Below are 141,729 nucleotides of genomic sequence, written 5' to 3'. Positions count from 1 at the left end.
AAAATGCGCCGCTGGGAGGTGCTGACATCTCCCAGCACCACCTTGGCCAAGCCTCCAGATGACGCCACCCGCCGGACTTCATTCCAGGTCGGGTGGCCAGTGTGAAAGCACTTGCCAGCCGGGTCGCACCCGGAACTTAGAACCTGGCTTGCGACCCGGCTTGCAAGTGTGAAAGGGGTATAAAAGACTGTGCACTGGGCAGACAGCAGTGAATAAATGGAGATGGGACACACAGCTGAGCCAGAGAGTACAGGCGGTATACGTACATTGGGTCACCAGCAAATAGGTCCACAACCATTAGGTTGCCATGCATTTAGGTCGCCATGCATTTATGTTGACATGCAGGAAGGTCGACAGGGTCATTAGGTCGAAATGGGGAAGGTCGACAGTCAAAAGGTCAACATAGGGGTTCCCAGTGTAAAAGGGAACAACTGCTGGGTCGCATCCGAGTTGGAGACTAGTCTAAAAACCTGGGTGCGACCCGGCAGTTCCGGTGTAAAAGTGGTAGTGTCATATTCATTATACTGTATCCCTCTCTCTTGCACCACGGTTGACAATGATAAGACTGATAAAAGAAATATAACTTGCTGACAAGATATCTGTATCCACCTGACCTATTAAATACAGGGATCCAAAATCAAAACTAAAACATGTGATAGTGGCTTTGCAAAACCAAAACATGAAGATGAATCTAGATCCAAAACCAAAACACAGGGATCAGCGCACATCTCTACATTATTGTAACAGATCCATACAAAGTGAGAGCTTCCTTTGTATAAAAGTATGAAGTCATTTACATGTCTAAAGTGTGCTTGTCACTATGAAGAGGCTGGTGTTTTATCTTCAAATGTGCTATAATTAATTACATCATGCAAAACAAACGATATATATCAGCAATTCCGCTCAATGGAAGGATCTCTGAATGAATTAATGAGCAACAAGATAATGCTGATTGGCTATTTATTTTGATAGATGGGAAGGCCGCCCGAGGTTCTTTTTGCAAGCAGAAAGAACAGCAACCATGAATGCAAATGACTTAACCACATTAGCAATCAAATACATTCTAATTAATACACATTACCTACCAGACATATATATTCCAGTGCTCATCAAACAAGATTATATTATTAAAATCAATGTTAGATGTCACATTGTACAATGTTAATCGTTATGTGTCTGATGTAACCACCGCTCAAAAATGAAAGCATGATATAAAAAAGAAATAAATATCACAAACATGTCTGATGTGCAGAATCGTAAACAAAGGTTCAAATAAAATAATGTGCCTGCAAAATTTTCAGCTAATCGCTGGCACATCACTGCAGCCTAGCTGCAAAGTCAGGTGCATGCTGTCCATCTTTGGGGGTCACAGCGGTTGCCACCACAGTCCCGTGTGGTCCAGACCTCGCCTTGATCGTCACCTTTAACGCAACTCAAACTCTGTATACAAAGAGTGTAAGCATTCAGAAGGAAGGAAAAGCCATCTAACACTGGGCTATTTTATGAAAGATGTATTTTTAGAGACAGTTGGTCCCACGAAAGATCCTACCTGGTTAGTGGATCTGGCAGTACCTTTGTCCCTCTAGGGCCATATGCACCACCCATTCTTTTAATATAGAAGACTTCCGTGGTTTTGGCTAGATATATAAGAAGTGTCTCACTGTTAATCAATAGGGCATACAATAACTGAAGAGCCAGCTTAGCTTCCTTCAGTTCTAGGACATTGATGTGCAGGCAAAGGAGGATGTCCCACAAAGCAACCTAGGTGCCTGCCTAAGGCCCAGCAGGTCCCAAGGAGCTCCATAAAGATTTTCTGGCCATCCCAAACCAGTGCCAGATTAAGCCTTCGGGGGCCCAGGACACTTTAGACAGAGGGGCCCCCTTGCACTTGTAATTTCTGGCCCGCTAACTGCATGGGAGAATATTACACTGTCAAAACACAGAGTAAAGGCAGTATAAACTTGGTCAATGGGTAACTGCAGGGGATATATATATATATGCATATATGCATGCATGCATGCATGCATGCATGCATGCATACATACATACATACATACATACCACATGAAAGCCTGTGTTTGTCCCTCTGCACCTTACTCTGTAGGACTGTAGGAGACCTCACAGTCCCAGTGCTTCCTCTGATTAAAAACCCTCCCATGACTAGGCTGCTGCTGATGTCCTCCATGGGCCTGAGAAGCATGTAATGAGCTCCACCAATCAGAGCTCAGCACAAACCTCTCAGCCTCTGCCCTCTTGTGCAAAGTGTCATGGGACTTAAGGGCCCCATACATCAGCAATTAATTGTGACAATTTTCAGATATGGAGATGATTGCCACAATTAATTTTAGATGTGTGGGCTCCCCCTTTTGGCAATCCCAATCAAAATCGCCAATCAATTGCTTAATCAGGTTTTTAAACATGTTTCATAATCTGGTATTATCTGCAGATCTTTTTTTATATGTGTGGGCATTCCCAATTCGTCTTCTTCATCTATTTACATTATGAACAGCAATCGATTGGGCAATTTCCAGTTATGAAGATGCATTCTTTAGATGGAAAAATCTGCCGATCACTGAAATAAATCTGTAATGTGTGGGCAAAGTCAGATAGATTGTAAAATCCATTTATCTGGCCAAAAAATCCCTGGATCTGGAAATCCATTAATTGTGATTGCTGATGTATGGGGCCCATTAGTCAACTCCCAGTAATGCACAGCACACTTGTGCAGTCAGTGTGCCTTGGCTCCTGATGCTCAGCACCATTAATCATTGTCACATTGGCAGATAGGTGCAGCTGCAGCACTACCCCACTCCCATGCACAAAACCTTTGGCTAAAAAAAAACCTATTTTCCATTTGATTTACTATACGATGTTCATTCGATTTGCACTATTCCATTTGCTATTCCATTTCAATTCAATCTCACTGTGTTCCTGATCCTTCAGGCAGGAGATTGAAATGAGACGCGCATCTCAATCTCCGTCGGCGGGGCGACGGGAACCCTGTTCGTCTCCGCTTCAGGGACAGGGTTAGGGGGGGGGGGTGCGGGCAGGGGGCGGGGACCCCGGGTGACCGCCGACAAGCCGGGGTGACCCGGGGAAAGGTCTGGAAGCAGGACGCGCGCGCCTCTTGTGCGCGTGCGTCCCCTTCTCGCTATACAGATGGCGGCTGGCGGGGGATGGCGGCTGGCGTCGCCATTGCCATCCCCTGCAAAGATGAGCCATGCCCCATCTGTATAAACAAAATTGAATAGAAAAATAGTGCATATCTCACCGTATTTACGTACTATTAAGGTGTGTACACACGCATCAATTTTACTTTTGATTCGATTCGCTTTAGATTTCCCCAATTCTACCCCCTTTTGATTTGGCCTTTGCTTTCCAATAGATTTCACATTTGAACTGCACTTATGTATTCAATATCGTTTTCAATATTGATTTTGATTTGCATTCAGGGCACAGTGTAGACATTAGATTTACTGGATCGAATTCGATATTTCCTTGCCTGCAATTGTCAATTTTTCTTCTCGATATAGTGTCTTAGAAACCATTTGATTTTGATTCGATTTTTCTTCTATAAGCAAAATCGAATCGAAAACCTGTCAAAATCGAAGTGCGTGTACACCACTTTAGACATAATAATGTAAGTATACATTTTTATCACTATTTCAGGCAATTAATCATTGACAAGATGATTAAAAATGCCTGGCAGGAACAGGGGATGTTATCCTTTCATTTTGAAACTCTATGGAACCATCTTTTATAAACTCTTGGGATCAGCAGCCTATAGGCTGCAGTGGCTAAGGCATAGGTTCCCAAACGCGGTTCTCAAGGCACCCCAGCGTCCAGGTGTTAAGTATATCCATGCTTGGCCACAAGTGACTTAATTAGTAACTCAATCAGTCTGATTTAACCATCTGTGCTGAGCCATGGATATACCTAAAACCTGGACCGTGGGGGGGGCCTTGAGGACCGTGTTGGGGAACCTCTGGGCTAAGGACATCCATATTGCCTTGTGGTCCATGAAACAGTAATGCTATGATTGATTTTTATTTTGGTATATAATGAATTATTTTATTAGGTATTAGCTTCCTCCCGCATGAGTCGTGGGGGTCAGCCTCCAACCCGCGATCACACTGCTTCCCAGGTGCGGCACTTAGCACGGCACCAACCCGTGCCCGCCTTATTTTATTAGGTGATTAAAAAATGATTGTTAGTACTTATGTATAAATGTATAACGTAATACTCAGTACATTGTAAATTGATAAAAATATGATTAATGTTAGATTATTTGATTATTGCTGGACCTGTATCAAAGTCTCCAGATCTTTTTTATTTTTCTCAATTGATTGACTGTACATAAAGGCTGATTCAGACCCATTCAGTAGGGAACCGAATTCGGCCCTTTCCCCGATGGTCAGGTTTTGTGCATGTGATTGTGTGAATATGCGCATGCGCATGTCCCGTCTGCGAGTTTCACACTTGCCAGGCCATTTGCTCCAGGAAGCGAGGACCATAGGCAGCAGGGGAACGCCCGGAGTCACATGACATCCATTACATCGCCGCATTCTTTCATCTCCGTGCAAAATAAAAGTCTTGACTGACTTTTATTACTGAACAACGAAAGAGAATTCATTGTGTATGTGAATACATCCAGTCGCATGCTAGCGAGCGGACTCTGGGTGGCGGGGGGCCAGGTGTTGGAGGGGAAGTGGGAGGCGCTTAAATGTTCACTAGGCTGCGAGTATACATAGTCCAGCAAACATGTTTGAATCAGGCCCAGAGTGTCTTTGGTGTAACTTTACTAAGATGGAAGTTCTGTTGGGCTGTAGCCCATAGCAGTCAATCAGATTGTACTTCTTATTTATTCAGCAACTTCTAGTAGATTGAATCTGATTGGTTTCTATGGCAACATTCAATCTTCAATAGAACTCCCATCTTAGCAAATTGACCCTATTGAGTGAATGAAAAGGTCAGAAAACCTACCATACAAACTGCAGATACAATCTGGAGTTTTCCTCCTAAATGTATTACCACAGATGCTTAGCGACATGAAATGTTATTGTTACCAAGAACTTGACAGACTAACTTGGAATAATTGGTTTTTAAATCCTTTTCAAAGCTTTAGGGTGCAGAGACAGATTGCAAGACATACGGAAGATATGACAGACACTTTCATACGGCCCTAGGGTATAGAGAAAGAAATAGGAAGAATGTGTTTTCCAGGCTCAGTGTAATTACTGGATATGGGCCTGTTAGGACATTGGAAGTGTACAGAAGACGAAGGAATGGAGTCATATGGGAATATTTACTAAAGGGCAGCTTTTCAAAGCTGCTGGTTTTTGGCATGTATTATTGATGCTCTTTTAAAACTAACAGTCAAAGGATCAACTGCTCCAAAAAGCTGCTTATCTGTAATCACCCTTCGTTGTGCATTGTGTGGGGAGCCCTACCTGAATACCTGAAATACATTAATAGGCAACAAAAGACTGATGAAAGATGATGCTGTCTTTCCTGGAATGTCATGGGTAGTCTAAAATATGTGTGTGTCATACTCGCTAACCCTCCCAGAATGGCAGAGAGACTCCCAAAAATTGGGTCCGCCTCCAAGGACCCCGGGAAGGAGGGCAAGTATGCCTTTTCTTCCAAGGATCCTCGTAACTCCCTTCCACCACAGTGTTTAATGTCTGTGTTTGCAAAAGTTTGGGGAGGAGGCGAGGCTAAAATGACCTGAATTGCATAATTTTAGCCCCACCCCCTCTCCATATGTAAATTGCAGTGTTTGCCTGAAACAGGGGAGGGGCATAATGAGATCAGTATCCGCCTCCCAAAATGCAGCTCAGCGTATGGTGTATGTATCCCACTCACCACCCACAAAGGTATGTAAAACCATCCCAGTCAGCCATAGGCAGGTTAGAGTTTATATAGTGTGTGTGTGTATGTGTGTGTGTGTGTGTGTGTGTGTGTGTGTGTGTGTGTGTATGTATGTGGAAGATACAGCAGCAGGGCCATTGAGATCCAGTCTGAGTTTTCCTAAGATGTATTGTGAATCACGATCTGCTAATTAACAACACCTGTTACTTCCTGTTAAATGTTTTTCCAGAGCAGAGGGTCAGTCTTCCAAATTATACCCCTTTCACACTGCAGCTCTTAAACGGTAAATTGCAGTTTTTTTAGCCTTTTAAAACGGGTAGAGCTGCAGTGTGAAAGTTCCAGGGTGCTTTAACCGTTTAACAAATACCGGTATTATACGATTAAAAAGCAGTGTCCTACCCGTTTCAGAGCCGTTTTTTGGCAGTGAGAAAGGGTCTATGTCTATGGCTTGAAACGTGTTCCTTGGGGGTTAAATGGGTTGAATGTGTGAATGGTATTACATGCTATTTAAAACAGTTTTCACCTGCAGTGTGAAAGGGGTTTGAAAGGGGTTTAGTGGCTCAGACCCGTTTTAAATACCATTTTGAAATACTGTTTAAACGTTTAGGCAATGTGGAAGCAGCATAAGAACAAAAAGTTAAACCCTGAGTTTTATAGCAGCGCTAATGTTTTAAAAATAAATCTATAACAATTGAATGTTCCTTGATAAAGCTGCATCTGGGCAAGCAGCGAAACACGTAGAAGACCCGCTAACTGCACTGAACCATATGCATTTGTACTCTGTGGAGTCTGACCCAGCCATTTCTTCCTTGGTGAGGAACCCCCATTTTGGAATGTCCTGCTATCCAACCATCAATTTGTGGAGACTTCTACTAAGAGCTTCCACCAGTGACTACTGGGACTCATCAGGCACCCCGACCTGGCCACATTTATAGTGAGGATTCATAAATCTTATTAGGATAAACTCTCCAAAGACTTTCTGGGACCTGCATCGTACCCTGATTCAGCCATGCCACATTGGGAGGACTTCTGTAGATCAAGTGTGGACATTTCCAAATGGAGTGGTAACTATTACTAGTATTGTTTCCAGTGGCGGCTCGTACCTTCTGGGGGGAGGGTGGCTGCTGCTGGACACTGCCGCCACGGGGGTACTGCAAAGCAGGCCATTTTCTGGAGCCTCATGGCCATCCTGGAAGTGCCTATTACAGATATCAGGATAAGCAGAATCTTTTACTTTATTAGGGTTTAACCTGTGTAATTTTATCAAAATAAGAATTTTAGTTTTCCATTAAATGTAAATATACAATTCAATGTAATCTCATGTGACTCAAGAAGTGATGATCTCACTGCCATAGAACAAGGTCAGAATTGCTTTTCTTTTGCTGTAGCAGTGTACTCTGTTAACAAATCAAAATAGCTTTGGCACCCTCTTCTGACAATATGGAGTATTTTACATGACCTTGATCTCAACAAAAGCTTAAAAATGTTATGGACACGCAAAAAAATCACATTATTGGTCTTAAAACAATAATTTACTAATAAAAAAATTTGCAAGATTTATTTTAAAAAAATCGTATATTGCCTAACCTTTTATTCTTTTCAAAGTTATTTTCCTTGTGACTTGATAAACAGTTTGGAGTGCTTTAAAGACGGCAGAAAGCAAAATATATAGCAGACTGACAAATAAATCAGCGCTATGTTAAAGTGCGCAGTTTCTACTCTGATTCTGACAAAAGTCTGAGTTAGCTCAACAAAGAGCCCAATTTAGAGGTGGACAATGTCGATGTCGGACACAGTGGAGTAATCTTTGGCCAAAGCCGCACTGTGCAAACCTAGCTACTGAATAGCGATATCGCACACATGGAGGATGAATTTGAGGAGTCATAAGTAGTATTATGGAAGAGGTGATGGAGAATGGCTACAAAATCACAGACATGTTGGGACATTTTAGGGGTGTTTCCTAGTCACTCACTGCAAATTAATTCGCAGCTGGAGATGCTTTGGTGTCTTGGGAGGGGAGCTCTGTCTGATACAAGGTAGAGGTACTCAGAGGCCTGATGGTGTGTCAATCAAACAGCGAGCGGCTTGTGAGCACAGGCGTTCTGAGCCTGCGCTCAAATAGAGGGCTCAAGCATGTGCACTGCAGACTGTGTTCACGGGGGTCCGCCCAACATTTCTTTTTTTTTTATATATCATTATTTTTATTCAATTTTTTCATTACATATTCTGTTCTACCATTTTATATTATTTTATCCATTGTATCCATTTCAGATACTACACCACAACACAAAGCAAGAAAATAAAAATAATAACAATACTATGACATACAGGACAGGGGAGGGATTCACATAGGGAAGGGGGGGGGGGATGGGTGTTTTATCACATACCACTTCATTCTCACTAGCTTACATTTTTACTCCCCTTGTTCGAAGTCATATACCCATATTTTATGTCTCTACTTCTTTTCTTTTATTTTGCCTAGCTGTCAGTTAGGGGGGAAGAGAGAGCATGGTATCGTAGCCATGGGGTCCAGGTTTCTCTGAAGGCTATTGGTTTCTCTTCCACAATACTTGATAGGTATTCCATGTGATACAAATCCCAGATTACCTCCTTTATTGCATTTTTAGATGGACTCCTGTCTGCTTTCCAGTGAGACGCTATTTTTATTTTAACTGCACTGGTCATAAACTGTTACAAGCTGCAGCCGCAACTTGTTTTTGTTTGTACCCGCTTGCCAGGGTTTTGGAGAACCTGGTATCGGGGTCCCTTGACCCCTCTTTAAGGGGGGGGTACTGTTACGATCCGCCTCCAGCGGATCGGTGTAAATGTGTAGTTTTATGTTTTCCCTGGATTCTGCTCCCTGGGTTTATCCCAGCCTGTGTGTGTTTACTCGCTGGTGGCCTCCAGTGGTCAGCCTGGGCCATTGCAGCTCACTTTCAGTGGTGTGTCATCAGGACTCAGGTGTGTCTTAATTAGGCTCCTAGCCTGCAGTGCTCACCTGTAGGCAATGTGTAATCAGCACCACATTGTGCTTACTATAAAAACCCTCTGCTCACACACTCCGGTGCCAATTATATTATTCAGTTTCACTGTTCAGTTCACTGTGTAGTCCACTCTGTCCAGCTTCAGTCTGTTTATGTCCAGCCTGTATCCCAGTCTTGCTGTGTCCCTGCCGGTCTGTTGTGCTCCCTGGATCCTGAAGTGCTGTTCAGTGGTGTTCCTGGTCCCTGCTGGTTAACCCTCGTCTGTCCAGTCTGTTTACGTACCGTGTACTCAGTGTCATCCCCGTGATGTAGTGAACCCGTTCTGGGTTGTCCTGCAAGTCTGTACTGCGGTGTCCCAACTTCTCGGCTGCATAACATCTCTCAGCTAAGTTGGGGATTACCCACCTGTCTATTGCTTTATATGTTACAGTTGCTTATTACATCTCAGTGTATTGTTACACCTACACCCTGTATTGGCACTATTGGTACCGGTGCACTCATTTGTATTTTGTGTCATCTGCTGAGCATTGTTGCTCCCCTGGGGTTTCTGGGAGTTCCCCGTTTCTGGTGTTTTAGTTAGTTGTCCCCTTGCTCTCTCCTGGCCTCGGCGGACGTGTTGTCTTTACATAAGACCTGCCTCTAGCGGAGTGGGGCGGACCTAATTCGCCCTTCAGCCGAGACGGGCCCAGGTGAAGCCTAGCACTGCACACGTCCGTCGATTCCAGCCAGAGGCAACGGAGTTAGGTTGGCGGGGACACTCCCAGAATCCTTACATTATAACTGGCCATAACAGATAACTCTGGAGCTGAGTTCTGCCCTCTCAGTCCAGCAGTTTTCCTGCCTTGTCACAGTATCTGTTTTGTCACTGTCATTGTCGAGTCACATATTTTTTTTTTGTGTCATTGTTTGTTGTGTCTGGTCTGTAACCTTGCACAGCTATATCATGCAGGCCATGCAAGAAACTTTAGCGGCTCTAAATTTGGCATTTACTGCCTTTAAACCTGGGCGGTTAGAGGTTTTGCAGCAGTCCTTACTGCAGTTGCAAAAACTCCTAACAGAAATTTTTCTGATCCTCCCAGAGGTCACTGGGGTTCATTCAGCCCCTAATGAGACCCTGCCTAAGGAGGTATTAGGCAGCAAGTCCTCAGACCCAGAGGTTCAGGTAATGCATAGGAGTGTTCTACGGCCGAAGCTCCCATCGGAGGAGCGTCAGCGGCGTAGAGACTTTAATCTATGCTTATACTGTGGAGATTCAGGCCACTTTGTGCAAACTTGTGTTTTGCGCAACTCCAGTGGTGGCAACAGGGTGTTTCCTCTGGCCAAGTCAGGGCAGGTTGTCAGATCTATGCCTGTCTACACTGTGGCAGAGGAGCGCTCTACTGAGTCTCCCAGTAAAAGCGCTCTGATTAATACGGTTGGTCCAAGTGCTGGGAGACCCCATTTTGGGTTTAAGAATCAGCAGAGTAGGTGCTCCCCGCATGATGGGATTTCTATTCATATTAAGTCAGAGTTGCAAACCCTTAAGGGGAAAGCCCAGGTGATTGACTCAGATGCCGGGGGCCCGCCGAGCCGGTCTGATGCCGGGGGCCCGCCGAGCCGGTCTGATGCCGGGGGCCCGCCGAGCCGGTCAGATGCCGGGGGCCCGCCGAGCCGGTCAGATGCCGGGGGCCCGCCGAGCCGGTCAGATGCCGGGGGCCCGCCGAGCCGGTCAGATGCCGGGGGCCCGCCGAGCCGGTCAGATGCCGGGGGCCCGCCGAGCCGGTCAGATGCCGGGGGCCCACCGAGCCGGTCAGATGCCGGGGGCCCGAAGTGCGCAGCCCCGAGTGGGGTCCCGAAGTGCGCAGCCCCGAGTGGGGTCCCGAAGTGCGCAGCCCCGAGTGGGGTCCCGAAGTGCGCAGCCCCGAGTGGGGTCCCGAAGTGCGCAGCCCCGAGTGGGGTCCCGAAGTGCGCAGCCCCGAGTGGGGTCCCGAAGTGCGCAGCCCCGAGTGGGGTCCCGAAGTGCGCAGCCCCGAAGGGGGTTCAAGTTGGTGTCGCCCCAGAAGGGGTTCAAGTTGGTGTCGCCCCAGAAGGGGTTCAAGTTGGTGTCGCCCCAGAAGGGGTTCAAGTTGGCGTCGCCCCAGAGGGGGTTCAAGTTGGCGTCGCCCCAGAGGGGGTTCAAGTTGGCGTCGCCCCAGAGGGGGTTCAAGCCTGTGTCGCCCCAGAGGGGGTTCAAGCCTGTGTCGCCCCAGAGGGGGACTCTGTCCATCCAGTCCCTAAGAGGGATTCTGATTGTCCTGTCTCAGAGCAGAGTTCCAGCCATGTCGGTAACATGGAGGGACCATCTGTTGGTCTTTTTGGTGCTGCCCAGCCAGAGTTTCACTATAGTGCTGCCCAACCAAAAAGACCATCAGACTTGGAAGAGGTCATAACCTCTAAGGGGGTCCCTAAAGTCTCAGCCTCAAGGGCCATAATTCCAGCTATACAGTCCAGTCAGTTAGATAATGAAGTTACTGTTGATGCTTTGAACGATATCTCTACATCTATAGTTTTTGATGGGGACCTAACCCAATTTGTTGCGCTCACTAACCATTTTGTCACTAGTCCAGACCATTTTTAGGTATCACTTCAGATAATGTGGTGCTCTATTTAATTTACTGCTTCAGAGGTGAACCTTTCGAATGGGCATGCAAATTTTTTGAATCTGAGGATCCCATTCCTAAGAATCTCCCAGCATTCAGTGATGCTGTAGTGAAAAAATTTGGTCCCAATAAAAGTGGTTCAGATGCCTCTGGGCCGATCATCTTGTCTGCAGAGACTCCATCATGTTTAAGAGAGTCAATAGAAAGGGCCCAGCCCATAGCTATTACCGCTGGATGTGCTCAACTATCTTCTCCCTGCAGGAACTCTCCTAAGGTTTCATTTCCTATGGGAATGGAACCAATCTATGGTCTTTTCTCAGATTCTGAAACTGAGGAGATTCCGAATGTGCCTAGGCATTCAGGTGGGAAAGGGAAGAATCATCTGGTTGCTCGACCTATATTTTTTGAAGATTATTTTGAACCAGAGATCTCTTCCTTTCCTAGTGTCTCCAAGCAGGCACAGGGGAAAAAGAAGAGGTATAAAAAGAGGCGCTGACAGTTGCCTTGACCCTGCTTGTTTTTTGTCTAGTCTTGTTGTGTCCCAAGGCCACCTTTGAGAGGGGGGCACTGTTACAAGCTGCAGCCGCAACTTGTTTTTGTTTGTTTGTACCCGCTTGCCAGGGTTTTGGAGAACCTGGTATCGGGGTCCCTTGACCCCTCTTTAAGGGGGGGGTACTGTTACGATCCGCCTCCAGCGGATCGGTGTAAATGTGTAGTTTTATGTTTTCCCTGGATTCTGCTCCCTGGGTTTATCCCAGCCTGTGTGTGTTTACTCGCTGGTGGCCTCCAGTGGTCAGCCTGGGCCATTGCAGCTCACTTTCAGTGGTGTGTCATCAGGACTCAGGTGTGTCTTAATCAGGGGCGGATTGGCCCACCGGGAAACCGGGCCATTTCCCGGTGGGCCGGTCCATAAGAGACCAGAACCGGCCGCTCTCCTTCCTGGCTGGGCTGCGGACTGCCCGACCGCGGCCGCAGCGTCCTGCCCAAAACAAAAATGGCCGCGGCCGGGTGTAGATTTCACAGCTTTCAAGATGGCCGCGGGAGAGCTGTTGCGCATGCGCGACAACACTCAGCTCCTCCCGCGGCTCTAGTGTGGCCGGTGTGCTCAAGTAGTAATCCCTTCCCTAGCAGAGCAGGCAGCGCAGGACGGAGTTTTGACATGTCTGGGCAGAGGATGCGCTGCAGGGAGGCTGTAGATGCGCTCTCCCTGCTCTCTACCCTGCTACTGTGCGCTGCTGCTGTCTGCCATTGCGCCGGTCATACTACGTGACAGGCAGCAGCACTGGCAGACTGAAGCCCCTCCGTCCAGCAGCTCATGTCCTGTCCAGAGCCGAATTTCCCATTAGGCACGTGAGGCACCGGCCTAGGGGCGGCACATGTTTGGGGGCGGCACTTGGATGCCTGTGATAGTACTGTCAGCCCAAAATGTGCCAATAACTGCAAAATATCCACTGTACTTTACTATATTCCATCTTAAATAGAGTGTAAATGGATAGGACATGCAGATACTGCCCCTATAAACTGTCCTACTTAGTAAACATTATTGTTGTGCCTAGGGGCGCCCTCATCCCTAAATCCGCCCCTGGTCCTGTCCCTCCCTCCCAGCAGCACAGTCACAGCCTGGGGTTTCTGTGCACAGTGCACGCTCAGCCTGTATCTCCATCCGCACAGGCTGGCAGTTAGGGAAGCCAATCCTGGAGCATTTTTTCAATCCCGGATTTCGGGATTGAAAAATGCCTAATCCCGGGATTCCCGGGATCCCGGGATTGGCTTCCCTAATTTTAAAAAACGCACCCCGGCCGCCCCGCATATTTACTTACATGTGGGCTGGGGTGCGGTGCGGCCGGGTGTGTGGGTGGGCAGCCGGCCAGCCGGCCGGGTGTCTGTGGAGCCAGGCAGCCGGGTGGGTTGGCGGGCGTCGGGGGAGCCGGCGGGTGGATGGGCGGGGAGCCGGCCTGGAGGGTGGGTGGATGGGCGGGTAGCAGCTAGTGGGGCGGGCAGCGAGCCGGGTGTGGGGGGGGCGGGCTTCTGGGGAGCCAGCCGGGTTGTTGGGCAGGGGCAAACGCATGCTGCACAGAGCCACACTGGCTCTGTGCAGCTGCTTGGCCTGCGCAGCGTGACCTCTGTACTCATCACGCTGCGCAGGGATGTACTGCCGGGGAAGGGAGAAGCCGGGCAGTGTCTGAGCACACGCTCAGACGCTGGCCGGCATTAGACTGCGCATGCGCAGTCTAATCCCGAAATCCCGGGATTGGAAACTCCAATCCCGGGATTGAAATCCCGGCGTTTTAGGGGCCAAATCCCGGGATCCCGCCGATCCCGATCCCGGGATTGGCCACCCTACTGGCAGTGGCACTGCAATCCCCTAACTATGTTCTTCTGATCTGTTCCTACTTCTCTTATACGTGAAGGCACTCTTCCCCTGCACTCCGTTACTAAGCCCTCCCCCGTCTACATGCTGATGCACGAAGCTGGAGTCCTGGACAATGTCAACACTGAAAGGTTAACCCTTCATACCCTGGTTTTCTACAGTGAGGTGTGTAAGTGTGTTTCCAATTTTCTTTTTTTAACCAGAGCCACACATTATAGCATACTTTCCCCCTGCTCATGCTGCACATTAAGCTGGTATCTGTTCACCCATACCCTCCCCCCCTCCATATCTCCCCCCCCCCCCCTCACCCCCCAATCTCCCACCCGGGGCTGTCACCCCCTAACTGTGGCTGCTTGACTCCTGAGCAGAGCCGGCTCTAGCCACTCAGCGCTCTCCCTGCGCTGATATTCTGAGTCTGCATCTGCTGGTTGCCGCACCTGGGCAGTGGCACTGGCAGCACAAAGCGTAGTAACAATGCTGCCTCTATCTCTGTGGCTAGCACGTGTGATTGTTCGTGGGGCAGAATATATATATATATATATATATATATATATATATATATATATATATATATATATATATATTGGGTTATGGGTAAAAACCAGAACCAGGCAGGACCTTAGAACGCCATTAATCAATTTCTGTAATTCCGGAGCTTGTAATGTCCGGTCCGGGGGTGTCCTGTCCTGCATGTGACACCTGTCACCAGGGAGAGGAGGAAAGAGAGAATAAAGCCTCCCTGTATGGTCCGCAGAGCCGGTCCTAGCCTAAATGATGCCCTAGGCAAGATTTTGGCTGGTGCCCCCTAGCACCACCACTAGTTCCGCATCTGACCCTGCTCCCCTTTCCCAGCACGATCAACCCTCATCATAGCAGTCATCATTTTGGTGCTCCTACCCGCAATATTTTAAATAGAAACAGTGCACACATTCGGTGCGCAGCCCAAACAGGGGTGTGTTCTTGCTGGGAAGGGGCATGGCCACACAATAGTATCCCCAATTAAATATATGCCACACAGTAGTGCAAATTTATTCACATTATATCATGCGATGGTGTCCCTTATTCACATTACATCACACAGTAGTACCACTTTACCTTATGTACATTATTATTCACATTATACCCTTAGAAGAAAATCCTGAGAAAATAATGTATTTTAAGCACCTCCATGTCCACACTGCAACCCAGCACAAAGCAGTGTGTGCTGGGCAGAGGAGAAGAGCTGCAGCTGCTGCTGTCACTTAAAGGGAGGGGGCCGGGGCCCCCACTGGGCCCTTCCTTCAGACTTTGGCCTGGGTAAATTGTACATCCTACGCCTTTCTCTCGGCTCCCCTGATAATACCACACAGTATTGCCCCTTACACATGACACACATTAATAGCCTTATAACCATAATGCCCCTTACACATAATGCCAACCTTTATTAATGCCCTTCATACACACAATAACACACATAATGCCCCTTACACATATGTTGCACATTATTAATGCACACAAGGAGCTTCCAATGATTAAAATGATATGCAACATGCCTATATTCTGTGTGTGGCTGTGGCTGTACCTGCATACGGAATGCTATGTTACAGTGATTTCCATGAATACACAATTTCATATGCAAATACAGCCTCACTCACACACAGAATATAGGCATGCTGCATATCATTTTAATCAGCAGAAGCTGCTGATGCCCCTAGGCATTCCAAATGCCCTAGGCAATTGCCTAGTTGGCCTATGCCTAAGGCCGGCTCTGATGGTCCGGACCAGACACTACAAGCTCCAGAATGCAGAGTTTGATGTCCGGTCCAGCGCTCTGGGGTCTTGTCCGGCTCCGGTTTTTACTTTATATGTTGTCCTACATTTATTTTGTGTGGTTTTACTTAAGCCTGTTAAATTGCTTTTAAAATGATATTAAATATATAGCCCTAGCTGGTGGTAAAAATGAGCTCCCTGTCCCTAAGCATTATGTCGCTATGCGACATACATTATCGTCCTTAAAGTACCGCATGATAGATCATGTGCCAGCCAATATGAGAGGGGGTAATCGTGGTCTCAAACTATTACAGTGCAAGACGCGATGGAGTCACCGTTTGGAGACTATTTCCCCCAAAGGTTTGAATGAGAATCACTGGCATGACTCGGAAATAATTTATCCTTTTAGGTAATTCATGTCTGATAATCTCCTCTAGCACCCATATGAGTGGGGACAGCATGTGCATTGGTATACATAATGTGATTGTGTCATATTGGACACGGATATTTACATATTTATATGGTAGTTTGATAGCGCTACTAATTAGAGGTGACAATTAAGCTGGTTTTTAGATGTTTTTTTGCTTATGGCAATTGTTTTGATTGTTGTATAGTTGTTATGGTGATGGTGGCACGCAGCGTCAGATGCCGTGATGCTGAATGGTGACGTCAGTCCTCATGCGCCCTGGGGATCCGGGACGCAGATGGCGGCGTCTCAACACGGGCGTATAAAGGTATGTCTATTTGCTAGTGTTCTTGTTACCTGATGAAAATGTCATGATAAAGACATTGAAACATTGCTTGACCAAACCTGTGTACAGCCGCACCTCTATCCAGAACTGTCTATGATTACCCTGGGAGGGCACCCGCAGCTACTGTATATGTGAGTAGATCTAGGAGTGCCGGTCCCAAGCCTGTATATATATATATATAGATATAGATATAGATATATATCTATATATATATATATCCATGTATTCGGCGGCACTCGGCAAATAACACGCATGGACAGACGCCGATAGACGCCAAAGTTTCAATACTTTATTGTATTCTCGTCAGGGCAGCAATACAAATGTACAAACTCACCATTCTTGTAGTGCTCCCCTTCACCAAACCTCCTCCCGGCGCCGGAAACGGGCCTCCGGGGAGCACTACAAGAATGGTGAGTTTGTACATTTGTATTGCTGCCCTGACGAAAATACAATAAAGTATTGAAACTTTGGCGTCTATCGGCGTCTGTCCATGCGTGTTATTTGCCGAGTGCCGCCGGAATACATGGATATGTGGGGTGTGCTACTACTATAGAAGACACTACATGGAGGGCACCGGACCAGCCTAACTCTAACTATACACCCTCACAGCATATTACTACTCCCCTCCCACTACTCCAGACGGTCTCCTGCTTCCCACACTACTACTACCAGCCTGTCCCCTTATCCGCACTTCCTCTACCTGCCTGCTTCCTGCTCACCAATACCACTTTCAGCCTGTGCCCTTATCTGCACTGCCACTACTCCAGCCTGCCCCCTGCTTTCCTCCAGGCCTTACCATACAGCACCCTGGCACATAGCCGCCATCCAATCTAGCCCCGGCCTCCAAAATATACCCCCCCTTCCTAGATATACAGTATCCCTGCCCCAGCCCCAGGGAAATACACTACTGAACATACCCTTGCCCTCAGGTACACATACGGTCCATGCAACCCCACGGCCTTCTATAAACAGTACTGCCAACCTAGTGACATATACTTACCACCCCATTTTTTGCTATTTTTGAGCCCAATGTGTTTTTATTTTGTTCCTGTGGGTGTGTGTTTTCCCCTTTTGTGGCCACCAATGTGTATTGATTTCTGTATGTTTGTTACCTGTTGGGGATCAAGTTTTTTTCCTGTGGGATCAGTGCTTTTTATTTATTTCTTTGGGGGCCAATGTAATGGTGATCGTACAGAGCTTCTGAGGCGCAAGCACCAACAAGTGTATTATAAATGTGTTATGCTTTCCTTGGCGTTACAGGGGGTCAGCTATTCACAGTATGGGCATTTTATTGGAGTAATATGGGTGAGTTTCTGAATATGGTTGCTTACAGAGAAGCTGATTTGCTCGCTTTGGAGGCCATACTGAGACGAATGATCTGCGCCTAGGATAGGGCTGGTGAAAGTTTCAATAATGCATCCGACGATGGCAGTGTAACAGCATAAAGTTGCATATACAACTGCATAAAAAAATACAAGAAAGGCCGCAATTGCATGCAACTCTGGATCAGATTCTATTAGTAGGGATGCTCCCTCTCTTGACAGACTCCACCCCCTTTGCAGACCCCGCCTCCAGGGCTGCTTCCATAAATTTCCCGGGCTGGTTTGACCTCCCAATCCGCCCCTGGTCTTAATTAGGCTCCTAGCCTGCAGTGCTCACCTGTAGGCAATGTGTAATCAGCACCACATTGTGCTCACTATAAAAACCCTCTGCTCACACACTCCGGTGCCAGTTATATTATTCAGCTTCACTGTTCAGTTCCATACTGTTTAGTTCCACACTGTCCAGCTTCCAGTCAGTTGATGTCCAGTCTGTATCCCAGTCTTGCGGTGTCCCTGCCGGTCTGTTGTGCTCCATGGATCCGGAAGTGCTGTTCAGTGGTGTTCCTGGTCCCTGCTGGTTAACCCACGTCTGTCCAGTCTGTTTACGTACCGTGTACTCAGTGTCATCCCCGTGATCCAGTGAACCCGTTCTGGGTTGTCCTGCAAGTCTGTGCTGCGGTGTCCCAACTTCTCGGCTGCATAACATCTCTCAGCTAAGTTGGGGATTACCCACCTGTCTATTGCTTTATATGTTACAGTTGCTTATTACATCTCAGTGTATTGTTACACCTACACCCTGTATTGGCACTATTGGTACCGGTGCACTCATTTGTATTTTGTGTCATCTGCTGAGCATTGTTGCTCCCCTGGGGTTTCTGGGAGTTCCCCGTTTCTGGTGTTTTAGTTAGTTGTCCCCTTGCTCTCTCCTGGCCTCGGCGGACGTGTTGTCTTTACATAAGACCTGCCTGTAGCGGAGTGGGGCGGACCTTATTCGCCCTTCAGCCGAGACGGGCCCAGGTGAAGCCTAGCACTGCACACGTCCGTCGATTCCAGCCAGAGGTTGGCGGGGACACTCCCAGAATCCTTACATAAACCATATGAGTTTTTGAGTAAACTTTGAGGTCCCTGGTATATTCTGTGGGAGTAACATGAATTCGGGCAACATGGGTATATTATGACATCTGGTGATGTCAGCTGCCCGCCCCTGGCAGCTGCGTCACTGCCTAATTTCCTTGGGAATGCCTGCTCGCACCCAGCATATGCACATGTGCATAGATGCACATGCGCATAAGGAAAACATCACGAATGCGGGGGAGCGTGTAAACCAGAATAAGTCTTGTGTATCCAATTGCAAATAAAAAAACAGTAAAGGATAAACTAGCAGGTGCCTCATTTACTGTTGGGAATAAAGGGTAGATTTATGTGTCAAACCATCAAAGTACAGAACATTGTAATGGGATTGCATTATACCCATACAATATTTGCAAGTACAACGGTTCCTGCTTCACCTCCTTACCGAGACGGCACAGGAAGATGGAAGAAGCAGAGCCGAGATGTATTAACATCCCGTATGCCACAGCTAGGGTGGTGATTACCACACACACACACCCCCTCCGGCGATTGCTGCCAGGTCTCCCAAAGCACATAAGCTTAGTGCTAATTAATGATGAGCGGTCTGGATTTCCCCAGAATCCAAACCGCTCCGAACACAGCTGGGTCGATGCCCCACAAACCACGCTCGCGAGTTTCCGGCTTTGTTCTGAAACCCGAGCGCGGCAATCTGGCATCGGATTCTCACAAGACTATAAAGCGTCTATAAAGGCTCGGCATCCAGAGAATTCAGCACCATTTCAGTCATGCTTCCACAAGCTGCGCACAGCTCTACAGTTTAACGGTCTGGGCATTGTGCAGAGGGGTGTTGTGCAGAGGGGTGCAGTGTAGTGCAGAGGGGTGCAGTGTAGTGCAGAGGGGTGCTGTGCAGTGCAGAGGGGTGTTGTGCTTATGCAGTGCAGAGGGTTTTGTTCAGTGCAGAGGGGTTTGTGCAGTGCAGTGGGGTGCTGTGCAGAGGGGTTTTTGCTGTGCAGAGGGGTTTGTGCTGTGCAGAGGGGTTACTTTGTGCAATGCAGAGGGAGTTGTGCAGTGCAGAGGGGTTTGTGCTGGGGTATGTGCTCGGTTATATACTTATATTGTACTGGTCGTGTGTTAGGCAGGCTGTCAGTCAGCTTTTTTTTTTATTGTGGTGTGCTGCACAGCAATCCAATACACCATATACTACTGTCAGAACAAGTTCCGTATGTGATTGTTCTGCCTCCACGCAGTGTTATACAAGCCCCATCCATAAAAAAAAAATACAATATAAAAATAAATTTTTCTTTTCTTTATGTTTTTGGTGTGTATTGCACCCCAATAGTATTCACCATAAGTTCCGTGTGTTATTGTTCTGCCTCCACGCAGCGTTATACAAGCTGCACAGGTACTTGTTTCCTAGCACGGCGCCCGTCGGGTTGATCGCATGCCTTAAGTTTAAGGTACTTAAGGCAAGCGATCGACACGATCGACCCGATTTTCTGTCAATCACCAGTTTATTTGCCGGTAAAAGAGAAAATCGCATTGATCGCGTCCATCGCAGCCTATTATAATGGGCCGTGATGTGACCGACGCGAACAACGCAATTTTCCCATAGAGAATAATGGTGAATGATTTTTAAAGTTAAAATCGCGTTGATCGCTTCGGTCGCGGGCCATTATAATGGCCCACGATGCGATCGACGCGATCAACGCGATTTTACATAGGGAACAATGGGAAAAGGGCCAATATGGCCAATTTCTCATTGTATATGGTTATAAAGTATGGTTAATGCCCCCCCCCCCCCCCATTGTCAATGCCACCCCACTATTGACGCCAACCCAAAGCGTGGCGGGCGATGCGAGCCCGCGAAGGGCGGCGGTACGCGTCCTCCGACCTTTTCATACCCCCACTATCCACGTCGGCGTGGAGTTGATTTCATAAAGTGTGGCGAGCGCAGCGAGCCACCGAGACCGAAGCGTGGCGAGGGGACGCGTATACCTGTGAAGTTATGCGCGTCACCTCGCGGGGCACGCTGCGCTCGCCATGCTTCGGGCTCGGTGGCTCGCTGCGCTTGCCACACTTTGTAAAATCAACTCCATGCCGACGTGGATAGTGGGGGTATGAAAGGTCGGAGGACGCGTACCTCGCGGGCTCGCTGCGCTCGCCATGGTTCGGGTTGGCGTCAATAGTGGGGTGGCGTTAACAATGGAGGGCCATTTCACCCATCAGGGGGGGGGGGTTGCTATTAAAATGGGGGGTTTGGGGGCTTTTTACATTGAAATCAATGTAAAATTGGATCTCAGGGACCATTTTACAATGATTCAAATGTAAAAATCGCGTCGATCGCATCGCATGCGATTTGGTTGGCATGCGATGCGATCGACGCGATTTTTCCGACCCGATCAATACAATCAAAATCGCGGGCGCCATGCTAGGAAACAAGTACCGCAGCACATTACAAAAAAATAACAGTAAAAATGTAAAAAAAAAATCTGCCTCCACGCAGTGTTATACAAGCCCCATCCATTAAAAAAATTTAAAAATACATTTTTCTTTTCTTTATGTTTTTGGTGTGTATTGCACCCCAATAGTATTCACCATAAGTTCTGTGTGTTATTGTTCTGCCTCCACGCAGCGTTATACAAGCTGCACAGGTACTTGTTTCCTAGCACGGCGCCCGTCGGGTTGATCGCATGCCTTAAGTTTAAGGTACATGCGATCGACGCGATGGACCCGATTTTCTGTCAATCACCAGTTTATTTGCTGGTAAAAGAGAAAATCGCATTGATCGCGTCCATCGCAGCCCATTATAATGGGCCGTGATGCGACCGACGCGAACAACGCAATTTTCCCATAGAGAATAATGTTGAATGATTTTTAAAGTTAAAATCGCGTTGATCGCTTCGGTCGCGGGCCATTATAATGGCCCACGATGCGATCAACGCGATCAACGCGATTTTACATAGGGAACAATGGGAAATGGGCCAATATGGCCTATTTCTCATTGTATATGGTTATAAAGTATGGTTAATGCCCCCCCCCATTGTCAACGCCACCCCACTATTGACGCCAACCCGAAGCGTGGCGGGCGATGCGAGCCTGCGAGGGGCGGCGGTACGCATCCTCCGACCTTTTCATACCCCCACTATCCACGTCGGCGTGGAGTTGATTTCATAAAGTGTGGCAGACACCCCTCATGTCACCTGTATCACCCTCTCACACCTGTCCCTCTGTCCTCCCCATTACCCCTCATGTCACCTGTATAACCCCCTCACACCTGTCCCTCTGTCCTCCCCATTACCTCTCATGTCACCTGTATCACCCCTATTGAGGATAACATTACTCTAGGGGAAAAAAATTGCAAAAATTACATGATTTGGGCGTTTTTTGACCATTTTTGAAAAAAATCCAAATCCAAAGCTTTTCACTGCAGCTTGACAAAGCCAAATCCCAATCCAAATCCCAATCCAAATCCCGGCGAGCAAATCCAAATCTTCGGCCCCGGCACTCATCTCTAATGCTAATGCACTTCATGATTCCTCTGGCTGGCTCACTGGCATGCACAAGATGTCCTGTGATAGCAGGAGCAGGCAGGGCTGCCATCCAAAATTGTGGGGCCCAGGACTGGCAAAATAAGCAGGTCCCCCTTCCCTTTCTGGAACACCTGGAATGCCTGACGAGTCTGCACCACTGGCCACACTACTCAACCTCTACATTGCTTCAAGGGAAATGTGAACCTTTGTATGACAAATTATACTCTTTATAAACTCCAGTCCTGGGCCTCTTTTCTATCTGGGCTGTCCTACCTGGCATTCATGGCAAGACCTCCAGTGTCCACAGCACTGGCCGCACTACTCAACCTCTACATTACGTCAAGTGAAATTATTACAAATTATACTTGCTCGACTCCAGCTGGGCCCCCTTTCTGTCTGAGGTCGCGCAGTCCCCTGCCTGATAGACACTGCAGCCAGGGACAGCGCTCCTTCTGCATCCCTTTGTTTAATGCTACTTGTTGTCCTATACCACCTGTGGACTAACTGCCACTAGCACCACACCAAACAGCTTCGCTGTCATACCTGCTTTACAGATCTGTCAGGACTGCTACCTGCTGCACATTCCATTACACTCTGCATTACTAATACACTCTGCTGGCAGGTTGTGGTGTCTGGGCACTTAAGGTAATAGGCTCTGGATCACCATACACCTGGCAACCTCTACTAATAGTTATTACATACATGAATGAGATGGACAATGTTTAGTTTACTACTCATAATTGAAATCATTGGGAGGTCGTATTTCAAATTTAAATACATTGAGCAATATTTTAACCCTTTAGAGTCCTATATGTTTATTTTAATTGCAGAGTGTGGCATTGCTATGTGGAATGGCTTTGGTGGGCTCCTTTTTCCTACCTCCCATACAGTATGTTGGGAGGTACAAGTTTGCCATGAAGGAGAGGATTGAAAGGCAAACGCGGGGGGGGGGGGGGGGGGTAGGTGGAGGGGGTTCTGGTTGCACAGACACCCCCCTCCTCTTGACAAGTGCTGTAAGGAGCAAGTCAGATCTACTGCACATGCCCTGTGGAAGCCACTTCTTCTGCCAAGTTTGCTGTGTGTGTGTGTGTGTGTGTGTGTGTGTGTGTGTGTGTCTGAGCCCTCAAACATCCCAATAGACCAGAGAGTAGCTGCCAGGAGGAAGAGACAGGAGCCTTAACATGAGGTGGGAGATGGTGAGCTTAGAAAGTGCAGTACTGGTTCTATTATGTCTCTGTATGAATTTATTTGTTATGGCATGTTTAACCTTTTCCTGACCACTTATCTTATTTAAATGTTTGAAACAGCCTATACTATAGACCATCTGTACTATTTCATACAGTATCCAGTGTTTGGATTACATTTGGAAGCCCCCCTCTAAAAATCCTGTATTTGCCACTGGGATGAGCTGCTGTGCTAGGCCAAGGCGAGTGTGGTATAAATCACCGACAGTCGGGATTCCGACAGTCATTACTCAGACGTCTGCACAGCGGGGGGAGCGCAATGAAGCCCCTTGAGGGCTCGCTGCTCTCGCCATGCTGCAGGCACGGTGGCAAGCTGCGCTCGCCACCTATTTTATTCTCCCTCTATGGGGGTCGTGGACCCCCACGAGGGAGCAGCCGGGATTCCGACGTTGGAGGATTGACTGTCGGAATCCCAACTGTCAGGGATCCGTCCGGCACCCGCCAAGGCTGTATTACCTGATAAAGTAGAGGGCGTGCACTCTGTTCACATAAGAAGTGGAGGGCAGAAGCCTTCAGTGTGTGTTTCTGACACCTCTGCCATTGACATAGAGGAAAGTCATTAAGGATGCATTTACAAGGTAGTAGAGAGGTCAGGCCTACTTGTTGCTGAATTCTTTAAGGTAAATTTACTAAGATGGAAGTTCTACTGAAGATGGGATGTTGCCCATAGCAACCAATCAGATTATATGATCTTCTAGAAGGTGCTAAATAAGTAAGTAGAATCTGATTGGTTGTTATGGGCAACATCTCATCTCCAATAGAACTTTCTTATGCAGCCCACACACGCACCGATAGAACGCGTTTTGTACTTTTAAAGTACAAAACGCATCGTGCGTACAATTATCGGGGTGTATTCGTGCGGCGTGTGCGACGCGATGCTGTGCTATGCGCGTTCCCGGGGGCCGATTTTAGATGTCCAAAAAAGTATGTGCAGCAGGTACTTTTTTGGACATTATCGCATAGCATCGGGCTCAGCATTATACAGGCATACGAGCCGATGCTATACGATGGGTTTTTTTTGGGGGGGGAAATAATTACATACAAATTGTTATCAACAACTTTATTGCAGGTTTAAAACATGTGAACTCGAACAAAATAAAGGTCAGAAAAAGCCAGTGAAAAAAATGTGCTTAAATCGCACAGCATCGCATCGCAGACAGCAAAATAACCATCACATCGGGTCATGCTTAATTCTGGCAGAAAAATTGTAAAGAACCATTGTACAGCCAAAAACGCATAGCACTGAAATCGGTGCGTGTGTGGGCACCATTAGCTCTAGCTGTCTGGATTGCCTGAACAGCTGCAGTGTATCAGTTTGGTGATATTGCTACAAATTATAGTACATGGCAGTAATTGAATTGGCCCCAGGGGGATGCTGGTTACCTAATTCACTTGTTTCTATTTTATATATATTTATATTATATTTCTTGTTTATACTTTGTGTTTTATGACAATAATTCTAAATAGTTATTAACTGGGTCTTAGTATATTTTCTTCACCATTACAAATTTCTTTCCCCTTGACAGAAACCCGTGGGTACCTCAGTTTATTTGGTGTACACAGTATAAACATAAAAGTATGACTTAAATACATCTTCTTAACTGAAGAACAGAAGAAAACATAAGAAGAACACAATGCAGGTTATTGGTAGCGTTTATACTCACATTTCATTCCCTGCAATAATCTGTTTATTAACAATGCAGGTGCTGTGGAATAACCTCTGTTTACTGCAAGTATGAAATCATTCATAAACTGTCCTGCAGGCCTCTATACGTGTCTAAATTCAGACATGGCCAAAAGGGGACTTGCCTGTTTCCCATTAGTAGTCATGTCAATATGGGAATGATCATGGCTTCTGTAGGTATGTCAAGCTCTTTTTTTAAGCCTTAAATGAGCCAAAAGTAGGCCGCTACAAAGTACCTAGGCGTGACCGGGAGATGCAGCCATGCTTTTAAGTGGTTATAGAGCTATGTGCTAGTGGGTCAGGTACTAAATATTCACTATGTTGCATGGCACTGATACATCTCTAATACCAGGGCCCATTATCTCCCTAGTCCCAACCACCACTTTCCTACCCTAAAAACACCATTTAATTGTTGCAGGTATTAAGGCCCATACACACTGGGCGACTTTGAGCTGAAAGTCGCTCAAAACAGCAGGTTTGAGCTTTCTGTTCAAAGCCGCCCAGTGTGTATGGCCCGGTGATGATCGGTGAGCGCTGCTGCGCGTTCCTGCAACATCGCCGGGAAAGCCGTTCATCTGCTGGTTATACCAGCAGATGAGCGGCTTTCAGGAGGACTTTGCATAGCGCTCCGCTATGCAACACCGTCCGTCCCCCGCCCCCCCTCCGTCGGCGCCGGGCAGTGGGAAAGCCGCTCAGTGTGTATGCACTGAGCGGCTTTCCCTGCAGTGAAGAACACGATCATCGCCGTCCATACACGCTGGACATAGTCGCCCAGTGTGTATGGACCTTTAGAGACACCAAGCTCTGGTACTAGTGGTATCAGACAACTTTCTGTGCCAAAATTAGAGCACTTGGGAGGTTTCTGCTCAGAGCAAAGAATAATTTACACTTTTGTATTCCTCTGTCTAGGACAGTGATGGCTAACCTTGACACTGTTGTTGAACTACACATACCAGCATACCTTAAATTTTTAGCATGAACAATACGTCTATTACACCAGTTTTAAGGTCCCTACATTGGCTTCCAGTTTCATTTGAAATTGATTAAAATGTTGCTAAAAAAAATAAAATTTAATTATGGACTCCTTGCAATTACTAGCATTAAGAGCTGGCCATACACCTAAAGATTTATTGTCCAATTTTGGTTGTTTGGAACAAAAATGTGGTAACTTATGGGTGTAATAGATAGTTGCTTCAAAATGCTGGAAAACTGACAAAAATGTTCAGATATTACCAGATTTTTGATCCAACCAGCCAGATCGAATGATAAATCTTTAGGTGTATGGCCCACTTTAGGCTAGGTACAAACAATTCTCAGCTGGTCAGTCAGTATGAGCTTGTTTCAGAGTTGTACCCTAATGTATTTTCATCTGCTATCCTGTATTTGGCAGTTGTACGAATATGCAAGTTACACAGATGCCTGGATTACTATTGAAACTCCTCAGTGGATTCACAGATTCAAAAAACTACATACCAATTTGCAGTGGCAGTCACAAAAACTTCGGTCACCGACTCCTCAAATAACCCTGCGGTCAAGCTGAATAGCCACAGGAATTGAGACAATGGCGCTATTTTTTTTATGCATATATGATCTTAGTTGTAGGCTGAGGCACACAAAATGGTCACGACACGCCTGTATTTACGCTGCCACTCCCCTCTCCCAAACAATCCCTGAAATCATCACATCGAGCTACATCACTAAGGTACCTTGGCGGTATACGGTCCTTGGGTCGAGCACTAAAGCTAGACACAGCTTAGGTTGATACCTCAAATAGGTCAACATGCTTAAGGTCGACAGAAATGGAAGGTCGATAGTCAAAAGGTCAACATGGGTTTTTAACGTTTTTGTTGAGCCAACAGATGCCAACAGGCGGTATTTTATGCCCTACCATCCACTAAGGCATGGAGAAAGAATAGAATAGTGTGCGAGCACATTCAGGGCCGGCGCCACCACTAGGCAGCTCCAGGCATTTTCCTAGGGCGCCGGCCACTGGAGGGCGGTAGTTCAGAGCCGGGAACCCCCCTGGATGGAGGTGAGTGGCTGCCTGTCACTCTCCCCTAGCAACCTCCATCCAGAAACCCCCCTGGATGCAGGTGATTGCATCCCCCCCCCCCCCCATACCAGCTTGGTTGGATCAACCATACAATGTGAGTATGAAGCAAGAGCAGCCAGATGACAATCGCTCAACTTAATAAAAAATGCCATTGCGTACAACCCTGAATAAGGCCCTATGTACTTTATACAGGATGCTGCACAATATTCACCTTTCCTGATGAGCCAATATCGTGCTTCAAATGCAGTGTAAATGCAAGTGGGTGACAAAGTGCATTGAGGGGGTGATTCAGGTTGGTTTGCAAAAGCAAACTCCTTCTTTATTGGACAAAACCATGCTGCACTGCAGGTGGGGCAGATGCAACATGTGCAGAGAGAGTTACATTTAGGTGAGTTATTTTGTTTCTGTGCAGGGTAAATACTATCTGGTTTATTCTTACACTGCAATTTAGATATCAGTTTTAACACACCCCACCCAAATCTAACTCTCTCTGCACATGTTACATCTGCCCCACCTGCAGTACACATGGTTTTGTCCATTAAAGAAGAAGTTTGCTTTTGTACACCAACCAGAATCACCCCCTTAACGTCAATGACATTTGTTGTTCAGATAAGGACACAAACTGTGTAGTGTGTATAAAGGAAATCAATGTCCATGGGATTGTTAATCTGTCATAGAATACAAATAAAAATATGGCAAATTTGCAGACACATGGATGCCTTATATAAACACTCTAGCGGCCCAATCCACCAAAGATGCATTAAGGAATAGTTTTCACTCGACGTCTTGGTACGACTTAGAAACTATAGCAAATGGCGTACCTCCTTTTTGGGATCTGACACACCTCCATTAAATTCTACTGATGTTTAAGATTTAGACTAATTAACACACATGTAATGGTTTATAACAACAATAATGATTGGATGTCCTGTAACCACATAATACGTTCCTCTAATATGTGCTGACAAAACTGTAATGTTTCTACTGTTTGCTATTTGTTATGCGTTGCAACTAATAAAATTGTTTGAAAAAAAATATATATATATATATATATATATATAATGTGGCCCATTCCTCTGATCTTTCTAGCATTAATGTAGCTTTGGTATTTTGCCACCAACCGTTACAGTTTACCCTTTGGATTTCAAAAATGTAAATGGTAATATTTTAAAAGAGAGATCTTGATTATTATTGTAGATTTTGTTTTTATTTTTGTAAAACGCATTGTGCTGCTGGCATTTGTATGAAATGTTCTATAGAAATAAATACTGATTAATTATACAAATTCTAACATAGAACAGATCAGTCAGCTGTAACTATTCTGGGTATACTGTAACTCTTTGAAATACATTTTATTTGCTATGCAGTATTTCAGAATACCTCTGAATAAAATAATAATTCTATTAAGTCTTTTCATATTAGCAAGTCAGATGTTCTTTAAATATGTTGAGGACACCTGCACGGTGAGTTTTAGGTACATGTAGTTTATTCTGTCATTTTAATATCTTTTTTTACATAATACTGCATCATATTTTACAGAATTGAACCAAGGAAATCTCAGGAATCTTAAGGTGCCCATACACGCTGAGATAATTGCATGTGTTTTGGACTACATTGCATTGCATGCTATCTGCATGCAATTTACGTGCGATCCGAAGCAACTTCAAAAACTATGTGCAGCACATACTTACTGAACTGTGCGATGGGATGTCCGCGGAAGCGCGCGTCGTATCGTATGCGGTAATCGCACCATGTATGGGCTCCTTTACACACACTGGAGGCCACCTGAAACTAGTGACATCACTGACACAGAGGACCTCATTTAGTATTGGATGGATGTCCATTTGTGATGCAGAACTAGACGTAGTTCAATATTGCTCCAGAATAAGCTTTGAGGCAGGCCCTTACATCTAGAGCAGAGAAAGGGGCTGTTCACTAGTGCAGCACAGTAAGGTCGGATGTGTATTTGGAGGTGTAGCATGTCTCCACAAGATGTAAGCTAATGATTTGGACACATCCACAACTAGATAAGAAATGCATCTACTGCAGGTACCCAAGGCCAGGAGTAAAGATACTTGATTAGGACACCAGTAGCACAGTAGTATGTTGGCTGTTTGTAGATTGACCTAAGGATGTCCATCGTTGCCATTGCCATCAATGGCAATTCTGCAACTGGCCATCGATAGTACTAAACTATGCAATGGCTGATCATAGATATTTTTACATATCAATGGTCATCCATTGTGTTTGATTGATTGGCCTGTGGGCCAATCAAAAAACTGGGGCAGGGCTTCGCGGGTGTTGGGGGCAAAGCTATGCTCCATGTCCTGGCACTCGATGTGGGGAAACCATTTGGTTCTCTCCCATCGATGGCAAAAGTATACGATATCAGGCAGGAACCATCAATGATTTTGAATCATCGATGGTCGATGGCCATCCCTAGATTGACCTGTGCAGCCTATAGTTTAATTGTTTAACATTTTGGCTATATTAAGTCAAGTTGTTGGCGGGTATCTTAGGTTTATTGTTTGTCATCTTTATTTGGTCAAATGCATGAAGGGCTTTCACATGTGTCACTAACACTGTCAAGATAGCATTCACTCTTGTTTATGACATTTAATTACATTTTATTGTGTACAGAGGCAGACACAACTTGCAATTACAGTAAATCCTGTCAACCAGGAACATGGCGCATCTGCTGGAACTAAGTGTACACATATGTATGCCATAGATTAACTGCTATGTATTTGGTGGGACATGATTTAAGATACAACTGGCTCATCATATAGATGTCAGTGTACATTCAATGCATCAAACTTTCTTACACCTGAGAGTTCTCACTAGTTTAATGAAAGACAGCAAAGACACTGCGTGTAGGCATCAAATACATGATATGAAAACTGGGGGAGCTGTAATATCTTTATGTGACGTACTGTAGATCGTATTTCAGCAACAGGAGGTCCTGACACTCACAGCCACCAGTGTAATATTTGCTATTACTAAGGCCTTGGGTAGGTTGGGCACAGCATTGAGCGATGGCACATAGTAACACAGAAGCAAACTGCTGTGAGTTCTCATCTCCACAACAGGAAAAGGACATTACATCATTAAGGAAATGAAACAACGGGATGTCACATATCACACTTCAGCCTCCCTCACATATGGCAGGTTTTACATTTCATAACATAGATAGACCTTAACATGCTTCAGTTACCTACACAGAGTGTAGCCTATTCATTCACATGTAGAGGTCAATGAGACAATGCGCTCTCACTGAATATATAGGTTCTTTTATGTGTATTGGCCTAGCCTAAACCTTGCTGTCCAGGACACCTTCTTGGAGCAGCAGTCACCTAGATGGCATACCCTGCCTAAGGTACATGCCACCGCTCTGCTCTCACTCGATGCCTCTGTTTCTACACCTAAGCTTGCGAGTTGTGGAGTGATGAAAGGGCATACTGTGAAAAGATGTCATGTTGCATCATAGTCCAACCACCCAGCAGTTAAAAAACAAACCATTTTATTACATTACAATTTTTTCGGTTCTCTCCTAAAAAAACCTGCTCAGTTTAGTCTAATATATGGCTTAAATGAATCATGACACTGAGGAGTCATTAGGTCTTTATTACATATGGCACTTTTGCATTTGAAATAGTATATGGGACAATACCCATACGAGACCTTGACAGCTCTGAGCCAGTACAAGAATCTGATAGTAGGAGCTGCCATCGGTCTGTACAAGCCGGTGCTACTCCATTACTAATACCTTCCTGCTCTGCTGCCACCTCCATTTATGTGGAAATCTAAATGCATCTGCTATGTATGTGCACAGCATCACCAAGTAGGACTGTACACTGTTTGTACATGACCACAACTGTATGCAGGATACAAGCACACTTTATGCACTTGTAGCTGTAATGTGCATATGAAGAGCTGTGTTTGCAGTAAGACATTCCTAATTAAGATTGGATCGGATATTGCCCATATTAGTAGCATTAGCTACAAATGAGCATAGTCCTGGTGAGGAAATGCTACACACATAAGCCTTATCATTGTGTAATTCATGGATCGAAATTTTCTGGGTTAATTTTCTTCTTTACACCCAAGAGACCTTAATGTTGTTGCTTCTCGGGAAAAAGGATGAAGGTTAGTCCATACATTTTATATATATATATTTATATCATTTTGTCCTCTTGCCAAACCAAAAATGTGGTGATTCCAAACATCATCATTCAAAATGTATCAAAGTAAGAAAGCTGGGAAATAACGGAGAGGGAGAAAAGGTGAGAAAACATGAGAGTGAGCGGCGGAGGAGGAGAAGGAAAGAGAAAATATGACATGTGCTTCTAATTCAGCAGAACCACTTTGTCCCATTGCTACAAATGATGAAAGTCTTGCAAACTACCAATGTTAGCTTTTGTTTCAGACTACTGAATCTTCATTTCAGCAGTTAAAGCAGCCTATGGATTGTTCTCTGGATGGATGTAGATGGAGGAGGCTAATAGTATTTTGGAGAGAAAAAAAAATTACTAGTCTTTATCCCCAGTCCCTTAGACATAACCAACCCCAAGGAAGAGGTCCCCAGTAGACTCCTCTAACAATGTATGGCATATATTGGGGACATTCTCTTTGGAGTCCATGCATTGGCTCCATCCCCTACTGTAAAACATAATCAGGTTTGCTTGCTAGGGAAAAGGGCATGTAATTCTTGAAGTGCATTCTGGGTCGGTGGAATCGGTGGAGACAGTTCTGTCTCAGGCGGTGCCATTGGAAAGTTCATGCAGTTGGTTTTCCAGGTTTGAGATGCGTTTCTCCTGAGATTCAACAGTGGCTCGTAAACATTTGATTTCTTCAAGAAGGTCGTCTAGAGAGACTCGCTAGTGAAGAAAAATACAAAGACAATAAGGGTCCATTTGGGGAGTATATGTATAAAACTTTGTATTTATTATCCCTATATTTCTTACACTGGCTCATAACTGTAAAAACTGAATCATTTATTTATAGATTGTGTGGGGTTATAACTCTGCAATAGAAATGGTGGTTACAGTAACATAAGTATTGCAGGTGTGAAAAATATACATTTTAAACCCATAATACACACACACAAGGAATACATCACTGGGAACACCCTCACTGATGTCACTAATGGGTTTGGTTAAGATACTTAACGCTGAGCCAATGATACTGGGCCTACAGGTATTCATCTCAAAATACAGTATCTTCCAACCTGACCTCTTCCCTCCTCACAAGATCTATGTCTCTCCTCCACACTCATTACTCACTCTCATTCCTGATTGTAGGACATTCTACGGGCTTCTCCCACAAACAATAAGACTCTCCTCCAGTCTCCAAACCTACAAGCGTTCCCTGAAAACTCACTTCTTCAAGCAAGCTTATCTAATTCCAGAACTAGCCACATAACCTTCATATACTGTTCCTATCCAATCACATCCCCACTGTACAGGCCACACAGATATCCTCTCTTTCTTTTTCACATTTTCCATCCTCCTGACCCCTGGCCAAACTTCTGGGTCACTGTGTCATACAGCACACCAGGAACCTTTGCATTCTGGAGTACTTTATATAATAAAGAATATCTATCCTTTTGTCTCAATGCCTATTTCCCTATAGATTGTAAGCTTGCGAGCAGTGCCTTCATTCCTGTGACTGTCTGTAAATACCCTGTTTGATTTATCACTGTCTCCTATTGTAAAACACAATGGAATCTGTTGTGTTATATAATAAACTGTTAATAAATAAATGTGCCCTTGCTGTTGTTGGCACCGGTCAGCATGCCAGGCCCTGTGTATCTTTTTTGCTAAAATTATCCAACTTATTCACACATAGGGCGGGATGTACAAAAAGGGAAAATGCGGTAAAACAGGGGTTTTACCGCATGGGTGGCGATACCCTATAGAAGCCTATGAGCTTCTATCGCCACCCGCTGCCCGCCGTCCGCGTGACCCCCCCTCCCGTCCTCCATCGATCTTCTCCTCCCCCAGCAGGTGTCACAGCCGGGAGGACATCCGGCTGCAGGGGGGAGGAGGAGACGCCAGGGACACTGACAGCCGCCGGGATGTGACAGAGACCCCCGCACACCACATTACAGGTATCGCGGCGGTCTCCGTCACCGCACCCCGATGCTAGCGGCATATGTTAGTACATATGCGGTAGCATCGCGGCGGCTGGGCGGCGATGTATATTAATACATCCCGCCCACAAAAAATGGCTTTATTTGACAACTACATTACTAGATTACACTGGCCAATGTAATTTGCAAAATTTGCACATCTGTGTGTAAATCTGAATCCATACACAAAGTGCAGCGGTTGCAGATGTTTCCGATGCCAAGTTCCACTGTGCTTCATCTGTAAGCAGCATTCAAGCAGAAAACACATCCGTGTAGCGTGTAAGCAAGGAATGCTGGACAGTCTCATTTAGGTAAAGTTATATGACAGGCACAGCCAGCGAAAGGAAACACCTGTACCGAGCTCAATCTTATGAGGGGCCCTAAGGTTCTGAGTGGTTGTAAGCATGGCTGCGACAAGGCAGTGCCTAGCAATGGTTTATAAAGGCACTGGCTGGCCACTCGCCCTTTGTAATATCAATGTGCAGGTGCTTTTGCTCAGCAGTAGTGCAGTGGATTTTACTACATTGCATAGCAAATATAAATTATAATTTTGTTGTAATAATAAAAAACACATTCCATATTCAGTGTAATGAAATATACACTTCTCAAGGGAGCAGGGTTGGGGGGGTCCCAGAGATATCAGTGTATTGGGCCCCAAGATTTCTGTTGGGTACTCACTGAGAATCCAGATTCTATGGAAGAGTAGCTTCTACGTGGCCCAGTTGGAGGTTTGTTGTCCAGAATGTTCTTCTTGGTGACTTTAAGTTCCCTGTTCTTGATTGGAACATAACCATCTCTTAATGATACCAATACAGGATCAGCATCCTGTCCTGAAAACCAGTCCTCCGCTTCCAGCGCGGGCTCAGGTCCAGGCGTGTCTGGGTACAAGTCATCCTGGAAGAGTTCTGACTGGAAGTAAAAATACAAACAGTGCTATATTGATTTCATGTTGTCTTTGTATGTGCTGATTACAGTAGGTATCGTCGACAACCAGAATGCTGCCAAGTTTTATATAGTGACACTGTCGTGTCCGCAAACGTGAATCATGATCATCATGTTAACAGTTATACTGCCAGCAGGTAAAAAGTTCTGTAAGTAGCCTATCAGACTTGCCAAGAAAGCAGTATCTATGTTCCAGTGCTCCAAGAATGCTTTGCCACGTTCTATATTCAAGTCAACCTGCTTATCACAGAGCTAACAAGGGCTACCATTGGTTGACTCTCTAATCCATAATCCCTGTATCTTCTAACAATGATAGTGATGACCCAATAAGAATACAATAGTGTATGTCATACTCACCTGCAGAACTGACCCTGGCCAATTTGACATGATTATAGCTGGCAGACAACTTCATTACCCAGTATTGTGTTCCTACTGCTGGTGTCCCTCTGGGGCAATGATGCCCATAGGTGCCGATTCTGTGGGTGCTTAAGAGCCCGAGCACCCACAGAAATTGATGAGCACCCACCTGCTCAGCAGAGGCACACTCGCCCGTGTCCCACTGCACTCCCCCTCCCTCGTCGCTGGCACAGGTAATGTGTGGGCATTTATGTACCTGCACTGTGGGGGCATTTATGTATTTGGCACTGTGGGGGGGATTTTTGTACCTGCACTGTGGGGGCATTTATGTATTTGGCACTGTTGCCATAATTTGCATATTGGAGACAACTGTGCTGCGTAATATAAATCAGTATTATTTTGTGGCCACGCCCCTTTCCCATGAAGCCACTCCCCTATATTTTTGGCTTGAGCACAGACCAGCAAAAACTTAAATCGGCATCAATGATGATGCCCCCTAGACATTTGTCTACAGTACATGTCCAAGGCCAGATCTGATCCCTAGTGTTTGATCAGACTCAGTTAACTATTTTTTTAACTATTTTAACCCCTTCCCGACGCAGCATGTTTTTGCCTTCCTGACAGAGGCCTTTTTTTCAAATCTGACATGTATCACTTAAGTGGGGATAACTTTTTTTGCTTTTACTTATCCCAGTGATTTTGAGATTGTTTTCCCGTGACACATTGTACTTTAAATTAGTGGTAAATTTGGGTCGATACAATTTTTTTTTTGTGTGAAAAATACCAAAATGTCGTAAAAAAATGGAACATTTTGCTATTTGCAAAATGTTACATTTTCTGCTTGTAAGACAAATAATCATACCACTCAAAATAGTTAATTAACAAAGACCATATCTATACTTTATTAAAAAATCATTATTTTAACCTCATTTATTTTTTTTGGACACTAGGGGGCAGCAGCGTCTAATTTTTACCAATCGCACATTTCAACGCTGATTTTGGCTGTTCATGTTTGAACAGCCAATCACAGCGATCGCCCATAACGGGGGGCATAGCTGCCCCCCCTGGGCAATGAGGGAGGATGTCTGCTGTCAGGGACAGCAGACATCATCCCTCTGTCACCGCGTCTCTGGACGCGGTGACCGTTTAAAGTCATGACGTATATATACGTCATGTGTCGGGAAGTACATCCCGGCCATGACGTATATACAGTATACGTCAAATGTCGGGAAGGGGTTAAATATCAAAAAGGTCAGGATGAATTGTGACATAATGCAGTTTAAGAGCCTTCTGGCAATGGGGATAATAAAACTATTCATCAGTATTACAGAAGGCCAGTCTGACACTGTATATTCATAATGAATACTATGTACGACAATGCTATGGTTGTCATCTATCGTTCCAGCTAGCATTAAGGCAGGATAGGGTGCAATGGTGCAGTATGGCACCGATGCACGCGAGAAATATGTAAGTGCAACCGAAAAAGGTGGATGGCATTCGGGAAGGAGGGCACAGCCCTGTCTTCGCCACTCAATGGGGCAAGCCCAGTAATTATGGACAAGCCGTCCCCACTATGTGACTAGATGCCAAGCATATGCATGCGCACAGTGGTGATCAGCAACCACAAGTGTTCCAACCCATGGCATACTGTGGCCCGTGGGTGGGGAAGGCACAGGAGAGGCTGTTTCTGCAGTTCACATTTTGCGCTCTTTAAATAAGGCTAGCATGAACACTAGTCAACATGCAGGATATGAAAATGAAATACCATGGGCCAAATGTAATAGGGTGGGAGTTTCAGAAAGTGAGAGATTTTGGAAGAGTTTTCCCATGTTTTTTAAAGCAGCAATCAATTACATGGCAAAATCAACCTGGTTTGCAGTGTAATTGATTGCTGCTTTAAAAAACATGGGAAAACTCTCCCAAAATCTCTCACTTTCTGAAACTCTCACCCTATTACATTTGGCCCCATAAGGTGCTTAGAAACTAGCCAAACACACCATAATGTATATCACTTAGATACCAGGCATATGTGGAATTAAATGTACCACAAAGTCGCATAATTTAGTGATTTCTGCTTTTGGAAGTGCATTTGAGATGGCTCTTGTAGATGTAGTGCTACATTTCATAAAGAAAAGCCCATAGTCATGAACACCCCCCACACACACACACACACACGCGTGTGGAATCGGTGGTGATTAAACATAAAGCGTCTCTGAATGTGTATTCGTACGCTGTCCATCTGGAGGAGCTTATGACATTTCCATTATATGGGGTTCAATTTAGTAATAGTACAACGGTTTGCCACAAGTTAAAAAAATATTATATTACAAGGCCTATGATTTTGGTATGTGGAAAAGGGCAGCTCTAAAATACTGTTTATAGTCTGCAACCGGCTCATGATTTACTAATAGAAATATAAAAGTAATCTAAACATGGATAAATCAATCAATATTATATTAAACTATTAATTTGCTTTCATTACACCAATTAAATAATACATTAAAAATATAGGAGTATCATTTATTAACAGAAATGGGAAATGCATATGACATATGGGGATAAATTTACTAGACACTCTAAAAATGAAAAAAAATAAAAAAAAATTGATGTTGCCTGTACCAACCAATCACATTTTGTCTCTTATTTCTCTATTGTATCCTAGTAAATTATATAATCGGATTGGTTGCTCTGGGCAATATCCTCTCCTTTAAATTTTTAGCAGCTTTAGTAAATTTACCCCATGATATATATGGGATAATTTATCATACTGTATAGATACAGGAACTTCGTTCGACATGTCAGATAACAAATAACTTCTTGATATCTGTGAGGAGATATAAGTAATATGATAATATGGGGAGAATTATGAAAGCCTGGAAAGAGATAACGTACCAATCAATCACCTCCTATCATTTTTCAAATACAGGGGCAGATGTATTAAGCCTTAACAAGAGATACATGCAAGGGTGATAAAGAGAGATAAACGTCCAGCCAATCAGCTCCTTACTTACTTTTTTCAAACACAGGCCCTTATTCAGATCTGATCGCAGTACAAATTTGTTCTCAAAGTGGGCAAAACATGTGCACTGCAGGTGGGGCAGATGTAACATGTGCAGAAAGAGTTAAATTTGGATGGGGTGTGTTGAACTTGAAACTGAAATCTAAATTGCAGTGTAAACATAATGCAGCCAGTAGTTACCCTGCACAGAAACAAAATAATTCACACAAATCTAACTCTCTCTATACATGTTACTTTGCTCCACCTGCAGTGCACATGGTTTTGGCCAAATTTGAGAACAAATTTTTACTGTAACATGGCAGTTAGGAGGTGATTGGCTGGACGTTTATCTCTTTATCACCCTTGCATTTATCTCTTGTTAAGGCTTAATACATCTGCCCCATAGTTAGATTAGCTAATTGGTTGGTACTCAATTGCTCTCTGTTTTATCTCTACAAGCTTTGACAAATCTCCCTCTAACTGAGCAGGGATGCATGAATAATTGAGATTAGGCATTAATACAAGGAAAGCTGTAAAAGTCCATTCTTCACCTTTCTTGGTACTGTCATGACAATGGGCTCACATTTCCGTTCATGTAGCTTGAAAAACCTGTAACAATTAATTGATTAGGTTACATCATACAATGTCGTATATCACACTCTACCACTCGTATCTTGTAGACGGAAGAAGACTTTCAGCTAAGGTCAGATCTGGAATGACTAATGCTAGGTAAGGTTCACACCTGAATGATATCACTCCCGATCTGAATAACTTTACAATGTTCAGTGATTAATATATCCTGAGAAGAACGGATCTGGAGCTTAGACATTAGAGAAATAACATTTCAATACGAACAATCTCCTGTCCTAAAACTTATCACAAATGTGATGTTTTTAGACTATGAGCAGAAATGTCGGCCTTCCAGTATGTCGACCCAACGGTGTCGATCTAATGACTGTCGACCATCTTATGGTCGACCCATTGACCATATCCTGTATTAAAAATCCCTTTAAGATGTCCTCTACAATCAGATTAAATATACTTTATTTAAATAACATCTAAATGACACTAAAAACTACCTCTCTATCTATCCTCACTCGTATAGCCATCAGCTTGTCTGCCATCTCCTGTGACTCTGATAATGGCCCTTATTCAGATCTGATCGCAGTATAAATTTGTTCCCAAAATGGGCAAAACCATGTGCACTGCAAGTGGGGCAGATGTAACCTGTGCAAAGAGAGTTACATTTGGGTGGGGTGTTTTGAAACTAAAATCTAAATTGCAGTGTAAAAATAATGCAGCCAGTATTTACCCTGCACAGAAACAAAATAACTCACACAAATCTAACTCACATGTTAAATCTGCCCCACCTGGAGGGCACATGGTTTTGCCCATTTTGAGAACGAATTTGTACTGCGATCAGATCTGAATAAGGGCCCATGTGTATAGAGAAACTCAAATACAGTATCTTGTCCAGTCAAATATCCGTCTGGACAAATTTGACTCTTTTGAAGAAAAAACTGCTCCAAAATAATAATGGGTTAAGGAACGTAATTCGCATAGTTACTGGTGTGCAGAAAGTTGGTGTAGTGCAGATGCCTGGATTGGTGATTACGGGTCCAGGAATCACCAAAAGTTTAAAAGCATTCATGAATGTGACACTAAAATAAAATTTAAAAAACACATATGGGGCCCAAATGTAATAGGGTGAGAGTTTCAGAAAGTGAGAGATTTTGGGAGAGTTTTCCCATGTTTTTTAAAGCAGCAATCAATTACATGGCAAAATCAACCAGGTTTTGCAGTGTAATACCCCTTTTACACCGCCGAAAAATCCGGGTCAGCGGCGGGTCAGACCCGGATCCGCGGCGGTGTAAATGGGGGGTATCCGTTTCCATTTACACGGGTCCTCTACCCAGGTCCTGACCTGGGTAGAACACGGATAGGACCCGTGTAAATGTCGGTGTAAATGGTCCCGCTGCGGGTGCAGGCACCCACCCGCAGCGGATCCACAGCGTGCAGCGCTGGGGAAGATGTTCCCAGCTGCTGCGGGAGGAGGGGGGTCCCTGCGGCTGCTGAGGAGAGGGGGGTACCTGTCAGCCTGCTGTGCTGGGGGTACGGGGGTGCTAGGGGTGCTGGGGGTACCTGTCCTGCCTGCGGTCGGATCTCAGCGGAGAAGATGATGTGCGCCGCTGCTGTATCACCCCCCCCCCCGCATCCGGCAGCCGGTCCCTGCGGCGTATGGAGTGTCAGTATCGGCGGTCCCTCCAGCGCATAGGAACTAGTACTAGTTCCCATGCGCCAGAGGGACCCCCGCCACTGACACTCCATACGCCGCACGCCGCAGGGACCGTCTGCCGGGGAGGGGGGGGGGTGGTACAGCAACGGCGCACATCATCTTCTCCGCTGAGATCCGACCGCAGACAGGACAGGTACCTTCAGCACCCCTTGCACCCCCCAGCACCCCGGTACCCCCAGGTACACCAAGCACAGCAGGCAGGACAGGTACCCTCCGGCACCCCCAGCACCTTAAAAAAAAAAAAAAAAAAAACACTTAACCTGGGTCAGCCCTGATATATATATATATATATTATATTTCTATATATTATATATTTCTATATATATATATATATATATTTCTATATATATATATATATATATTTTTCTATAAATATATATATAAAATATTATTTAAGGCAGGGCTGACCCAGGTTCAGTGTAAATGGTGCAGACCCAGGTCCGACCCAGGTCAAAGTGCTGTGTAAATGGGGTATAAAGCAGGGTCAGACCCTGGATACTCCAGCATTCAAAGACCAGGGTCCGACCAGGGTTTTTGGTGTAAAAGGGGTATCATTGATTGCTGCTTTAAAAAAAAAAAGGGGAAAACTCTCCCAAAATCTCTCACTTTCTGAAACTCTCACCATATTACATTTGGCCCAAGGTTCTTAGATAGAATACCATTACACAGTGACAATGTCATGATATACTCTTTCTTTTAACAACTTGTTTTAATGAACTGTGTATTTACAACTGTACATGATATGTGTTTGCAATACTGATTTGTAATGCTTAAAAACTGATTTAAAAAAAAAAAACCACATACTGTATGACCACCAGGTGGCATTACTTACTATTTAAACCAGTGTTTCCCAAACTCCGTCCTTAGGAAGCCTTAAAGGTGCACATTGGCCGATATATTGTCCGTTGAATTGAATGGCCGATATATCAATGCACCATCGGCCAGTGTGTACAAGCAGTATATCTGTAAATGGCATCGTTAACAGATATATTGCGGTGGCTGTGCACCACATATAGAACGGCACGGTGTCCCTGGAGCCGCCGGTAATTGAATGCTCGGTGGGCGGAAGCATGCAAATTTGATGTCAGTCCCGAAGGATCTTGCCGAGTGTATGGAGAACACGCTGGCCGATCCATCTGTAGATATATCTGCAGATTGGCTGATTTGCAGATGTATCGATTAATGTGACCATACACGGTGAGATGTTCAGGTGCAATACGCTCTCCCGCGCACATCAAATTGCACAGCACAGAAATTCTGTGCAGCCCGTGCTTCTTGTACTAGATCGCATCATATACAAAAAGCACGCTGCTGTGCATACGCTGTGCTATGCTTTTTGTACTAGATACAATGCAATCTAGTACAAAATGTTAATCGCTCGATTCAGACCTGTATGTAGGGCAGTGACTTCGCAGCCCTGACGATTATTGGACAATTGCGCATGCACACAGCTTACCATGCACGATCAGCCAATAATTGTCAGGGCTGCAAATGGATCTAACTAGATTGACACCCTGCAACCGTTTGTGGGCGAAAACACAACGTTTTCTGGGAGTATACCCTGTACTTGTGCTATACTGTCTTGAACTATAAGTAATCATTTTCTTGTTTTGTTTACTTGTTTATGAATTCTGTAACTGGGTGCTGCGGATCCCTTGTGGCGCTACATAAATAAAAGATAATAATAACAATGATACATGCTGCTAGTCTGTGACCATCATAGCTTACCTGGCTATTTCACATTTACTGACATCCAAGCCTCTCTTGGGCATGAAACCCATTCCTCTCTGTGGTTCCTTGCTGCTGAAGGTGCTCAAGTAATGGACATAGGGTGGTTCTGATGTTATCTCAAAGTAACGTATACTGCTGTCGCCCTAAAACAAAATGGTGGTAATAATGCCTGTGTTTCATTTCATACTATAATAATACATCTCTATAACTAGTTTACATTTTCTCGCATATCACCTACTTGTGTTTTTAATTTTATGTTCAACATTTTTTATTCAGTAAAGAAGAATGCTGGACCCAGGCACCCATTCATATAAGGTTGTTTCCTTTTTATAAGCAAAGGTTGAGAGTGCGGAAAGGGGGTTGGGTACTTGCGTATTATCACGGCGCCCCCAATATTGATCGCGCAATGTTTTAATCGCATCGCATGACATATACCCGATTGTATGCGATGCGATTTTAGCCCCCTATGCGATGAAAAATTGTATAAGCACCCTAATGGGTGCTTACAATGTTAAATGCACCCCCACGCCACCCCCCAGTATAAACGCGAACCCGAAGCGTGGCGAGTGCAGCGGTACGCGTCCTACGACCTTTTCATACCACCACTATCCACGTTGGCGTGGAGATGATTTTATAAAGTGTGGCGAGCGCAGCGAGCCAGAAGAGTGGCGAGCGCAGCGAGCCCCGCGAGGGGACGCATATACCAGTGAAGTTATGCGCGTCCCCTAGCGGGGCATGCTGCGCTCGCCACGCTTCGGGCTCGGTGGCTTTATAAAATCAACTCCACGCCGATGGGGATACTTGGGGTATGAAAAGGTCGTAGGATGGGTTCACGTTTATAGTGGGGGGTGGCGTAGGGATGCATTTAACATTGTAAGCACCCATTATACAAGTTATAATCGCATCCCATCGCATTGTATGGCATTGTATGCCATATACAATGCCATATAATTTTTAAATTGTATGACATTGTAGAACATCGTGCGATATCGCATCGCATACCTTATGGTATGCGATGCGATGGGCGCCGTGATAATACACAAGTACCGGGGGTTGCAATTGCAGCAGTTTCCCAAAACTGTGGTGGGTTGCTTCTGTTTTAGGGGAGTACCAAGGCCAGGATCTTTATTGGAAAAGATGGAGATTTTACTTGCATGACCTCTTGGTTCACTCAGCTGGCCAATGGTAATCCAATGCTCAGTACTAAAGTTAAGTACACACTACACTATGGACCTTATTCTGGTTGACATGCAGTACTGTGAAGTTCCCAGTGCTGCGTGTCTATTTTTGGCCCGTCTGCCTCTTGCATTGCCGCCAGCCCCCCTTCGCAGGGTGAACTCGCCCACATGGCTGTGAATGGATGATTTTCAATTACATCCATTCGCAGCTTATGGGGTGACACCCACATCATTCGATGGTCCGCGACACTCTCAGGTGTCTTATTTTTGTGTGTCCTGTGCGAGGACAGTGCGGACAGCTGACGCCCGGTGAGGTCAGCTGCCCACCATCAGCACCTGCGTCATTGGGGCATTAGCATGAGATCGCCAAGCAATTTCATAGGAATGCCCATGAAACCTGTCCCGCCGCCCCATGCACCCCGCCCGCACTCTGTCCGCCATGGCCACTCAAACACAGCGCATGCACATGCACAGATTAAAACCCTGTGCTAATTCGCAATGGGAGCGCATCAACTAGAATCACCCCTCTATGTGTGTACCCAGAGATATTGGCAACGGCAGGGACCCTGCAGGAACCCGGCAACGACAAGTGCATACACACTGGCCAATGCCAGCAGTGACGCGTGATGGCAGGTTTATGGAGCAGGGGCTGCCCTCATTAACAATGTCCTCCCTTGTCATGCAGGATAAGGGAGGACATTGTTAACCCGCTGCTGGTGGTTGGCAGGTGGTCTCTGGGAGATCATGCACCAATGAGTTCTGTTGCAGTCAACACTCAAATAAAAATGCGTCAATATGAGTTAATAAAAAGGGTACTTGTTTCCTAGCACGGCGCCCGTCGGGGTACATCGCATGCCTTAAGTTAAGGGACTTAAGGCATGCGATGGACGCGATGGACCCGATTTTCTGTCTTTAACTAGCTCAATTGCTGGTAAATGTGAAAATCGCGTTGATCGCGTCCATCGCGGCCCCTAATAAGGGGCCGCGATGCGACCGACGCGATCAACGCGATTTTCCCATAGGGAACAATGTTAAATAAATTTTACAGTGAAAATCGGGTTGATCGCGTCGATTGCGGGCCATTATAATGGCTCGCGATGCGATCAACCCGATTTTACATGGGTGACAATGCGAAATGGGCCAATATGGCCCATTTCACATTGAATATGTGTAAAAGTATGGTTAATGCCCCCCCCCCCCCCCCAATTTTAATGCCACCCCGGTATTGACGCCAAACCGAAGCGTGGCGAGCACAGCGAGCCCGTGAGGGGTGGTGGTACGCGTCCTCCGACCTTTTCATACCCCCACTATCCACGCCGCTGCGCTCGCCACGCTTCTGGCTCGGTGGCTCGCTGCGCTCACCACACTTTCTATTCTATATTCCACGCCGACGTGGATAGTGGGGGTATGAAAAAGTCGGAGGACGCGTACCGCTGCGCTCGCCACACTTCGGGTTGGCGTCAATACCGGGGTGGCGTTAACAATGGGGGGGCATTTGAAACATTAGGGGGGTTTTCTATGAAAATGGGGTGTTTTGGGGCATTTTACATTAAAATCAATGCAAAATCTGGTCTCAGGGACCATTTTACATTGATTCCAATGTAAAAATCGGGTCGATCGCATCGCATGCAATTTGGTTGGCATGCGATGCGATCGACGCGATTTTTCCGACCCGATGCTTACATTCAAAATCGGTGGCGCCGTGCTAGGAAACAAGTACCATAAAAAGTTCTAAATATCAGGGAAAATTGTGTTGGATAATAAAAGGCCCCTAATTATCAAAGCTCTATAAAAATGGTCTAATACTGTATTTCCAAAACAATGTCATAATGTAAGTTGCTGTACCTTGCCACAGAGATAGACTATGCTGGAATCAGGGTCATAGAATGGTAGCAGTACCCCGTTACTGGTGTCCATCTCTTGTAAGGCAATGGGCTCCTCAAAGTTACTCTACATACAACAGATAGGAGAGAAGTTCTGTCAGTACAGATCCTGTACACATATGAAAACCACTTCACAAATCTGCACACAGCACTTGGCCTGAAAACACACCAATGCTAATTTGCCAAGGTGTCTTTAGTGCTAATACTCTGCAAAATGTTGGTTATGAGATCCCACACAATAATTCATGCACTAGGTCACAATCAAGCCGAGGAATGTTTAATCACATTACAGTAGTTACTGACTATCCTAGTATACTCACAATAATCAATATGGACACAAAAATTGTGAAACATGTACAATCCAAAATATATGTAATTACAAAGAGTGCATAAATGTGGACAAGCTATTCTTTGTGAAATCAAATGTGACTACTCGTTTGCCTGGTGTACATATAGGTGTACCTCATGTTCTAAGCTACTGGGATTCACATTATATAATCAAGGAGAAAATGAAGTAGTCAGTCCTTCTACAGAGCTATAATGTAGCTGGTGATAGCGTCCCTACACAAATAAACACTTCTACTATTGACATTTCAGGATGTCTGTACCAGAAGAATATTGCGGACATTTTTTTATTATTTGAATGAGTGTGTTTTTTTAATTGTGGAGTATTTTTGTTTTATTTTAATTATTTATATATTTTTTACTATGTTCTTTATTTAGCTAACTTTGTAAGTTCCTCAGTGTACAGTCTGGGCCAGATTCCTGAGACAGATCCAGGAATCTAACTTAAACCATACTGCTACAGGCCAGGTTAGGTGAGGCAACCCTGACTGTGTTACATGCATGACCTAGACGCAGCAGGATTCCCTGTTGCCAACCAAGATTTTGACTGGCCGAATAGAGGCACACCAAACATTTCATCTAACTACAACTAGAGGAGAAAAGGAAAGTGCGTCTGCCTTTAAACGACTGAAAAATGAGCAACGAGACACGGAGAATGCCAGAGTGGTGGTGTACATAACAGCCAGGAATTCTAACCACATTCTACTGCCATCCTGGCATGAAAGTTTGTCATCAGTCGAAAGGCACTGCCTGGATTAAGATCTTACTGTGCATTAATCAATTTATGGTCAATAGTAATATAGCGTCTTCATATAAATTTATAGTCCGGTTCGAACACGGTTTTATGTGTATGACTAAATATTCTCTGTACAGTACTGTGCAATATATATACGTTATATAAATAACTCAATAAATAAGTAATAAAAACATAATGGAAATGAGGCAGTTAGAGAGTGCACAACATGGTTAGCTGGTTCTATGGATTTTGTCCTTTCCTTAGACCTCTGGCCTTCACACCCCATTACACCCACATACACTTCCCCTCTACTATCTGAACGTGTAACATTTAAATTCTAGATGCAGCTACCTTGATGTGTAAATCTTTACTCTCCCTATAATGAGAGGCACGGCTGAGCAAGTTTCGTTACAGCATATACACTGCAGGGGAACCGTTTTTTGTTTTTATATATTAATTTTTTTCTTTTTTTTGTGATACTGTTCTGATTATTATTTTATTATTTGTGATGTAGCCTAACAAAGTAAAACAAGCGATCTTTGGAACAGTTCCTGTAACTACATCAGCTCTGGCACCATAAGGAGTTCTTTGATATATGAACGCTGAGATCATAAAGAAACTTGGATAATAATAAGCAAATAAAAGATTCCCTTTAATTTCAATGACATGATCTGCCTGAGTCACTGCATTCCAATTTACTTACAGCGTTACATGTCTGAAAGATATATTCAGAGATGACCTGTACTTTGTTGGGTGCCAACTGGGTAGTAGTAACTGATACTTTGGGATAGGTGGCCTTCCTTCTGCATTGTAGACATTACAGAAACTTAGGACCCATTATTAGCTGTAACAATATATTCAGAAAGAAACAGTAATGCCTTGCCGAGGATATAAAAACTACAAGCATTAACTAAAAGCTAGAAAAGCAGATTGGGTGAGGGAAGGATGGGGCAAGCGTACAGCAGAGTATGGCAAGTATTCTAAAGCCCTAAACACATTAGCCAATATGGTCTATGAACTATATGGGCAGTGTTTTCCCCTGAACTCTAGGGCAAACAGCATTCAGTGTACACACTGTACGATTTACACAGGGACTTATATGCAAATATAGGTAATAATGACTCTCTGACTAATTATTTTTGGATAAATGCATGCTGAACCCTCCAGCATAAGGGGCAATGGGCAGACGTATTAAGCCTTAACAAGAAATAAATGCAAGGGTGATAAGAGAGATAAATATCCAGCCAATCACCAGCTAACTGCCATGTTACAGGCTGTGTTTGAAAAAAGTCAGTAAGGAGCTGATTGGCTGGACGTTTATCTTTCTTTATCACCCATGCATTTATCTCTTGTTAAGGATTAATACATCTGCCCCAATGTATCAAGCACTCTCAAGAGTGTATAAGATACCCATGGCCATTAATCAGCTTCTAGTTAGCATTTATCAAGTACATGCTCTATAACAATAAAAAGAGGCTGATTATGGGCAACTTCCCCATTGGTCGCTCCTCCACGCTTTCTCTTTAGAAGTGTTGTTACATACATAAGTAATATGTGTTGCAGTTCTGTTATAAACTCCACTATCTGTATTACTTAGCTGACTTTTTTATTTGGGTCAACTGCAGAAAATGAAGATTCCCGCTGAATTTTCAAATGGAAAAACAACAGATGTTTGTCTTTACCTTCATTTGAATTCATTTCATTTTATTAATATATGCAAATTTTCTCTCTTCTATATATTGTATGACATGTATACTTACTGGTTAATGCAACTTTAGACTTGACTACTAACTTTTCCTAGTGTACAAACATACAATTATATTCTTGACCTAACAATAATTATGATAAAATGGTAACAGAATCTTTGTAATCCCGGTATTTTGTGACCGACAAAAGAAAAATAAGATAAGTAATTTAACTTGTTACACAAAAATGCTGATAAAACATCACACTATTTTAGTTAAGTAACTGAGTTAGTACTTCAATATTCGCCTCAATTACCATCATGTCTTTTTGTTATTGTGTTAACTTTGTTATCCCCAACATGCATTGCTGCATGACCTGAGATATCCGTGGACACCATGCTCGCACTGCATTCTGAAGCCAGGATTTGCATTGATATTATCTACTGTAAGCATAAGGACAGTTTTAGAATTTGGAATGTCTAGTACTCAGAAGCAGTATCTTATCTACTAAACATTCCTTCTAGCAACCTCCCTGGTTGCCTTCTAATATTTAATTGTGTTTATAGCGATAACTGTATGATAGCAAGGACTGAGTAATGCTCATATAATGATTACAGGGTCATGAAAAAAATGGAGGTAAAAAGAAATCTATTGTGGTTTAGGAGTATCTGGCTTTGGCATAGAGAGCGGCAAAACGAATCAGAATCCTAAAGCAGGTGTGGTATTATTTCTTGTAGTGATTGAAAGAGACACTTACAAGTGAAAATGAGAGACCTCTGTTTTTCATCCCCCATTGGAGTGCTGGATGTAAGGGTATTACTTAAAAATACCCTACAACGAAACAATATGCATGTCCTGGGCTTAAGCACAGATGGATCCCCACCACGTGGAACATAAAAGAGTAATATGCTGCTCGGTGCTCGAGAAAAGGGAATGATTTTTCTACATGAGGACATGAATCTCTCCAAGCAGAAGTATTCAAAATGAAACTGAGGGATGACACAGTCTCTTCGGTATCACAGCTCCCTCTGGGCCCTTACTTTATGCAAGTGTTACAACTAGAAGAAATAGGTATACTATTTGTCTTATGCTTTGGAAACAGTGACAATAGCAATAACATTTCCTGGACTTATCATGTCTGCCATTACCGGGTCCCATAAGCCCAGTTCTCTCTGACTCATCCGTGTAAAGCCCGTTGTAAAGATATTTCCATCTCTGGTAAAGATGGCTCGCATAGGTCTCATCCCCTCATGGGGGGCAAGTTTCTCCTGTGAAAGTGAAGGGGGGGAGGTAAAGTGGAAAACAAACTGGTCATAACATGTTTATAGACACAAAGGCTTAATGTCCTGGCACGAGGCTTAAGACAGTGTGTTACTGGCTCCAAGTTCTTGGCAGCTACAGTTACCAAGGTGACCCTGGATGGAGTGTTCCATAGACCTGTCATGGACCTATAAACTGCTGGTCACTCTGCCAAAACAAACTGTCCATTGTGTTGAGCGGGCATCAATCAAAAACAGATTAGGGCCTACAGCTAGCTTGTAATCCCTATTTTACCATGGAGCATGGGCATCTAACCTAAGGCTTCATAGCCAAAACATTTATCAAGGTGGTGTCAATGAGTCTTTATTTGCAAAAATGTATTGCGTACTACAAATGAATAAACTCATTATTAATGATATTAACACTAACATACTTAATTTTAGCTGCCATATAGGGGAAATACATTTGAAGACGCTGGTTACATAACTAAAATAAAGTCAAGAATTAATGTAAAAAAAATAAAAACCTGACCAATAGAGTGCAAATATGATTTTCATTCATAACTGGGGTGGCAATTATCACAATAGATGATGGTATTGTCTAATTTAGAGGGTACACACAGTAAGATGTCCCATATTTTTCTATGAGCAAAATCGAATCAAAATAGAATAGAAAATTGAATGGGCATCGAATGGTTTTTCTACATTCGATACAGATTTGATCTCTATGTGCGCTCCTGTGTAGTTTAAATGGAATAGAAAAAGTATAAAGCCTGCCTGTCTTGGCAGGCTGTATATACTACAGATCTGTATTACATAGTCAAAATCGAATGTGAACACTGTAACCAACCCAGATCCACATACAGACCCAGATCACATAGAAAGTGAAATCTCACCGTGTGTACGCACCATTAGACTAAGCAATGATTATGCATATACTGTACAGTGCTAAGTGTATTACTTTTTTTTTTATCAACCACACAAATACATTTAAGTTGTCAAATTAAGCGCACATAAACTCTCATTGCTTGTCTAGTGAAATACATCACCTTGGGATTTCAGTCAATGCACTAACAAAGCATAATTCTCATTGATTTTTTTAATCCTCCACATACTCCGTATAGTTTTCAGCTTTGAAATCACTGAAAACCGTGAAGGCAGTCTCATTTTTCCAGGTACTTTAAACTGGTTTTAACGATCAATAAAGCTGTCACATGCTGTCATGTTCATCAGAAATGATAAAGTGACAGTGACAAGTAAAGTGTGTGTTTGTGTTTTAATATAATAATTCATTTTCAGACAGGAGAATCATTATTTTACTTAAGATATGATTCCCTCAAGTTAAATTATTTTAGGAAAATGGTGTACACAGTATAACTTTTGTTATGAAAATGAAGACACGTCTTTGATGTTGTGGTATTAATTCCAATGTGTGCCAAATCTATAGCAATAAAATTGTTAACTTCATTGGCTTGACCAGCAATTTATGGGCATTAGACCCAATTGTAATCCAAATTGTCACCTTAGTACCCCTGCAGAACTCAGGAAGTCAGTATTATTATAATATTATAACATATAGATAGGTAAAGTAAATAAACATGCAGAACACCTTCTCATACCGGATCCCACAGCGCCAGCTGCCGTTCACTCATCTTGCTGAAACCGGTGGTGAATATTTTGCCATCGGACATAAAAATGGACTTGATTGGTCGAGCTCCTTCGTGTGCCCCACTTTTCTCCTAGTGTGTTTGGTTAGCAGGTTAGGTCACCCACAGCAAGTTGAAAACACAAACATGCATCAAGGTTAGTGTCACACAAGCGAGCACCGCACATCGATATTTATTCACACGAAGGTAAGTACCATTAGCTTGTTTTGTTGTTGTCCTCTACCTGGAGCTGCTATGACATGGTGTGTCCTAAGAATACTGTTATGAAAAGAGGGGACTACCGGACATGAATTAATAAGGAAGTACTGGATGTGAATGCTATAGATTTTTGCACTGTATTGGCAAGTGTAAATGTTAGACTGAGATACAGTATGTCCCTTGGCCATTGGCGGTGACAATTTATAGGCTATTTTTTTCTAAAATACAGTAGATGTAAAAAGTCAAATCATACAGAAGTATTTAAACATACATATGCCTCTATATGCAGTGATATTAACATAATGAATTGCACTTTTGTTGTTTTATTCTCACAGCTCTATAGAAAGCTGCCTACTGTATTGAAATTGAATGGTCTCTGCATGAGCACTCTGACATCAGGACATCCCTAATATCACAAGCTCTACAAGTGCTGGCACCGAAATGTAAAGGTTCTGCAGATCTTGGACCTTACTGGCCATATTTTATTTATCATCTACTGTAGCTGGAATATATCATTGTGAATCTACTGATTACTTTCCCATGTCATTTTACATTTAAAATGATGAACTGTGATGGGGAAATGATACATAGGACTAGCTTTCAGCTGTGTCATTGAGGTTTGAAATACCCAGTAGCCACAGCTTTTGCTGAGCACGCTGATGTGGAGTAATTAGAATACAGTGCACGCTACTGGTCCCTCTCCTGACCCTAATAACAGGTGTATCCAAAGTAATAATGTAGATAAATTAACTTCCAAAAGCTAGATGTTTGATATGAAAGTATAGGTGTATTACTTTGAACACACAAGCAGCTTTGCATGCACTATACAAAAAGAATAAAAAAACAGAACAAACAAATAAAAATAAAAGATATAACCATTAACTAGACAGAAAAAAGAAGAAAGCATAACAAAGCAATAAAGAGGTAAAAGAACAACTGTTCCAATCACAGAAGTGAAATAAGATGTAGCACAGAAGGATAAAACTAAACACCTCCATTTACATAAATCAGGATTACTGTACACTGTATTTGAATGGAACAAGAACAAACTTCAGGTTCAGTAAAATGTTTGTGATTTTCATTACACAAGTGCTTCCCAGGATTAATTACTTGTAGAATGGAGGCGTTTATTGATTGCTTTTAACATTAAATCATATCACACAAGCAAACATCTACACATATCTTACTATTACACTTCCCTTCCCTCATACATCCAGACAGCATAGGGCCAATACTCAGGATCAATATAATGTAGGAGAAATGTGCTTGCATTGCCCTACCCAAGGTGTAGGTACAACCATCTCTTTTGGACACAATGCAGCTTTTAATGTGTAAGATTGGTCCCGCCACAGGGAATTAGCTGCTAGATAGCCAATGGGAGGGATAGTAAACAGCATCATGTCAGAAGCATGATTACTCTCTTGCATAGAAATAATTTTGACATTGCCATCGGTAGGAAGTGAAAATGAAGGAAGAATATACAAGAGACACTGATATCTCCAGATATCACTACTAAATGCCCAAGCTGCCCACTTCTATAGTAAGATAGTGTAATGTAATGTAAAGTACATGTAATGCAATGTGGTGAATTCAGGACTATACTGAATATGAGTTTTCAATATGAATGAACAGATAAACGTAAATGGGAGAAGGCAGAGAAAAGGGATATTAATTACTTACAGCTACTATTTCTTGCTTGCGTGGGTCAATAACCCGAACTTTCTTATCTTTGCAGGTGGTGGTGATGAGACTTCCATTGTAGTTCCAGCAGACATTGTAGATGAGGTCACTGTGCAGCTCGTCTAAGGTGATGAGGGCCTCACCAGTCCCCACGTTCCAAACAATGATTACGTTATCACTGCCTAACATAGGAGCAGAAATACAGAACAATTCCTCCAACTCAGCCTCTGTATTCACAGCTCAATCTCTTCAACTTTATTAATGTATTTAGAAGAATCTACCAACTAGCCAACAGTTACAAAGCACCACTTCAACTAAAAGGTACCGTATTTCATGCAATGTCACAGAAAAGAGTTTAAAAGGAACAGCAGCAGCTACCTCAGAAGAGACCCAGAAGTTGCGCTCCCTGCTGGAGGCAAGATGGCGGCGCCCATACCCAGAGCTTCCGGCGGATGCACCAGATCTATGGGGAGACGCCACAGCCACCTGCTACCCTCAGGAGTCCCTCAGCCGCCCGCTGAAACAGCAGAGGGACCGAAGATGTCGGGAGCACTCTAGGAGCCATGACACCATGGAGTCTCTGGCATCTGCGTTGCATTTGTGACAAAGGGCCGAATTCAGCATGGATTGCTAATTAGAGAATTTGCACATCAAGTGAGTTTTGGAATGACTACATATGCGTACCATATACACTGTGCATGCACAAGGGGTAATAGCGACTAAAAATGTGTATGGTTCATAAACACAATGGATGTTGACTGGGGGGAGAAATCTGACATTTTCTGGGTGTGTATGTAAAATGAAGGCATGCCCTGGAGTTTTTGAGGAGGGTCTCTGATGTCAACGATGACCACTTGCAGCCATTCTCAATAGCAGATTAGTGGAAGCCTCAGATCTGCACAGATGACAAAGTCTCTTCAATGGTTCAGGATTGGCAAATGGATTTGCGACTGGATAGCTTTTAGCAATCCATTCATAATTCCTTCACAATTTTGCAAGGATGTTTATTGTTTCTGTCTAGAAGTCTCTGGAATTAGGGAATTAGGCCCTAGATACGCAATTGCTGAACATATTAAAATGGCTTCTGTGGGTGTCTTTGTTCACTTGTGGGTAGCCACTCTCACTTAAAAAGATTGTTGTCGGAATTGCAACCACATCTGAATCAGGCTCTATATTATAAGATGTGAAACAATAGTATCATATTTCCATTGGAGAAGATAATTCCATCCATTTTTGTAATTCTGGGATTGAAAAAAAATCTCAACCCAAAGATTAAACTGTAGATAGATATCCTTCCTCTATCCCTCCACTTTCCTTTATCTTTGTCACCCCCTAGTATCCCTACTCACCCTTTACTTACATTAGGAACACAGTCTTGATTAGAAGGGGCTTCTCTTGCTGGCAAGCATGCTATTTGGTCCTCTCCCAGGCACAGTAACACCGGAAGAGCTAGAGTCCTGTGATGTGGCTGCTCTCAGTTACTGATTGGCTGGAAGGACTGCGCACAAAGATGAGGTCAGCGTGCAGCAAGCTTCCTTGCTATCTTTCTGTGACTGAGAACAACTGCATCATGGAACTGCATCTACTCTATGGGCAGCTGGAAGAGTCTAACAGGACAGTCCCCGGCTTATTCTACACTGCATTCTGAATCATATAATACACAGAATATAAATATATTCCCCTGACGTTTCTAGGGTTAGTGTCCCTAATTTCCATGCATATATTATGTTCACCATGATTAAAAGCTATTTAACATATATATAAACTATACAGTAAAGGCCAATAATTACTTAAAATTCATAGTGTGAAAATACTGTTATACCCTATATCTGTTATTAGGTCACTTTCTATGCATGTGGAACTCAGCTCTAATGTGGAAACCTCATATTATGAAGTAACTACCTGCGCTGAGTAATATATTCCGTGCTGATGGATGCCACGTGATTATCCCCACTCTTTTTGAGTGACCTTCCAACATGACGATGGGTTCTGTAATTGATCGTATCGGTGTATAATCTGGAATTTGCCAAACCTGAGAGAAGAATAATAAGAATAATATTAGTTTGTGCAATATTATTATTAAACTGATTGTAAACTATTCCAGTTATGCTACAAGAAGCAAAGTGGCTAACTCCTGACCAGTTGCTCCATTATTTAGCAAACTGCAGGGCGCCATGATTGGGTAGGATTTCTAGAAAAGTCTCATACCAAATTACAAAATATATATTCTGCGTATATTATAAAAACTTGATTAATTGCTTATTTGAAGTATCCGTAATGTTGACGCCCTGTCTTGGGATATTTTCATCCTCTTAAAAGCAATCTTTTTCCCCCAAAAAAATTACACTTACATATGAAAAAAAAAAGGCGTATAAATGTTTAATAATGATAAATCGATGGATTACCAATCCTCGCAGAAAATATAAAAACTGTCAAATTGCATACTGTATCACTGCACGTTTTTTCTTCGGGGACCGCAGTCATCTACCCTCACACACATTTCAGTGTAAACTCCTAGTAAATGTTTGAACATCACAAAATGTCTAGTGAATCAAGTACAGGTCAATCACCACACACTTGTGACAGCTTCCTCAGGTATGGTTATTTACATTCATTGAATGTATTATATTTTGTGATCAGCTACGGATAGTAGTAGAGGGGGGCCACAGAGGGTTGCGTTCGAAATCCCAGCAAGACCAATTGCTAAATCCAGACACATCCCGGTAAGTATTTTGACCCTACTCCACACTCCTCCCATAGTCTAACCATAACTCAACCCAGAGGCAAATTTACACCTCATAGGGCCCTAGGTAAGATACCGGTTTGGGGCCCTCCTCCTTCAAACAATCCATAGCACTATATTTTGCTGCTGAATGCAGATGGCCTCAATATAATACCTAGGTGCGTGCACAGTCTGTTGATAAATTCTCAGCTGCGTGAACATCGGAATTGCGTACAAATCTGAATAAGGTTCTAGACAGGATATCCTCATGTGGCCTTGGGACATGCCTAGGTTGTCTTGTGGAAAATCCGCATCTGCCCACCCCTCTCATTGCCTAAATCTAATTTTACCCTCCCGCAGTCTAGTTCTAACCTTCCCCCACTGCGGTCTAACCCTAGCCTCACCTCACTCCTGCAGCCCAACCCCAGTAATTCTCTGAATTCTATTATCATGTAGTGTTCAAGATATCTTCCTGGCTGGCGAATCGCCAGAACGTCCCCACTGGCGATCCGCCAGCAGCCTCGCCAGCCATCAGACTGAGACGCACGTGCGTCTCACGCGCGTCTCAATCTCCATCGGCGGGGCGACAGGAACCCTGTCCGTCTCCGCCTCAGGGAGACAGACAGGGTTAGGGGGGGGTGTGGGCAGGCGGCGGGGACCCCGGGTTACCGCCGACAAGCCGGCGGGGACCCGGGGAAGCAGCTGGAAGAGAGGCGCGCGCGTCCCCTTCTCGCAATCGGTATGGCGCTGGAGGGGGATGGCGGCTGGCATCGCCATCCCCTGCCAAGATGGGACCTGCCCCATCTGTAGCACTAGGGACCCCCAACAATATACAGAGAATATGACGTGGCTTGGGGGCATATCATACACCTGCGCAGGTACATGTAACCAATATCTCTGAATTCTATTATCATGTAGTGTTCAAGATTGGTTACTAATACCACTCAGTGTTCTGGGGGAACCAATGTCTTGTTTTACTTACCCTGTAATTACCTCCAGGATGTGTTGGGAATCTAACTGCCGGGATTCAAACTGCATCCCTCTGCATTCTGGAGGGGGGACAATATAGGGCCTAGCACCTAACTGGTCTGCTGCAATTTTTCCAGTGTTACGCACATGCGCAGTAATAAAATCTCTCCAAAAATGGCCACAGCACAATTTCCCCCCCAGAGACCTGCGCAAGCACGCTAGACTCTGGCATAGTGCAAGGGCCTTGTAGTGACCCTAGTGCTCAGAGTACTGCACTGCCAGCTAGAGAAGAGGGGGCCCAGACGTAGACTGCACACAGGCTCCCTTCTCTCTTTATGTGCCACTGCACAAACTAATACCATTGGTGGTGGGGATTCTGTGACACAGAGACAGAGCAAGAGTGAATCACAGGTGTAAAGGGATGGGCCCGATTACAGCATCCCGCTGTTCCATCCGCTGGTTGCAGTATCCCGAGGGTGGGGGACGACAGTTGGAGGAACCAGTAATTAATGCTGTTGATAACTGAATAGACGCAGTGTGCATACCATCCAACATGACTCATTCCCAGAGGGACAAAATATTCTGTTACTGGACTTCTGTGCCAGTGGCAGTTTTAGAGGTGGTGGCTACAGAAGAGTCCAAAATCAACATAGGGGAGCCACACCTACTGCCAGTAAGTCTCAGACTGTGGTGTTTGGTGTGGCTCCTCTATTTGAATGAGGTCATACATATGCCACCCTGTGGCCCCACCCGCATGTGGGGGGCGGAGCCAAAGCATGGCAGGTCCCAATTCAAAATAGACAAAAGTTGTGAGGTTTGCTCTAGGGTTACTAACTTATTGGAGCAGAATCATGATGCTTGGTTTGTTTCTACACCAAGATCAGCCATTTTTTAAATCAAAGTGTGTGTACTGACACAATCCTGCCCCCTCTTTTGTTTTTGCAAGTCTTCTAAGGGTTGGCTACGTCTTACTGTGGTGGCTGGCCCCTCCCCCTCTGGTGGCTTGTCACACTTCTTAAACTTGGGCACTTATCCCCTATTCTCTTTTCAGGCCCTACATGCCCCTTTCTTAACATATACTTTACTGTCACTGGGCTGAAACTAGAATTTTCATCTCCCGGGGCAAGGTACTCATCTCCAGCTAAATCACCCCCCCCCCCCAATCATGCACATATATATATATATATATACATATACCGAGGGCATTACCTCCCAGACACCCCAGGGCCGCAACTAGGGGGGGGGGGGGGGGGGGTTAGGGTTGCATCCCCCATATACATATATATATATATATATATCTCCTATATATTTGGCTACATCTGTCACTCAAAGTGGGTGTCTGTGTCTATAACGCTCTGTTCCTGGACTTTCCTCTTAATGTGTGATTGCCTTCATCTGTGCTGAACACCTTTCTGAGAAATTAACCTGTTTAAAACAGGTGATGGCAATCATACATTAAGGGGAAGTCTAGAAACAGAGCATTGTGTCCCTCCTGGAGAGGGTCATGTTGGGAGGTATGTGACAGAGAACCAGCCCAGTGAGCCCACAGACAGTGCCAGACACCCACTGCCTTCCCATGTTGCCCAGCACTGCTACTCCACAGTCACCAGGTGAGCGCCCCCCTCCCGCGATTTGCGGCAAAACCTCCCCCCCGCCCCCCCCTCCCGCGATTCGCGGCAAAAACCCCCGCTCCCCCGCGACCCCCCCTACCGCGATTCGCAGCAAAAACACCCCCCGCGACCCCCCCTCCCGCGATTCGCTGCAAAAAGAACCCCCCCACGACCCCTCCCGCAATTCGGGGCGGCACCCCCCCTGCGACCCCCCTCCCGCGATTCGTGGCACTCCCCCCCCCCCCCCCCCTGCAATTCGCAGCAGCCCCAGGATTAAATGGCACATGCAAAACACTGACATGGCTATGGTCGACAATGAAAAAGGTTGACATGAGTTTTTGAAGATTTATTTTTAATTTTTTAAATTTTTTCATATTCATTGTCATGTGTCGACATGGACACCAATGAAGTGGCACACTTATGTCAACATTTACATGTGTTGACCTTTCTGTGTTGATTTTTTCTTGTGGCGATTCGCGTCACACCCCCCCGCAACCCCCCCTCCCGCGATTCGCGGCAACCCCCGTGACCCCACACCTCCCGCAATTCGCGGCAACCCCCCACCGGAACCCCTGTGAACCCCGCCCTCCCGCGATTCGCGGCAGCCACCCCCGCGACCCCCCCTCCCGCAATTCGCGGCACCCCCCCGGGATTCGCGGCAGCTCCAGAATTAAATTGCACATGGAAAACACTGACATGGCTATGTTCGACAATGAAAAAGGTTGACATGAGTTTTTGAAGTTTTTTTGTGTCGACATGGATACCAATGAAGTGCCACACTTATGTCAACATTTACATGTGTTGACCTTTCTGTGTTGATTTTTTCTTGTGGCGATTTGCGTCACACCCCCCCCCCACAACCCCCACTCCCGCGATTCACGGCACACACACACCTCCCCCGCGATTCTCGGCACCTCACCCCGTGACCCCCCCTCCCTTGATTCACGACACCCCCCGCGACCCCCCCTCCCATGATTCGCCGTAACCCCCCCCTCCCGCGATTCGCGGCACCCACCCCCGCGACCCCCCCTCCCGCAATTCGCGGCACCCCCCCCCCCCCCCCCCGCGATTCGCGGCAGCTCCAGAATTAAATTGCACATGGAAAACACTGACATGGCTATGGTCGACAATGAAAAAGGTTGACATGAGTTTTTGAAGTTTTTTTTTTCATTTTTTGAATGTTTTCATATTCATTCTCATGTGTCGACATGGACACCAATGAAGTGCCACACTTATGTCAACATTTACATGTGTTGACCTTTCTGTGTTGATTTTTTCTTGTGGCGATTCGCGTCACACCCCCCCCCGGAACCCCCACTCCCACGATTCACGGCACACACACACACACCCCCGCGATTCTCGGCACCCCACCCCGTGACCCCCCCTCCCGTGATTCACGGCACACCCCCCGCGACCCCCCCTACCATGATTCGCCGCAACCCCCGCCCCCGTAACCCCCCTCCCGCGATTCTCTGCAATCCCTCCCCTCCCGCGATTCGCAGCATCCACCCCCCCACAACCCCCCCCCTCCTGCAATTCGCGGCACCCCCCCGCGACCCCCCCTCCTGCAATTCGCGGCACCCTCCGCGACCCCCCCTCCCGCGATTCGCGGACACCTAAGTTGCAATACAGGGCATCTTTCATACAATTCTAACCATATTTCTCATATACAAACGTTCACAAATTAAGGGGGCGCAGCCCCTTACGACGGTGTGAAGAGCGCCCGTAGGGCGCGATGAATCACCTAGTATATATATATATGTTGTGGGCTAATGCCACTGTGGTCAATTGTCACCGGACGGTTTATTGCCATTGGGGGGGGGTGTTATATTATGATGGGGGCCCCAGTGGTGCTAGGGACATAATTGTATCACTTAAATATTTAATTATTTTTGAATCCGTATTTGTCTAAATTAAACTTTACACAAGTCAAAAATTTGGTCACTTTTGAAAATAATCCTCAGGCAAGTGGTTGATATCTAAGAAAATGTCCCCGTGTACAGCTACTAAGAAAAAGTTATTTCTTGAAAGAGAGAGAGCTGTAGAACATAAAGTTACTGACTGCAGCAAAAGCCCCATGCTGTGAGACTCTACAATATGGGGACCTTCTGAGATTGAGTTGATGAACTTTTACTACTATCTCACTTTGGTGGAGTGTTTTATTTCTTTCCTAATTTACAGCAGTTATGTACCTGTTATGAAGCCTTTGGGAATGATCTAAAGTTGATTTGTCTCAGTCCTTACTCCTCTGTGATGTTTTTATGTCTATTCCAAGACCTTGTTTAATTTTAGCACAGTCCAAACTATATAAAACATTTATTAACTCTTTCTCAGGGATTAGGAGACATATGATACAGTCATCATTAGGACAGTTGTCCTTCTATGGTCAATTTAGGAGAAAAACACTAAAGAGACACAAAACATGCCTCAGCAGTGATCAGAACAATTTTATTCCCACTAATTATAGCATTTTGTAGCTGTATCATGACTGTTTTGTTTAGTGAGTGGTATGTAGGGTAGACAAGAATAAATGTCATTTTAATCGCACATGCCTTTTCATTATACTGTAGCATTCATCAGATCTCCACACTGTGCACCAGATGATTGTCCAATACAATAAAGTAAATCTGATTGGCTATTGCAGTCAGCATTCTGGCACTGTATTTACCATGGAGATCTTGGGCACTGGCTAGTATCTGGGCCTGATGTACTGGTTCCAGTTGATAGATCTACAGTGTCTAGTAGACAGTCAATATGTCTACCCCAAAAGGTTGACATGCAAAGTCAACAGGGTCATATGGGTCAAAAGGTCAGCAGGGTCAAAAGGTCAAAAAAGGTAGACATGTGACATGAGTTTTTCATGATTTTGTTTTGTAAATCGCATTAGGTCGACATGGTCTAGGTCTTATTTTTGAGCCGACATGTGACGACAGGTGGTATTTCATGCCCTACCATCCACTAGAGCGTGGTGGGAGTATAAAATAGTGTGCGGAGCACAGCAAGGCACCGTGCCTGAAGCATGGGGAGTGCAGCGGGCCATGCAAGGGGACACGGTGCACTTAATCCAGTGTCCATGTCGACTGTGTCGACATTCGGGTAAAAAACAGTGAGAACCCCCATGTCGACCTAGACCATGCTTGTGTTGACCTAATGTCCTTGTCCCATGTTGACCTAGACACCTGTCGACCTTGCAGTATGTCAACCCAATGGTGTCGCCCTAATGAATGTCAACCATCTGTAGGTCGACCTAATGATCCAGACCCGTTGACATTAACACGAAAATGTAAAAACTCACGTCAACCTTTTTATGTGGCTACCTTTTAAATGTCGACCTGTTGACCCTGTTGATCCTTTTGGGGTCGACTTATTGACTATATAGCAAAAATGATGCATTTCCATAAAAACGCATCACTAGGCCCCGTTCCAATAGAATTCCCTCTATGTCAGGGGTTCCCAAACTGTGTGCCGTGGCTCCCTGGGGTGCCTTGGGACACATGCAGGGGTGCCCTGGGTTGGTAGTCCAGGACCAACTCAAATTATTAATGGTTAATTATTTATAAGCAAAAGCAATGCTGGTGGCTGCCATTAATAAAATGTGTACAAACAGAAGCCTTTACCACATACCTGACCCAAAGAATCACATATAAACCCAATCTAATAAATTTATTTTTGGCCTAGGGGTGCCGTGAAAAATTTTTGATACTCTAGGGTGCCGTGATTCAAAAAAGATTGGGAACCCCTGCTCTATGTATCTCCCAATTCTGCCCACTCAACTAGGAGGTAGGCAGGACGCGAGCAAACACAAAGGACCCATTCTGCACAGTCACTGAGTGGGTCCTCTGCATGCGCAGATTTTATACTATCTGATTTGTACATGAACCTTCGGGTTTGCATACCAATCTGAATCATGCCCAGTTATAGCTGATATAACAATTGCTACACATATTGTAGTGCTGTGATGTCGCTGTAATATGGCCATTTTATCAATGTAACTTCACCAACTCACCATTGCGAATTCCCAATGGTGAGCGATGTTGATGGGCTGCGCATGTGCATATTCACTACTGCGCATGTGCAGGCCATCTGTGCAAGCGGACGTGGCGACTTGTATAGTTCACACAGACCATTGCAGGCAGGGGGCGTGTGGCCGCAGACTGGAGGGGCATCCCCATGTAAATGCTGGGCGTTCCCATGGTAATTTGCCTGTGAGGCGGGTGTCAGGGGCAGGCAGCTGACGTCACCGGATGTCAGCTGCCCGCCCTCTTCCCATATAAGGTAGCTGCAAATCTGAGAGTGTCTTAGATTTGACAGCACCTTAGAAATCACTCAATGGTCGGCGACCATCAAATGATAGTGCAAAACATCCATTCGCATGCGTGCAGGTGAAATCTGCGTGTTCATGAGGCGGGCGGTCGTTTGTGTTGGCGGCGTTTACTTGACTTGCAAAGCTGTGAATTTCGCAGCTTTGCGAGTCAGTCAATCTGGTTTTAATCAGCCTCAGAACCTGTGTAATCCATTAGCATCCGGAATGCAGATATGCGCAAGCGCAGATGGCAAACATCGTGACCCCCTGCAAACGCGCAGGGGAGCGTATGAAGCAGAATAAGGCCCATAATGTCCTAGTGTTCAACACTGCATAAATGATAATGATTACATATAATGGTGCTATATATATATATTTTTTCACAAGTACATTTCTATGTATCATCTACAGTATTTATAAAAAAATTAGTTTTAAACCTGAAAATTACAATTTCTCATTGCTGTTTTTTGCAGCAATAAAAATAGTTTCATTTTGTAAACATTCATTAAAAATGTGTCACTGCAATGTGTTAGAAGTGAAGTGATCAACTTATGCTTTGCGTGCATGCACGGGCCAGTCAGGGCCAGTGCTACCCACTCAGCAGCTTCTGCAAAGCAGGGAGGCACCATGCTGAAAAGGCGCTATCTCCCTCCCTGCTCTGCTAAAGCTGCCTCAGCCCTCACTGTCTCCTGCAGGCCGCCCGCAGCGCCTGTCTGACAGTGGGCAGCAGTATGGAGAGGCTGAGCAGCTCCCTGCACCGGGCATACACTGTCATCCTCCTGCGACCTGCCCCCTCTTTCTCACGGACACTTGCGCTGATGCATGTAGCGCTGTCTGTGAATGCCTGGATGCAGGGGCGTAGCTAAAGGTTCATGGGCCCTGGTGCGAAAGGTCAGCTTGGGGCCCCCCTACATACAACAAAATTTAAATCTTGGTCTGTTTATATTTTAATGTAGACACATAATATGCCCCCACAGTGCCAAATACACATATGCCCCCACAGTGCCAGAAATGCCCCCACAGTGCCAAATAAACATATGCCCCCACAGTGCCAGATATTCCCCCACAGTGCCAAATACACATATGCCCCCACAGTGCCAGAAATGCCCCCACATTGCCAAATAAACATATGCCCCCACAGTGCCAGAAATGCCCCCACAGTGCCAAATAAACATATGCCCCCACAGTGCCAGAAATGCCCCCACAGTGCCAAATAAACATATGCCCCCACAGTGCCAGATATTCCCCCACAGTGCCAAATACACATATGCCCCCACAGTGCCAGAAATGCTCCAACAGTGCCAAATAAACATATGCCCCCACAGTGCCAGAAATGCCCCCACAGTGCCAAATAAACATATGCCCCCACAGTGCCAGAATTTCCCGCCAGCAACTCACGATTGTTGCTGCAATGCTGCCTCTCCATCTGCTGCTGCTGGGCGAGGGATCCGGTGGGGTCAGACAGCCTCCTGCTCTCCCTGGTCGCTTAGCCAGTCACTGGCTGCGGCCAGGCAGCCTCCTGCGCTGGCCACGGCTTCCAGAACACGGCCGCGGCTACAGGAAAATGGCCGCGGCCATTTTCCTGTAGCCGCGGCCGTGTTCTGGAAGCCGCGGCCAGCGCAGGAGGGCAGCCTGTGACTGGCTAAGCGGGCCGGGGGGACCTGCTGCCATCGGCCCCCCTGGCTCAGGGGCCCGGTCGCAGGTGCGACCGCTGCGACCCCTGTAGCTACGCCACTGCCTGGATGACATGTCATGTCCAGATCCGCCCCCTACCCATTGCTCCCTGCGCCTGTCAGCTGTCAATCAAATGACGAACAGGCAGCAGCGCCGCCTCCCCTTCCTTCCCTCTTCTCAGTGTGCTGTGCCAGTGCCACTGCCAGTCCTCAACACTCCGCCCCCTCTATCTCCTCCCCTCTTCTTCCATCTCCTCCTTCCCTCTCCTTCTTTCCCCCGCAGAGTGCTGCACATACTTTTTGTACTGCTTTTGGATCGTATCGCACACACATTGCATGCATGCCGTGCGATGCGATGCAATCTAGCCCATAATGTATGTGATTCTCGCAGCGTGTATGGGCACCTTTAGTGCCTGCAACATTTTGCGGACACAGCACTGAGCTGGTGTATGCATACATGTACAGTACATGCACCCGAGATCCTCCATAGGATTGCATGTTGCATACACTCCCACTATCGGGCTGCAGCTTGTTGCAATGGCAATGTGAAAGGGCGCAAAATGTATGGATTGCAGGAGGGCGCCGGACACCCTATCACCGGCCCTGGTTCCAGTGAACATGCCGTTACTCTTACATTTTTGTATTTGTTACCAGTTATTTATATAGTACATACACAGCGCTTTACAGAGAATATCTGAACATTCAGTCCCTGCCCCAGTGGAACTTACAGTCTATATTCCCTACCACATGTACATTATTTATTAACAGTTTCTTATATAGCGCACACACATATTCTGCTTTACAGAGAATATTTGAATATTTGAACACTCACATAAATCTCTGCCCCAGTGGAATTTACAATCTATATTCCCTACCACATATACACACACACACACATTCTAGGATTAACATTATTCTATTATTAATCTTGTTGGAATCCAATTAACCTACCAGTATATTTTTGGATTGTGGGAGGAAACCGAGTACCCGGAGGAAACCTAAGCAAGAATGGGGAGAATACTGTATTCAAAATGGCTCTAACTGCCAGGGATGCTTCTGCCCTCAGAGGGACCAGTGTAGATATTGGAGATCTATCTACCCATGTTGCATTCATTGAATAATTAATATTTGATTTGATAAACCATTTACATGGGTGTTTACAGGGAAATCCTGATAATTGAATCTGAATTGAAAAAGGGAGTCCTAATGGATATCAAACTGGGGTGCAGTACAGTGTCAAGGAAGGCAAACAGAATACTAGCTTGTATTAAAAGGGGTATGGAAACTAGGAATGAAAATGTAAGCATTCCACTCTACAAGGCACTGGTTAGACCACATCTAGAATTTGGAGTGCAATTTGGACTCCACACTAAAAAAAAGGACATGGTCAAACTGGAAAAAGATCAAAGAAGGACAACTAAGTTAATAAAAGGGATGGAGTCTTTAAACTACAAGGACAGATTAGTCAAATTAGGAATGTTTACACTGGAAAAGATTCGCTTAAGAGGAGACATGCTTAACATGTCCAAATTTGCCAGGGGACAATATAATTAACTATCAGGCACCCTCTTTACTTTGAGGTCAGAGACTAGTACACATGGGCATGTGTTCAGACTAGAGGAAAAAAGGTTCCGTACCCTTAAAGAAAAAATTTTTTTACGGTCAGGGCAGTAAGGGTGTGGAACTCTCTCCCAGAAGAGGTGGTGGACACATTGAACACATTTAAAATAAGGTTAGATAAACATTTATTGGGAAAAAATATTCAGGGGTACAACCTACTGTATAACATTATTTAGTCAATGTTAAAACAAAGTAAATATTTCTAAGAGGCAATGACAAATCCAGCTCAAAGGTGAACTTGATAGACATACATCTTTTTTTCAACCTCAACTGCTGTGTTATTATATATATATATATATATATATATCCTGTGGCCCGTCATTTCAAGGATTACAAACATACCTTGCCCTCTTTGCGCTACTGGATGATAGAGCAGGTAACTCCCCCCCCCAAGAGAGGAGGTCACATCATAAGCTGTTATTGCAACATGAGGCGGCATGGATATACAAATTAAACACCATCGCTCCAGTGGGACTTAATGAATATCTCTCTTTGAATTGTTACCTCTGAAATTATTTTACATGCCTGCTGTCTCTTCACTTGCCCTGCAGATATTTACGCATTGATTATCTTGATATATTGTTGCTCTTTATTTATCTACAGTTTGATCTTTCTTTACCCTCTTCATTATGATTACATTTTTGCCTGCACGGCACTCTGCATGCGGCAGCTGATTACAATGTTGTTATGAAATTTCCCTTCCTAAGTTGCGACCGCTCCATCCACTATCCTGCTTTTTTGTTTTTTGTTGTTAGGTCTCCATGGTTACCCGCTTGAGCTGATGCGGGGCGTGGCGCCGATGACGTCACCCCTGGTCACTCTCGCTGGGACACTGGAGTCCACGGTGGTGGGGCAGGTGGAGGGAAGCTTACTTAGGTAAGTGTGTGTCCTCCCCCCGGAGAGGAGACAGAAAAAGTCGGCAACCCGGATATATATATCTTTAATGTATGGGAACTAGAGTTGGTACTAGGGGCACCTGCCAAAATCTTTTCTGCATTATCAAATTGGCTAAGTCCGGCTCTGATTGCCAGTCCAGTGTCAGAATGTCTGACTGTCCTATAAGCATACCTGTCAACTGTCTCGATTATGGTGGGACAGTCCCGCTAATTGGAGATTGACTTACTGTCCCTCACACGGGTTGCTGTGTCCCGTTGGGTGGGGGTCAGTAAGGGGGTGCCAGTGATCTACGCTGCTCTGCTTCTGAAGAGCAGCTGGTGATCGCCGAAGAGATGCCGTGCAGATGCCGTGCAAGTCTAATAGGTGTGCTTGTCTCTCCAGTTTGCTAGTAGAGGTGTGTCCATATACATCTATCCTCAGTGCAAAGTCACATTACACATAGGCCCTTATTCTGGTTCGGACGGTACGGCCCGCGTGCGGCCGTACCGCCGATGTTTTTATTCTGCACATGCGCAGAGGTCAATCTGCGCATGTGCAGCCCCCTTCGCCGCAGACGTATTTCGTCCGCCGCAAAGGGGGCGTATAGGGGCGTGAGGGGCTTCAGACCCTCATTTCCCTATGTGTACGCCCCGCGTTTCATGGGCGTTCCCATGCAAACGCGGGGCGTATGCATGGTAATGAGGGTATGACGCAACTCATGGGGGCGGAAAGCTGACGTCGCCGGATGTCAGCTCTCAGCCCCCATACAAGCTAGCACACGGACGATTGTCCGTGTGGTCTCAGCTTGCGGGAGCTGCTGGGGCGTGCGGACCTGCCTTCGATGGTCGACGACCATCGAATGCAGGGGGCAGCTCCCACCATGGTGGAGGCGTACGCCTCCACCATTTTTATGCGGATCGCCAGCCGTCCGTGTACGGACGGCCGTGGCGATCCGTCTCGTGGGCGGGGATTGGTTTGTGCGGCCAGAGCACCGTGTGCGGCTCTGGCCGCACCAACCAGAATAAGGGCCATAATGTGTCAGCACCATGTGACTCAGTAGCATCAGATGTAATTTTTAGATTTTTGTAAGAATTTTTACTTATTTGCGTAGTGATCGAAAAAGGATGCACAAGCTTTGATTTAAATAATATGTCCTTATGCAGCTGATTCGGCATACAATATGCTACATTACAGTACAATGAATACAGTACAAAAAGAAAAAAAAAACGAAGCTGAGAGAGAATCCACAGTGCTGGAGAATCCAACCTTACTTCTTAAGTGTAATATATCCCAGTCCGGATAGGGATATCACCTATAGGAAGTGTGGAGGAGACTAACCTGCACCGGATGTGTGTATGGGGCTTTACAGGACATATCACAGGTCATGAAGGTCTTTTACAAACAGATTGTGGATACCTTCAGTTCCAGGACCCCGGGACTAACCACTTTCAGACCTATTACCTGGCCAGCATGGCCAACATCAGGAGCCCTGTCTCACGTCTCTGAAAGCAATTCAAACATAACCGACAGGTGCCTGCAATCTGGCTTGCTTTAGACTTAACCACACCTTCCTACCTGGCCTGGATTTAATGTGACCACCCACCGCTGTTCTATATCTCTAACAAAAAACAATATGCACAACAAAAAAGGATTCCACTGATCTCAATGTACTGTAGATCTTAGTTTGTTCTATATCACTGCCAGGCATGTTCCTGCTTAACCTGTTACACATCTTAAAAATACTATGGGTGAAATTTACTAAGATGTGAAATACACTTCACAGGTCATGTTGCTATGGGCAACCAATCAGAAGCTACTTTTTATTTATTTACCACCCTCTAGAAGATAGTAGACAGGATCTGATTGGTTGCCCATAGCAACATGTGAAGTGTATTTGACATCTTAGTAAATTTCACCCTATATACCTCTCAAATTAGACTGTGTGTAAGTGAATGAGCAACACTTCGGATCCCACTCTTCCCTTGTAAACTATGTAGCTACATATAAGTGTCTGTTTTAGGCTTTATGTGACAGTGTTTTGTGCTTTGTTTCTAAATCAAACATTCGGACCACCCCCAATGTAGAAATCATAAGAACATGGGATGGGTTTCTGAGGGGCAGATTTATTAAGCTCGGTGAAGTGATAAAGGCCCTTATTCACATTGACACGTTCGCATGCGAATTCGCATGTATCACCCAACTGCTCCCATGGCGCATGTGCAGTGTACGCAATGCGCATGTGCAAACTGCGAAATTCCTATTCGCAAGCAATCTTCCAAGCGGTTTCTGTCGTCCGAGCGAAGGTTTAGCCAGTAGGCGTGATGTGGGCGTTTGTATGGGCGCGTCCAGTATAATGAGCAAAACTGGGCGTACACATGGGCGTACACGTGGGCGTTCACTTCGAGTGGTGGGTTTGCTTTCGTATGACTGCAACAGGGATTGTTCCCACACAAACTCCAAAACTTTCGCAAGCTCAAAGCAGGTTTTCAGTTTCGCATAGCATACTTCTTGTGAACTGCTCATTCGTACGCTTAAAACAGTAGCGAAATGGGGAAATCAATAGCACCTGAACACCATTGTGACCAATTATTGGTTGATTGTGACAATCATTTAACTCTGCTCCACTTCAGTTTGCATCACAAAACCAAACAAGTGTTAGCAGACACATTTAAATTATTATGGTAAGGTGAATTGTATGCCACAAATGCAAATGCACTTAACACATTTATTAATTGCCCTTATATAACATACCTTTATGTACATTTTCACTCTGCCATGTGTAGCATGTTTGCACTTTCAAACACATTAGGGACAAGAGCATGTTCGCACGCACACTGTGGTGCGTGTGCGTGTGAAAATGTGTTGGCGCGTGCGAGCAGTTTTAATTGCACGCAATGAAAGGCCACACCCTTTTTAGTATGGGTGCGAACGCATGAGTTCGCAAGCCCTATAGGCGTGACTCTGCAAGATGCGTACGTGCTGTTATCAAGTGTAACACTGCGTGCGTGTGTGCATGCGAACGAATTAACCTGAATAAGGGCCAAAGTGTCTGGTTTTTATCACCGGCCAATCAGCTCCTACCTGCAATTTTTCAAACCAAGCCTGTAATTTCACAATTAGGAGCTGACTGGTCAGTGATAAAAACCAGACACTTTATCACTTCACAGAGCTTAATAAATCTGCCCCTGAGTACCTAGACCCCCCCCCCCCCCCAACCACCACCACTGACTAACCACAATTACCACTCCTGATGGCATCATGTCATGGTTTGTGGGTGCCATTTTTTCCCCACCCCTCCCATTAAGCCATGAATCACAGCATAATGTCATGGGGGTGGGACTTAATGACACAATTTACATTGCCCTGCCTTTAACAACAACAACTGCTGCATTGAAAGTAAAGTGTAATAAAGATAGATACTAAATCAATGGCACCATTGAAGGATAACCTCAATGGCATAAAACCATCTGAAAGGGAACCATTGATGGCTTTACCCACCGACGGCCACCTCTGCATTAGTGTTACATGAGCTATTGGCCAATCAGAGCCCATGGACAAGGCTTTGCAGGTGTCATGGTGCAAAGCCATGTCACTGCACTTGGAGAAAAAAAAATTGCTAGTTCTGTACCATCAATGGCAGAAACCCATCTGGCTCTCCCTCCATGGATGGTAAAAGTATTCACCATTGGTCACAGACCATCGATGTTTCCCAAATCATTGATAATCGATGGCCATCCCTAAGTGGAGGGAGGGCCCTTATCTATTAATTTGCCTTGATACATTACCTCCTGCATTCAGCATTTGTTAAAAATCAATGAGACTGTAATAATGTGGATGCTGCTGTTTCTGTATGATTTTCAGTGGGTAACGGTGGGTAATAAGATGACCCTTATACAAGGAGCATGGGAGTGCTGGTTCAAGGCAGCTTAAAATGCTGGTGATTGTGTCATGCAAGTCATAAAGCAGTCTCCAGGCAGCCATAAGCCTTGCTGGCTATTATACTGTGGTATTAAGCCGTTTTCACGTTATCTAGTCAACAGGTGAACAAGGTTTAGGTCGACACTAGGCCTACCACTAATGGTCGACAGTGAGTAGGTAGATACCTATTGTAAAAATGGTCGATGTATTCTAGGTAGACATTGACAGAACATTGGCACAAGCAAAAGGTCAACATGAACAGGGTTGACACATGAAAGGGTTGACACATGAAAGGGTTGACACAAGTTTTTCTTGTTCATACTTTATCCTCCCAGTGGACATGGAGGGGATTATAATAGTGTGTCCAGTGCAGCGAGGTACTGTGCCCGAAGCATGACGAGCCATGTGAGGGGACGCAGAACACTTGTGTCGAGATAGATCCAAAATATGTGTCGGCCTTTTCATGTGTCGACCATGTTCATGTTGACCTTTTGTCACTGTTGACCTAGGAAAGGGTCTACCTTTTCACTGTCTACCCATATTAATTGACCTAGACCAGGCATTCCCAACCACGGTCCTCAAGGCACACCAACAGTGCAGGCTTTAGTGCAGGGCTGGGCAACACCGGCCCTCCAGATGTTAATGAACTACACATCCCAAGATGCTTTGCATTAGTTTTGCTATGTGGACATGCTGAAACTGATGCAAGGCATGCTGGGATGTGTAGTTCATCAACATCTGGAGGGCCGGTGTTGCCCAGCCCTGCTTTAGTGATATCCAGGCTTCAGCACAGATGGTTTAATCAGAATCCCTCAGTTACTAATTAAGTCACCTGTGCTCAAGCCTGGACATCACTAAAACCTGCACTGTTGGTGTGCCTTGAGGACCGTGGTTGGGAATGCATGACCTAGACATTGTCTACCGTTTATCCCAGAACCGTTTTCACATAAAAGAAGTGTTTTTGTTGCACCCATACATGCTAAGAAAAGATGGGTGGATTCCAGGCTCAATAATACTGTATTGCTGGCTCTAATCCCACAGCCATTTACATAAACTGAACAAAGGAGACGCCGCTCTTCCTGGATCTTGAAAAATAAAAATGACCATGTGCTGATGTCTGGATAACAACTTACTGGAATCTCCTAACCCCCCCGTCACACACTGGCTTCTGTTTTTGGCATCTGATTAGCTGCTTACACGTCTCCATCTCCTTCTAGTGATTGTGGTATAATTAGAACTGCTGTATCACAGTGGGAGCTCCACATTTCAGAGCAAGACACGTGGCTGCATGTCTATATATAATCAGGCACTTAATGCGTAAGGTAATATGCATAGCTCATCATAGAGAACGTTCCAGACCTCCAGCCTCACTTGTGCCAAGTGTGTATACATTAACCACTGTGCTACAATGCAATACAGCAGATCAAAGAAATAGTCTTCTATGGTCTTTGAGGACAACGGTAATGTTTAGCTATTTCCCTCTGCCAGCTAATAGGGTCAAATTAAGGGCCACATGGGCCTGGAGCTAAAAATGATCAAGGGCTTATTGTAAGAAGCTGAGTAGCTGTGATCAGGGCCACGTGGGTGTGTGTATTATATTCCCTACATTAACAGCCCCAAAGTCTCTCTAAATACATAAAAAAAAAATAATAATCATCTGTGTGGAAAATACTATTTCAGTTTGAATATATAGTGTAATGATCACAGGACAATTGTGATGTGGTGGACGAGGGCTGAAGTCTCTCCTGCTCCATTGATCACCTGCTTATACTGTAGGTCACTCCTTGCCTTCCCTGTCTTTGATATGGGTAAAATAAATCAACCAGGCAAATTTTGTGTGAAAGATGTAACCCCATATTACTTATGAACCCACGTAGAACACAGCAATTAAAGAAAAAAGGACATTACACAGTAATTTACTTTTATGCCACATCTGTATCTATGCATAATCACAACATTATCTTCTCTACATACCCACGTGGTAGGGACTGAACTCACTGTCTGTTTGCTATTGGCAGGTACTTAGGTACATACAGTAGTAAAGTCTGTGGAAACTTCATGCACTTGCAGCTGAACCTCCACTGCCTTGTGACCAGTCCAACCAGAGTTGTAATCGCATTGTCCAGAACAGACACAAAGGTTTACATTTACTAAGATAGGAGTTCTATTGAAGATGGGATATTGTCCATGGCAACCAGACTCTACTTCCTACGTATTTAGCACCTTCTAGAAGATAATAGAATCCGATAGGTTGCTATGGGCAACATCAGATCTTCAGTAGAAACTGTACCCAGCATCTTTTTAAACTCTTGACTTTCTCACTTACCGAAGCCTGATCATAGACTTCCGCAAGTCCTCAGCTTACTTTCAAGTGCCCCCCTGTATGTGGCCGCAGTATGCTTGCTAATGCAGGATGCAACTCAGTGGGATGATGTGACCTGCCTATATATTGCGGTATATTCAATGCCGATCAGGCAAACTATGACGGCGAGTAGTGCCTATTGCTCGCCATCATAGCTTGCCCTCAGAATTCAACTGACCCCCTGAACTCGCTGTTTCCACCACGCTATTTCTAAAAAGCGAGGTGGAAACAGCGAGTGCGGCCATCAAAACAGCGAGTCTCACGGCTATATGCAGCGGGCTTGCTTCATTACCTGCGAACCTCACCGTTCCCCCAGAACATAAAATAGAGCGAGTGGCCGGCAAGAGGGTTAAACGGTGAGGATGGCTTGTTTTCGGCGATCCGGTTAGTTTATACTTGGTAAAGTGCTGGGAAATGGTGCTGATCATTCAATATAAATGTATCTATCTCTCATTCCTTTTTCCCCAAAAATGTAACAGTGTAATGTGGACTAGGAGAAATGAAGGAGATTGCTAGACTAATGAGGTAGAGAGGGAGATTGCTGCTATTTCAGGGAGTCTCCTGCAGAATGCAGGAGGGTAGGCAACTATGAAGTGGAAGTGTGCGACTTATACAATAAATAAGATACTTTTTGGACACTTTCATTTTCATCTGAAAAAATGTGTTCTCATGTTGCGATACACTCCTAAGGTGAAACATTACTAAAATGAAAAAGCTGTTTTCTTTGTACACTAGAACAGATTAGCAGAGACAATGAAACTGTGTTACAATACAATGTTGTGTCTTCTGACTGTAAAAACACATTATTCCAAAGCATCTGATGCTGCTTTCAGACCGCATAACTGGCTTTGACCCTGTATTTGAAAACGTTTCCAAAAACGGGTCTGCCAGGTAAATCCCCTTTTACACCGCATCTCTTAAACAGTATATTACCGTTTAAGTGCCGTTTTTTTTTACACTGGCAGACCCGTTTTTGGAAACTTTCCAAATACAGGGTCAAAGCCAGTGCAGTCTTCAGTGAAACCCCCCCCCCCCCCCCCAGGGTTAACATCCCCCCCCCCCCCCTTATAAGAAAAGCGACTTTCGGAAAATGGCTGCCCCCATACAAAAGACAGTTTTTTTAAACTGGTTTTCCTATGGGGAAGCCATTTTCCGAAAGACACTTTTTTTCATAAGTGCCTCCGTCCATACAGTATTGCCGGGATCTGCAACGGAAGGTACCGGCTGCACGGAGGGGGGTTCTTAAACACATTGCGGGGGGGGGGGGGGGCGGCATCCAGTGCTATGAATATTTAATGAGCGCTCATTAAATATTTACAGCGCTGAATTTAGGACCCAGCTCATTGGCTGGGTCCTAAATACCGTTTAAGACCCGATTTTGATGCCAAAATACCGGATCTGAAACGGGTAGGACCCTCCATTTTAACCGTTTTACAAAAACGGCTTTTGTAAAACAGTAAAGTGGTCCTGCACCTTTCAGACCGCACAGATTACCATTTTAAAACGGTTAAAAATCGGCAAAATACCGTTTTTTAAGTGCGGTCTGAAAGGGGCATGAGCTAGGCCAAATAAGTAATCAAAGGATGTAATTTTTAATTAAATGCAATGTGCAATTGTAATGGTGTGAAAACACTGGCAATGGCCCTGTAATATTTTTCAAGTATCTTGGAAAAAAAGACAGAAAAAAAATCAAAAAGCGTTGGTTTTATGGACTTGCACTAAGGGGGTATTCAATCATGGGCCACTGCTGTCGAGCTTGCCTGACAGCCGTGACCCTGGCCCGTTCTCGGTCCGCTCGACCGAGAAAAAGCAGGCGGGATTCAATATCCCATCTGCAGTGGGACGAGAAGGGGGCTTGACCACAAGCTGTGGCTGGGAAGAGGCGAGCTACAGCCGTCACTTCCCTGCCGTTCTCCTGCAGAACGAGCCCGACTGCTTGTGATGTCGGGCTCGTTCTGCTGAGATACCTTGTTCAATGCTGTTGGGGAAGATAGCATTGAATAGGGCCCCACAGCCATCTCCCCCGTCAGTAGATGGCTGCGGGTGATTGAATACCCCCCTAAGACTACTATGGTGAAAATCCAATACAAGGTACAGAATTGAATTTGAAAGGACTGAACCAGACTGTCTTTTTTATTTGGTTCTGTTACGAATCATCTGACCTTGCATTGTAGAACACCATTGATAGTCCTTTGGATTTTAAGGACTACTTATTTTATTTTATTTTACTTTATGTGTTTTAAACTTCATGCATTTTATATATGAAGTAATTAAAGTTTAAAATTAAAGTTTTAAAGCCCTGAAATACTCATTGTGGCTTATTGGAGGAGAAAGAAACCTTTATGAGATTCATTATCCCTGTTCAAATGTGAGTCTGGGTACGCCCTACTAAAATATACCATTATATGATTGATTTCCTCTATCTCATTGTGAGTTAAAAGTACATCACTTACACCCAAAAAAAAAAAAAAAAAACCCTTTCATATTCCATAAACCTACGGTTTTTGGAATATTTCCGGTTTCGGATATCCAGATAAAGGGTACCTGACCCGTGCCACGCTCTACTACCGTTTAATTCTTAACGTGTCTTTTGTTTTTATTTTTCTCATACATAATCACCCCATGAGGAGAGGATAAAGGAAGGATCAAGACACTTGGACTAGAGACGTTCTAAGTGTCTTTTATTGTATCAGATAGCTTTCCTACTTATCCTACTTTTCTGTTGTATTGTATTATCCTGTTTCCTTGTTAAGGATGGATCTGCTGTTTATCCGTTTTTGTACCCTGATTACTCCTTCCAAATTGTAAACTAAATCACCCCCTCACTTTCCGATCTGGTGGACTGTAAACTGTCCTATGGGGTTTGCGGATATAAATCTGCCAGTACAGTGGTACTGAAAAGTTGTATGTCATTCACAGTGCATTAGCAGAGAAAAAAAATCAACGTAGGGTTTTCTGACTGAGTTAGACGAAGTGTAGGAGCAAAAAGCTATGTTACATTTACATAAAGCTGTGTGAAATTTCTTCTCAGTAACATAAACTGAATATGGACTGATTCAAAATATATATTATAACCTACAGGACTATAGTTTTGCTATGCAAAGCTCTTGTGTCACCATGATCCTACTTACAATAGCACCCACTCAGGGAGGTCATAGGGGAAACATTACGTAGATTTTGTCAGTCATCCATATCCTCTGTACATGTGTGATGCAGGAAACATGGTTATCATGCACAGCAGATCCACCAAGACATCTCCAGACAAGACGGTCTTGATAAATTTCTTCAAAAACAGATTTACTATAGCTGTGCTAAATTGTAATAGGAAATCTGTATTATTGCCTCATTTTTATAAATAGCCTGTCAGAGAGACTGAGTATGGTAAATAAATCAGGAGGTGGAATAAAGGGGAACAGCAATGCAGTGGGCTTGCAAGACTGAGAAGGAGTGAGATTTTTGATAGAAGGTTGCACCTCCATGGATGCCAGCTGTATGGACAAGTGAAGACATGATTCGTAGAATGTGTTCATAATGATTTCATAACATCATCTATTATATATATATGTTTAGTGTCTGAGTCTCTGAAACACTGCCATCTGCTGGCAGATATTGAAACTACATCTCTTTCTCACAAATGCACAAGCACAGAAGGTAGCAGACTAGCTTTCGAAGCTTTTGCTTTGAGTGGGCTTACTAGTGTATAGATAAGCTGGCAGAAGGAATCACGCAGGTGAGTCACATACAGTTATGTACTCTACGTCTGTAGGTATAAATTTCAACATTATGGGGGGTATTCAATGTCGGGGCACAACTGTCGGGCAGGCCCAACAGCCCTGCCCCTGTCCATTTCTTGGTCTGCTCGAGCGAGATTTTGCAGGCGGGACTCAATGTCCCAGCTGCCGCGGGTTGAGAAGGGGGCAGGGCTGCGAGAAGTGGCCTTGAATCGGCAAGCTGCAGCTGGGAGCTCGTCAATTCCTGGCTGTTCTCGGCAGAACGAGCCTGACTGCTTGTGAAGTCAGGCTTGTTCTTCCAAGATCCCCTGTTCAATGCTGTCGAGGAAGACATCATTAAATAGGGCCTCACAGCCATATCGGGAATGACTGCGGTAGATTGAATACCCCCCTCAGTCTCTAATGACAACTACAGTATAAGCACTTGTGAAACACAGAAAATGAAACAATAACAGCAGACAATCTATGACAAAAAGGTGGAATGATAGTGATATTTTATCCATAAATCATCAACAACAAAAAAACACATTGGAGCCATATGAAATATGACTGTAATTTGCACTTACCATGACTGTAGTGTCATCTGATGCACTGGCAATGACATTATCATTGTGGGGACACCAATCTATGTCCAGTACAGGAGCTGTATGACCACTGACTGTGGGGTGATTCTTATCCACACGGCCTGTCTAAACATAAAAATAATAATAATTACACATCTTATTATAATTGTTTATATGGTGCCACAAGGGTTCTGCAGCACCTGACAATACAAAACACGAGGGGCAGACATACAGTGACACAGGAGGGGTAGATGTGAACATAAGCAGAATGTTAGGATAAGAGATTGCTGGGTTTAATGAAGAGGTGGGTCTTGACAGGCTGTTTAAAGTTTTGTAGGTAGGTGGAGAGTCTGATAGGAAGGGGTATATAATTCCAAAATCTTGGAGGCAGGAGAGATAAGGTCAGATATGTAGGTGGGAGAAAAAAGTTTGATGGCTTTGTAAGTGAGTGTGAGGAGCTTGAATTGTATTCTGAAGGGTAGTCAGTGTAGGGCTTGTAAGAGAGGGGAGGTGGACATACAGCATACATCCCAACATGATCCATGCCAGGAGGGACACAATGCTCTGCTCCTGCACTTTCCTCTTGATGTATGATTACCCTCATCTGTGTTAAGCAGGTTAATTGAGGAGAAAGGCGCTCCAACACTAGTTTCAGGGAGATTATAGTTGGTAGTAGAATTTTGCACTGCGCCCCATTGGAGGGGGGTGTGTCATACTCCACCCAAAGGGCGTGTCTAGTTCCATATATGGAGCGATTGTGAAAAGAGATTGTGAACGTGGCACCTAGAAGTGTGGGTGTGTGCTGCTACATCTGAGAGGAATCTTTTAAAATTACCTATATCCAAATGTAGATGATCCACAAAGCAGTTACTATACTTGGTAAAGTGCTGGGAAATGGCGCTGATGCTTCAATGTAAATGTATCTGTCTCTCATTCCTTTTTAACAAAAAATGTAACAGTGTAATGTGGGCTAGGTCAAATGAGGGAGATTTCTAGACTAATGAGTGAGAGAGGGAGATTGCTGCTATTTCAGGAAGTCTCCTGCAGAATACAGGAGACTATGGTTTGATGTAATGTAAGTCCCAGACTTAACAGGTTGTGGGTCATGCCATGATGGGCTTTCCCCAAACTCTGCTTCACTCACTTATAAAAAAGTTGAAAAAAAGTCCACTGGCACACATGGCATCCACTCACTAACACTTTGTAGAACAAAGTGGCATTAAGCGAATCGTAGGCTCACAATACTGGCAGAAGAGCCATTTCTGATAGGTGGGATCATTGGACAGTCCCTAGTTTTGGAAATATGCCACCAAAATTGTGATAATAAGGAGAAACAGTTACGTTTCAACTGACCCTTTTGAATAGAGTGATTCTCAATAATAGCTACTGATTTTATAAAGTTAATGATCATTTCTTCTGGCTGGTCTAGCTGAAGGCCAGTCATATAAATAAAATGGTTCCAGTTGATAGATCCACAGTGTATAGATAGAAAACCAAAAGGTCTACCCAAAAGGTCGACATTGGTCAAAAGTTCAACAATGTCAAAAGGTGGGCATAGTCAAAAATTTTGTCAGGATCAATATGTTGACATTAAAAAGGTCGACACATGACAAGGTCGATGTGTGTTTTTCAGGATTTTTTAAGTTATTACTTTACCATCCATTTCAGAATAGAGGGAGAATATCAGAGGGAGAATATCATTGTGTGGCAAGTGCAGCGAGGCACCGAATCTGAAGCATGGCGAGCAGGGCAGGCGCCACTACTAGGCAAATCTAGACATTTGCCTAGGGCGCCAGCCACTGGAGGGCGGCAATTCGACCCTCGCATGGAGGCTGCAGGGGTGTCCGTGCCGGGTACCTGCGGCACTGTGTGATCTGGCGGCGGGGTCCCTGCAGTGATGCGCGCTATCCGGCAGCCAGGCGGCGCGGGAAGCACTGCTGGGTTTGAAAACATTCCGCATGCTGATTGGCTGCGATTCAGCCAATCAGCGTGCGGCGAGTTTTCAAACCCATCAGCGCTTCCCGCCGGATAGCGTGCATCACTGCAGGGACCCCGCCGCCAGATCACACAGTGCCGCGGCGCCCCACCTCCCCTCGTCTGGGGCGCTCGGGTCCCTTGCACCGGCCCTGATAGCGAGTGCAGCAAGCCATGCGAGGGTATGCATTACACTATTTGGGAGTCCATGTTGACGGTTGGACCTTTTGACCCTGTGACCCTATTGCATGTCGACCCTTTGGGGTAAACCTATTGACTATCTATCTAGACACTGTCTATGTAATAATCCACACCCAAATAAAATATATAATGTTTTCTGTTTATATTTGTCATAGAAAAACACCTGTGACGTTCATTAAAAGGGAACAAGGGAGTCTCCTAATTAGAAAAGGGCAAAGAGTTCAAAGGGATAACAGAGATGAAGAGGAAAGAGGAAGGCAGAAGTGTCACTGGGCACAGAAATGTTCCAGGACGTGCAGGGGGCTGGGAGGGCGGTGCCCTAGTACTGAGCAAAACAACCTCCTGCCCGACACTTTGGAAAAACTGAGCCCTCTAATAGCCTTTTTTAGTACTTCCTGAGACATCTCTATTGTTTGCTGCATGAGGTCATTCTTATTGGAAGTACAGGATCAGCAGACAACTGCCTCAGCCTGACAGTCTGTACAGAGAAGCTCTCCATTCCTTCCCCGGAGGAGGAATCTGGGATAACGGATGGGTCAAGGACACTACCAGCGACCTGAGGAGTTAATGATAATAAATTCTTGAGCCAAATAAAGATCAGTGTTCTGAAGGATGAGCCGTAGTCATATTGACTTGCTCTTTCAAACTCAGATTCCATTTACATCACAACACATTGCTCTATGGAAAACCATTAAGCTTAGGGACACAGATCTACTGTACTGAACTGTTTATAGATATTAGTACATATAATGATAACTAGGTGTCCCTGGTGACACTGCAGGACATAAGCTATGGTCAAAACTCCTTACACGAGCTCACAGGGTCAGAATAGAATAGTTATAATATTTATATACTTATTTAGTGTTTATTTATTAACAGTTTCACGCATATTCCGCTTTACAGAGAATATTTAAACATTCACATCAGTCCCTGCCCCAGTGGAGCTTGCAATCTATATTTCCTACCACATGTGCATGCACACACATTCACTCCAGGGCCGTCTTTTCGTATGGGCTTAATGGGCACTTGCCCAGGGGCCCCATGTGTATAAGGGCCCTATGCTGATAGCTGAGGATCCCCTTTTTCCAGGGATACCAGAATTTTGAAAATCGGCCCTGGGGAACTGGAGATATCCAACTTCAAAGCAGCAGTCCACATCCGACCTGTTAAATGCAATTCCCAGTCATATTTCTCAGATTCTCTCTGACTTAGAGTTTTTCTGAGAGTATATTCCAAAAGCTGGGACTCTCCCCTTTCTGTCAACACTAGGGGCTTGTCTCTGTCATGCCCAGAACCAGAGATATCAGCCTTCCAGCAGCTGGTCCCTGCTCCAGCTCCAAACGTCTGGTGTGCAGTTTTATATTTTTGTTATTTTTGTTATTTTTGCTCTGGCTCCTGATCTCTGATCCCCAAGTTCCCAGCACCTCCTGAAAGTTGGGACTCTAGGTTTTTATACTATTGAAGGCTAAGAAATCTATTTCCTGATAATGGTGATATCTGCAGTCAAACAAGCTGCCCTTCCACCAGAAAATAACGAATATTAAGTCCACTCCATTATCCAACCCTCCCCTGCGTATAAAACACCCCCTACCTCCCTGGAAGTCATTTACAAGGGACCCTTCATTCAGCTCAGTGCCCCCTTCCACACGTTAGTGTTCTCCCTCCCACCACTCAAGGAGTAATTAGCAGAAGTTACTGCTCCAGGTCCTACATGTTGAATGGAAGATAGAGCACCCCCTGCCACCCGTGGGACATTAAAGCTGCTGCTGATAGCACTCCTAGGAGGGGAGAATGGGTAAGGGCCCCAGTGCATTGCGTTGCCCAGGGGCCCACACTGCTGTTAAGATGGCCCTGATTCACTCTTGGATTTAATTTTTGTTGGAAGTCAATACCAGTATATTTTTGGATTGTGGAAGGAATCAGGAGTACCCAGAGTAAACCGACGAGGATAATATACAAACTCCGCACAGTTAGGGCCATGGTGGGAATCAAACCCATGCCCTCAGCGCTGTGAGGCAGTAATGCTAACCATTACACTACGGGGGGTTTTCTGGTTGATTCGCAAGGATGCAAATTCGCAGCCATGAAAGTCCACCAAACCCTGCCTTGCGAATGGTGGCTTGGCCCCTCCACGACCCCTGCCCGCTCACTTGGGTATGTGCGCCCTGAAAACACCCTGTTCGCTGTGGCCGCATGCACCCTGCATCTGCACATGCGTAGAAATGCATCGCTCCCCTGTGCGAATGCACGGGGGAGCGAATGAACCAGAATAAACCCCTATCCGTGCTGCCCCATATTATATACTATATATACTTTATAATCATATTAACAATTTTTGTGCTATTGTTTATCTCTGGAGAACTTATATGAATTATTTTCCGTCAGACTTGCCTGGAAGATAGAGCACCTTGGGCCTTATTTTGGTTCATTCTTTCTGACAAAATCCTTCTTAGATGGGCAAAACCATGTGCACTGCAGGTGGGGCAGGTGTTACTTGTGCAGAGAGAATTAGATTTGGGTGGGGATTTACTTCAAAGTGAGATCTATATTGCAGTGTAAAAATAAAGCAGTCAGTATTTTCCCTGCACAGAAACAAAATTACTCACCCAAATCTAATTCTCTCTGCACATGTTACATCTGCCCCCCCCCCCCCTGCAGTGCACATGGTTTTGTCCATCTAAGAAGGATTTTGTCAGAAAGAATGAACCAAAATACAGTAAGGCCCCTTATGAGTTAATTTATTGGCTACAAGGTGTCCTACATTAATTACAGTTCTTTCTATGCTATTGATGTCTGTACATGAGCAGAGCTGATATTGCTTTAGGATGCGGTACAAAATTGCTTTCAGGATTCAAATGGGTAAAATGCAGCAACAGGCAGCAGAGTTGACTATGATCAATATAAACAAATTCTGGCTCATATAATTATGTCACAGTAAATGTGTATACTACTGGACTATACTATACCACTATATAACTACTGCCAATAGTAATAATGCATAGTACAAGTAGAGTAGATAGAAGTACTGTATGTTCATTTCAAAATGTTTAAACCTGTAGTTATGGGCCTGATTCTGGTTCACGCTTGCAAAAGCAAATTCTCACTCTAATGGACAAAACCATGTGCACTGCAGGTGGGGCTGATGTAACATGTGCAGAGAGAGTTAGATTTGGGTGTTATTTTGTTTCTGTGCAGGCTAAATACTGGATGCTTTATTTTAACAATGCAATATAGATATCAAGTACAACCCCTACCCAAATTTCAATTTTCTGCACATGTTACATCTGCCCCCTCTGCAGTGCACATTGTTTTGGTCATTAAAGATAGAATTTGCTTTTGCGAGTGAACCAGAATTAGGACCTATATCCACTGGTGGCAGCTGCTGCTTGAAGTACTGCTGCCCTTCTGGGCATCGTCTTAAAATATCTCTACTCTTACAAATACAGACTAACTACATTTTTTTCTCTAATTATTGGCCTAATTTAGGAAGGATCACTACAGTATGTTGAGAAAAAGTAGTTGCTGCAATCAAATAGTAGCCATCCAGAAAGAAAGAAAGAAAATAAGGCTATTGCAGAAATTGCAAATACATTGCAAAACAAGATGCATTCGCCGATCTATTTGCAAAAACCAGAACATTGAAGATTACTTTCCATCCGCAAGTCAAAGGCTTCCAGAACTCTGCTAAAGCAACAGGGTGTAGGTGGTCATCGCTGATGTCAGAGACCCATCCGAAAAACCCCTTGACATGCCTGCATCTTAACAAACACAACCACAAATGCTGCCTTCCTGTCAATACAAAAACTAAAGCAGAATGTGTACGCAGAACAATTTGCATATTATTATCGACTGTATTGCGTTTCCCAACTTAGTGATCCATACTGAATTAGGCCCTCTATTTTGAAAATTAGAAAACATTTGAAAATCTAGTTATTTGGTTAGATGAAAAACCATATTTGTTTCTTTGGAGGCAATGTTGGTCATTAATGGAAAGACTGACATTAGTGTGTGTGTGTGTGTGGGGGGGGGGGGGGCACCTATTTGGCACCTGATTTGATAATGTAACGTGTGTTATAATAAAATATTATCAACTTGGCAAATGCAGGGGAAAGATAACTGTGGATCACTGATAATGCCCTGATTATTATTTAATTTAGCATATTTTAACACTTTTCATGCATATTTTAAGTATTTTTCATGCATATTTGCATGCATATTTCAAGCTTTTTATGTTGCATATAATCCTATCTCTAATGATTATATACTAAGATCATAGTTGCCTACCGACCTGTATTCTGCAGGAGACTCCCTGAAATAGCAGCAATCTCCCTCTCTCCCTCATTAGTCTAGCAATCTCCCTCATGTCACCTAGCCCACATTACACTGTTACAGTTTTGGGGAAGAAAGGAATAAGAGATAGATACATTTACATTGAATCATCAGCACTATTTCCTAGCACTTTACCAAGTACAGTATCTCCTACTCACTGCTTTGGGGCTCATCTACATTTGAAAATTCTACTACCAACTATAGTCTCCCTGAAATTAGTTTCCAAAAGTAGGCAAATATGATGCAGGTTTTTCTACTGCCCACACTAATACGTCCCATACATGAGGGACACTGGTTCTATAGTGCAGCATTCACGCCAAGAGGCTACTATCTAGAAATGCATAATTGTGAATGTTTTCTATGGTTCCATAAATAGACAGGTTCATTTGGATGCAGTTATGAAATCTACAGTCGCAAGGTCAATGGTGGCTACGTAGACAGGATAAAGTCATCATTGGGTTCCCAAAACACTTAAAATGTTACTTAAAGCATTTTTTTTGAATAATTCACTCCGAACATTTTAAATAAACGCAATGTGCTACGCAACATAGAACACACAACAGCTGTATATGTTAAAGATAACAATAGAAAGGTCTATATAATGTACGAAATTCCGAACATCTCACAGATAATGAACATAGGCGGTGATTCAGGTTGGTTTGCAAAGCACAACTGGTTTGCAGATGGACAAAGCCATGTGCACTGCAGGTGGGGCAAATGTAATATGTGAGTTATTTTGTTTCTGTGCAGGGTAAATACTGGCTGCTTTATTTTTACACTGCAATATAGATATCAGTTTGAAGTACAAACCCCACCCAAATTTAATGCTCTCATTTCCCAGCACAGGCTCAGGACCCACCTGCTGTCACCCACCCGGATTTTTAGTGTAAAGCATACCTCCCAACTGTCCCGTTTTTTTACGGGACGTCCCGTTTTTTTGGGACAGTCCGCATATGCGCACAGCCTCTATTCAGCGGCGCAGAGGGCGGAAAATTACTAGCCACACCCCCATTTTCAGTTTTGCGTAGGCCACGCCCCCTTTCCAGCGCCCTTCAGAGGGTTAAGAAGTTGGGCGGTATGGTAACGGTGTGACCCGGCTATTTAGCGTAAAACTGTTATTAGAGATTCGCACCGGCACCGACTTTATGTCTTTCGGATATTTTTTTTTTCCATAGAACCAGAGAAATGACACTGTCATGAGACATAATAAAGTCCAGTATTATTATTATTTTCAGGTTGAGTGATGATACCACGCACTTAATGGTCAATGAGATTCTATCATGAATTTAGCTGCAGCAGCTTTATAAAACAGGGCTGAGATGTCTACAGATGTAATTCTGATTTGCAGTATAATGAAAGATTCTGCAGCAAGCAAAGCATCTGGATAATCGTGCTTTACAGCCAAGCCAGAGAAAGTAAAAGGCTTTAACACACATTTTCTGCTGGCTACAGGGAAGGCACAATGACACTGGTCTTGGAGAAAAGTTAAATTATGTCCCATATAATAAAGTTTAGCTGCTTCCTTTGTGTAGTAAGCCGCATCAGACCAGCACAGTGGTACAGAATACAGAATGAGGTAATAACTCACAGACTTCCCTGCAGAGAACTGGAACAAGAAATAGGATGCAGTATTAATAGCGAGCACACAACTGAATCGTAACAGGAGTCCCACAATACCAAACATTCCACACAGAGGCTACACACTTGGACTAGTGAGTACCTTGTCCCTTGCTGCTAATGTACTTGGATGACAAGTATTCATCTGAATCAGCTGAAGAAAAAAGTCTAGTGTGAATGAATACACTGAAAATGTAAGGATGTGTGCATTGGTTACCCCTGCAACTTCATTTCTCTTGGAAATGGCTTTGTCATTTTTCGATGCCCTCAAGTGATTTCTGAGCAAGTTTCTCTTCAGTAAGCTTGCTATAAATAGTTCAAAGTTCAAATCCCAACCCCGGTGGGAGCCTTGCACTGTTGCCGATTCTCATATATGGAAATGCATTGCAGTATAAAAAAGAAGGACATTGCTGTGTCATTGCAGTGGTGGAAGATTCGCACATCTAATTAAAAAACCCAGTGGTTCCCAAATGTGGTCCTCAAGGCACCCCAACAGTCCAGTTTCTAAAGGCATCTATGCTAACCTGCTAATGTGACCTAGTAAGTAACTGTCAGTTTGATTATACCATCTGTGCATAAGATGTCTTGAGGACCATGTTTGGGAACCACTGCAGTAACTTATTTACAGTAAATGCCAAAGGGTGGTCAGTGGTGATCTCCTTCTAATCTCGTTTGTATAGGGGCACAGTAGAGTCCCTGCCATAGTAAACTGTGTACAGAATCTACAATGCACATTGTGGTTCACATGCCATACAACTCTGTGCAGCTCTTCAAGTAAGGGTAAAACATTTTGAGCCCACTGGATCTCATCTTGGTCCACTCTTGCATATAGATCTAACAATTTTTTTGCAGACCGCACACGTTGGGGCATGTATAAGCAATTTATAACTATTATGGACAATACACACTCATAGGCATCTCCACATTTTCACTAGTGACCGCGTGCATGTTAATGGCCTGTCAAGGGCTGGTCGCATGTACTGTTTATGTGTTTTTTGGATGTGCTGATGGATGTTATACTAGTAGATGGCATACTGGGTGAGTGTAGGAAGAGATTTATCTGATTTCAGTCACATCTCCTGTACCAAGGACACATCTGCTGCAAACAGCTGTCTACAAAGACGAGTGGTCGACTTTGGCAGAATGCCACCAGTTTATATGTCTACCATGTGGTTTTCTCAAAAACTGCACTCTAGCATTAACCATATTCCTATTTGCATCTTAAGCCTAAAGTTCCCCTTACACTTGTGAGATTTTGACAGATTTGACCCAATTCAGATGGATTGGACCAATTTATCTGACAAAATCTGATGTGCCTGATGTGTAGGACCCAATGCACAATCCCGTGCCATTGGGTATAACCAAGAGATTGCTAGAGATGAATCCTCCTGCACATAGGATAAATTTTGAGTCAATCAGGTCCAACTTGTTGAACAAAAAGTTGGACAAGTGAAAGGGGGCCTTGGTGCTTGTTTAGTTTCACGGTGCCTGATATATCTGATGCGATATCGGCCGATATGTCGGATGCGATCCAAAGCGATTTTTGACCTGTTCATAACCCCACTATCCACTACGCATGGAGTTGATTATATAAAGTGTGGCGAGCGCAGCGAGCCACCGAGCCCAAAGCGTGGTGAGCGTAGCAAGCCCCGTGAGGGGAAGCGGCTTAATGCGCTCGCCACACTATGTGTGCAAATGCCACACCTGTGCAAATGCTTGCTGATAGAGACCAGTGGTGTTGTTGCATACCTTTGGCACCTAAGGAACAAATCACATTTATGCTGGCCTGTATTTTTTTACATGAAAGTCTAAGTTTTGATTTTAAGGTAGAAATGCAATTATTTTTCAAGTCGCTATAATTAATAGTCACCCTATGTTGCAATTGAATTGTTCTGGTCACCCTTTGACCCTTTGAGTGCCAAGTGAATTTGTCAAAATAGCTGTGAAAATTGGCAATCAAACATTTTTAGTCATCATAATTACCTGTAATGTTTACCTTGTATAGAAAATATAATCTTTTTTTACACTTTTTTTTTTTAAATGTATATATTAAATGTGAGCGACGCTGGAATTTTTAGCGGATAATTTGCACATCTCTCACAGAGATGATGGCACTCAAAAAGGATAATTAGGGGCATAACCCTACTAAACTATTGGTGCGTTTGCAGTCAACTTTTCCAACATTTCAGGCACAACAATTGAATTACTCTGTCAAGCGCCTAATACAAATAACCGCCATTGAGCAAAATATCAATTCATCAATTCATCAATCAAGACATATTCTTAGGTTTTAAAAAAAAACAGTAAAGAACAAATATATTTCATATCAAAATGTATTTTTAAGGTTTAGTAAGGCATTTTCTACCCTGCAAGCTCAGATATTGAACCACAAACATACTACACAAAATATATAAGCTAACTAGCTACAGCAAGGATGGTGTCTATTCTAACAGTAAGCACAGTGGTTTCATAGTTACATTATCTAGAATGATTAAACCACTATGGTTATGTTCATTGCAAGCATTAAATACATACCTGTCAGAGCTGCACTACTATGGCTGATATACCTGTAAAACTATATCAACAAGTTTTATCAAGCAACAGTAAGTTTCCAAATTTTGCTACTTGAGCTTCGAACAACAGAATCACTCCACCTATGAATACATTCTGCAGATGATCACACACATCTACCATCCAGATTGTCGATAAAGGCCAAGAACCAAGAGGTCTATTTACTAAGCCTTGACAGAGATACAGATGGAGCCTTCTTCAACTAGCCATCTCTGGATAGCCATGGTGAGCCATGGCTCACCAAGGCCTATTGTTCTCAACTGCAATACAACACATAGAACAATATACAGTAGTAGGGGATTAGGATAGGATTAAGTCCAACAGCTCTGGCTCACTTAATCCTATTAAAGGGCTAGATGAGGATGGCTCTACAGGTACAGTACCAGCCAATCAGCTCCTAACTGCCAAGTCAAAGGTTGTGTTTGAAAAATGACAGGAGCAGGTTGGTTGGAGGTTTATCTCCATCCAAGGCTTAGTAAATAGGCCGCTATGTTACTATTATTATTTTGATCAGATTACTTCACTAGTACAGCTAAAGACAGTTGATGTTACATTTCCGTTAACAACTATTTGTGATGATCATGTCATTTTCATTAATATTGCATTTGGTGAGAACTTACCTTAGATAATGGTAACACTATAAACGCCCCTCCTCCACTAGACTCCACAATGATGGCTAAGAATTTAGGATTCACAACACAGAACGAGCTGTCCCAAGTTATCCTCGACACCCGGATATCTTCATACATTTGGTCAGCTTTTACTGGCTGTCCGAAAATGTGCCGGAATTTGCTCTGGCGCACCACTCTTCGGCTCATTATGGAAATACTGGAAAAGATAGAAGGAATATGTTTATTAGATTCAGGATTATATTCATTTGCATATTTTGCCCATTCTCACTGGTTATTGCATATTTTACCTAAAATCTAGTGATGGTGCATATTTTAGGCCCCGCCACCTTTCCACCCGCGAGTCACAGCACTGCTTTCCCTGCTGCTGCTGGCCAGGTAGTTGTAGAGTGTGCAGGCTGGGGAAATATGTGCACAGTGTGGGGAACCTTGGATATACGCTATGTCTGACACTGCTCTAGGCTGCCAATCCATGTTGATAAATGTCAGTTCAGGGCGGATGCCATTACGAAGCTCCTGAACCATTGCCTGCCCCTGGCCTGGGACTTTACACCAAGAGACAGACTTCTGCAGCAGAGGAGGCAGGGAGGAGGGTTGTGACATCACGCAGCGCGGAGGAAATGCCATGTCACAGTGAGTATGCAGCGCAGGGAGAAAGCCTTTCACTACGCTGCCCTCACATGTTATGCTGACATTTGATCCATCAGCGCTGGAGATAAGGGTCCGTGTAGTTGATCCCAGAAGAGCCTAGGATGCTGCAGTCTGCTGTAGCAGCCAGGACAAAAAAATCTGCAGATGCTGTGGGCCTATTTTTGAGGTTTATTTGCAACTTATTGTATGCGGATTTTTAAATAAATAAGTTAAAAAGTACTTTTTTATTATTTAATTTAGCATATTTTAACACTTTTCATGCATATTTTAAGTATTTTTCATGCATATTTGCATGCATATTTCAAGCTTTTTATGTTGCATATAATGATAATCCTATCTCTAATGATTATATACTAAGATCATAGTTGCCTACCCTCCAGCAATCTGCAGGAGACTCCCTGAAATAGTAGCAATATCTCTCTCTCCCTCATTAGTCTACCAATCTCCCTCATTTCACCTAGCCCACATTACACTGTTATATTTTTTGGGGAAAAAAGAATGAGATATAGATACATTTACATTGAATCATCAGCGCCATTTCCCAGCATTTTACCAAGTGTATTAGCTCTTACTAACTGATTTGGGGCTCATCTACACAATTCTATCAAAATGTGACCGCACAAGGCTCGTGGATACATATGTGGCCAAGTTGGATGAGATCCAGTCTTTCCGACACAAACTGAGCTGCTGGATCACTGGGTCTCATTATCGTGGCTGCAATATAACCTCCCACATAGGAGACGGCAGTCATCATTTGAACTTATTTTCCAACTTGCTTTATTTTAAATGAATCAACAGTCACCAGGATCATTTTGAGGACACATATGCTGTATTGTTGTGTCAGTTTCTTCCAAGTTTTAATATTTAACTTTCCGGAGTCCTGTGTCGGGCTCTGCATTTGCATCATAAATTGCAACCAAAATGGTGGGTGCCATATTTCCAGAGACCTGCGTATATCATAGTTGCCTTCCATCCTGCATTCTGCAGGAGACTCCCTCAAATAGCAGCAATCTCCCTCTCTCCCTCATTAGTCTAGCAATCTCCCTCATTTCACCTAGCCCACATTACACTGTTACATTTTTGGGGAAAAAAGGAATGAGAGACAGATACATTTACATTGAATCATCAGCGCCATTTCCCAGCACTTTACCAAGTATAGTAGCTCTTACTAACTGCTTTGGGACTCATCTATATTTGTATATAAGCAGGGCTATTTTTCAGCAGGCTCCAGCAGGAACTGAGGCCCTTATTCTAGTTCACTCTTTCTGACAAAATATTTCTTAGATGGACAAAACCATGTGCACTGCAGGTGAGGCAGGTGTAAAACCCCACCCAAATCTAATTATCTATGCACAAGTAACACCTGCCTCACCTGCAGTGCACATGGTTTTGTCCAACTAAGAAATATTTTGTCACAAAAAATGAACTAGAATAAGGGCCTCAGTTCCTGCTGGAGCCTACTGAAAAATAGCCCTGTATATAAGTAATTTTAAAAATTCCTCTCAGATGTGGCAGTACACACCCACGCTTCTAGGTGCTACATTCACAATCTCTTTTCACAATCTCTCCATATATGGAACTAGACATGCCCTTTGGGTGGTGTATGACACCAAAAAAAACCCCAGTAATTTATGAGAATGTATGTAATAAAAATGTACTATTTATACAGTACTTTTCTACCAATGGGTGCTTTACATTTGTTTTTACAGCACAAAAAAAACAAGACCTATACGAATGCGCAGTTCAGCAATAATCGGCCGCCATGCAAATTCTCAGCAGTGCGATCAGGTCTGAATCGGGCCTCTAGAATGGAGGCCTCTCCAACTGTGCAGGAAAGCGAGATCCATAGAGTTGGTGCCACAAAGCTGAGAGCTCAACCCCAGACAAGTTCATGGAGATTCTGTGTACAGTTAATAGCCCCTCTCCAGATGGCAGTAGTCAGAATGGAATCAGAAAATGCTTCAAAGTACCTTTGTCTCTGGAGAAACTAGAATTTTTGTCACCCAGGTATGGCAGTCATTTGGATCTGCTCCGTCTCTTCCTTTGCATAAACATATGGGTATCACATCCAGCAAAGGGGGAATCTGACCCCCTAGCCTGTGATAAAAACAGGCTGATAGGGGCCAGAGATGACATCACATGACTTCAAATGCCATGGCACCCCTGTGTTTTACCTGATACGCCCAGAAAAAGGGCATTTACCACCCACAAACATCACAGGATGGCCTCACTCATGTGTACTATGAGCTGTACGCATGCACAGTCCATCGATTATCATCAGGTCTGACCAACCATCAATGTTCCTCAGATGAAAGAATATATTTGCTTATTCTAAGCAGAGATTTTCCCCTATTTAAAGAAGTCCTCCAAGAGCAGGTCCGGTTCAACAGGTCAGCAATTAAAACATCTAGAAAGACTTGTCTGATGCCCATGGGGAAGTGAACCATAAATTGAGTTACCATTGTTGTTGTCCAGAAGTCCACCACAATGTCTTCCCGGAAGTCCACCGGATGTGATCACGTTAATGATGCCTTAAAAAAATGTTGTAGGTTAATGGGAAGAGATTTTTTCTCGCCCAGAGAAAGGTGTGCCTTTCACATTAATTAAAAACAAAACAAAAAAAAACATTTTGTTATATAAGTAATGTGCAAGATAAAACTATTGATAAATTGTTGGCGCAACAGGTGCATGTACCATTGATCTTAAGGTTGGGGACACTTACAACAAAATAAGACTCAGGAGAGAATACTGTGACGTTTTTGTTAGACATGGATATTCATGTTGGATGTGAGTGCATTTCAAGATAGATTTCTATTACTGTATACATATTTATGAATCTAGTGATAAAGGAGCTCTGCTTCCTGGTTTGTGGTATATACAAGATACTTACTCCAGGGTTGCCGACCCTCCCGGAGTTACCGGGAGTCTCCCGAAATTCGGGTCCCCCTCCCGGCCCCCCGGAAGGGTGGGCAACCCTCCCGGAATCAGGGGGACCCCCACTGAGCCCCCCGATCTCGGCATTTAAATGCCGCAATGCGCGGGTCTCAGAGGAGGGGCGGAGCTAAAATGACACACCCGTGTCATTTTAGCCCCGCCCCCTCCATGGAGATCAGTTATTTAGACTATTTCCCGTAATGGGGGCGAGGCTTAATGACGTCACAGTCAAGACCCGCCCCCGGACGGGTAATGAAAGTCTCCTCTCCGGGCTTCTCCCGGAGAGGAGAATTTGAAAGTCGGCAACCCTGACTTACTCTAAAATTTAAAACTTGATAAAGGTAACAAATCTCTGTATCAGAGCAGTCACTTTTTATTTAAACAAGAAAGGTTTTGGAATGTCCTTACTAGATATATATCCTGCAGTTCCTGCCTATGTCATATTCTGGAGAAATAAAAAAGAATGTAATAAATGAGCAACAGGGGATGCTCTAATGGTGTCACACGTGTGACTGTCTGAGAAGTACTGCTGTGTTACGGTGAGATTTGATATTAGATTTTGACCATATAGTCAAAATCACATGCAGATCGTATGCAGATCGCACAGGATTTTTACCTTGTGATTCCGATGCGCGCTCCAGCGACAGCACAAATCGGAACCCAGATAGACAGAGCAGCAGTGACTATATAGTGCAAATCTAATGCAGATTGTATGAATTGTATGTAAAAAGTACAGAGATAGCAAAGATTGCAAAGCACTTGACTCCTAAGTCGAATAGCAAGGGAATCTCACCATGTGTACACACCATGAGAAGGCACAGATATGTAGTGCCAGCTCACTCATGCATGGAAATGATTAAGGATCACTGACACACATCCGATGATTATATTTTTACAAACGGCAGATTAGTGGCAGCTCTCCAACCTCAATGTTACTGTGCATGGAAACACACTCTCTATGGGGCCTATTTATTTATAGTGCTAAGGCACAGCTTTTTAGAGCTTGGCACTAATAGCTGTGCTTTAACAATATATATAAAAAAACACCCCATAATTTAGATGCCATTAGCATTTGTAGCTTATGGGGTACCAATAATTTCAACAATATGGCCCCTGACTCTGACAGGCTGCAGTATGCCCCCCTAATTCTCACTGCTACATGTTGTGCTGTGGCAATAACTTGTGAGTACATAGAGAATAACTGACCACCATTTAAGCAGCTCTATAATCCATCTTTTCAGCTCTAGTGGACTGAAAGTCCCAACAGGTATCCCATTAGCAGATGTTAAGCTATACACTAGGTAATTTGGATGCAATTTGGTCAGTTTTTATGCGATTGCAACAATCAGTCGCATAAAAAGCGCCCAAATTGCATGTATTGGACAGCAAGTTCGATGCGATGCATGGTTCTGCGACCAGTGGGTGCTTGGGCCCGGGAAAATGATGAGCACAAACAGCGTGGATGGGCCCCAGAAAATGTGTGTGAAGCATCATGGCGTCATGCAGCACCGCGGACCCACCCATACTGAGTGAACTTGCCGTGCAGGCAGGGAGGGGGTAGAGCCTGTACACTAGTTCTGTGCTCTCATATAGCAGATACTCAGTGCTGCTCTCTCCTATCCCCAGTGTGAGTGCTGCTGGCTGTGGCAGAGATCTGTATGTGCTTAACATAGAAAGGGGGCGGGTCCCAGCACTAATAGCAGAGCTTCCAGTTTGCTCTCTCCTAGCTGTACCTATGCTGCTCAGTAACACTGCCCCTGCACAGTCAGAGACAGGCTGACCACCATGATCAAGAAGATGTGCCCCAATGGCTTGATAGCTCAGCCAAGAACTGCTACCGAATAGTCATCCTGAGCTCCTTCAAGGTGGGCAACACCTCCATCGAGGAGCAGCACAGCCCAACCATAGAAGACTTCCATCCGCGTGGAAGTGGGCACTGTGACAGCTAGCCCCAGCAGCCCATTGGCCAAAAATACAGCAGGGAGCGACCAGTCACTGCACCAAAGACAGTTAGGTGGCAGCCCTCTTTCTTGAGCACTCACCAGCCAAAACATAAAATCGGCACCTCTGCAGGAGCATGCGGGTCAGAGCTGCTGCAGTAACAATCTGCAGGATCGCAGCCAAGCCAGGCACGCTTGGCTGAGATTGCATGCAATATATCATATAGCATACCTCCCAACTTCTTAATCTGCAGAAGAGGGACACTTGTGTGGTGGACCGGCACACCCAAAAAGGGGAGTGTCATATGCAAATGAGGACATGGTCTATACAAATGAGGACACCATCGGACCACGCCCACCGTTTTTCACCCTCTGTGTAGCTGAGAGCATCTATTCCCTTCAGGCCGGGTGGACTCCCAACTGGCTTCCCCCCTCGCCGCGGAACACTGCCAGTACCCAAAGGGGGAGGGGGCTTTAGGAATAAAAGTTGTGTTTGCATAGCACAATAAAAAGTATACATTTTAATGCTTGTATAAAGTATATAAGGTCCCTTACACCACACAGCACTTTCACTCAATTATACACTAGCTGGCCAGAAACTTCTGCTTGCTGGCCATCTGAAACTGAATAAATAGTTACATTTTGGGGTTGCTCCAGGACCATACTTGCCAACCCTCCCGGAATGGCAGGGAGTGAATCGCGCAATTTTGTGTCATTTTAGCCCAGCCCCCTACTCCCGGACCCGCGAATCGTGGCGTTTGTGTGGATTGGGGGCAGGGCTTTGATACGGCAGCCTTGTCCCCGCCCCCCCACATTTTGTTGTCCTCTCCGGACTTCATCCCCAGTTTTACTATAAATGTGGATAATGAGTCCTACTCGTATGCAGTGAGGGGGTTAACTACAAGAAAAAATCTAATGCAGAATTTTTTTCTAAGATAAAAAACACGAATACAATTTATATGCAGTATTTCACTGCCCGATGGGTGTCCTTAAAATCTGACCTCATAGCAGAAGATGAAACCAATGGTTTTTCTTTTCTTCACTAATAGGATCATAGATGCACAAGTAAATAATATACTGCAAGATAGGGCAACACGGGTATTATTTAGTTACAATGAATCCTTCTAGTTCTTACAGAGATCAGATTATTCCGCACAGAAAACCACATGTCCTTGACTAGAAAATAGAAAATTACAGAATCATCCCCCAAAAATTATATATAATAATGCTAAACCTTAATTGAAAATGTCTTGACTATCTCTATTATCTATTCAATGTATATTATTAGAGTACTTTTAATACAGTGGTGAAAACAAGCTACTGAATGACTTGCGTCATTGTATAAAAGCATTCATGTTATATTCTTATTGTATAAAATAATTGTATTAAACCTTGTAAATAGGGCAAGTGGTAACGTTGACCATACCAACCAATTAGATTCTAGCTATCATTTATACTATATATTACATTATTTATCTATTGAAACAAGAGATGTGGGGCCCTCTGGGTCTGATCCATGTGAAGCAGGGGTGGCCAAACCTGTCCTCAAGATCTACCGGCAGTTCATGTACTTCAGGCCACCTGTGGATCTATAGTAGGAATAAATGCATCATGTTTGAAAATGTGACAGTTAGTAATAACTACGGCTGTGCACCAGCTAGGCGATTTGGAATACATGGACCGTTGGTAGATCACGAGGACTGGTTTGGCTACCCCTGATGTGAAGAATATCTGAATAGCAGAAAAGATGCTCTAAAAGGATAGAATGGCATTGTTGTTTCCTAACTCCCCAAAAAATATGCCCAGCCATAAAGTATTGTTCTATCCCTAAAGCAGAGACAGCACCGGGTTTGGTGACAATGAGTGCAATAAAAATTCTGGTACTGCTTTCCTAGCACGGCGCCCGTCTCATTGATTGTATGCCTTAAGTTTAAGGTACTTAAGGCATACAATCAACGCGATGGACCCGATTTTTTAATCTCATGCATCTTATGCATCCATAAGATGCATGAGATCCATGAGATCCATGAGATAAAAAATCGTGAGCCCCCAATAACCATTGTTAACGCCACCAGCACTATCAAAGCCAAAGCGTGTCGAGCGCAGTGAGCCCGCGAGGGGCGGCGGTACGCGTCCTCCGACCTTTTCATACCCCCACTATCCACGTCGGCTAGCGCAGCGAGCCCGAAGCGTGGCGAGGGGACGCGGACTACTTTACATGTATTCCGCTTCCCCTCGCGGGGCTCGCTGCGCTGGCCACGCTTCGGGCTTGGTGGCTCGCTGCGCTCGCCACACTATATAAAGTCAACTCCACGCCGACGTGGATAGTGAGGGTATGAAAAGGTCTGAGGACGTGTACCGTCGCCCCTCGCGGGCTCGCTGCGCTCGCCACGCTTTGGGTTGGCGTCAATAATAGGGTGGCGTTAACAATGGGGGGGCCATCTCGTCGATTGCGTCGATTGCATCATCTCATGCATCTTATGCCGCACAAACACATAAGATGCATGAGATGCTTGCAATGTAAAAATCTCGTCAATCTCGTCGATTGCATTATCTCATGCATCTTATTCCGCACAAACACATAAGATGCATGAGATGCTTGAGATATCAGCCCCACACATACAATCTAGATCGTGGGCGCCGTGCTAGGAAAGCAGTACCAAAATTCTTATTGCGCCTGTGGTTAATAAAGAGGTGTGGTATCTTGATGAGCGGATGTTTATTAGCATTGAGCCTATTACAGTCTAGCCTTGCGGGAAGCCCCTGTTATATATATCTGCCCTTGTAGACACTGGCTGCACTTCTGGCATCTCCTCCATAACAGGAGCCAGGGGCTACAAGAGAATGTCACAGTGCCTAGTCCAGCTCCATGTCACTTTGAAGGAGTCGGGATTTGGTTGCCATCCCCAGGCACGGTGACATCTGGGTGCATTTGACACACTCGCCTTGTGACGCCTCTACCTACAAATACTTAATACTGGGCAACAACAGGACTATTAAAGTTAGTTCCATAACAGTAAAGAATAAAGAAAAGATTTATCAGACCCCAAAACAACTAATAACAGCCAATCAGAATTTAGCCAATTCTTTCTAGTCCAGTGATGGGCCCTCTAAGCATTCATTTGTAACCCCCAGCTTCTTCTTGCTATGATATAGCTTGTAAAACTATATTGTATTTACAGTTAGGTATTTCTTTCCTTGATTAAATACCAACATCAAATTAACTTGCAATTGAGATGATAAGTGCAGCCTTTTTGAAGGTTAAAGGGCAACCCAAAGTGGCACCTGGTTGCAAAGGTGGAAGTTGTGAGTGGTGAGCCCAGGTGCAAGGTCACAATATACTGCACAGCAGTGGGTGACAGAGTAAAGCAGGAGGAGATACAGTATGACATAGACTTATACACCTTTTCCACTAGCAAAAATATCCTGGGATATTTCACTGGGACACGTGTTGACCCGTTTTTTTTTGTTTGTTTTTTTGCTAATGGAAATGCATCCTTGCTAAATATCCCAGGTCCAATGACCCAGGACTTCTATCCAGGTAGTTACCTGGTTGGACCAAGGATGCTACCAGGTACAGGGGCAGTGAAAAACAGCGCTGATTGGAGCTTCTGGGGCGCTGGTGAGTGATGTTATCACTCTGTGTCCCTCACATAGAGCATATGATAGGGAGAACAGCGTTTGTTACATGTCTCCTGCATGTCTCTCCTACTGCATGTCCCCTGCAGCAACACATGCCACTCTAGAGGACACTTGCTACTGTCCTTACAGCACCACAGGCTGCTCTAGCACACACTGCTATTCAGTTTGAGCAGCACTTTATCCAGCAGCATGACCGGCACTCCCACCAATTGCAGAAATAAAGGAGCTGCTGCTTATTCGGATGGAGGAGGAAACAAGCGGCAGGTGACTGGTACCGTAAAAGATATGGTTGTATACCAAAATATCTCTCAGATGCGGTGGTCTTGGGGAATACACCGCACTCACCACCAAGTGCTGAACAAATTAAAAGGCCTTAAAAGGCAGTTCACCAAAGTACAGGACCAGAACAGGAAGAAGAGTGGTGATGCACGCGTCGACCAGGTCCATTACGAATTGTGCTGTAGTGCATTCGGTAACACATCGATTTTGAATCCAGTGGCACTGTCATCCTCATTGGCCAGCCAGATGGAGAGTAGCCAGTAGTCACCCGACACACAGTTGTCCATGATAACGTTGCAGTTGGGGCCAGCATCACCACTCCTGATATCAGACGATGGTGACAACAACTGCAGTGGACTCGATTTATCTGTCCTGTGTGACACCGCACAGCCCATGGTGGAGGGGGAGTCCGAGGCAAGCTTGGAGCCGACACCCCAAAAGCACACACTACAACTGCGGTCAAATAGTAAGTAACAAATTCTTTACATTTATATCCAAACAGTATATGTTGCAGAGGGCTGCTAGAGTGCAGGTGGGATAGGGCAACAAGCACATGTATGCAAACATCTCTGCTATTTTGAAAAGAGGAAGAGGAAAAGAAACTCTTTTTGCTGGGGCACTGCTTATTTAAATTCAAATAATAACATCTTTTAATATTGCTTGTTAAAATTGACGCACATAACATATATCACATAGGACAAACACTGTATTAAAATATTTTATTATTTGAATTTATTTGACTTTAAATAAGCAGTGCCCCAGCAAAAAGAGTTTCTTTCCCTCTTCCTCTTTTCAGTTATAGTCTAAACTCTAAGGGAGCACCACCAGATTTTGAATTTTCAGCATCCTAATATGTTATAAGCATGGATGGGGTTACCATAGCGTCATAACCAAATTCTGTTTCAAAATTCTGGTCAAAAGATTGTAGAGAGCTTGAGCAGAGTAAAGCTGCCCATACACGCTGCTTTGTGGGCGTGCTTTCCGTGCTGTACTAGCACGGATCACATTGCATTGCATTGCATGTGCATCCGTTGTGCATGCAATGCGATGCAATGTGATGAAACCTAAGTACAAAAAGTATGTGCAAGCACATACTTTTTGTACTGTGCGATGAGGTGCCGCGGGAGCGCGCACCTCAAAGCACACATCGGGTCAGCACTCATAGCAGCGTGTATGGGCTGCTTAACACTTCCCTGTATACAATCTCTGCTATTTTATCTATAATGATTGCAGTTTACACCGTGCCCCCAAGAAAGAAGAGACCAAACTGTCCCAAGGTAGCAGCAAGAGCTTCTTCATATGTAGTAGTGGAACACCTACGGGAAATGGACTTGGAGATGCAGGTCAAGGAGGATGCTTGGATGGAGAAGTTTTTAGAGAATAGCGTCAGCTGCAGCAGTCTTACTTGATGCAAATAAAAGACATGCAGGACAGACAATTGGCCTTCTTGGAGCGGACATCTGCTCATGGGTATACGCACTCGCCACATAATCCGCAGCATCCACCACATGCTCCACAGTTTGCAGCATACCAGGAGTATTGATATATGGGCAATTCAGTAGAGGTCCAACTCCTTTCGACCTTAGCACTTCCTTTGAAAACCAGCCACAACAAGATTACCCTGAATATAGAGTGTCCAGTGGCTACACCCCCAGCACTGCTACTACCTATGACTGCTGGTACCAGTGCCCCACAATGCCCAACACCGCTACGTACCCTCCCCAGAGTTTACAGTATACCGTAATTACCATAAAAAAGTACCAGTTTATTTTATATTGGCTTAAAAGTTTGTATTGTATTTATGTAATGTTTTCCTAATTAATGTTTTGTTTTGTTTTTATTATAGGGTGTATGTAACTGGTCCCAAACTGTGTCCACAGGGCTGCTGAACAGACCAGGTTGGATAGGCAGCTGGAATAATATCAGCTGGGGCCAGGTGTAATAGCTTCTCTACATGACTTGCCTTGTACATGACTGCCCCTTTCCAAAAACTTCCAACTTCACCATAGATCCCACATGGCTGCTGAACTCTGACACTATTACATCCGGCCCCTGGTCTGTTAAGTCGCCTTGTGAACACAGTTTGGTTAACCGTACACCTTGAGATAGTATATGAATTCCTTAGGTGTGCTGTAAACAATTTACACTAAAGTATTCTAGCGAATACACTTTTCTCAGGTTGTAAACATAGAAACATAGAAATTTTTATGTGCACTTTGCACAAGTTTGTGAGCACTTTATACATATTTTAATAAACCAATGACTCAGCTATACGGCAAACTGTTTATACAAAAGTATTACATGTGTTGCGCAATGGGTTAAATTTGAAGGGAGCTGACCCAGCAATTTCCTAGGTAGCAGTGCAGTGGAAATGCGTCTCAAGCCCGGTCCATCCCGGGTAGTACCTGGGAATTTGTTCCCAGGTACTACCCGGGATGGACCAGGCTTGAGGCGCATTTCCGTCCGACCCAGGTCTGTATTGTAAAAGGGGTATTAGGGAGTCAGAGGGTGTCAATGGTAGGCAATGAGAGGCAGAGGGTGACAGCATAAGGCAGAGGGTGATAGGAGGAGGCAGTGGGTAACAGTGAGAGTGTGACAGGGAGAGACAGTGGGTAACAGGGGTACATGTATGACTGTGATCATCAGTGCTGATAGGTGGCCTTAGTCCACAATCTGGCACACACAAGGTCAGCCCTGCCTCTCTAAAGAAAGGGGCAGGTCCTTAAGGCATTGAGGCACACCCTGCTCTCTGCACTGGATCACTAATCCATTACTCAAAATGATCTGCAAAGAGCCCATACTGTAAGTCATTGTCCTCAGGGGCCCCAGTGCAATTCACTTGCTGCACCAATGGTAGTTCCACATCTGCCTGGTAGTCTATCACTGTTTTAGACTGTACAAAATAGTTCGGCACTGCAAACCACTTGTGGTGCCTTATAAATAAAATGTAACAATACATAAATGTCAAGTACATTCTAATAGGTTGCTATTGGCAACACTTGTATGCTGCATCCACAATAACATTACAATAAAAATATGTTTCAAGGTTGGTAGCGAAATGTGTTGTTTTGAGAGATGGATTTTGGAGTAATTGAATGAAAGCATTCTATATAGAGCTACAAAATAATAAATAATAAATGAATATGAAGATGATCCAATCTCTATCTAAATCAATCAAATGATACAGCAGTGATTGACTACAGGTTATTAAGCATTAAATATACTGATACGAGTAATTACATTTTCAAGGGAAGATTGTTTGTGGCTCTATAAATCAGTGTTTAATAGTGTTATGTCTCATATGGGATTTGTTCTATCACTTTAATAGATCTACCAAGGACATTGGACATTACAAATTTTAGCCAACCATGAAAAATTCTATTTAACCAGAAATTGCTTTTGCATGATTAGATCAATCCTGATTACCAGGCATCACATATTAGGACTACTTCCTTCTGACACACACTGCCCTTATGTACTACCCCAGTTTGGTAAAGTTATCTTACAGTTTACTGAAAATGGGGGTTTTACCACATTTTTACCTTAGTATGTCCCATACTAAGGTAAAAATGTGGTAAAACCCCCATTTTCGGGGGTTTTACAGCATTTTAAAATGTACCAAATCACGGCCGCCCCATCTTCGCCAGAAAGGGTACCTGCAACCCAACACCTCTGCCTTGCTTCCTAGTTTATTTGAACTAGTCAGTGACATTATACATATGTATGATCTACATGCAAGGCTTTGCTGTTTAATATTGTCACTTGCCTTTATCTGCTATTTTAGCGACTCTATGGACTTTAAGTTTATACTTTAATCTGTGTTTTGACAGTGTAATATTTTTCCGTGCAGTTTGCACAAGATGAAGAGGGGTCCCCGAAGGCTTAATCCGGCCCTGATAGCTTTTTGAGCGAATTGATGATTGTTATTTGCTCCCATACATTACCAGACTTTCAGTCCAACCAACCAACTAGTTGGATGAATGTTGGTCTGATGTATGGCCAGCATAAGTTGTATAAGTATTAGATAGCCCTACTGTACCAAGAGACAAGATTTAAGTTAGGGATTTGCTTTGTTAAACAATTTACCCATTGATAATGGAACATCCTTGTACTGAACAAATCAGTTTATCCCATTTTCCACAAGGATCCAATTCTGAACCAATCAGTGTTTGGGAAACAGAATTGAATTGCACCAGACGCATGCTCTTCTACACACTATTGACCTGATGCTTCAATACTTTACATAAAATATAATTTATACAACTTTGGTATGAAATATACATTTAAAACTTTGTCCATTTGTTGATTCCACACAAAAAAAAAACAAGAGAGCATAGAAATGACTTGTCATACAACCACATTTTTCATTTGATAAAACAGCATATACAAATAACATGAGGTAGCTTATTATAGTTATTACAGAAGGAGCAGTGGCACAAGGACAGGGTGTGATATTGAAGGAAATATCAACAAGGCTTATTCAAGTGTATTCGGTGTTGATATCACTGTTGTTTCCTTGGAAAATCTGGACTATGAATCCATCTTTGATTTTAAGACTGAAGAATTTTAGACATACTCAGAATTTATGAGACTCCCAAATTTAGGGATCTCTCCCAGACCTGAGGAAGACCAGTTTCCCTAATCCCACTAATTACCCAGTGAAGTAGGCAGTCTGGAGCTTCAAAAAACATAACTGCTTGCATTGTACAGTAGGGAAAAGGGCTAACAATAATGCCATTCTCTGTCTCATGCCCCACAATTCTACATGGCAACCATTTAAGATTATTGGCAGTACAAAGGGCCTGATTCTGAGTTGATTGCTGATCAGCGAATTCAGAGATCTAGTGATTATTGAATGACTGCGGATGCATACTGTACACAGTGCACATGCGTAAGCCCGAATAGTGATAGAAATTAAGTTGGATTGTCAACGCAAAGCGGCCAGTGGTTGACTGACAGGAAGTCAGCGTTTGCAGGTGGTAACCTGCCATTTTTTTGGAGTGTCAGAAACAAACACAGGCGTGCCCAGGCGTTTTAAGAGATGGTCTGTGACCTATGCCCTGGCCTCAATCAGCCTGTATCTGTCACAGTATCTGAGTTGTGGAAGGGTCAGACTTACATTTGCCCAGACTTGAAAAATAATTTGATGGCCCGTGAATTGCACATGGATTTGCCGGTGGATAGCGAATAGAGATCCATTTTCAATTCCTTTAAAAATTTACACAAGGTTGGTTTTCTTTCTGTCTGGCGGTGGCTGTCTACTTGCAGACCTCTTTGCTGATCACTGACCTGGTCTGAATCAGGCCCAAAAGTGAAGTCAGATGAAGTTGTAAAAGCATCCACCAACTTACAAAAGGAAGAAGAACACCACCTTCTAAACATGTGATATAAGGTAGGGTAGATGATAGGGTTGGTACCTAATCCAATAGGATATTCTTACAGTACATACATTTCCCAAATAACCCAAATGCTTTTGACACAAGAGGGCTGTTCATTAACAGTCCTTCTGGGCATCCATGTTTACTGTGGTGGTACCAAATGATGGCCTGGGACCCTTTGCTATTTATCACTACGCCACCACAGCACCTATATATGGTGAAAGGCTGAATGAATAATTGTTTTATGTAATAAATCATTTTTACCTCTTGTAAATACTGACCCAGTTATTCTGTTACTGTGAGAATATCCCTACCTGTGACCACAGTACACAATGTGACGTCACTATAGGGTATTACGGCAAATGTAAAAAGTTGAGGTATGGATTTGGACTCTTTCATCTTGCAAACGAGTAGTGTTCGTATATGTGGGCCGATTCAGACCCGTTTGTAGCGGGCTGAATTCAGCCCCTTCACCGATGGAAGTTTTGGCATGCACGTTTATGCGCATGTGAAAACCCTGGGAGTGAATGGCTTTGGCGAGTTTCACACTTGCCGAGCCATTTTCTCCAAAGGGGTTGAGCAGGGGTGGTCACTGGGTGGAACGCCCAGTGTATTATGGGAGTTCCCCTGAAAACACTGGGCGTTCACCTGGGAGTGCAGGTGTAACAATGCTTGCTCGGCGCGGGCAGCTGACGTCACGTGATGGCAGTCCTGCCCCCTTTTCGGCCATCTCAGTTTTCACTTTTTATTTACAAAGGGGAGAGATATAATTCGATGGTCGGCCATCGTCAAGTGATTTCTGTTCCCTTAGGCCACATGCGAGGGGATGCGTTCTCTGACTAGTGGCAGTGGGGGCCAGGCATGCGCTTACACACTCACTAGGCAGCGAGTGTGCACTGCCTAGCGAGCGGGTCTGAATCAGACCCATTGTTCAGCATTGGACATGTTCTCTGTTCATATTTTTTTAAGGGTTAATATTAAGGGAAGTTGAGGATGTTTTCACTGTTGGCGACAAGGCTTCTGGCAGCAGTCAGCATATTGGATATCAAATTCTTAAAGCATTAAAAAAAAAAAAGATAAAATTGTATTAGTGGCAGAAATAAACCACTACAAAAACATTAACACCTATTGATCTGTCATTTGGGACCATTGCAGTAGTCTGCCAAGAATAAGGAGAACTCCATTGGCAATTTGGAATACACTGTGTGGGATGTAATCCCCCTACCCCCAGATTTTCTTTTTTTATTTAAATCAAATAAACTAAATAAATAAAAAAAAAAACATAAATAAACTCACCTGGATTACCCTTCATCACCAACAGTTTCCTAAGTATCAAGCAAAGGCGTTCTGGTTAAGTTGTTTGGATGGATTTAGGTATATATTTAAGATATTCTGGGCCTGAACTTAAAACTTTAACAGGCGTCTTTGCAAAGACACACATGTTAGTTCATAACATGCGTATCAATGGAGCCATGCACAGCCTATCAGGTGAAGAGCTCCCCTCCAGTTAGTCTGAGGGAATCCCAGTGATTGACAGGCTCCTTAGTTTGCTTGGCATCAGGTTTTGCCAGTTCGTTATTTTTTTATCCCCTGGATGCCTACTACGGACCGGAGAGAATGATCTATGCCAGAGGCATGATGAGTATACTTTTTTTCACAGGTACCCATTTGGATCTTCTACTGGAGAAGAGGACCGAAGCTATGGTGGGACCAAGCCCAATAACTTATTTTGACACTTTTTTTCAAATTATTTCAGTTCCATCAGCCCTATGCCCACCACCCAGGGCCACCGGGGACCATCCCAGGTTTCAGCCTGGGCATGGGTGCCCTGGATGGGAGACCCTTTTATTGGGGGGTTCCCACTCCCCAGAAACTCGGCAGGGCTGACCAGACAGGGTGTCATATTTTGACCAGGGGAACTTACATAAAAAGTTTTCCCCTGGCCGGTGCAAGTTTCTTGAATACGGAGGAACCCTTTTTGATTTTTCCCTGCTATTTGGGAAACCAGGACTGGCACAAAGAGTCCGTGGCTGGTTATGCTCCTGGAGCGGGAACCCCAAGCAGTTTTTTTCAATAATTTATTTTCTACATTCTACATAGAGAAGCCTGCATGGATCTGACTGATCCATACAGGCTTCAGCAAAATATGGATGGAAAATGAGGAGTATTTTCCATTTGTATTTTCTGCTGAATTCGGAGCCAATCAAAGCTATTAGCAGTACACTACTGCTGCTAATAGGATAACCCCTTTACTATTGCATTAGCTTACATACTGGGCTTTACCTCTACAAACTGTTCTGAACAATACAGCTAGACAATGGCATATCACTAAAGTGTATTGCACTCAAAAGCTAAAATGTTCACTTTAGAGGCCACTTTGGAGACCTGCTACAGTCGCTGTGAAAAGTTGGTGGACGGTGGATTCTTAATATGCAGTATGCGGTACTAGAGTGTGTATTGAAGCTAATAGGGAAATTTACGAAGATTGAATGGGTACGAATGTATCAGTTCATATCCATTTGATCCCATTCTCGGCCAGGACCCGCACATTGGCAAATTTACAAACGGTCAAATTCGGACAAGCCTCGTTTATAAATAGCCTGGTATAGAATAAAAACTACTGTATGAATGAATAGACCATCGATAGACCCTGGCCACATTTATCCATACACTTCAGTAGATTTGGTAAAGTTACGATTATTTGTATTCGCAAATTCAGCCACAAGTTCAAGTCAAAATATGAATAGCAAATAGACCACCTTTTGCCATTTGTGTTTGCAGAAGCATGCACAGATCAGTGATATCCATGTAATGCTTCTGTTAGTAAAAGTAGTCATGGTTCCAAAAATACGTGGGACAAAAGAAGTAGGTGTCCCCCATATTTTTGAAACCAGCACAGTAGAGAAATGCCACTTGACCTAATGACCGTTTGTCTTTTAGCTAAACCACAAAGGGCCATTAGGTCAAGAGTGAGATATTTTTTAGTCTGGGTGGTGGTTTACTGCAATTTCTTGGATTAACAATCCATGCTGAATTAGGCCATATATACTGCAAATGTTAACAGTCATGAGAACCAACTCAACGTTATCGAGTCAATACAAGACTCCCGGGAGCACCACCAATAAAGTAAATAACAGGGAATTGTACCCAGATTTATCCTCAGTTATATTTTTCAAAAAAAACACATACTGTTCTTAGGCACATGTCTGTGGGGATCACACTTTCTCTAGTAATAGTAAGAACCATTAAGCTAATGAACATAGAATTGGCAGCTGGAGGTAAATATGTGAACATCCAACCAGAAGTGTCAACTTTATTATCACGTGGTTTTAGACTAGGCCTCCAGTACCAGCAGAAGCAGCATATTTGTCCATGCATCCATGGCTCACTAGGTTACATCTATAAGGATATATGGTACTTGTTTCCTAGCACGGTGCCCCCGATTTTGAGCGAAGTGCATCTTATGCAATTGCATCGCATCGCATGCAATATAGCAGCATGCGATGCATCTGATGCGATGCGATTTTTAATTGTAAAAACACCATAATGGGTGCTTACAATGTTAAATGCACCCCCATTGTCAACGCCACCCCCACTATCAACACCAACCCGAAGCATGGCGAGCACAGCGACCCCGCGAGGGGAGGCGGTACGCCTCCTCCGACCTTTCATACCCCCACTATCCACGTCGGCGTGGAGTTGAGTTCAGATAGTGTGGCGAGCGCAGCGAGCCCGAAGCATGGCGAGGGGACACGGATAACTTTACATGTATTCCACGTCCGCTCGCCACGATTCGGGCTCAGTGGCTCGCTGCGCTCGCTACACTATCTAAATTCAACTCCATGCCGACGTGGATAGTGGGGGTATGAAAAGGTCGGAGGACGTGTACTGCCGCCCCTCGCGGGCTCGCCACGCTGCGCTCGCCACGCTTCGGGTTGGCGTTGATAGTGGGGGTCTCGTTGACAATGGGGGTGCATTTAACAATGTAAGCACCCATCAGGGTGCTTGTACAATTAAAAATCACATCGCATGCCATTTGCTGGCATGCGATGCTATGCGATATTTCATTGTACAAGCACTCCTGTTAATTTAACGGGAATATCACATAGCATCGCATGCATCGCATACCACTAAATACGGTATGCGATGGTATGCGATGGGCGCCGTGTTACGAAACAATTACCGGATATTCTACACTTTTATATACGCTTGCTTTCTGTCCATACATCTTTTGATATGTTTCATTATGGCATTTCTTTCCTTCCTTCCATGGAAACTGCCAATGTGAGGAAATTAGGTAGAAAAGACAGTTACAAAAGGCAAATGTAGCATAGGAACAAAAGGCAAATGTAGCATAAAAAACAATATGCAGTCCAAACAGGCAGTAGAAGTTAAAAGTTCCAAACTAATTCCACGCAGGATTTAAGCAAAAGCAGCTCCACACAGAAAACATTCACTGATCCACACAGCAGTGATAGCATATAAATCCTCTGAATTCCACAGGGATCCCCACCACAACCCTATCACGTATTCCACAAAGCCGTGATAGTGCAGGAAATCTGTGCAAGTTCACAAAACACTGGACGCTCCACACAGGAAAGTAGAAGAGCCCACCCAGGGAGCAGGATGCATTCCACAAGATCCCTGGGCAGAGTATTACCCCTTAGCCCAGGTCAGTGACTAACATGAGGAGCTGACCTGAGCTACGCAAGCTCCTTTGAAACCTTGTAAATTCCAATAATGATGTGCTCACCTGGGAGAGTTCTACAGCTACCTGATTGGTGGGTTCAGGTATCAGGTCTCTCCCTCCTACCTCCCACAGCTCTCACTCTCTTGCTGCCCACCTTGTGTGTCAGGCACCGAGATGTCTGCTAGAGTCCAGAGAGGCACAAAGGGAAGCAAATAGAAGGAATAATCATCCTCTGTGGAGGTGGCCTTTCGGTGAGATGTTATATCCCCCCCCCCCCTGGATACTTCCTGCATGACCATATAAGGATAACAGCTGGATACAGCCGGCATCCCACTGATATCTTCTATGTACATACCGGGTGATCTCATACACAGACTGGCATGCCCTTAATATAACCCATCACCATGCCAGCTCAATGTACCAGGTCACTACACACCTGTACGTACCAAAGTAAGATTACTGCATATAATATACAGGGTAATGCCACATACCTCCCAACTTTAAGAAAGATGGAGGAGGGACAGAGTGTTGCGCGCCCCCGTTTTGATGCTATGGGGGAATGACCCAGAGGCTCTGTGAGCTTCTAGCCATGCCCCCAGCCCCCTAGCTGCGGGAATAGATGCTGTGCGCATGCACACAGCGTTTATTCACCGCTGCTCAGCAGCCAACAGGGGAGACTCACAACAGTCCCCCCTCGCCGCGGGACACTGCCGGCCGCGGGAGGGACGCAGGAATGTCCCTGAAAACCGGGACATTCCCACGGTTTTCGGGACTGTTGGGAGGTATGATGCCATACAGTAGTTGGAGTCCTGGGAATACACAAACACACACAAATGGGTTATAGTGACATGAGCCATAGAGACAAGGGAACAGAAGGGCTAAAAAGTACATTAATCACTACACAGAATGAAATGCCATAATTAGTTTTACTCTAAGCTTAATATCTTCACAGTCAATGTTACAATCAACCTTCTAACTGCTAATTCTTAAGCTGGACATACACAGTCATATAAAATAGCTTTCAGACCAAGAGACATTTTATATGACAGCATGTAACCCACCAAAAATCTGACAGCATATGGCCACACAATACCTGAATTCTTCCCCTGGGAAGGAGCCATTTCCCAATTCCTCTCTAGTAAAGGAAGATGGAATATTCCATGCCTTTAGGTCCGGCAACACATAAACTGTTCGATGCAGCATGTCTGGCTGATCATTATTTTTGTGTCGCCAGTACGCGTACACTTACGTGGCCAATATTGGTTGTATAGTTTATGCACCGCATAAGGGTCAGATTTCATTTCTCATGTTTTCCAACCGGTCAACTGCTTTTGACAATGTCAACCAGCTTCATTCATTTGGGTTCAGGAACACTGCCCACTCATGACTGATAATCTACCTCTAACCTCTCCTTTGTTATCTTACTGTTGGTGTTCCCCAAGGCTTTGTCCTTAATACCCTTCTCTTAATACGTCCACCCCTTGGTGATCTATACTGCTCTCTTGCACTACAATACCACCGATTCACATTTTCACTCTCTCCATGGTATCTAACTGCCTCTTCTTATTAGATAAAAGCTCATTACGAGCAGACATATCTCATTGGCCATGCAGCACAGCAGATGGCCAAAATATGTACATATATTTCTACTGATACATCATCATATCTGGCTGTGTGTATGGGGGATCGGTATACTTACTGCAGGGACCGATGGTGACTGACATCTCTGTGAGAGCATATTTAAATGCCCGACCAGTTGTAACATCACTGCTACGCCACATTAGAGGAATAATTGGTAAGTGTGTATGCACCTAAAAATCATCAAGATAGGTACGCAGATTGGCTGATCCATTAGCCAGGTGTGTACCCAGCTTTACATTTTATACATTACCACAATTCTCATTCCCTCTCGTTCTATTCAGTCTGTCACCTGGCCTCCTCCCTAATTTCTATCTACCATTCCAGCAACTAACACTTACTATATATCATGCTGCTTCCTCCCTAAACACTTACCTCCACCTTCTCAGAATGTCTGCCAGCCTGCAGGGATACAAATGTGCCCTGAAAACTGATCTGTTTAAAGCCTACAATCCCTCCTTTCACTCCTCACATAAGTCCACTTTCATCCCTCCTCATCTCATCACCTCTCATCGTCTTAGACTGTAAACTCTGAAGAGACTTGCCCTGAGCCATATTGGTTCTCATACTGCACTACCCTTATCGCTAGTGCAGTCCCAAACAGTAAATATAATCCTTTATGTTTGTCCTTCCCAGGGCACAGAGTTTTTGGACCGTATTTAATTGTCATATTGCACCCGATATCCCATCTGAAGTGATGGGAGATTGCAGTGCATTTTGTAATTGATGTTAATTTCCGCACTGATCGCGCTCAGTAAGGTTGGGTTTACCCACGAATAGCTGATAAATTGACCAAACTAATGGGCAAACCCGTTTGAGGTGTCTTTTTGTGGGCTTTGGCTCACTTTCTGGGGGGTGCAAGTTGAAATGCCATTGCCGGCAACCAGATGCACCTGAATGGAGCCACATTTGAATAGCTCTTAGGTGTCCAATCCCAGGATTTGGCCCCAAAATGTCAGAGATTTCAATCCCGGGATTGGAGTATCCAACCCTGTGATTTTGGGATTAGACTGCGCATGCAGGGTAGCGTCTGAGCACTTGGCCAGATGCTGCCCGGCTGTTCCCAACGCCGGCATGTCTTGCACTTAAGAAGCTCAGCCGCCCGGCACCTCACTGCCTGGTGCAACACCCACCCACTGCCTCCACCTGACCAACCCACTGCCTCCCCCTTTTCCTATTGCTCCCTTCAAGTAAGGTAATGTGGACGATAGGGAGGGGGGTTTCTATTAGGGATGCCAATCCTGGGATTCCAGAAATAGCGGGATTGATCATTTTTCAATCCAGATTCCCGGGATTAAAAAAATGCCCCAGGATTGGCATCTCTAAATAGCTCTATTGGACGCCCTCTAACGGCATCCATAGAACTCATTTGATTACGGCCCATTGAGTTCTACTGCCAATAAGAATGTTATGATCAGACAATTTGATTTTACATCTGTACATTTTTATATTATATTGTATGCTTATACTATTTAAATTCTCCCTGTAAAGTGCTATGGCCACTTGGAGATGCCTTATAAATAAAAGACTAATAACAGCAAACTGTAAATTATGCCCTTTATGTCACTTGAATATGTAATTGATGTGATAGCAATATTAATTTGCTGTTTTATGTCCTTAAATGAAAGTAATCAAAATACAAAGCTATGGGAAATCAACATTGTCTACTTTCGGCAGTGCCTACTATTAAATACAAAAAAAACCCAACAACAATATATTAATATTGTAAAAAAAAAACCGATGTATTGAAGATTTTGATGCTTTTCCAAAAAGACAAATGTATTTACTGTAAACAGATGTATCTCAGCCTAGGGACCTCTAAGCTATACATATGCGAGACTTCAATATGGATACATGCAATGATAATCACCATACGTTCCTAAACCAACACCTTTGTGGACAAAATAAAGAAATTTGCACAGATAGGATAATGCGTTATAAATAATAACCCATTAGCTGTTGGTAAGTGGCAAGCACCCATTCCAAAAAAAAAAAAAAGTAACATCGAGGAGTCCATCATTTTCCCTTTATCAGTAAGGACTGGAATGGAAAAATGATTAATCTGTCATCAAGTGGCGCTTATGCAACAGATTCCAACATGCTCTGAGCAGAAACTCTGCCTGCCTTTATCCTGCGCTGGCCGTCTCTGTAAAACGCAGCACTTGGCCCAGTGGCTACATAACCAAACATTAGCAGATGAGACGTTGAAATGGTATGAGAGAACATCTTGAAAATATTAATGAGAGAAGTATTATGGAATTGTGTGAGAAATTATATCCAGATAATGAAACGTGTGTATTTAAGTGAATCCAATAATAGCTCTACCCAACCAGTCCTTATTTACACTTTAAAATAAACTGCATATGACTAGTTCACAACATTTGTTTGGAGTGGCTGTTACAGTGTGCCACCGCTTTCTCTTCCAATTGTCAGTCTTCAAGGTGCATTGTTTGCTTATGACTCCCGTAACTTGCAACATATTACATAACTTTTATACTGCTGGCATGGGATTTCCAAAAGGCAGACAAAACTGGGTCCTGGCCAACACGTCACACCAAATTCAGCCTGACAAGCTTCTGTAATGAGCACATGTTCTAAATACAGGAGACAGGAATTCTCTACTGACACGGACTAACACACAAGAGGCACGATATACAGTATATCAGTGTACAGTGTGTACTGTATCTGTGATTTGTATAGCCATATTATGCTTTACGGTTGCTATCATACAATAGGTAGTTTGTTTTAGCTTTTGATTATTTACTTATGTAAGACTTCTTTTAAGGAATATTCAATTTTTTTTCATGTTACAGCGAAAAAAAACTTTTTATTGATTTATTTTTTTAAATATATTGCCATTTTGCCCAGGATTACACTTGCCATACATAACTAATACTATGTTAAGCACATGGCTTACACGTTGAGTAACTCACTGGTCTTGCCTCCATCGCCAAATGAAACAGCACAAGTTGTCATGGCAGCCTTGTCATCAGAGCCAGATTAAGGTCTAAATGGGCCTGGAGCTGAAAATGATCAAGGGCCTATTATGCGCAATAATAGGGGTGGTGGCCAGCACCTAATTATGTGGGGGGCATGACCAGTGTTTTGGTTGGGTGGTCTGCTCATGAGTGTGTCTCTATTTGTGTAAATACTTTCAACTATTTATATATGCCTGGAAAAGGCAGGGGGCTGGCATAGGAAAAATGCAGGGAGATATATTGGTGGGTGCCCTCCAAAGGTGCACCCACAGGATGCCAATGTCCTAAGATACTTGCGGGGTGAGGCGGCATTCAAGTCATAAAAAAAATACTGAAAGCCAAAACTTGGTAGACAACATTTCAGCACGTTTTATATGGTCACCTAAGTTTACCACACCATATACCCCTTATACAAATCATGCAACACAATCGTAACGCCCTTATACTGTACTTGCCTCTTACACATTATGCCACATGGAATGAGCCAAAATTCACACCGATTGAGCCAAATTTCACATTATGCCACACAGATAAAGGCAAAATTCACATTTTGCCACATGAATCAAGCCAAAATACACACTATACGAGGCATGTCCAAACAGTGGCCCTCCAGCTGTTGTGAAACTACGCGTCCCAGCATGCCTTGACATAGTTTTAGCAATCCTTAATAGCAAAACTGTGGCAATGCATGATGAGACTTGTAGTTTCACAACAGCTTGAGGGACATCGTTTGGACATGCCTGCACTATACTAAACAGATTGAGCAGTAATGCACAATATGCTTCATAAATAGGGGCATTGCGCGCCTAAGGCGCGCATTAAAAATTTACACCATAATGCCCATTACATGACAAGCCTCACACCATAATCTCCAATACATATTATGCCAAACACCATAATGCCTATTAAAGGGAAAACCCCCGTTTTACCGCATTTTTCTATGTACTATTACCCGGCTGCATCGTTATCGCAGGGCAGGGTATAGCCACCCTTGGGTGGCAATACCCTATAGAAGCCTATGGGCTTCTTTTCGCCGCGTCGCCGCAACCCCGCCACCTCGCCGACCCACCCTCTCCCCCTCCCTTGGGCTTACCTACTTGCAGGTCCTCCTGGACCCCGGAAGGTAAGCCCTTCCTCCCCCTATCAACGCAGACGGACGTCCTTCCGGCTGCAGGGGGGAGGAGGAGGCACCGGGGACAGCCTGCTTAGCCTAGCGTGAAGGCATCAGGAGCCGGCTGGGAGGTGACGGAGACCCCCCGCAGACCACAGTACAGGTATCGCGGGGGGGGGTCTCCGTTACCGCACCGCGATGCCAGCCGCATATGTTAGTACATATGTGCTGGCATCGCGGCGGACAGCCGGCGAAGGGCGGCGATGTATATTAATACATCCCGCCCTAAGTATTGCTTACCTACATGTTCATTGCCAGGGGTTCCATGCACATTGCCAGGGGTTCCATGCTTGTTGCTATGTGGGATTACAAGCTCATTGCCAAGGGGAATAGATGCTTGTGGTAACTGGGGGACAGCCACTGCTGGGAAGAAATGACAGCCATTGACAGCCGGGCAGAGTGCAGGGGGCTACCTTACTGTATTCAGAGCATTGCATGTCCTGGCTATTTGAAATAATACCCCTTTCACACCAGAAAATGCAGGGACTTACCTGGGAATATGGTCCCAGGATCATGCAGGGACATTCCCGGTATGGCCCCTTTTACACCAGCCTAGTCCCTGCATTTTCTGGTGTGAAGGGGAGAGAAAACTGCCCCCCTTTAAACAACCAGTTATATCTTCAGAACCAACTGACCCATTTACATGTAGGCTTCGAATGATTTTGGTCCGGTGAAACTGGGCCGTTTGGTTCCAGAGAAATCTTTCCTCCAACAACATGAACTGCCATGAAATTACATTTCAGAAATGCAAAAAAAAAAATTGGTTTACCCGCAATATCTCTAGAACCAATGAACCCATATGGACCAGCCTGGTATTAGATTAAAGGCTCAGCGATATGGGTTAGACTGAGATCAACCTCGAGCTTCTGTGATGCCGGCGGAGGAACTGGCAGCCGTTGGAATCGGGTGGAGGTCGGAATTAGCGGGACCCATGTTATCCTATGGGGAAAACGTTCCAGTTTGCCTGGTGGTATCTCTTGTTCCCGGGGGACTAGCGACGCGGGGCCGGGCTCGTTGGAAAGCCCTGGCCCTCAGCTACAAAATGGGCCTATTTGGAGAGTGGGCCTGGAGCTGTAGCTCCATCAGGCCCATTGTTAATCCGGCCCTGCTTGTCATCGCTGGGGGGGAAGCCGCTCAGTGCATTCACACTGAGCGGCCTTCCCCCTGCCCGGCACTGTCAGCCGTCCACAAAGCCGCTCATCTGCTGGTTGTACCAGCAGATGAGCGGCGGCTGGCAACGATGATGCGGGATTTCAAGCTGAAGGACGCTCAGACAAGAAAACTGTGCGGCTTTCAGATGAAAGTCGCCCAGTGTGTATGGGCCTTAAATTCTAAATATGGTCACTTACTGTTTATATGATGTTGAAACTATTTGTCAGTGGTCATGCCCTGTCATAATGTAGCTCTATTCTGTCCTCTCAGCTAGCCATAGCCATTCTGTCGCTGTTCACTCTCACGCATGCACCATGCGTATGGAGCACATCTGCAGTCATTCAAGAATCGCTCGATTTGCAAATTTGCTGATTAGCGATTTATGCTGAAGTGGGCCCAGAGTCACAGTATTAGCACAGAAACTTGGGATTGGATGTGTCCCATACTGTAAAGCCCCTTTCACATTGCAGTTTTAACACGGCATATTGCCGATTTTTAACTGCTTTAAAACGGTACTAGCTGCAATATGAAAGCTCCACAATCAATTTACCGGTTACAAAATACTGGTATTTTGAAACGTGTTAAAAGCAGGATCCTACACGTCTCAGAGCCGTTTTCCCTGCAGTCTGAATAGCTCAGAAACGGTATTTGCTACAAATGATAACCACACTTGATCCCCGCCCACAAGCAGGAAAAAAACATTTAAAATGACATTGTATGGCTTTTTATGGGTGAAACGGGTTGAATCTGAAGGTACAAAAACGGTATTGAAACTGCAATATACCTTTACAACATGCAATATGAAAGGGGTTTAACTGGCTTTTGACCCGTTTTAAGACACGTTTACAAAAACGGGTTGAAAGCAGGTTTTTGCAATGTGAAACCAGCTTAAATCAGTGGTTCTTAAACTTCCTTGAATCACAGTGCCCTAGAGCAGTGATGGCTAACCTTGACGCTCCAGCTGTTGTTGAACTACACATCCCAGCATGCCCTGCATCACTTTTAGAATGACCAAATAGTAAGACTGTAGCAGGGAATGTTGGGATGTGTAGTTCAACAACAGCTGGAGTGTCAAAGTTAGCCATAACTGCCCTGGAGCATCAGTATTTTTTTTATGGCACCCCTAGGCCAAAGAGAAAATCAGCAAAAACTATTATTATTTTATTAATTGTGCTTTCCTGACATCATTAGGTTCAGTTACATGGTGGTGGTCAGAGTTGACCACATATTTATGATGGGCAGCTGCTAGCACTGGTTTTGCTTATTGCATTGACGAAAAATACAGGATCAACGTGTGGTAGCCAGTTTCGGAACCACTGCTGTCATATCTAACTTTAAAATATATGTGGACTCTGTGGAAAACTATTTTTTATTTAGAGGCTGCAGGTAGACTGTTTTAAATAAAGTTCACAGAGCTCCAATGTGACTTCTAGTGGGATACATATGATATACCGGTGGTAGGGATGGCAGGGGTTAAAAGGCTGGCCACGGCATCTCATACAGAGAATCCAGACAGCGGATTCATAAGTGAGTTAACCCTCTCCCCCTTAACTCTCCCTGCTTGCAGCCCAACACCATTAAACCTCCTCCCCCCGCAGCCCGACTCTAAAGGCTCCCATACACCTCTGAGATTTGGAGGCACATCATGGGTGCTTTTTAGGTGAGACAGGAAGGATGAGACCAAGTCGTCCAGTAAACATTGATGGCACTTCATTCATTTAAACATTTTGTTTCTCTCCTCATATGCTTGGTAAAATACCCTTTGACATAAACCAAAGTCTCTGCCCAGAGAGAGTGAATCCCACCCCGTGATGTGGGTGCTAGGAGGGGAGAATTTGGGCTTTTCTGCATCAGATAAGCAGGTCGCACTGTAGACTGGTAACCATTAGTAGGTGACAAAAATGGGTCAGAAATGGCCAGCCATTGCAGTACAATGTGGTGAGCAGAATTTAGTCAGCAGCATAGCCAAAATCAAAACAAGAAAGTCAGCCACAGGACCATATTTGAATTTCTCTGATAGTTAGAAAGAGAAGAAGCCTCGCCTTCACACAATTGTGCCCCCCCCCCCCCCGCCTCTCTTGGTGCCACTGTTATGTAGATAGATGGACATGACCCCTCCTGTGGCAATAATTTATTTTCTTTATCACTTGACTGATGTCACTGCTCCAGCAAAGGCCCTACTACTACTACTACTCGGGACTGCACACAGATGATTAGCACAAGTGGAGAGAAGGTCAATTTCATTTGGGCACTTTTCTGCAGATGACAAGTAGGACTCATCATTCGCAGTTTTGGAGGTATATAAGGATGACAAATGCCATTTGTCCTCAGCAGCATAAGGGTTGAACGAGCTCTGTGCTGTGCACTTTTTGTTAATCGAAATTGAGCCTTAAAGCATTTGTACAAGACCAGCAGCTGCCCTGATTCATTCATTCTTCAATCATTAAATCTCCTTGAGCAAGATATTCTGACCACAACGTATGGCCTGCACCCAGACCAAAACCCTAACGTGTTTTGGACCTCAGGCATAGGATTCATCCTAACATCTCTCTGAAACAGGGCCGGACTGGGACCAAAAACTGGCCCTGGCATTTTGAGCCCACAGGCCCACCTGCATCAGGTGCGACCCTTGCCAGATGGCCAGTCCGGCCCTGCTCTGAAAGGATACATAGAGAGTCACTGAAATTATGAACTTCTGTTAATATTACTGTATTTATGAGCTTTTACCTAAATACGTTAGAGAAGCCTGTAACTGAATTCAATGAACTTTTTATATTCCACACACACCTTCCACGACCTGTTTTCCATCTGCCTTTCTTCTTGTATTAGTACATACACTGAAAACTGCTTATCTACAGCCATCCATTGCATCGTCATTCCATTCCCTATTCCTTTAATAATCACAGCCATTTACTTCCATCACATTATCCCAGTATTAGGCTCTTCTCTTAACATTTATGCCATTTAATCTAACCTTGGCCCTTATTCTAGTTCGGACGGTACGGCCCGCGTGCGGCCGTACCGCCGATGTTTTTATTCTGCACATGCGCAGAGGTCAATCTGCGAATGTGCAGCCCCCTTCGCCGCAGACGGATTTCGTCCGCCGCAAAGGGGGCGTATAGGGGCGTGAGGGGCTTCAGACCCTCATTACCCTATGTGTACGCCCCGCGTTTCATGGGCGTTCCCATGCAAACGCGGGGCGTATGCATGGTAATGAGGGTATGACGCAACTCATGGGGGCGGAAAGCTGACGTCGCCGGATGTCAGCTTTCAGCCCCCATACAAGCTAGCACACGGACGATTGTCCGTGTGGTCTCAGCTTGCGGGAGCTGCTGGGGCGTGCGGACCTGCCTTCGATGGTCGACGACCATCGAATGCAGGGGGCAGCTCCCACCATGGTGGAGGCGTACGCCTCCACCATTTTTATGCGGATCGCCAGCCGTCCGTGTACGGACGGCCGTGGCGATCCGTCTCGTGGGCGGGGTTTGGTTTGTGCGGCCGGAGCACCGTGTGCGGCTCCCGCCGCACCAACCAGAATAAGAGCCCTTATTATTTAGGTATATCATACAAATTGTGGGATGCACTTTAATCTTTTTGTATAATTAATAATGCCTTTTTACAAGTAATGTAAACTATGAATGTTATTGCATTAGGTATAAACCTTAATGACTTTCTAACTAATTGTTATGCATAGTTTACCAATTGTTATTTACCTGGATAGATAAAGAATATAGGATGGATTCTTTGTATAGCACTATGTAATATGTTGGTACTATATAAAGCATCTATATATATAAACCTTGAGAAAGCCCCTTCTGGTGAAACGATCGTCGGTGAAGCCCAGATGCCTGTCACATGGTGTCCTCCGCAGCGGGGTTCTGGTGAAAGCCTCAGCCTCCGTTCGTGGCCGGACGGCCAGGTACACTATTGCTTCTCCTCCACACTCCCCCAGCTGCTCTCTATCTCTCCTTGAAGGACGGGCACCAACCCCGATCCAAGCTGCTTACCCCACTGTCCCTGTCCTCCTTTCATAGCCGGGCTGTTGGCCGTGTGGCGCTCATCCTGCACCACTGCGGCACTTCTGTATGTGGAGGACAGCACATCGGTCCATCAAAAGGGCTGTACAGTATCTGCACTATTGAAGCTTGCCTATTTTGAAAACACCCATCCACTCGGGTCTGTGCAAACCCACCCTGCGCTGGAGATTCCTCTATTCAAGGGGGGGGGGGGGGGGGGGGGCAGTTAGACCTGAGGGGACAGCAGTTTTTTATACCTTTTCTCCTAAATTATTCCCACTGCAAATAGAGCAGGCTCACCCACAATACCTACAAGAGCCCACCAAATTATTTTGATGGCAGCTGACAAATCATTGGACTCATATGATAGTTGAGAAGGGTGACCTCTCTAATATATGCAAATTCCCCATTTTTTGTTACAGGTATATATAGTCGGGTAGCAGCAGCTTTAAGGGAAAAAAAGGAGTTTTTTTCCTTTCATATCCCCCCCAAATCCTGAATCAAAAGTGTTTTCCCACAATACCTCAGAAGCCCACTGACTGACAGTGGAAGCCGGCAAGTCTTACTAAGGGTTTTTGACCAATAAACAGGCAAGGGGACTTCCTGGTAATACATCAAATAACCAATTCTTGCCATAGGTACATAAAGTAGGATAGAAAACACACATCCAGGACCAACAGGGATATTTCATACTTTATCTCTCTCCCTTACTATCTCTCCCCCACTCTTCATTTTCGTCTTTTTTCTGTTTTCCCCTTTTTTTCCCTCTTTTTCCTTTTCTGTCTTGAGGGGAGGAGGAAGAGCAACCTTCACTTTATAAATTTCAGAACTATTTAAGGTCCATATACCTGTACCTGCACCAAGATTTTCTAATTGGTTTTCATATAAATTATTTGATATTCCCCTGCTGCGGAACAAAACAATGGCATATTTTAAGAGCCATAGGGGCAGATTTATTAAGCTTGGCGAAGAGATAAACTGGAGATAAAGCAGAGAAAAGGTAAAAGGAGATAAAGCACCAGCCAATCAGCTCCCAACTGTCTTTTTCAAACACAGCTGATTGGCTGGTGCTTTATCTCCTTTTACCTTTTCTCCGCTTTATCTCCAGTTTATCTCTTCTCAAAGCTTGATAAATATGCCCCATTGACATTAATCTATAACTGTCTCTTTTCTATATTTAAAAAAAAAAATTTCACTGATTAAATTGAATATCTTTTATTACTCTGTAAACATTTGATTTGAACGTAACGTGGTCAATTGTAGATACCGCTCCATATAGGGTTACAGCATATTTTGTGCTTAATCGCTGCTCTAATAAACACACTCAAATAACATATATCCTTTGCATCAACAAACAGGCTGGAGTTCTATCTCTCATTAGACACAGTGCTTCTTCACAATAAACTCTGTGTTAGCCACTGTTTGATACATTTGTTATTCATACCTTGTGGAAAATTGATTTCTTGTTACATTTGTTACATTCCTCTAGGCCAGGGGCGGGGAACCTTTTTGGTGACAAGGGCTGTTTGTATTGGCGAAAAATGCCTCACAGGCCATATACTGTGTACAAATTCACCTGCGGCAACCGCCCCACGCTACAGCGGATGCCGCAGTTTAAGAATTGCTGGTCTGTGTGGTCCGACGGCTGTGCAGGGAGTCAAGTATAGGGGAAATCTCCCGAGAGGTCGGTAACTCTCGCGAGATTTCCCCTGTACTTGACTCCCTCCGCAGCCGCCGGGCGGGTGGGTGGGCTGGACAGACCGGCTGCAGGGGCCGTATACGGCCCGCGGACCGGAGGTTCCCCACCGCTGCTCTAGGCTGAACCAGATACCTATGAAAAACTTTCTCTAGCTGGTAATTTAATACTAGTATAGAGATTGGAGGCAGAATCATTCAGAACCCTATATTTGCGGCACACCTACGTAACAAGTGTTTTTGATTCTCATCTAACCTTTTTGTGTGTATAATTATATATATATATATATACATATGTCTTTAAATGTGGTGTTGCTTTTTCACTGGTCCACTATAATGGTGTATCCGTTTTTCTATGTGGTGATTGTATACATGCTACATTTGTAGCGATGGTGTATTTGTCATTATTTGTATCCTTGTTTGTATATATTTTTTTGTATCTATTGTGCTGTATGATGACGTCACCCCCGCCGGCTGCGTTCCGGATGTGGGAGGTGTCTGTTGGAAGCCGTTTGCTATATATACTGTGTTTGTCTATTTGCACTTTGGCTTGACAAAAACTCTAATAAAAGAGTTGAAACATTGCTGTAAAGAAACCTTGTTCATGGCATGATTTCCTCTACATTGCCCTATTACAAGACCGGAGTGACGCTGACTATTCTTGCTATATATATACATATATATATATATATATATATATATATATATATATATACAGTTTATGTCTGTCTAGTAAAATGTTTTAGAGATATTAATAAAAGTAAATTCTTAATACACCTCACTCTTATCCTTACACATCCCCATTCCCTTATATTGTGATACTAGCATTGACTGCTGAATTAGGGGCTTTGATATGTTGAGTCCTTTGCGTTGCCCTACATATCTTCATTTATTCTTCATAAATTAGAAATTACGCTACATAATTTCCATACAAGAGTGCCCCAACAAAAAAGAGAGTATTTTTCTTCTTTCTTTTCAAATATATAAAAGACTAACTACTCCTCACCTCTATAAGGGGAAGTACCACCAGTGACCAATGGAGGTCACTCAACTGACCAAATTACTCCTTTGTGTGCTAAATGGCATAATAAAAAGTGAAAGCAATTTTTGCAGGGACACTGGTCTGTTTCAAACTTGCTGGACATGGAGAGAGACAGCTGTGAAATATTGGAGGGACTGCGGGTGGGGTGGAGAGTTTGAGGTGTTAAAACTGCCACAGCTCAATTGAAAGAAAAAACTGTCACTGCCCAAAGTGAAAGTACATTGCAGAAACTGTCATTTTGACAGGATATTTACAATATAATATAGTGAGAACTTGGTTGCTTTTTTCCTGATTACTGATCTGACTGCAAGGCTTTCTTCCTGGAATAATTGTCAGCCCTCCCACTTAGTGGCGATACTGCACAAACAATGTGTGAACAATCATGTCACACATACAAACAGGTAGTTTGGTACGTCATGTGACACACATTCTGCATGGTCTATTAGGAGGTCTATAATTACATGGAAAGTACATTATATGGTATCCTGCCATTCATTGGTCTGTATCAATTAACACATTCAGAAAATAATATTTTGACATCTGGAAGTAAATGGCATGACACTTTAACCAAGTGCCACACAATGAATGTCTGAGGGGTAACAGCAGCACAGGTGGAAGGCATGTGTACAGAAATGTGATTAATGTCAGCACTGCCTTGCAACAAAAGCTTGTTAAATATTCTCATTCTTCTGAATAATGTGACAAACTAAAAAAATTTAAATTTTGAAACAAATCTCAAATAACTTCTATGCCCCCGTCCGTTCTGTACTTTGAAAGTACACATCGTATCGGATCGCATCCCTTGTGCATGCATTGTGCATGCACTGCGATCCGATACGATGTGTACCTAGTACAAAAAGTATGTGCAGCACATACTTTTTGTATATGTGATGCGGGGGAGCGCGCATCGCATAGTACAGAAGGAGCCGGCAAAAACGGAGCGTGTATGGGCTCCTTAAGAATCATTTAGATAATTCATAAAGCTCAATCTATTCATCCAAATGCTTTTCTGTACAAACTTAAAATATTAGGCAGTGTTGCAAAACATATATAGGGCTGTATTTAATGCGGGGGGCGAGCAGCGGCGAGGGGGGTTTGTATGGAGAGGATGGCTTTTTTAGGGAGGAAAAGCAATCCTTGCCGTCCAGCCCCCTCGCCGACTGCTCGTCTATGTTCCGGGGAATCGCCATCAGAGGACATCGAGGATTCCCCGGAACGGCGCGATTTACCGCAAATGCAGGAAGCCTGCTGCATATAGCGGTGAGGCTCGCCATTTTGACATCCGCATTCGCTGTTTCCACTTCACCTCAGGGAGCAGGCAAGGTGGAAACAGTGAGTGAGGGGGGCCATTGAATACTCTGAAGGTAAACTATCGGCACTGCTCGCCGTATAGTTAGCCGTCAGCCACTCCCCCCCCCCCCCCCGCATTGAATATACCCGATAGTATGAGCATGCTGCAAATGCTCTTACCTGCAAGTGAAAGTGGGTATAATGGGTAACTACTGTAGAGCCAAAAGGTTCTATTTTCTTACCTAATTGCAGGTTTATAATAGCAAAATAATCATTTTTGGGCCAGTGGGTAAGAGTCCAAATACCTTCTAGTGACAAATGATTGTGAATCCTGACACAGACACATTTCATGACTGGCAGCGTATTAATGCCATGCTTTCCAACATGGCATACATAACATCTAGTAATCCTTTCAGATGGATATATTTTGTAACCTTAATAATCCAACTGCTATGTGAATACAAAATACAATACAATAAATGACATAAGAAAATGTCACCTAATCTAGTTCCATGCATGATCAGATTGGAAAGTGATGCTGCCATTTGAAGCACAGGCCATACAGCAGGATGGGCCCTGCTGGGCAACACAAAAAGTGTATGTAACCAATGCACAAGTAGCGCTAGTGCTACATACTTATATGTGATGTACAGGAACGGGGGTCAAATTTATAGGAACAAGATACTCCAAACAACACACACAAGGGATCGGAGGTCATTGAACTGAAGAGTTTACAGTCTAGGTATGTAAATCCAATAGGCCACAACAATATGGCACTGTGTTTGCCCAATTATAGCAGGTTAGTCTTGGGTCTGCTAATTATGTATTCTTACGAGTGTGACTATCTGACCTACCGTTTGGCCTAGGTATGACCTAGGCCCTTATTCTGGCTGCTTGCAAGTCCCCCACACGCCACCCGCAGAATGCCGGTCTGTGCGCCCCGTCTCACGCCAGGTTTGTTCGCACTGGCTGTTTAACATAAACATTCATTTGCAGGCTATGCGGTAACACCCACATCATTCGATGATAGCTGACCATTGAATGATTTGGTGAGTGCACACATATCCAGGGTGACTCTCAGGTCACTTAGATATGCGTGCACACTCGCCAGGAAGTGGGGGAGCAGCTGACATCCGGCCATGTTACGGGCCAATTGCCATGGGAACAGCCAGTGAAATGCTGTATGTCCCTGCCACCACACGCCCCCCACCTGCAGTCTTGGGTGTATGCGCCCGGCAAACCGTCTGTTCGCTGTGGCAGTACGCAACCGGCATATGCACAACATCGGTCCCCCGGTGTGAATGAACAAGAATAACCCCCTAATGCGACTTCACATAGGTTATATGTGGCAAAACACGCCAGGTGCGGGGCCCTGACCATGTCCTTTTTAACCTGCCCTTTCCTGTTACATTAATATCCTTCATGTTTTATTATTTCTATTCTGTCCTATTTCCTGCAGTCTGACCAGTCACGGTGATTGTTTTACAGATGCATACACCAAGGATGAATTTCCTCCATGCAACAGACCTGTACATATCAAATTAAAATCCTGTAAGCATTGTGCATGGCAGGAAAGGAAATTACTCATATTGACAGTCAGCTCTCATTGGAATGTGTGTGTCATTGATAGGACAAGATGGCTGCTTTAATATACTATAGTGACATACTGTACACCCCACATGAGCAGACTATTGTAGATGTTAATGCATCTGTAATAAATCTTACTTTGCAACACACCGTACTGTACATAATTAATACCAATGTCATTGCTTACATGCCACACAAATAAAAGTATGGGGCTGCGCACAAACTTTGCAGAGCACAAGAAATCTTCACTCGCATGATACAACAAATGATGACAGCCCTTCAGGCAGTTGTGCCTGTTCTGGTGGCATTAGTGAAATAAAATGACGTTTTGTAGTAGAGAATGTTGCAGCAGCTAAAGAAGGAGACCGGCTGCTTGCTGCAGAGAAGAGAGGTCACTTTCCAAATATAGCAATAACAGAGCATTCCCTTACAGGTCCTGTGACCAGTGAGGCATGGAGAAGTGACAAAAAGCTAAATTATTCTATATGTAGCACTAAATAGGGAAAGCATAATAACTGATGATGTGTCTGATTTCCAATACCAAGAACCAGTAACAGATCAATACATTTCTGCAGTCTTGTCCAATAACATGACGCTATAGGCTACAGTACTGCTTGGTACTGCTGCTGCTTACTGCCTAAGTAAATGACAACTGTCTTACCTTGATCAGTGGGGTGGATGACAGCACCTGACAGATGTTTGGGCACTAGTGATTATAGGTATGTCCTTTTTCTTGTATCCTGGTCAGGGGGTGGCTGTGGGGTATCTGCTTCTCCTGCCTGGCTGAGTCTGTGTGCCCAGCTAGCATGCACTCCCTCTGTCCAGTGCTGAGCTGCCTGCTCTCTGCTCCCAGTCAGGAATTGACGAAAGGGTCTAGTGTGTGAGTGTGTGTGTGTGTTGCAGGAGACTACTGCTGCAGTAACAGCTGCTGCTATCAACATTCAAGCAAAATAACTCAACACCCAACAGCTGAAAGACAGAATGATGGGGTGAGGAGGGGAAATGTACAACAAAGGGAGGAGTAGTGCCTCTTCCTCTATGACTGGCTGTATTGTCCCTTCAAATATTTTTTTAAAGACATAACAAATGTTTCAGATACGATGCCACATTAATAACCCGTGTGACTTCACAGTACTGTACATGTCAAGTCACAGTCTGACTGCATTTAGCCAAAGACATGTGAAACTTTGCTTAGAAGTCATTCAGGATGGTTGTAAACATTCCTATGCCTGAAGATGTAACTGTGTGACATCATCCCATAGGGTCCCATGATACAGAATGGGAATGCAATACCCAAAACAAAACCGCGCTGGAGCAGTACACCTGTATAGTGGCTAGTGTTCATTCTAGCACCCGCTATATTTGAAAACCCATGCAGTTCCTCTTCCCTTCACTGTCTGCTCTGGTGTTTCTAGCACAGGTCTGGTTTGCATATCAGAGCTGATATACAGACCACACTGTGCTAGAAGCACTACAGCAGACAGCGACACCCCAGGCAGGGAAGAGGAACTGCATGGGTTTTCAAATATAGCGGGTGCTAGAATGAACACTAGTGGCATTATATGCTCATGGTTTACTAGACATTATCATGGGTGAGTACTATCACCTAACCCAGCAGTTCCCAAACTGTGTGCCTAGGCACCCTGGGGTGCCACTGCCTTGGGTTGGTGGCCAAGGACCATGGTCAAATGGATGGGCAAACCCAGTGCTAGTGACTGCCAATCATAAAAAATATGGACAACTGTGCACCACCACATAACATGTAATATTTATTTTCGCTAGCTGTGCCATGACAAAAATGCTGATACTCTAGCATGAGGTGAATTAAGAAAGTTTGGGAACCACTGACCTAACCCATAGTAGATACAAAAGATAGGCCACTAACAGGCTTCTAAATGCTTAATGGCCAGATGTACAGTATCAAGCTTAAAAAAGTGACCTAAAGGAGAGTGTTAAACCACCAGCAAATCAGTTCTTAACTGTCATGTAACATGATAGATTTGTAAAATGACAGATAGGAGACAACAGGTTGTTTATCACTCTCCATTGGATCACTTTTTGAAGCTTGATACATCTGTCCCTAAGTGAGAACACTCCACCACACCTGGTGGTAACTGTAGATATATTTGGAATGCCTTAAACCAGGCATGTCCAAAGTCTGGCCCAGGGGCCAATTGCGGCCCGTGCTGTCATTTCAAGCGGCCCGCGGCCTCCAGCCAGAAGCGGGTTGAGCATCAGATGCGGGACACACAGCACTAAAGGTGGGGCCCCGGCGAGCGTGCCTTTACCTTGCTGTCTGCAGCACTGAGGAGGTTCCGGCCACCACAGTGAGATGTGTTTGGCGTCTTTCGCAGCTGCAATTGTATATCACCCTCCTCCGGAATCACAGTGACAGAAGTGTGTAGGGAGGGGGGGCAGCAAGGGAGAAGCTTGCTCCCGTAACATGCAGAGTGGAGGAGGGCGGGAGCCCAAGCATCTCCTGTCCTTGCAGTTCCTGCTTTGCCTCTCCATCCTCTGGCTCACACAAGGGGCTGGGAAACATACATAGAAGGGATGGGGCAGGCAGGGGGGACATACAGTCAATGGGGGCAGAGTAGGGGACATACAGTGAATGTGAGTCATACAATGAATGTGGGCAGATTGGGGACATACAGTGAAGCAGGGTCAAGCTTTGGGACATACAGTGAATGGGAGTCGTACAATGAATGGGGGCAGATTGAGGGACATACAGTGAAGGAGGGTCAGGCTTTGGGACATACAGTGAATGGAGGCAGTGATGGACATTCAGAGAAGGGGGGACAGAGTGAATGGGTGCAGAGTGGGGAACACAGTGAATGGTGGACATACAGTGAAGGAGGAGCAGGCTGGGGGACATACAGAGATAGATGGTCAGGCATGGGAAATATACAGTGAAGGGGGCAGAGTGGGAGACATACAGTGAATGGGGGCAGGCTGGAGAAAATACAGAGAAGGGGGGGGCAGTCTAGGGAATGTACAGTGAAGAGGCAGGCTGGGGGACATAAAGTGAATGGGGGCAGAGTTGGGGACCATTCTGATGCGATTGATTCAAAGAATGTCAGGCTGAATGGTCGGCCCACCACATTTTCACCTCACCAAAACTGGCCCTCGTCGCAAAAAAGTTTGGACACCCCTGCCTTAAACCCAGCATTCTCGTATTTAAATTTCTGAACCTTCACAGGTCAAAAAATATGCACTATGCAATCCCCATAGATGTTGTAAAGTGGCGACAAAATCTACCACAAATCTCCTACCCTACTGTTGGTACAACTATGTCCTTTTAGAAAAAATGAGGATAGTAAAAACTATCACCGCACAAACAACTCCACTTACAGTACATCTCGCAAATGACAGTATATTACCACAGGGATTACAAACTTTCACCTTTGGTTGCTTGGAGTACCACTTCATCCCTTAGGGTGTCAGCTGGTTCCTAGTGGGAAAATTTGCTCTTTTTGATCCCTGGAAGACTCGATCTAATGGAAATACTAATGTTATTTCATTTGTTTTACAGTTATGACATTATGACCCTTATTCAGATCTGATCGCAGTACAAATTTGTTCTCAAAATGGCCAAAACCATGTGCACTGCAGGTGGGTCAGATGTAACGTGCAGAGAGAGTTAGATTAGTGTAGGGTGTGTTGAAACTGAAATTTAAATTGCAGTGTAAAAATAATGCAGCCAGTATTTACCCTGCACATAAACAAAATAACTCACCCAAATCTAACTCTCTCTGCCCCAACTGCAGTGCAATATGATTTTGTCCATTAGAGAAAAAAATTGATTTGCGATCAACTCTGAATTAGGCCCTTTGCTAAAAAAAAGGACAAATGAGCACTTTACAATCAGATGCAGCAAAGAAGTAAACACCACCAATTTCAGCTGCAAGAATGAGTGCAGTTGCTTAACTAGCCTGTCTAATTATATTACTAGACTTGACAGTAATATATGTGTAACCTTTTGTCACTGTGTAGCTGGTATGAGGTGCAGGAGTACAGTACACAGCTGCCCGACTCATTGATGCATTCTTCTAGCCTGGTTAGCTTATGGGTGGGGACAATTAAGGACTAAGGGCTGCCCACTCTTGAAGGCTTTACTCTTATTGAGAGGCTTGTATCTCATTATGTACAGCTTGACAGGTCAAACAAATATTAAAGCTCCACTTTTCAACTCACACAGTCTAACTGCATCAAATGGTCCACCAACATGTCTGCCTGGTGTGTCCGAGCCCTAATTAGTACCTCAGTCAATTTGATTTAACTATCTGTGCTCAGCCATGAATATCTTTAAAACCTGGACTGTTAGACCCCACTACGGCTACTATTGAGTGATAATCTAAAAACCTTTCAACAATTGCGTTCCGACTTTAATCTGTCAGCATCATACTTTTATAGGTATCTCCAATTACATCATGCATGCTCATCTCAGTTTGGCACTAGGCTGCCTACATTCCAAACTGCTGTAACTTCACTTATATGAACCACTGGACAATCAAGAACCATCTCTATGCTTTATTTTACTTTGCTTGCTTATCACCACAAACCGACTGTTTAGAATAGTTGGACGGAACGATACTCTAAGAAGTGCCCAAAGTGTGAATCGTTGGACGATACCTTTGCTATGGTCCTGTCCTGCGGTGCTAAATGCTTTTGGACACTCGAGATGATCTATTATTCATTTATGTGCTCTTGCAAGATGGCTATTTTCTCCATACCGACAGGGCCTTTCTACATCTGCAGTCTTAGTCCGTTTTATGTTGTTCCGGTTTGGTCCTAATTACAGCACACTCCAAAGATTGATATTTGCATTGTATTTTAGGTTTATTTTTCTTTATATTATTTGTTCACCTTTAAGCACCACTAATTTTTTACTATATTGGTATGAAAGGAATAAGACCACACCAATGATCTGTATTCTTATTATTTTTATTGTGTCAATATCATTTTTTACTGTTTGAATGTTTGACTGTGTGTACATGATTCATTTATTTTCTGTCTTAAGGGGTGTACACGCGGGGGCGATCTGTGCTATTTTCTAAGCAATCTTACTAGATTGCTTAGAAACTAAGCACAAATCTCACCGTGTGTATGCTTCGGGCGATCCCGATGCGCGGGCCCGCACATCGGGATCGCCAGATTAGTAAGTCAGTGCATGCAGGCGCAATCTAGTAAGATTGCTTAGAATATCTGCATGTCTGACTGCGTGTGTGCACAGGACGCGACCACTTCCGTGATCGCGTCCTGAATCCACTCCCCCCTCATCACTTATCCCCTCCCCCCTCATCAACTGAGGGACTGAGGGAGACGAATTTTGCCGCGCGGCTGCCTGCATCTACAGCCACCGCCGGACGCCCGCCCGCCTAAGCTTACCAAGGTATATTGGCTGCACAGCACAACAAGTCCGGTTTAGGGATTCAAGTCAGAGCTCAACTCACCACAGAGCAATGAATGCAATGGGCTCAAAATGGCTGACACAATTTATGCCCTCAGAAAAGGAATCCTCCCCTCTGGGAAAATCCGCCCACTATTTAAATTTTTGGCTTAAGCGAAATTGCTTAGCAATATTGCTTAGCACAAAACTCTGCGCGTGTATGTGCTCCTCATGGGAGATCTTGACACCAGCGAAATTGCTTAGCAAAATAGCTAAGCAAAATTGCTTAGCACAGATTGCCCCCGTGTGTACACCCCTTTATATTCAAGCCTCTATCAATGTTTGTATGTTTGAATGTTTTGAAAACAAATAAAAAAAACTATTGAATAAAAAAAAAACCTGGACTGTTAGAGTGCTTTAAGGACCGAATTTTAGGACCACTGTGTGCGTCCACTGATGTATGAGGACACACACCTGCAACTAGTGAGGTTATGGAGTGCATAGAGGAAGAAATAGGTAACTGAAACATGTAGCTGGCATTTGAAGGGGTACCTGTGCAAAATATGGCTTGTAGATGAGGAGATAGATGGCTGGGAGGAGGTGAGTACAGTATCTGATGAACAGATGGCCACTAGTTGGATATTATTTGTTAAATGACTGTTTCATCCTGTAACCTCCTACTACCAGCTGTCTGGCAGAGGGGTAAGGGTTCATAAACACACCAATGTCGATCTTTGGCAGAAGCCAATTAACCTACCAGTAAGTTTTTTCTAAAAATGAAAAAATTGGATACTCCATAGGAAAACCAGGTAAACACTTGGAGAACAATTATTCTTTATAGTGATGTAAGTTTGTCCCTGTTACCTGGAGGCAAGATAAATATTGTTCCCCCCCCCCAAATAGCTCAATCAGTACAGTCTCCAGTAAGACAGGTCATGGGTTCTAATACACGGTGTGACACTTGCAAAAATGATCTTAGGAGGGAGAGTCAGCCACAGAAGTGATATCATCGGCTTTCAATGAACTGATCAAACAGGCAAGGCAGGAGAGGTGCTCCTTTGAGAGCAGGAACCAGGGCCGCCAATAGGGGGGTGCTATGGGGACAACTGTCCCGGGCCCAGCCGCTCTGACAGAGAGTAGGGCCCAGGCAGCTCTATCCCCACACGGCCGCCAGCACCCCCCTTCACAAGCAGCTGCACAAGCCGCCAGCCCTGTAAACAGCAGCAGCTTTGTCAAACCTGCACTTAGATGCAGGAAAACGCGTCAGAAGCAAGCCCTGGACAATACCCCAGCACTTTTACCACACTTCATCTTGGATCCGGACCAGCCGCCCTCAGTGACCATCTTGCCACCCACTCCATCATTCCTCCATTCCTCTGGACTTTGTTACCCTCACCTATTTCTGGAGAGACACTTGCCGCAATGCAATCCAAATGGAATAATATCTCCTGGTGACCTCTATTGCGGTAACTATGAAATCTACCCATCAACGCTGGATCACCAACTGGTGACCAATCCGTGGGGACTGTGCATTCCATCTACCCAGAGTTTATTATTGGAAATATTGGCGTTTATGTGGATTTGACTGGTGGCATTTATAGGAACGGATCCTTGTGTATTGCCCTTTGAAGTGGTTTTATATGTTATTAAACTTATTACTGTGAATGTTCATTGGTGTACTAGCGCTACTTTTTACCCCTTTCTTATCTTTCTTATTAAGGGATCACTCACCCCTCGTTAGTAGCTGCTTCGCAACGCACCCCTAACCAGCGCCCAACTTTTTTTTTGCCTAGCAACACTTGTTTTCTGTGTGCGCTGGTAAATAGTTACACACAGAAGCCAGGGGAGGGAGCGGCTTGTGTGTGCGCAGGCTAAAGAAGAAAGCCTGCCTATAACTAATAGTGTTTCACCCTAAAAAATAAAAGTTGATTCGGACGGATGGGTATTTTGGACAGGAACCGAGTGTTCTTAGCCCCGCTTACCGTACGGATCACTCACACCGTCCTAATGCGGTAAGATGCCGAACATATGGACTGCGAGTGGATGTTTCATGTGAACTCCTCCTCCATCTGTGGGAACCTCCCCCATCCTCCGATGGTCACTGACCATCGAGCGATGGACCGAGCGGTCAGGCAGCACCGAGTACTCAAGAGAACTCTGACATTTTTCCGTATGAAAGCTGGGATATGGGCGGGCAGCTGACATCCGGCTATGTCAGTTGTTCGCCCCCCCATGTGTGTCATGGCTGCATTACCATGCGTACGCCCAGCATTTTCATGGGAACGCCCATGAAACGCGAGGCGTACGCATATGGTAATGAGCCCAAACAGCCCTTCACGCCCCTCTCCACCCCCTTCTCGGACGGTTCCATAATATCGTTTTCTGCCCGGACCTCACTTTGTGTCCAGACGTGCAATGCGTTCGCACATGTGCAGATACGCCTCTGCACATGCGCAAATACCAATCATCGGCCATCCGACCGCACACGGAACAGTCCGACTCAATCAGAATAAGGGCCATAGTGTATTATCTAGTTATCTGTACAAAAACCATTCAGTAGTCTCAAAAAGTTGAAATATATGTGTCTGTACATCAGGGGCCAAGCTAACAATAAACGATTGCCCCCACAATTTCTTATGGCAGCCCTGACAGGAACCCGGCAACAGATGACTCCATTGCCTCCCAGAGTTACGCCTCTGATTCTTAAAAAAAAAACCAACAACAACAAGATGGCTGCTGATAACGATGAAGACCAACATTGCCTGGTTCTGGATGTACATTCATGAAGCCCAGTGCTCAGCATCATAACAGCATGCTGAGAAAACGAAGTGATATTACAAAAGTCATTGTAGACGGAGAGCATTCATGACCCAGGTACATATTTCTAGAGACAGCTCAATAAAATTTTTTGCAACACTTCAAAATCTTTAAATTTTGCTAAGATCAATATTTGGTATAGTAGACAGTCTGCGGCTAGACACATTATTGACTGCAATATTGCAGCACTTTAGGGCTCTAGATGGTTACTTGCCAGAATAATGGCACACTGACACTTGATATATCTTTGGAACAATACGATGAATAATCCAAGAAACTAGGTAGGCCTTGGACAAAAGTGATGGTTGGGCATCTTGTGTCCTGACAGCCTATTCGAAGTGAGTCACAGGGAATAAAAACCAGAATATGACTAGGCCAGGGGTTCCCAAACTTTTTAGAATCACGGCACCTGATAGTATCAGAATTTTATCCATGACACCCCTAGGCCAAAAGTTTGTTATGGAGAAATTACATAAATTGTGTTTATAGAACATATTTATGTTTATTTTTGTAGTATAGTACAAGATTTTCCTCTGTTTGTCCAAATAATTAATTATTGGCAGCCACAAGTACTGGTTCTGCCCATTACCTTAACAATAATTACTTTTAATTGGTCTCAGACCACCAACCTCAGGCACCCCTTCAAGGGTCCTGAGGCACCCCAGGGTGCCACGGCACACAGTTTGGGAACCACTGGACTAGGCCAATCCCGAGCCATTTTTTTCAATCCCGGAATTCAGGACTGAAATACACTCAGTCATGGGATTGGCCTCCAGGCACCTCTCCATACTGTGTGCTGATGTGAAGCAGTCCTTAAGTGGGCATGTGGGGGCTGGCATTGCTAAAGGGATGGGCAGGTGTGTGCAGTGCAGGGTGACCTCTCACAAAAAGAGTACGTGCGCATTCTCATCACAAAATTGGGGGTCCCCCGTATTTTGAAACCAGCACCGGGCTCCAACAGCCCGCAGTGTCATGCCACAGCCAGGGGACACTTTTTACATAAGGTCCCCGGCCGTACCATGAGCACCGTGGCTGGTCAGCCTTGGACGGGGTACCTGGAGGAGTGGGGACCCCCCCAATAAAGGGGTCCCCCCCCCAGGCTTCAACCGTCCAGGGCTGATGCCCGGGCTGTCACCGGCGTCCCTGGCCAGTGGACGCCGGCCTGATGGGGTTAAATCTTTCAATCCTAACATTGCTTTATACAGGAGAACTACAAGTACCAGCAGACCTCCCCCGCAGGCTGGGACTTGGAGAACCACAAGTCCCAGCATGCAGGGCATTAATGGGCCCGCTGGGACTTGTAGTCCATCTGTAAAAAGAATGTTAAAAGAAAACACACACACACACAGAGAAGTAAAACTTTATTACATACACATCCACACACCTCACTTTTACACCCACATAATCACGATCCAGGATCCAGCGCTGGTCTCCCTTCTGCAGAGCCGGCTACCCCCGCACTGACAGCGGGGACAACCGGCTTTCTCCGATGGAGCTAACAGCTTCAATCGCGCTGACTCCCTGCGCTACACAGGCTGAGAGCGTCTTCGGCTTATGTGTCTCCATGGAGACGCATAGCTCAGCCAATCAGGGCTGAGCTATGCGTCTCCATGGAGATGCATCGCCCAATCATGCTCTCACCCTGTGTCGCGCTGGGACAGTGCGACTGAAGCTGCTAGCTCCATCGGAGAAAGCCGGTTGTCCCCGCTGTCAGTGCGGGGGTAGCCGGCTCTGCAGAAGGGAGACCAGCGCTGGATCCTGGATCGGTGAGTATGTGGGTGTAAAAATGAGGTGTGTGGATGTGTATGTAATAAAGTTTTACTTCTCTGTGTGTGTGTGTTTTCTTTTAACATTCTGTTCACTGTTCACGTATAGCACTCCATTTTCCCATACATGCAAAACACAAGTCTGTTGCCTCCAGAATTTAAGCACCTGGAGGTAGAATCTCATCCTTCATGGAACCCTGTGGGCCCAAGCAGAGAATATATAGAAAACCTAATATTGAAAAATGTAAGATTAAGTGTCAGACTCAAAAGCCATGATGTATTGGGAGCTGATTTTAGTTGCCAGGAAATGTTGCACAAAGTTAGCCATTATAATGTCCGACTTTTTTCTTGAACTCAGACAATCTAATGGCTTGCATCTTTAAAGCTCCGAATGCAAATTGGATCCCACTTCTCATGGGATGTTTAAAGCAGGTAGGTTCGATTTTTTCAGACCAACTGTAATGCATAGTATTGTATAACTGGGATGTTATGGGAACCGAGTTAGAAAGTCCGACACAAAACAGCTCTATACAGTCTGACAGTATGGGGTTTATTGATGAAGATAGGAGTTCTATTGAAGATGGTATATGGCCCACAGCAACCACTCAGATTCTACTTCTTATTTACAGATGTGGTGGTGTAAGGAATACGGGCGCACAGCGTTTTCACAAGTATGAAAATGTATTCAAATAAAACAGAATTGTCACAGGCTGGTTTTGTAGATCCGCTTCTGATGGTTGTTCCGATACCGTGAATTTTGCGGGTTGCGTATACTGTATTTGCATAGACGGATACACGAGGTGTTGCCTAGACTTCCTGGATGGAGGCCCGGAGTCTAACTGAGCAGCGGTGTTCACCAGAGGTCCCGCAAGGGAACTTAGGCTTCGCAGTGTCTGCTCAACAGGTTGCCGCCCTCCGAGGGAGGCAGCAGGGGATTTGTGCTAGGCTGTTCGGCCAATAAATAATAAAGCCTGAGAGATCACTGCTCTACAATCCTTCAAAAACAGGTACTTTGGGGCAGTAAGGATGGTGTAATGGTTAGCATTACTGCCTCACAGCGCTGAGGTCATGGGTTCGATTCTCACCATGGCCTTAACTGTGCCTTAACTGAGTTTGTATATTCTCCCTGTGCTTGCGTGGGTTTCCTCTGGGTATTCCAGTTTCCTCCCACAATCCAAAAATATACTGGTAGGTTAATTGGCTCCCAACAAAATTAACCCTAGAATGTCTGTGTGTGCGTATACATGTGGTAGGGAATATAGATTGTAAGCTCCACTGGGGCAGGGACTGATGTGAATGTTCAAAATATTCTATGTAAAGAGCTGCGGAATATGTGTGCGCTATATAAGAAACTGTTAATAAATATATAAACAAACAAGGCTTACCTAGTTACTCATTGCACTATTTCACTATTGGGTACTTGTTTCCTAGCACGGCCACACCGATTTACATCGGGGTGGTCGTGTTGGAAAAATCGCGTCGATCGCATCGCATGCGATTTGGTCGCATGCGATGCGATCGACGCGACCGACCCGATTTTTTGATTGAATGAAATGTAAATCGGGTCCCTGGGACCCGATTTTACATTGGATTCAATGTAAAATATTCCCTACACCCCCAAATTTAACGACGTAAACCCCACCCCACGATAGACGCCAACCCGAAGCGTGGCGAGCGCAGCGAGCCCGCGAGGGGCGGCGGTGCGCGTCCTCCGACCTTTTCATTCCCCTACTATCCACGTCGGCGTGGAGTTGAGAATAGAATAGTGTGGCGAGCGCAGCAAGCCCCGCGAGGGGACGCGTATACCTGTGAAGTTATACACGTCCGCTCGCCACGCTTCGGGCTCGGTGGCTCGCTGCGCTCGCCACACTATTCTATTCTCAACTCCACGCCGACGTGGATAGTAGGGGAATGAAAAGGTCGAAGGACGCGCACCACCGCCCCTCGCGGGCTCGCTGCGCTCGCCACGCTTCGGGTTGGCGTCTATCGTGGGATGACGACGGGGACATCTATAATGTGAAATGGGTCATATTGGCCCATTTCACATTTTCTCACGATTTCTATGTTAAAAAATATTTTAACATTGAAGTCTATGGAAAAATCGGGGGCATCGCGTCGGTCGCGTCGGGACCAATGTTAATGGTCCCGACCGACGCGATGCCCCCGATATTGTACCTTTGCCGACACGATCCTCACGATTTCAATGTTAAAAAATATTTTAACATTGAAGCCTATGGAAAAATCGGGGGCATCGCGTCGGTTGCGTCGGGACCAATGTTAATGGTACGGACCGACGCGATGCCCCCGATATTGTACCTTGGCCGGCAAAATGGACCTGATTTCAAAGGAAATCGGGTCCATCGTGTGGATCGTGTACCTTAACTTAAAGGTACACGATCCCAACGATTGTGGCCGTGCTAGGAAACAAGTACCCACTATTGTTATGCTATCTAGCATTTTGTGTTAAAAAGACAAATATAAAGCACTTTGAGTCCTGTTATGAGAAAAGTGTTACAAAAATAACATTATTATTATGATTATTATTATTTCATTGTGGTATAGGGGGTATTCAATCCGGGTCACGACTGTCGGTCTGTTCCGTCAGCCGTGACCCCGGCCCGTTTTCATTTTGCTCGACTGCAAACCGACAGACGGGATTCAATGTCATGTCTGGCAATCCGCAAAAAAGGGGGCATGGCTGGGTAAACGCCCATGGATTGTCAAGATCCGGCCGTGATCGCGACAATCTACGGCTGTTCTCGGCAAAACAGGCCCAACAGCTTTTACAGTCGGGCCTGTTCTGTGTCTCCAATGCTATCGGGCAAGACAGCATTGAATAGGCGCCCGCCACTATTTCCCCCGTTGGAAATAGCGGTGGGGATTGAATATCCACCTAAATCTTTTAATTTTATTATTTTCACAATTATTCGAACATTTTGCATACAAATGAACATCAAGGTAGAAAAAACACCCTTGGTAAACATCAGTAGAAAACGAGTGTTGGAGAGCTGAAGCAAGTGACTTAAGGAGTTAATGAGCAGTAATTACTAATGACTGATATGTAATTTAGTAAACTTAGCATTACATAAACAGCACCCTTCTCTACAGAAAAGCATGAGCGTGTCTTCTTGATGGATAATGATACACAGCTGAGAGGATTGGATAAATTATGAAAAGTTATATCCCAGGTGCACATTCTAATATAGAGTTCCATCACATTGTATATTTAGCTTAGTACAAAATCTATGAATTTATGACATCCAACCATATTACTGTATCATGTACTAAAAAGGATACAAACATATGCAATAGTAAGTATAATACAGTATAAATGCAGGAAAGCGGCAAATATTTTGAGTGCCATGAGATGTAGGGGTAGGGACTGGACCCATACCTCTCAAATTCTTCATCAGTGAAATAGGGGCACTCGTACGGCAGAGCCACGCGTGCATCCGAAAAGGTGGGGCTGCCTATGCTAATGAGGGTGCGGCCTATGCCTCCATTTTTTGCCCTCTACGACACTGAATAGACGCCGTGTGCATGCCCACAGCTTCTATTTACTTCAGGCTCGGGGGACACCCAACTGCCCCTCCATGCCCACAGCGTCTATTCACTTCAGGGTGGGGGGACACCCAACTGCCCCTCCATGCCAACAGCGTCTAATCACTTCAGGCTGGGGGGACACCCAACAACCCCCCCAAACCCCCCCCCCCCGTGCAGGACCGTCCCAACAGAACGGGACGGTCCCGCGAAAAATGGGACAGTTGGAAGGTATGCTGTACCTGTTATATCTTTCATGTGGATCCATGATATCAATAACAAAACTTTAATTCTGTCATCATTTGATATACACTTTCCATCTTTATTTTCTAAATTAACAGTAGTATTTTCCATGCATTACTCTCTGTTATTTGATTTTTAAATAATATTTAAAAAAGAATCATTAGCAAATATGTGATATTATAGTGCCCACTGGTGGACATTGTATTGCACAGCAGGCTTACCACTGCACTATAACAACTTTTTTCATGTGGTTATTACTACATAGTACAAATGTATTATGGCGCAGTTTGCAGAGAATATCTGATCATTCATATTAGTTTCCACAGTGGAGATTATACAGTCCAGTTTATGCCAACACAAACAAACAAGTAGTGTATTACTGAACTGTAAGAGGAAAGCAGGCCATCTGCAGGAAGCCCGTTTAAACACAGGAAGAACATACAAACACCACATGGATTGATTCAGACCTGATCGCAAAGTGCCCGTGTTATAAATACACTGCGCATGTGTATGGCCACCAGGCTCAAGGTCCGGCGCTGGTTCCCAAAATACGGGGGACAAAGTGACTAGGGGTCCCCCTGTATTTTAAGAACCAGCACCGGACACAACCAGCCAGCAGGGTAATGCCACAGCCGGGTGAAACTTATTATATAAGCTCCCGCGGCCAAAGCATTAACCCCCTGGCTGGTCAGCATGGACAGGGGTCCTGGGGAAGTGGGGACCCCCCCAATGAAGGGGTCCCCCCCCTCCAGGACTTACCAGCCCATGCTGATAGTCCGGGGCTGTCCCCGATGCCCCTGGGCGGTGGGCATCGGGCTGATGGCTTGTGTAAAAAAAGAAGTAAAACTATTGTTTCATACTGGCGAACTATGAGTCCCAGCAAGCCTACCCCGCATGCTGGGACTTGGAGAACCACAAGTCCCAGCATGCGGGGCATTAAAGGGCCCACTGGCACTTGTAGTTCAGCTGGTCCCATCTGCTACCCGGCTCGCAGGACTTTGACAGGCGCTGAGATGTTTCCTCCTCGGCGTCTCTGCACAGAATGATTTCTTGGCCAATCAGGAGCCGAGAAAGTCGGCTCCTGATTGGCCAGAAATCATTCTAACTAGAGACGCCGAGGAGGAAACATCTCTGCTCTAGATGCGCTGAGATGTTACTTCCTCGGCGTCTGTATTCAGAATGATTTCTGGCCAATCAGGAGCCGACTTTCTCGGCTCCTGATTGGCCAAGAAATCATTCTGTGCAGAGACGCCGAGGAGAAAACATCTCAGCGCCTGTCAAAGTCCTGCGAGCCGGGTAGCAGATGGGACCAGCGCTGTCACCGGAGAGGATTCCAAGGTCGTCGCCGGGGACCAGGTGAGTTGGATTTGCTTCCTTAGGTACCCCTGGGGACTACCTCGGATCCCGGACCCCGGATTCTGCAGCCCAGGAGCCCCGGAACCCCAGGACCAGCCCCGGAACCAGGACCAAGGCCCCGGAACCGGACTCTTCTGCCCTGGAGCCCGGACCCAGGACCCAGGGACCGACCTACGGGCTCAAGGTAGGTAAGTATCAGTGTGTGTGTGTTTTGTATGTATTAAACTTTTATTTTACAGTGTGTCAGTGTGATTTTGTTAACTATTTTTTGTACTGCTGAACTACAAGTGCCAGCGGGCCCTTTAATGCCCCGCATGCTGGGACTTGTGGTTCTCCAAGTCCCAGCATGCGGGGTAGGCTTGCTGGGACTCATAGTTCGCCAGTATAAAACAATAGTTTTACTTCTTTTTTTACACAAGCCATCAGCCCGATGCCCACCGCCCAGGGGCATCGGGGACAGCCCCGGACTATCAGCATGGGCTGGTAAGTCCTGGAGGGGGGGACCCCTTCATTGGGGGGGTCCCCACTTCCCCAGGACCCCTGCCCATGCTGACCAGCCAGGGGGTTAATGCTTTGGCCGCGGGAGCTTATATAATAAGTTTCCCCCGGCTGTGGCATTACCCTGCTGGCTGGTTGTGTCCGGTGCTGGTTCTTAAAATACGGGGGACCCCTAGTCACTTTGTCCCCCGTATTTTGGGAACCAGCGCCGGACCTTGAGCCTGGTGCTGGTTTCATGAAATCAAGGGGACCCCGATTTGTCGGGGACCCTGATTTTATGTCACCAGCACCGGCTCAGTGAGCCCGGGGCTGGTTATACTCGGGCGGGGGGACCCCGCGCTGGTTTTTTTTTTTACACTTTGCGCTGTCCTGCAAATGTGCGATTTTCAGACATGAAAATCGCACATTTTCAGGACTAAATAGAGCGCACCACTTCGCCGCAAATCGCCCCTCTTTGCACTTTTCAGCCTCCAATGCGCATCACATTAAATAATCGAATTTTGGCTGAAAAGTGCGAATTAGAAAAAGGCGATTTGCGGCGATGTGGTGCGCGAATAAAACATGCGCATTTAGCGCAAACCATAGAATCTCACCCTATGCTTCACACCTCAAAGCCCATAACACATTATAGTAACCACGCACAGTAATGCACATTATTCGTAATGCCACACACCATAATGCCCATTACACATTATGCCACACACTGTAATTCCCCTTACATAATATGCCATGCACTATAATGCCCATATGACATTGGAAGCAGTATGAAATCCCGGCGGTCGGGATCCCGGCGTTAAAAATCCTGACCGCCGAAATCCCAACAAGGGGGGGACGTGGATCGCCCCCCCTTGCGGGCTCGCTACGCTCGCCACGCAGCGGGCCCGGTGCCTCGCTACGCTCGGCACACTAATTTATTCTCCCTCCAGGGGTGTTGTGGGCACCCCAGGAGGGAGAAAGTGTCGGGATTTCGGCGGTCGGGATTCCGGCGTCGGGATTCTGAACGCCGGGATCCCGACCACCGGGATTTTAACTGCATCCCATGACATTGACACACATTATGCTACACATAATGCCCCGAGTACTCCTGCATATGCCCACATTTGTAGCGTTGCTTATTCATAACACCCACACCAGTTGCCAAAAGTAGTTGCTCTGCTTACAAGTAGTGCCCACACCAGTTGCCGACAGTAGTAGCGCTGCGTAACCATATACCCACTCCAGATGCTGACAGTAGTACCTCTGCTTATACATAACACCCACACCAGTTGCCAAAAGTAGTTGCTCTGCTTATACACATGCCCACACCAGTTGCCTGAAAGTAGTACATAGAAACATAGAAACATAGAATTTGACGGCAGATAAGAACCACTTGGCCCATCTAGTCTGCCCCTTTTTTTAACATGTTACCTCAAACCATATTTGATCCTTATTTTTTTGTAAGGATATCAATATGCCTATCCCAAGCATGTTTAAATTGTACTACTGTATTTGCCTCTACCACCTCTGATGGGAGGCTATTCCACTTATCTACTACTCTTTCTGTGAAGTAATTCTTCCTCAAATTTCCCCTGAATCTTCCTCCCTCTAGTTTCAGTGAATGTCCTCGTGTTCTGATGCTCCTCTTCCTGTGAAGAATGTCTCCCACCTGTACCTTGTTAAAACCCTTGATATATTTGAAAGTTTCTATCATGTCCCCCCTTTCCCTTCTCTGCTCTAAAGTATACATATTAAGATCTTTTAGTCTTTCCTGGTACGTTTTGTGATGTAGGCCATGCACCATTTTAGTTGCCCTTCTTTGTACAGTCTCTAATGTATTTATATCCTTCTGGAGATATGGCCTCCAGAACTGAACACAATACTCTAGATGAGGTCGTACCAATGACCTATACAGTGGCATTATTACTTCTTTCTTTCTACTGCTGATACCTCTCCCTATGCACCCAAGCATCTGACTTGCCTTCTTCATTGCTTTGTTACATTGCCTACCTGCCTTTAAGTCCCCTGAAATAGTGACACCTAGATCTCTCTCTTCCTC

At 44.6% G+C, this 141,729-nt stretch overlaps 1 protein-coding gene across 2 annotated transcripts; it reads right to left on the bottom strand.

Moving 5' to 3' along the window:
- Positions 1-27,822: 27,822 nt before the first annotated feature.
- On the bottom strand, positions 27,823-125,066 carry CORO6 (coronin 6). Of its 2 annotated transcripts, XM_083172310.1 has the most exons (12): positions 124,747-125,066; positions 87,994-88,201; positions 76,685-76,807; positions 54,237-54,366; positions 52,335-52,516; positions 50,409-50,528; positions 48,679-48,798; positions 44,727-44,831; positions 41,701-41,846; positions 38,228-38,285; positions 34,058-34,288; positions 27,823-32,126 (listed from the first exon to the last, which is right to left on the bottom strand). In XM_083172310.1, the coding sequence occupies exons 2-12, from the start codon at positions 88,189-88,191 to the stop codon at positions 32,004-32,006; spliced, it is 1,536 nt and encodes a 511-aa protein (XP_083028436.1). In that variant the 5' UTR covers positions 88,192-88,201; positions 124,747-125,066; the 3' UTR covers positions 27,823-32,003. The 2 variants fall into 2 exon arrangements, with proteins under 2 accessions (XP_083028436.1, XP_083028435.1); XM_083172309.1 differs by lacking the exon at positions 48,679-48,798 and having other exon boundaries at positions 124,747-125,063.
- Between the last annotated feature and the right edge of the window lie 16,663 nt (positions 125,067-141,729).

This window comes from Crinia signifera, chromosome 2 (assembly GCF_055691185.1).
Source record: "Crinia signifera chromosome 2, ASM5569118v1, whole genome shotgun sequence".
NCBI classification, from domain to species: Eukaryota; Metazoa; Chordata; class Amphibia; order Anura; family Myobatrachidae; genus Crinia; species Crinia signifera.
This window is presented reverse-complemented; position numbering and strand designations above follow the sequence as displayed.

Excerpts from the sequence above, each read along its gene's own strand:
- CORO6 (XM_083172310.1), bottom strand. The coding sequence starts at position 88,191 with ATGAGCCGAAGAGTGGTGCGCCAGAGCAAATTCCGGCACATTTTCGGA. Across the intron at positions 54,367-76,684 it reads CAGATGACACTACAGTCATG|GTTTGGCAAATTCCAGATTA; the intron begins GTAAGTGCAAAT and ends TTCTTCTCTCAG. Across the intron at positions 32,127-34,057 it reads CCATAGAATCTGGATTCTCA|CGAGTCTCTCTAGACGACCT; the intron begins GTGAGTACCCAA and ends TTTCTTCACTAG.